Source organism: Carassius gibelio, chromosome B4 (genome assembly GCF_023724105.1).
Source record: "Carassius gibelio isolate Cgi1373 ecotype wild population from Czech Republic chromosome B4, carGib1.2-hapl.c, whole genome shotgun sequence".
NCBI lineage: Eukaryota > Metazoa > Chordata > Actinopteri > Cypriniformes > Cyprinidae > Carassius > Carassius gibelio.
The window spans coordinates 9,195,620-9,339,798 of NC_068399.1; the positions used below are offsets into that span (position 1 = coordinate 9,195,620).

Consider the following 144,179-nt stretch of genomic DNA (forward strand, 5'->3'; position numbering starts at 1 on the left):
CACTTTGGAACCTGCATTCATCCACAAACGTAACGAGAGAGAACGGCAGAGAGTTCGATGCGTCAATGAGGGATATGCGAGACTCCGCGAACATTTGCCACAAGAATTTGAGGATAAAAGACTCAGCAAGGTTGAGACACTACGGGCTGCCATAAACTACATTAAACACCTGCAGAACCTTTTGGAGGTCAATCTACCTCAGGGAATGTCAGGACTGTCTTCAGAGAAGGACAGAGGAACTCAAGGACTATAGTGTGAGTGTCAGCATTGATCTGGGCTACTGGAAACTGTATGTTTGCCGTTAAATTGTTTAATTGTTGATGACACTTGATGCTTACTAGACGATTGTAAACAAATGTTATGCTTTCCAGATGATACATTCTTTAACTGAGGCCTTATAGCTGCTTGTATGGGTTTGATGCTGACTTTTTTTTTTTTGTTTCCTCTCAGGAAAAACTAAGTAAAAGCTAAAAAAAATAAGATGTTCCTGTGGGTGTGTGGTAGAGCAATGTGTTAGCAGCGCAAAAGGTTGTGAGTTAAATTCCCAGGGAACACTCATACTGCAAAAAAAAAAATGTGTAGCCTGAATGCACAGTAAGTCGCTTTAGATAAAAGCATCTGTGTAAATGTAAAGAAGAAGAACTAAAACCGTTTCTGTACTTTTGTTTAAAATGTATGTGAATGTTGTTTTATAATTTTTTCAAAGAACAAACAAATAAAAGAAAGGTTATGGCCTAATTACTTCTGCTTATTTGAGTTATTTTGAGGTTATGAGGTTAAGCAACATTTGAAAGCATAACACTGGTCTAAATGTCATGTTGAGTCAAAATCAAATGATTTTTACAGTGCTTTCCATAAGGACTGGTAATTTAACGCATTAATTAGATTAAGTATGGAGAAAAATAATGTGTTAAAATTATTAACGCACTTAATGCAATTGCCCCACCCCAGACCTCTGTGGATCATCTGCCATTTAATACAGTCGATTGATGACTAATATGAGGCAGAGAATCAACTTACTGCCTGATGGAGCCTAGGGAATATCCCTAAAATTCAAGATATGGGACAAAATGCCCCTGTTTGAAATGTTGTCTCATATTTACATCACATAGTTAAGAAATATTGCATGATGTGATACGTGCAAATGTGATACTTACAGTTCATTAAGAAGTTAATATTGTGTTATTTTAGACACAGTGTTGTCTGTTTTGCTCAATTTTGCCAGCCAACAAATCAGAACTGTTCATCCCGAGCAACCCACAGTGGCATTTCATTTCTTAATCCACGTTTTGAACGAATTTGGTGAACCATTTGGCACACTGAACCATTGGCATATGCGTTGTCTTTGAAGTGGCGCTGCACAGACCTGTCGGTGTATGACATCAAAGTACCTCGAGAGCGATTCAGAAGCACAAGGAGTTGTTCATACGGTACTTTGATGTCACACACCGATCGGTCTGATGGTGATGACCCATTTTAAGTCGAACAGGCTTAATGATTCAATGAACCATTCATAAAGAACCATTTACTTCACTCCTAAATGAATTAGCCATTAAAACGAATCAAACGAATGAATGACTCGATGACTTAATCATTAAGACATTTACCACCACCTACTGGCAGTTTTAGTTTATTATTCAGAGTTTAGTTTATTATTTAAAATAAATTATTAAAGTAATAGTTCATTCAAAAAAAAAAAAGACAATTCTGCCATCAATTACTCATATGGTCCAAAAGAGTAAGCTATATGTAATCAATTTGCTGAACCTACTTTTTGTAATATCTATTCGATGCTTTGCACAACAATGACTTTAAACAATCTTTTCAGAGTAATTTCTCCAAATGGGATGTGCGATTAAATTAGATTAATTAATCACCACCTCATATTATTAATTAGATTTTTTTTTTAAATGTCACTTACCAGCACTACTTTTCAAAATATACAATTTCAGAGCAGCTTTACCGATAACATGGTGTTACTGTCTTAATCTTTATGCTTTACAATCACATTTTACAGTTTAGAGCTTTTTAAATCTTTGAAGAACCTTACTCTCAAACCCATTTAAACCCACTTCATCTATTGTTAGAAGTGAGACTATATTCATGATACACCACTGCCTCTAGTATCTAACTGCTTTTATAAAACTAACTAGCAAATTGCAATAACATACACAAATGTAAAAGGAATCCTTTAGGAAGTGTTTCTATTGTCGTATTTGAGAACTAGCCTCATTTAGGTTTTACTAGGTTAGGTTTTTAACTAAAAGTATGTGTAGCAGTCTGTAAGAATTAATCCACTGGAGTCACGTTGTGATGATGAAACCAAGTGCAATTTATTTAAACAAAGTGAAATCCAAACCTTCAAACAAACGAAGACTTGACTTGAAACAAACTTGACTGGGCATGGCATGGCATGAACAGACTTGACCAGAAACAGATTTGGCATAACAGAAACACAACTCAACTAATTAACAAGTGGAATAATTGTTACAGAAAGCTAGACCAACAAAATTAACCTAGCAGTTTCACGCCTCCACTGTCTTCATCAAGGTGACAGGGCTGTAGAGGAATATGACACATGCCTTAAAGACTTTTTTCGTTTTGGTTTGAAGGAGAGTATTATGTTTATGCTACATCGTACCCCGAACTGGACTCTTGAACAGTACATTGACTTTGCTTTGAGAATTAGTGGCTCTGCTTTCACTGTGGGTGACATGGAGGAGGACCACGACACTTCCTCAAAGCCTATTCAATTCATGTCTGTCAAGCAAGAACTTGCTCACATCATGCCAGTTAATCAAAGTCTACTCATGTCATGTCATGTCCACCAAGTCAAAGCCTGATCACGTCATGTCTGACAAGCCAGAGTCTGCTAATGTCATGTCTGTTACCCCAGAGCCTGCTCACATCATGCCAGCCATTCAAGAGATTCTTCACAACATGGCCGCCACTCAAGAGTCTCTTCGCAAAATGACCACCCTTCTAGTGTCTCATCAGGTCTCAACTGATCGTCCAGATTCTTGGCATAACATGGCCACCATTTCAGAGCCTCGTCCCATCATGGCCGCCATTTCAGAGTCTGTTCACATCAAGCCTATTAACCTGGCCAAGATGGCTGCCATGTCTGATTCCCTGGCCAAGATGGCTGCCACGTCGGAGTCCCCGGCCAAGATGGCCACAAGGCCTGAGCCTTGCCACACCACGGCCATCATGTCAGAGCCTTGTCACACCATAACTGCATTATACTGTGGTGTCCTGGGGCTCTTTTCTGGTGGCATCCACTGTAGAACATCCAGGGGTGGGGGTGTCTGCTGCAGAACCTCCCAAGGTGGTGGCGCCGACTAGTGAACTCACTGTCTGTCCTATCAAATCCATGGGAGCCGCTCATGAACTCACTGTCTGACCTGCCACTGCCATGGAGGCCATTCATGAACTCTCTCTCTCTTCTGTTGTGGTTATGGAAGCTGCTCAAGGACTTTCTGCCTGTTCTTTTATGGTCAAGGAGTCTGTCCATGTCCATGCTACACCAAGGCGTCCTGCTCTGCCATGGCTCCATGCTCCTATGGACCTGATCCATGGCCCAGGTCCTCCAGTGCTTCACTGTCTGCCACTGATCCATGATCAAGGCCCACCTCTGCTCTATGTTTTAGACCTGCCCTTGCCTCAGGGTCCAGGTCCACCACTGTTCCATGATCCATACTATGACTCATGGTCTTGCCCAGTGTTCCAAGTTCCATGCCACAATCCAGGTCCTGTTACTCTTCATGGGCCAGGCCCTGGAGTTTGTTTAGGCATCTGGAGCTGCCCTTTGTCATGAAAGAGGTAAATGAAAATGAAAGAGGCCATATGATGCAATTTAAATTCTTCCTTTCTCTCTGTAGCAAGTTCCTCTTCAGGAACTCGAGCTGCGTTGAACACATTGGGGAAACGCGTTTGGCAAGACCGACTCTGAATATCGTGTGTGATCTGTACAAAGGAAAGGTGTGACGTCAGGGACGGGGTGACGTAGCGACCAGGAAGATATAAAGACACGAGCCGCGCAGCTGGCTTCAGCTTCGCATCTTTCAGCAAGTGCTCTGTGTGTGCATGTCTAAAGTCTGTCTTGTGAGTCTTATTTACTGTGGTCTGTCTCTAAAGCAACAATATGCCGAAAAGCAAAGCTAAGACAAGACATTTGAAGGGCGATTCCGGATCGTGCTATAGATTGTGTGTTCCTCCCTGCCCTCGTTACATCACGGGCGGGGAGACAGACAGTCTATGTGTGGTTTGCCTGGGATTGAAGAACGCTGAGTTGGAGGGAGCCTTCACCAGCGATCCCTGCAGTGCTGGCCCCGCTTCTGCCGAGGCAGAGTGACAGCTGCACTCGTGGGGTTCGCAGGTGGATCTGGCATAGGGTATGGAGACTGGCCAGTTCTTATCTCCTTCTTAATCTGCCAGATCCGGCACCCAAACCCTGGGTTTGGAAGCACGCTCGCCAGTTTCTTCCCCCCCAGGGCGAGGGGTCAACACACCACCTCTATTCTTCTGATGAGGTGGATGTGGAGACTATTAGTAGGGATTCCCCACTCCTATCGCCCCAGTATGAGGAGTTGTTGGAGGTGGTTAATCGTGCAGTAGACAAATTAAAAATCGACTGGCCTGCCGAGAAACATTCTGAGCTGCAGAAGAGCAAGTTAGATGAACGCTTTCTGTGGCCGAGGCAACCACCTCCATGCCGTAGTCTTCCTTTCTTACCCGATCTCCATGATGAAACCACAAGATCATGGAACCACCCCTATTCTAACCGCCTCTTCGGCCCCAACTCACAATATTACGGCAATGTGATGAGGCTCGAAGAGCGGGGTTATAGAGTGATGCCACTGGTTGAACAGACGCTTGCGAGCTATCTGTCTCCCAGTACGCCATCATCTCTATAGGCTCTGATGTCGCACACTAAGCCATTAAAAACAATATCTATGCTGGTGGTTAAGGGTTATGTGGCAGCAGGTCAGGCGGGGGCATGCCTTCACTCTATGGCAGTCCTCCAGACATTTCAGGCTGACCTGCTGAGAGATATTGACAAGGGAGAGGGGATCAAGTCGATGATATTGAAGAACTCCTGGATGCCCTGCTTCAGCCTTCTGAAAAGAGGTGCTTCCAGAAGTCATAGATCCTCTTCTGACTATTGTTAATTCCTCATTGTCATTAGGATATGTCCCCAAAACCTTCAAACTGGCTGTTATTAAGCCTCTCATCAAAAAAACACAACTTGACCCCAAAGAACTAGTTAATTATAGACCAATCTCGAATCTTCCTTTTCTGTCATAGATACTAGAAAAGGTGGTATCCTCACAATTATATTCCTTCGTAGAGAAAAATGGTATATGTGAGGATTTCCAGTCAGGATTTGGACCATATCATAGTACTGAGACTGCTCTCCTTAGAGTTACAAATGATCTTCTCTCATCATTTGATCGTGGTTGTATCTCTCTATTAGTTTTATTGGTTCTTATTGCTGCGTTTGACACAATTGACCACAACATTCTTTTGCATAGACTTGAACACTTTGTTGGCATTAATGGAAGTGCATTAGCATGGTTTAAATCGTACTTATATGACCACCATCAGTTCGTAGCAGTGAATGAAGAGGTATCATATCGATCACAAGTGCAGTATGGAGTACCTCAAGGCTCAGTACTAGGGCCGCTACTCTTCATGCTTTATATGTTACCCTTGGGAGATATCATCAGGAAACATGGTGTTAGCTTTCACTGTTATGCTGAAGATACTCAGCTCTATTTTTCCTCGTAGCCCGGTGAAACACACCAATTTGAAAAACTAATGGAATGCATAGTCGAAATAAAAAAACTGGATGACGAATAATTTCTTACTGCTAAATTCTGAAAAAACAGAGATGTTAATTATAGGACCTAAAAACTCTGAAACACTCTAAGAACACTGTCTAAGTCTTGATGGCTGCTCTGTCAATTCTTCGTCATCAGTTAGGAACCTAGGCGTGCTATTTGATCGCAATCTTTCCTTAGAAAGCCACGTTTCTAGCATTTGTAAAACTGCATTTTTCTATCTGAAAAATAGATAAACTCAGACAAGACATTTGAAACTCAGGCAATTTGATAAAATCAATGTAGAAATATTAAGCTCAGGATCAGCTGAGAAGGAAGGAGGACGGAGTCGGCGTTCTGAGGCTCGTGGGAATATTTATTAGTTCAAAAAAAGAAAACAAAACTCGCGCCACATGCGCATCAATCACGTTCACTGAACACTAATCTGGGTTATGGTCTCTCCCGCACGTCTGCTGCTTCCGCCCACGAGTCCTCAGCTCTCTCGGTCTCTGCCGGTTCGCGGGCGGCTTAAATGCCGATTCCCCACGCCAATCACTGCAATGAGAAGCAGGTGTTACTTGTTTCTCACTTGAGCCACTTACCACCGCTCGTCTCCTCACTCTCTCTCCCGTCGCAGACCTCGCTGAACCACGCCTCCGCCGCCACATACCCCCACCGCCCGACTCAGGCCGGGGAGCCATCCGGCCTGCAGCTCCCCCCCCCCCATTCCTGGAGAGGAAGTCGGCCACAGCCATCTGCGCCCCCGGCCTGTGAATCACCTTGAACTTAAACGGCTGCAGAGCCAGATACCAACGAGTGATTCGCGCGTTGGTATCCTTCATGCGGTGGAGCCACTGGAGGGGCGCATGGTCCGAGCAGAGGGTGAACTCCCGCCCCAGGAGGTAATAGCGAAGGGTGAGAACCGCCCACCTGATGGCCAAACACTCCTTTTCTATGGTGCTGTACTTAGTCTCTCTCTTTGAGAGCTTTCGACTAATGTACAGCACCGGCCGGTCCACCCCCTCCACCTCCTGGGACAGGACTGCGCCCAGCCCCCTGTCCGACGGGTCAGTCTGCAAAAAAAAGGGGAGAGAAAAGTTAGGAGAGTGCAGGAGCGGTCCGCCACACAGGGCAGCCTTAACCCGGGTGAAAGCCTGTTGGCACTGCTCCGTCCACTGGACCGTATCTGGTACCCCCTTTTTAGTGAGGTCAGTCAGCGGGCTGGTGAGGTCCGAATAGTCAGGGATAAACCTCCTGTAATATCCTGCCAGCCCCAGGAACTGCCTCACCTCCTTTTTGGTCTTGGGCCTGGGGCAGGCTGCAATCGCTGCCGTCTTGTCAATTTGGGGACGCACCTGCCCGTGACCCAAGTGGAAGCCCAGATACCTTACCTCCACCCGCCCAACTGCGCACTTCTTCGGATTGGCCGTTAGCCCCGCCCGTCTCAGCGCCCCAAGTACGGCCCTCACATGCTCCATATGCCGCTGCCAGTCTCCACTATAGATGATAATATCATCCAGATAGGCCGCGGCATATGCAGCATGGGGTCTTAGCACCCGATCCATGAGGCGCTGAAACGTAGCCGGTGCCCCGAACAAACCGAACGGAAGCGTCACAAATTGGTGCAATCCAAACGGCGTGGTGAAGGCTGTTTTTTCTTTGGACATGGGAGATAAGGGGATCTGCCAATATCCCTTTGTTAAGTCCAGTGTCGAATAAAAACGAGCCGTGCCTAACCGATCGAGCAACTCGTCAATCCGTGGCATTGGATAAGCATCAAACTTTGACACTGCGTTCACCCTGCGATAGTCCACACAAAAGCGCACTGAGCCGTCCGTTTTAGGCACCAAAACTATCGGGCTCGCCCAATCACTGTGGGACTCCTCGATTACTCCCATCCCTAGCATAGCTTCTAATTCCGCCTGAACTACCTTTTTTTTGTGTTCAGGTAATCTATATGGCCGGCTGCGAACCACCACGCCCGGCTCGGTCTCAATATGGTGCTGAATCAAATTAGTACGACCCGGCAGAGGCGAAAACACGTCGGCAAATTCGGACTGCAACCGCCCGATGTCAGTGAGCTGCGAGGGCGAGAGGTGATCCCCCCCTGGGGCCAGGGCGAGGGATTTCTCTTTGACAAACGCTTCTGGCCCGAGATCCTCCTCTCCGCTCACTGCCGTCGCTAACAGCACTGACGCCTCCGCCCCTCCATTTTTTGAGGAGGTTGAGGTGGTAAATTTGGCGCGCGTTGCCCCGATCCGTTCGTACTACTTCATAATTGAGATCCCCTATCCGCTGTGTGACCTCAAAGGGTCCTTGCCACTTTGCTAATAATTTGGAGCTAGAGGTGGGTAGTAAAACGAGCACTTTATCTCCCGGTGCAAATTCTCGTAGCCTAGTTCCCCTGTTATACGACTGGCTCTGTCTGCCTTGGGCCTGCAGCAAATTCTCCATAGAGAGCCGCCCCAGTGTATGGAGTTTTGCTCTCAGGTCCAAGACATATTGAATTTCGTTTTTACTCTCCGAACGTCCGACCTCCCAAGTTTATTTCAGGACGTCCAAAACCCCCCGGGGTTGGCGTCTGTAAAGAAGCTCGAAGGGGGAAAACCCCGTGGAGGCTTGGGGGACCTCGCGCACAGCGAATAAGAGGGGTTCCAGCCATCTGTCCCAATTTTTCGCGTCCTCTTGTACGAATTTACGAATCATCGTTTTCAAAGTGCGGTTAAAGCGTTCGACCAGTCCGTCCGTTTGTGGGTGATAGACGCTGGTACGTACCGCTTTAATGCCCAATAATTCGTACAATTCGCGTAACGTGCGTGACATAAACGCGGTGCCTTGGTCCGTGAGAATCTCTTTTGGGATTCCCACGCAGGAGATTAAACGAAACAGGGCGTCACTGCCTCGGGATATCGGGTTGCGTAATCGACTATGACTAGCGCAAAACGATGTCCGCGTGCCGATCGCTCTAATGGCCCGATGAGGTCCATGCCAATTCGTTCGAAGGGGACCTGCACTAGAGGAAGAGGGCGCAATGGCGCTTTTGGGGTGGCCGGTGGGTTTACCAACTGACATTCACGACAAGACGCGCACCATCTGCGCACGTTCTCGTGAATGCCCGGCCAAAAAAACCGGGTCATTAGGCGATTTAGTGTCGCTGTCATTCCCAAATGCCCTGCCATAGGATTGCAATGTGCCGTCTGGAATAGCATTTCCCGACGGCTCCGAGGTACTAACAATTGGGTTGTATCCTCCTTTGTTTGCGTGTCGTGGGTCACGCGATACAACCGGTCTTTAATAATGGCAAAATACGGATAGGAGAGCGCACGGTCAGGATGGAGGACCTGTCCATCAATAGTCCGGACCTGTTCAAACGCATGTTTGAGGGTTTCATCCTGGGACTGTTCCAGGGGAAAGTCATTGCAACTAGCAAGGTTCAGCCTCGCCAAGCCGCTCAGTTCCCCTGGAGCTGTCCCGCTGGGTCCTGGCACAGATTCTCCCACCTGAGCGCTCGCTCCCCCGTCCTGCCGATTCTTATCCCCCGAGGCACCCACGGTTAAACACCCCAATAGTTGTTCGAAGCCTGGCCAATTGGTTCCCAAAATTAGCGGGTGCCGGAGGCGCGGACTAACGGCCACCTCCACGTAATGCTTTTGGTCCCTAAATTTAATAGCTATGGCTTTTACGGGGTATTCCACTATATCCCCGTGCACACACCTCACTTTAACCATGCGGCCCATATCCAATGCCCCAGATTGTATCAGGCTTTGATGAATGGAGGTCTGGTTACAACCTGAATCCACCAAAGCCCGATAGATACCCCCCTTAATACTCACAGGTATTTGGTACAACCCAGCTTGATCGGGGGAAGCCTGCGGGTCATCCGGGATCCGGACCAACGTCCCCACCTCCATGACCGGGCACCTATCCACAAAATGGCCCGGATCCCCGCAACGCCAGCAGGCTGGCCCAGGCCTCCCCGCCGCCCTAGTGGCCGGAAGTGGCTCAGGTGATTGGCGTGGGGAAGTGACAGGAGCCTCCTCGCCCCCCTCCCAGCGTGCCCCGTCCTCCAACGCGGCGCGGCCCTCGGTGGCCCCCCGACTCGGGTCCTAGGAGAAGGAACAGACTTTGGGGTAGGGGAAGAGAGAGATGTAGGGGAAGAGAGAGAGAGAGAGATAGCTGGAAGGGGTTCGCCGACCCCGGAACAAGCCGCCAGCTGGTCCTCCGCCAGTTGGATGGCCAGATCCAGCGACGCCGGCCGGTGGCTCTGGACCCACTGAGCAGTCTTTTTCGGGAGACGGGAGACGAACTGCTCCAGTACCACCGTGTTGATGATACTCTCGGCGTCGCTTCCTCCGGCCAACAGCCATTTGCGGCATGAGTCCCGGAGCTGCTGGGCCAGGACAAAGGGCCGGCCCGCTTCGGCCAGGTCCAGCGACCGGAAGCGCTGACGATGCTGCTCAGGGCTGAGGCCGACCCTTTGGAGAATAGCTCTTTTTAGGTCGGCATACACCAGGAGGTTCGGGACGGGCAGTTGTTGGGCCGCCTTCTGGGCCTCTCCTGACAGCAGTGGGATCAGCCGGACCGGCCAGCTGTCTGATTAGATCACACTGTCCACCCACATGCCTCGGCCGTCCTCTCAAACAAGTCCAGGAACGCCTCCGGATCGTCGGTTGGCGCCATCTTCGTGAGAGGCATGTGGGCAGCGGGGCCGGCAAGCCCCGAACCTCCCGGTCCAGCAAGCTCCGGAACAGCTCGCGGTCCTCCTGCTGGGCCTGTATCATCGCCTGGAAACGGCGATCGTGGTCGGCCCGCAAGTCCAGCAGGGCCTGGTGGTGTTCTTGGTGCAGGCCCGCGAGCGACGTGATGATCTCCGCAAACGGCGATCCCGATGTACCTGGCGGAGTCTGCATGGCGGGATGATTCTCCTTCCCTCCCGGGTTTCGGCACCAGTGTAGAAATATTAAGCTCAGGATCAGCTGAGAAGGAAGGAGGACGGAGTCGGCGTTCTGAGGCTCGTGGGAATATTTATTAGTTCAAAAAAAGAAAACAAAACTCGCGCCACATGCGCATCAATCACGTTCACTGAACACTAATCTGGGTTACGGTCTCTCCCGCACGTCTGCTGCTTCCGCCCACGAGTCCTCAGCTCTCTCGGTCTCTGCCGGTTCGCGGGCGGCTTAAATGCCGATTCCCCACGCCAATCACTGCAACGAGAAGCAGGTGTTACTTGTTTCTCACTTGAGCCACTTACCACCGCTCGTCTCCTCACTCTCTCTCCCGTCGCAGACCTCGCTGAACCACGCCTCCGCCGCCACAATCAAAATTTAGGCTGCATTAATTAGGTAAACCGGAACCAGGAACACTTCCCATAACACCCGATGTACTTGCTATATCATTAGAAGAATGGCATCTACGCTAATATTAGTCTGTTTCTCTGTTATTCTGAGGTCACTGTAGCCACCAGATCCAGTATGTATCCAGATCAGATGGTGGATCAGCACCTAGAAAGGACCTCTACATCCCTGAAAGACAGCGGAGACCAGGACAACTAGAGCCCCAGATACAGATCCCCTGTAAAGACCTTGTCTCAGACGACCACCAGGACAAGACCACAGGAAACAGATGATTCTTCTGCACAATCTGACTTTGCTGCAGCCTGGATTGAAATGCTGGTTTCGTCTGGTCAGAGAAGAACTGGCCCCCCAACTGAGCCTGGTTTATCCCAAGGTTTTTTTTTCTCCATTCTGTCACAGATGGAGTTTTGGTTCCTTGCCGCCGTTGCCTCTGGTCTGCTTAGTTAGGGTCATTAAATCAACTATTAATTTATTATTTATCTTAATGTCAGATTATCATGCATTTTGTGAATGACTCTTTAGTGCAGGTAGCTGTTTATATAATTTGAGTCTCAATATCAATGGTCTAATTTGAATGAAAGGCTAGAAATGCTCCTGATGAGTTGCTGAAGTTTTTATGGAAAGTGGTTATATATTTCCAACTTTCATTTTAATATTCTAATCTTTTATACAAGGAAATAGATACAGTTTTAACATTGTAAGAGAAAAAGTCCTTTGTGCTTAGATTTAAAAAGCCATATGGACCCATTCTTCATTGTCCCAAATAGGGTTAAGGATTGATATTGGCTTCCTGTGTGTTTTTGTTATTGCTTACATTTTTCTTATATTCACCATCTCTCCCCCCTAAATACTCCACAAACACCCACAGCCTATGTGAACATACAAGCCCCTCTGGATAATATGTTCTGGAATGTATTCTGTACTTGGTAAAAGGAAATGAAGGAAGTATAAACCACATCAAGCTACAAAAGCCCTCCTTCATCTCTACTTATTCTTCACGCTTTAGCTAAACTACAGGGAGGTGGTATGCATGTCCTTTTCTTGCTAATGTACCAGCAAACTCTTAACTGCAGCAACTGACCAGGAATCAGTGACAAACAGAAAACCAGCAAAAGGGAAATCCAATGAACCATAAAGGCTGGAAGAACACTCTGTCAAGGTAGAATGAGTGTGTCAACAATGCACATTCATGGCTTCCGCGTGAACAGGAGCTGGTAATTAACAGAGTTGCTGGTACCCTGACTGTAATGGTTCAGTGGTTGGCAGAGGGAAATAGGAAGTTCAATCACATTGCTAGCACAATGATAGCCTTCCTCAAGATCACAATCACAGAAACACCACCAAGCTAGTAACAAAATTAATTTATTGGAATCTTTTTTTTTTTTTGTCAAAATTTGTAGAAGTGCATAAGTGCACAAGATCTATCAGATGAAATATGAACCAAGTGTGAACAGACCTTTTGCTTCCTGATGACAAGATTTTAGTTAAAGTTCAGATTGAAGATAGCATGAAGATGTCCAAGGCTGTGTAAAAATGGAATACTTGAAGATTGATTAAATACAGCGCAGTAAAGACAATATGCTTTGTGCATCAATAAAAAGAAGTACAAAAAAACTGCATACCTAAAAAGCTCCAGCTAACAGACTTTTATTAGAATGGACATTCTGACCATGCTGCGCTTTTTCAGACTTTAAATATAGTTTGTCACATAATTATCCCACAGCAACGGTTCTTAAACTGGTGGCCATGAAGGATTTCAAGTGGTCCACTAACTTTATGAATATAGGAAGTATTTCTGTTCTCTCACTTAACCCTTGTGCGCTCCTCATTTGGGAGTCACAACCATGGTCTTCATGGTCAAAAGTGACCAGACACCTGAAAAACATAACTTTCTTTTTTCTTCGGTAAAATCAATGTAATATATTTTTATCTATAGATAATTTTTATGGTAATAATTCACATTTATGCAATAATTATTATAAATTCTGAATTATTATAATTATTATAAATGAAAATAGTAAAAAATCAGTGCAATATTTCTAATTAAAATATTTTTTAAAGCAGATTAGCAGCTCCTGGTGAGAGCAAATAATGATGTAACCACTGGATGCCTGCATAGTAATCTATAGAGAGGCTTTTGAATTCCCTAGTTGATTCATAAATAACAGTTTACTTTTGTTAGGTTTTAGATTTAAATGTATATTTTTATATTCCCTCAAAGACTACTTTGTGTGTGTGTGTGTGTGTGTGTGTGTGTTTTGGAGAATCAGTTTTTGAAGTATTATTACCACAGTCAAACCTGAATACAGCATGTTGTTATACAAAACATTAAAATTCTATAAAAATGTAACATCAATAAACAGGAATGCTTTATTAGAGCTTAATCCTTCTGGGCCTGATCTGATTTTAACCTCTTATTTCAGTTTTCTGACTTATTTTGGCTACATGGTTATAGATGGCCAAACCAATGTATTTGAGTTTGTATAATAGTTTGTGTGTGTGTGTGTGTGTGTGTGTGAGTGAGTCTGTGGATGTGTCTATTTTGCACTCCTGATGTTTTAGAGTGTAACCCCTTCCTTGTTGTCCACATTTTTAATAAACTGTCGTTGAATTATTGATTTTATTTTACATAGTTGCTCTTACAGGCACACCAGTTCATAGGGGTTTGTGTGTGTACAAGTGTGTGTGTGTGTCCACGCACGTGTGTTTATTTTGCACTCTAGATGTTTTAGAGTTTCACCCCTTCATTGCTGTGCAATATTTTTTGAATCGTGGGGGATTTGTTGTTTGTACACACACAATGTTTCTTCTTAAAGGGGTCATGTTTCAAGGAGCATTACAAGCTGTTTGTGAATCGATAAGATCCTTAAAGTAGCAAAGACTAAAGTCTCAAACCCAAAGAGATATTCTTTATTAAATGTAAAATGTAAGACTTATCCACACCCTCCAAAAATGCCTTGTTTAAAGACATCCCCACATGTCTACGTCACTATGTGGGAAGATTTGCATAGTGTTTTGCAAAAGTGATTTCCCAAATGTTGATGCAAAGAAAGAAGGTGTAACTTTGATTTTCTCTGTAGTATTGTTGCTGCCCCACGCTGGCATGTTGTTGAGATTCTTTGTTTCGTTGTGAAACTACATTGTCTTCTAAAAGAGGACTGTGATGAGTGGGGCGGGGCAGAGAGCCGTGGGAACAGAACGAGGCCAGTGGAGTGATTGGGAAACTCACCGGTTTCGCTCTGTTCCCACGGCTCTCGGCCCCGTCCCACTCATCACAAGGACATAACTAGAAATCAGTGGTTTAGTTGTATTTGCAGCACTGTTCCAGAAGAGTTTAATCCAAATATTTAGATTTGTGAAGCACATTTTAAGGAGGACTGTTTCCTGAACCTGGGAGAGTAGCCTACAATGCCGGCTTATCTGACTCACAGCCTGTAAGTACATTTTCATATTTAAAGAATTTGCCACTGATGATTCAAACGTGAGTTTTGAGCAGTGTAGAGTAGCGCTTGTTGTTTGTTGTTTCTCCGATCACAAATGCAGACATGGTTTTATGTTTACGCAGCGAGATACACAACACAACACGTAAAAAGACATTTTAGTCAATAACTATGTCCCCACTCAATGCAACAAATGTCTTGTTTTTAATGGATTTTATTGGTTTTGATTTGTCGCGTAGGGACACGGCATCACAGTATAGTAAGGGGCGTAACATTTCTGTCACATGCTTGAGGTATTCAGCCAATCACAATGCACTGGATAGCTGGCTAATCAGAGCACACTTCGCTTTTCAGAACTACAAGCTTTGTAAACTCAACACTTTTCAGAAATGATGGGTACAGAGGAGCAGCAATAATCTATAGTATGTAGAAAATAATGTGTTTTTTTTCAGTCACATGACCCCTTTAACTAGAAAACAGGTCCCTCATTTAGGTCTTAGCAACTAGCTAAGGTTTCCTAGCTAAAAATATGTTTAGCAATTACAGTAACAAGCGTTGAAATTTTAGATACTGAAAAGCCAGTGTATTTATTTATTCATTTGAAGCAAACTAGCAGTCTACTTAAAATAATTCAAATAAGTATAAAACATCAACATCAGTGACTCAAGACAGGACTGGATATTCAAAAAGACCCTATGCAATGTTTTATTCTTATCATTACACACACACACACATATATATATATATATATATATATATGAAAATTATTGTAAATATTGTTTTAAAGATTATATAAAGAAATTCTGTATAATTTTTTTTTTTAAATCCTTAAAACCAGTTGTTAAAGTCATTGCAAAAATGGCTCAGAAAAGAGAAGTAAGTTCTGAGAAGTATTCCATATTTTGTGTGATTTATGTGTCTAAAAACCTTCTGAAGGTGACTGTAGACCGTGAGCTGTATTTGATAACTACAGCATGTAGTCACATGTAATTGTGGAAAGGCAAGGAGTCATATTTAGTCTTAGATAAGCAAAATGTCTTTGTGTGTGTTTTGGTGTAAATGTATTATATGATCAGCAGATAGCTCTTATCAGCTGCTGGAAATTCATTGCGAGACCACCAGGGTATGAGCAGTAACGTGCTGCGACAGAGGCTTTATAAATACAGCCTGCAGAAAAGAGGGCACATCAGGAAGATCTCTGACGATATGCTGGTACCATTACACTAATTCAGTGGCATAATTTGTTTCTGCACCTTGGTTAAAGCCAGAAAGCATTCGATTTCCAAGACTAAGATTTAAGACTAAGACTAAGATTCCAAGATTTAAATTATTTTAAACTTTCAGGCCAAGCTTTCTCAAGCCAACATTAACATTTGTCTTGATAAACATTACTCATTTAGTTTATGCATGTACTGTTCATTACAAACAAATATTATTTATATATATATATATGTACATCTCAATGAATTAGAATGTTGGGGAAAAGTTAATTTATTCCAAAATCAAGACAGGCAGGACTTATCAAGAGAGCCTGCAAGTCACCTACTCGTTTAACCAATGTTAAAGCCAATAGCAGAGCAGTTTTCAACAACAGGGTTTTCAAGTCTGCAGACTATAGTGGCTCAAAGGAGAAGCTCTCAGGACCGTGGGCAGGTCCCAGGCAGGAGCTGTGGGGGGACCAGGGCAGATTGAGCCTCTTAGTTCCTCTCAGGAAACGGACAACTAAGTTGTTCCGGCCCACAGACTGTCTTGCTATAGTAGCATGGGAAGCTGCTATAGCTGCCACATAGACCTTGAGCATGGAAGGGTAATGGCCCTTGTCCAACAGCTCTTTTAGGTTGGACAATATCACCAATATGTCACATGAAACTGCACCAGGCAGAAAAGACTGACCATTTAAGTGCATTGAGGCATTTAACCATCTTGAAAAGGCGTTTTGTTTCGTGTTGTTTCCATTAACATATATTCACTTTATGTGCTGATTTCCAAAAAAATACAGAAATCTGATGCAACCTGAATGGGGTCTTTTATCACAGTGATGACTCCATGTTTTAATAGCAAAAGATGTGCAAATCCAGCGTCGACTTGGGCCTTGTTTTATAAAACATTCGTCACTCAAAGGACCAGAACACAAAAACGCAAATAAAGAAAATCATTCACTGCTCTTGACTGAATTACTTTGTAGTTTTAACAAGAATTTGTCACGGTTCATGAATGCACCGTCTCCTGCTCGTCTCATGTTACGTCATGTTGATCGTTTCATTTGGGTGTTACCACTGATCATCTGATCAGCGGCAGCTGCAGCTCATTCAACCAGCCTACTTAATGCCCTGTCTTTCGTCTCTTGTTTGTCAGATCGTTGTTTGAGGTCCTCCGTGCTACATGCCTGTCTTCCACCAGCTCTACTTTGTTGTGTCTTGTTCCAGTTCGGTCGCTCTTGGATTAACCAGTCATCGCCACGGATTACTCACCACCACAATTTCCACCAGCGCACTCAAACACCTCCTCTCCTGTCTGTGCTGCCATTGAGGTCCCTGCATCACCCACCATCATCTACTTACCATTACTCAATTCAATAAATACCCATTACTCGCAACTGCTTCCTGTCCTTACTCACAGCCGTGATAGAACAATCTGACCACCCATGGAAGCAACAAGAAACCCGTCATCAACCTTGGAGGAGTTTCTCAGCCCCAGTGCTCGGAGGATGGACTCCCAGGAGAGGAATCTTAACGACACTGGTCGCACTGTTCAGGCTATGGTGGCGCAGGTGTCCGAGCTCACCCAGCAACTACAACTTCTACGAGTTCCCACTGCGCCGCTCACACCGCCCTTTCCTCCCACACCACCAGAGACCCCCTCCCAGCCGGAACCATGCCTCCCCATTCCGGAGACCTACTCGGGTGAGCCAAACTTTTGTAGAGCTTTCTTAACTCGATGCGATATGCATTTCTCTCTTCAACCTAGAACTTTCTCCAATGAACAAGCCAAGGTGGCATTTGTACTGACCCTGCTCACTGGGAGGTCAGCATTATGGGGAACGGCGGTGTGGGAAAATCAAGATCCATGCTGCAGACACTCTCCACCAAGATGAGGTGGGTCTTTGATTGGGCCGTCGCCGGGAGAGAGGCGGCTAGGATGCTAGCTGAATTGCGTCAAAGATCCGTCTCAGACTTTTCCATCGAGTTCCATACTCTGGCGGTGGAGTGTCGATAGAACGAGGAGGCGCAGTGGGACATATTCCTGCATGGGCTGGCTGACCACGTCCAGAAAGAGATCTACGCCCTGGACCTTCCTACTTCACTCAGTGTGCTCATCGAGTTGGTGCTGAGGGTAGATGCATTTCTGACACGAGTGGATTGACAGAACCTACCCAGTTCCACACCTAAGACCCAGACGGACGTGCGAGTCAGCGGCGGGGAGACGGACAGCCCCTCCTACGATCACGAGCCCATGCAGGTAGGGCGAGCTCGGCTTTCCCGGGAGGAGAAGGAGAGGCGGAGGTCCCTGGGCCTGTGCCTCTACTGCGGGGGGACCGGCCATCAAGCCTACATCTGTCCGGAAAAAGGCCAAGCCCGGTAGTAAGTATGAGGGATCTCCGCCGAGAAGACCTCATCATCATCTACACTCCTCCCAGTAAGACTAAGATGGTCAGCATAGATTCACGACTGTTGAGCACTTCTGGACTCCGGGGCTGAAGGTAATTTCGTGGACAATACACTAGCATGGAGACTTCACATTCCCCTCAGAACCCTCACGCACCACATCACGGTTCACGCCCTTAATGGACAGAGACTACCGGTCATATCTCACATCACTGAAGACATCACCCTCATCACATCAGGCAACCACTCAGAAACCACCTCCTTCTACATCCTTTACTTTCCTCTTGCACCCATAGTCCAAGGTCACCCCTGGATCCTCCTGCACAACCCCAAAATACACTGGCAATTAAATTCCATCCTGGCCTGGAGTAACAAATGTCATGAGTCTTGTCTAGTGTCTGTTTGTCCATCTGTTTCTATGTCTTTGTTTCAGGAGGAGGCAGTGGATTTGTCTAACGTGCCCGCGGAGTACCTCCACCTGAAGGAAGTGTTCAGTAAGTCTCATGCTGCTTCTCTCCCTCCGCATCGTCCCTATGACTGTGCCATAGATTTACTGTCAGGTAAGTCTCCGCTTAAAGGCAAATTATATTCACTTTCTGTTCCAGAAAGGGAGGTTATGGAGAAATATATTTCTGATTCTCTAGCTTCGAAGTTCATCCGCCCTTCCTCTTCTCCAACGGGGGTGGGGTTCTTTTTTTGTGGGGAAGAAAAATGGATCACTGCGACCTTGTATTGATTACAGGGGACTGAACAACATCACGGTAAAGAATACTTACCCTTTCCCCATCGATGTCTTCAGCCTTCGAGAGGTTGCAGGGAGCATCGATTTTCATGAAATTGGCCTTACGTAATGCTTATCATTTGGTCCGCATCAGGGAGGGCGATGAATGGAAGACCACTTTTAACACCCCCAGGGGGCACTTTGAATACTTGGTCATGCCCTTTGGGCTCTCCAACTCCCCTGCGGTCTTCCAGGCATTCGTCAACGATGTGCTACGAGATATGATTGATCAATTAATATATGTCTACCTGGACGTCATATTGATTTTTTCCTCTTCTCTCCAGGAACACATGCAGCACGTTCGATGAGTGCTTCAGATATTGCTAGAGAATGAGCTTTTTGTCAAGTCGGAGAAATGCGAGTTTCATGCACAGTCTGTTCCGTTTCTTGGATATATCATGTCGACTGATGAAATATGCATGGATGCCGAGAAGGTTAAGGCTGTGGTAGAGTGGCCAAGTCCAGATTCCCGCAAGGCCCTACAAAGGTTTCTGGGGTTCGCCAACTTCTACCAGTGTATTATTCGCAACTTCAGCCAACTAGCCACACCTCTGACTGCCTTGACCTCCCCCAAAACTACGTTTAGGTGGTCAGACACAGCCGAGGCTGTGTTGCCAAACTGAAGAGCTGCTTCGTTTCAGCCCCTATCCTGATCACCCCTGATCCACCACCATCTGCAGCAACGCACTCAAACACCTCCTCACCTGTCTGTGCTGCCATTGAGGGCCCTGCGTCACCCACCATCATCTACTTACCATTACTCAGTTCAATAAATACCCATTACTTGCAACTGCTTCCTGTCCTTACTCACAGACGTGATAGAATTATTCCACAGTCAGACAAACCAAAATTTATTCAGACACTTTAACCTGTCCAAGTGTTTTCTTTTTCTTTAATTGCTAACGCAACTTTTTTACACCACAGACTGAACAAAATTATTGATAATTGTGTAAAAATGGTCATATTCACAGCTGTCTGAATTTTTGGTTGATTGTAATCCATTACACACTGTTATAACAAAGTTATCTGACATTATCAATATTAATTTGTTAACTCTTCATATCATATTTTGTTACCATTATCTAAAGTATAGCTAATAAACTGTGATAATGTGAGAAATGTTTTGTTTTGACTGTATATTTAATTTTTACAGTGAAGACTATGCAGGGCTATTTTACATTTGATTATTTGGCTTCTGTACCTGAACACCTACAAACTTGAAAAACTTAAACATATGTATAAATAGCACAAATAAACAAATAGAACGAACATACAAATTAAACAAATTAAAAGTTTCAAACAGGGCCCACTGGTACAACCTGCACTGGGGCCCCGCAAACCCTAACTACGGCCCTGATACGAAATCAACATTATTCTTCAAAAATATAGATCTAACCCTATCTCTACCCCAAACCTAATCCTACCCATAATTTAGCCCTAAAATCAGAAGGAAATGATGGAGGATGTAGAAGCACTAAAATGGACATTTCCTGCAAACTCAATATGTCAGTTCTGATTGGTTGATTGGAATGTTGTTCCAGAATCAATATGGATATTGTTCCAGTAACATGCTGCACTTGGTGAAATAACGTTCACCTTTCAGTAGAACACAGCTGCTAGTACGTAATTTGTTTCTATAATATTCTGCTGCTCTCTGCTGGATGGTCTGTGGTCTAGATTGATGCAATTCCATTTCTGGTTTTCAATAAAATGTAAAGGTGGGTTGATTTAGTAATAATAATAATAATAATATGAAAACTGATGTTATTTCTTTAAAATATTTAGTAATAAGAATAATTTCAAAAGCACAAATTCAAAAAGTGTCACTAATATAAAAAAAACTTTAATCTAAAACAGATAAATGTTAATTTATCGATTTAATTATACAGATTATGTTGCTTACTGTATGTTATGTTAGTATACACAGTTGGTGAAAACTGTGAAAAGAGTTTTCATTGGTTTAAAAGTGGGTTTAGAATGGGCTTGTGGTTTTAGAATTACCTACAAATGCATTCCCACTGAAACAGCATTACATTTGAAATGACACATTACAGTAATAAAATGCATTTTAACTATTAAAGCCTGTATTTAAATGTTACATTTGTTATGTGCATATATCAACATATCATCATCGATTTCTGTAGCTTTTGAATTAATAGTATGTTTTCAATACACTGTCACTGATTTCAGTCTGGATTTAAATATTCAAATAAATGAATATGAAATCTCTTATTTTGTTCAATTATTTATATATACAACTGTCTTTAAGTTCACTTTTGTTCTTTATTTCATATATATCATATTTCTGTTAGGGTGAGGCAGATAGAAAAAATATGGACCCAGATTGAGCTCTTTGCAGTTTAATAACAAAAACAACAAAAATTAAGAAGAAACATATCTGCTTAACAATGGGTAAAACAAGAAGTGAGGACACTAAAGGGCATATATATACACAGGATAACGAGGAACTCAACAAGAAACAGGTGTACAACAATCAGTAACTATGGATACTAGTGAACAGAACATGAAAGGGATAGGAAACACATTAAAACAAGGAAAACAAACTAAAATGTTGTCTATGAAAGCTAGCCGAACAAAATGGTCACAAGAGAAGGAGTATGGCCACCGGAGGAAACCAGTGGAGGGGGAATGCTTGGGAACAGTTATGGACTAGCAAGTAAATCAATCCTGACAGGGCGGCAAAGGCAAACACACCTCAGAGATGGGAGCATGAGTGGGACTCCACTCCAGGAAGTCTAACTTAATATTTTCTCCAGGATGGACACAGTTCAAAATAAATAGGGCTACATGCTCTAGCTCTGGGACAACCTTTTCCATCAGTGGAGGATCCATGGAGGGCATAGGCTCTGGCTATTGCAAAATCACTTGTATTAGTTTAAATTTAATAAAGTCATGATCTTCAGTCTGAACTGAAGAGAAATTATATTGTTAGCAGTGTTTTGTGAAAATATTAAATGAGGGAGTGAATGTTAATATCGCTTGTCATTATATTCTGTATTTGGAAAATATAAACATTTTTTTTTTCAACCAAGTGCACTGATTTTTTCACAATCAGAGTTAGTTTCAGGTTTGTTTTCATGGACTGTTAGTTTGTATTCCTTATTTTAATGAGACATTCACATTCCAGGGCTAGTCCATCCAGAGGGCGTACTAGCACAAACACTTATGAATTCAGAACAGCTTCACGTATGTACAGACAATGCCAGACAAAGACTAAATGAATGGCATAAAAGATGAGGAACTCAACAAAAAACAGGTGCACAACATAATCAATAACAACTGTAACAGTTGAAAACAAAGTAGTGTTCGGAACACTAGAAACAGAAAGAAAACACATGAAAACAAGGAATACAGACTAATAGTACACAAAAAACGAAACCGAAACTAAATCTGATTGTGACATTTTCAGTGCAGCTGGCTAAAGTTTTTCAAATTACTTTATATTTTTCAACTTCATAAAAATATAATGACAAGCAATATAAACATTTACCCCCTTTATGTTTATATGTAAATCAAAACTAATACAAGTGATTTTGCAATACTAATTTTAGCCATACTATAGAATCTTCATTGTTCAATTATACTTAAATTATACTTCAAAACCTGTTTTGTATAAATGTAGGTATCTGAATTGCTACTAACAAGTCAGATAAACATATTTTATGAAAACTCTTTCAGTTAAATAATGGAAAACAGGGTGGAACGGGTGCATACCAGAGCCTATATTAATTTTAACATTCAGTCTTTTCAAAGCATTTTTAACCCTTTACAGTTCACTGCGTGATTTGAATGAAACCCTTTTGTAATTAAAGTTGAAAATGTGTGGATGTCATCAATCAGGTGTGCTGTAAGACACCAGCTGCTGAAGAAGTTGTGCCTTCTCAAACTCCAACATGGCAATCTGTTGATTCTGCTGATTCACTTCCTGTATATGAGATCCACACAGTGCTTGTTATGTTGATAATGAATAGGACTGCACGACAGAAACAAAAACAATAAGAATACTATTATTATTAATACTATTACTGATCATCACCTTGACCAATGTGGCATTGCTCCACCGGAGGTCCCAGTCCGATCCTCCACTCTCCTCTGGGGCCAGATTGTTCCAGACACAGGTGTCACTCATCAGATTACCCAGACTGCCATTCACACGCTGCATACAAGACCGCAGAGCGCACGACCACCTGCCCTGTAACGTACAGGTACTTTACAAATTTCTTAGGACAAAAATGTAAAATAAATTAGTTAAGTACAGATAGGAAAGCCAGTGTTTCACCAGCTGTAACAATGAGACACATGTAAATAATAGTACAACATATTGAACAAACTGTACCAAACTGTACCTTTGAAAAGTCTGTATAAGTACACCAAGTTTACTTAATCCTGCTCTTGTATTCCAACTTTTCAGCAGTCTTTAGCTACAGTATAACCTTAATCAAACACACATGACCAAACTTACCAAGGATTTCAGGATCAAAAGGGATAGTTCTCTCAAAGATGAAAAGTCTGTCATTAACTAATCACCCTGTCATTCCAAACCTAAGACCTTCGTTTAACTTCATCACATAAATCCAAGAGCTTTCTGACCCTGCGTAGACAGCGACGCAACTGAAATGTTCAAGGCCTAGAAAGGTAGTAAGGACATCATTAAAATAGTCCATGTGATATCAGAGGTTCAACTGTAATGTTATGAAGCTATGAGAATACCACGCCGCATGCGTGTGGTGTCGCTGATGCAGGAGCCAGTGTTATGATGTAGAACCAGGATGTGCTGTGCCTTGTTTCCAATCAGAAGAAAGCACACGCATGCATTGTGGTACTGTTGTGAACACTCTGCGGAGAGTGACACGGAAGAGAAGAAATCCTTAGTCGTTATTTTGGTTTTCTTTTTGCACTATATTATCAATGTCCTTTCTACATTTCTGGGCCTTCAGTTCTGTTGCTGTCTATGCAGTGTCAGAAAGCTTTCTGATTTCATCAACGATATCTTCATTTGTGTACCAAAGATGAACTTACAGAAGGTCTCATGAGGGTGAGTAATGAATGACAGAATTAAAATTTTTTGGTTATCTATACTTTTTAGGTTTGGCATTTAAAGCTGTGGTAGGTATCTTTTGACGCTCTAGCGGTTAATAAACAGAACTGCTTGCGTCTTGCGGAAGAACATCGTAGCCGGAACTACTTCTCTCTGTTTATGTCTATGAAGAATCACAATGGTACTGGGTTACTCCGCCGCGGTATCCCCGAAGCAATCTAAAATAGTCCGAATATAAACACTTATTATAGGTGCACCCTAGTGATTCAGGACAAGCTAAAAACACGGTTTGGAAAATGGATTCATGGTGTACTCCCTTATTATGTTCATTTTTCTACATTTTGAACACAAACAAAGTTACGGACCACAGCTCTGATTGGTTGTTTTTTACCGGGAGCGATGTATTTCTGCAAGTGGCAATGGACCACTCGGAGGAGCCAGAGGAGCTTGATTTTTTCACAGATTATCTGTCTCATATTCTACTGTCAGGACATAATGACAGGTTTAACAAATATGTAAAAAAAATATATTTTTACAAAAGTTACCTACTGCAGCTTTAACTGGATAGTTGGCCCAAAAACAAACATTCTGTTATCATTTTGGCTACTCAAGTTACCCTCAAGTTCCAAGTTTCTTTCTTCTGGTGAACACAAAGAAGATATTTTGAAGAATGCAGTTAGGCACCGACTTAAATTTTCTTTTTTCATATTATGGAAGTCAATAGGGACCAGCAACTGGTTGGTAACCAACATTCTTCAAATTAACTTCTTTTGTGTTCAGCGGAGTAAGACATTTATACAGGTTTGGAACAACTTGATGGTGAGTACATGAATTTGACCATTTTTGGCTCATATATAACTTGGTTTCACTTCCATTCAACAAGGAAGAATTTCAGAAATAGTTTTGATACCTGTGCTACCAATTTAGGATGCTCTTCTGACAAACAGATGAAGGATCAGCCCTCTCTAGTCAATGTCATAATGGCACCATTCTTTTGGCAAAATACATTTTTCTTAATTGATAACCGATATTAGAATAAATAAAGTTTCTCAAGCAAAATTGCACCAACGCACAGACACACAATTTTTTTTTTCTTATTTCATAGTACATATCAGTTACACTGGTTATATTTTTTTGTGAGAGATCTGGCTCACCTGTTTTAACATTGATTGTAGGCTGGTGGTTTTAATTTCTGGTTTAGGCTTCTACAGCAATGCAAATTTTGTATGTGTACCTTATTTAACAACCCTGATTTAGATCATCAGCTCATTGAAAGACGAAAAGTTTTGAATTAAGTTCCAATGTGCAATTATTGAATTGAAGTCTGCAGGAACAGGCCTCCTTTTACTTCAGTTGTGTACTCTTGCTTTTATGTGACAGAAACATTACTCAATGTGATCTGTGAAGGTACGTACCTCTCCATCCATGCCTCCTGTGCTCAAGCTAACCTGCCTTTGTAAATTCAGCTTCAGGCGCTTCTGGTACCACAGCTGTGTTTGTTCCACAACCTGCAGTCCAGCCCACAGGACGTCTTTCTGTCTTTCCAGATCTCTACGTCTCTTTAACTAAAAGAAACATTATCATAAACACTGAAACCCCATATTACATAATACCTTTAAGTGTTTTGGCACTTAATATAGTGAATGACCGATTAATCAGCTGATATTTGTCCATTTTGGATTTTTCAAATTGCCTCATCCCATGTGAGGAACATTTTCCTCCAAAATGACCCACAGGACGCGATCTCTTACCCAGTGGAAGCAGTGCAGTGCATCAGGGCTGTAGAGGCTGTTCTGGAGAGGAATGATGAGGACGGTGTAATAGCCATCACATGCCATGTGTTCAAACGCTGGCACCAAACTCAAGACATAACACAAAATGAATAATCAGGATTCAGGACAGAGAAAGCACGAAACAAAGAAATATGAAGCCTTGTCAGAATGAGCAAGAGAGGGAGGGACGGAGGGACGGACGGACGGAAGGAATGTAAATACTGTAGACACTCGGGAAAATGCGTATAAAAGCTGATGATGAACAGCATGTGTAGTTATGATGGCTGCATTACTTTCACTGCAAAACCAGAACTAGAAACATAAACCTAAAGATGATAACAGAGATAAGATTTTGTGATTGTGAGACATCATTCCCCTCAGCGAGCTGTCAATAAAAACCCCTGGGATGTCAGTTGAAACTGGAAACACCTGATTTCGTCTCTGCCATCGTTCTGAGCTTTCTGTTCCAACATGTTAGGGAATGTGACTGAACCCGGGCTGATATAATAACAGGAGTGCTAACACAACTACCGTATTTGAGATAATGCAGTTCATTTTACAATGGTTGCATATGACTTGATACTGATTTGATATTTTAAAATATACTATATTATTATGGGAGCATTACTCCTCAAGCAGCTTTAAAAGTCAACATGAAAAATTCTTGGCACATTTTAGGCGGCTGTGTGCAGTTCTCTTCACATAGCAGGGCTTTGCTGAAAGTATGGTTGTGAGTCCTGAAAGTTTATGGGTGTGAGTTTGGGTATAGAATGCAGCTGTCAGTTCTGTAAAAAACTGAGTGCAACCATACTGATGATTCAAATACAGGACCGACAACTGTATTCTGATGTTGTGTGAACATGGCATTAGGTGTCTTTAACTATATTGTACTTAAATAAAGAACTGAAAACTTTGTGTATATTATGGCTTTTATTCTCTGTACTTCTGTTCAACCTTGTTATGTTGTTACATCCCCCAAGGCTCAGCCCAAAAAAACCCTAAAACCACTAAACAAGGCAGGGAAACCAGGCAAGGCAAACCAGCTTACACTATTTGTTTATGTCCCTTTAAAGGTGCTGTAGGGAACTTTTGTAAAAAAAATATTTTTTACATATTTGTTAAACCTGTCATTATGTCCTGACAGTAGAATATGAGACAGATAATCTGTGAAAAAATCAAGCTCCTCTGGCTCCTCCCAGTGTCCTATTGCCATTTGCAGAAACTCCATCGCTCCCGGTAAAAAACAACCAATCATAGCTGCGGTCCGTAGCTTTGTTTGTGTTAAAAATGTAGAAAAATGTATATAATAAGCGAGTACACCATGAATCCATTTTCCGTGTTTTTAGCTTGTCCTGAATCACTAGGGTGCACCTATAATAAGTGTTTATATTCGGACTATTTTAGATTGCTTCGGGGTACCGCGGCGGAGTAACCCAGTACCTTTGTGATTCTTCATAGACATAAACAGAGAGAAGTAGTTCCGGCTACGATGTTCTTCCGCAAGACGCAAGCAGTTCTGTTTATTAACCGCTAGAGCGTCAAAAGTTACCTACCGCAGCTTTAAGAGGAAGAGCATCACTAAATTAGCCAGAACCGCAAAACCTCTCATTTACATTTTTAAAGGGTGAAATAAAGCTTTATATTCCAAGCCAAATCTTTAATGATTGATAATAAACAATGAGTGTTTAACGAAGTGCTCAGGATCGTATAGATTGCACCTCCACCACAAGTACCTTTCTCTTTTCTAATGACAGTGATGCTGTGTAAGATACAGAGCAAATGACAACATCACATATCTTCATTTGGTCACTTCAATACGTGTCATACAAATAATATCTAAACGGTGTGTGCCTTAAGAACAATCGTACAGTTCACCCAACAATGACCTTTTTGCCAACATTTATTTTTATTATTTTTACATTATTTAACTGAGGCGCTATCAGGTGACTGGCCTTAAGCAAAATGTTAGGCTTCACATGATTTTAGGGGGTTGTGGGTTGGGTTGCTGCTGGGATTTGAGCAAATGAACTGCCTTAGAGATGAGAATTCAAGCAGTTTTGCTGTTACCTGAGCAAAAAACGTGTAGGATAATAGGAGAAATTAAACATTTCAAATGAACAATTGAGTTGCAGAATAATTCACTGTTCAAACACAGCACACTTAGGACATCTGCTGGCCACACATGCTATGGGAAGACTTAAATCAGCAACAATCGCACAGTTACTCATCCAGAGTAAGGAAAAGGCCTGGCGAAATCACTTTGGAGTTAGTTACTCTCCTATGTAGCTAACTCATAGTTAGTTACATAGGAGAGTAACTTACTGTTGGCTTCCATGAATGCAGTGTTTACACATGTCAAGTAAAAATACATATTCCAAATTTATTCGGGTAGGCCTACCCTATGTGATCTTTTTGTTTTTAATTTTATCCATCGATTGGGTGAACCTAATTTTACTCATAGCCTAGGCTATACAGTATATTTTATTAAATGAATTTTAGTGTGATAGATGATGAATGAATGAATATCTTGATACATTCTAATACAGATACAGGATAATTTTTGATAAATCAGAGATGACCCACTTTTCCTGAAAAAAAAAAATTGTTTGTCTGGAGTGCATGATCTCAAAGTGTTTATTACTATTTACTAGTCAACATTTGAAGTGGATAAAAACCTGTCATCAAAGTTGTCCTTAAAACTGAATGCATTCTTGTCCTAGGAAAACTTTGCAATTTTTCAACATCAATTCATCAATTCTGTTTTTTTCAACATAAATGCCTGATGCAATCATGCAGTTCTGACTTTTCCTCACAGAATTGTAAGATAAAAAATTGCAATTGTAAGAACTTCTCCCTTTCTTTTTTTTTCAGTGGCGGAAACAGGATTCCATACTAAAAAACAATAACCGACTAGGGAAAAATAGGAATAAAAAGCTGTCGAATTTGTGATCTAGTAAAATAAACATTGCAGGTTTACAACTTAAAATGCACCACGCCTGTTCTGTGTCTTTTTATTCTTGTTTTCAGAAGAAAAGCGTTAAAATCGGCTAAAAGGCTTCATTTTTCCCATCAGTCCTTCATCGTCTTCTTCTTCTTCTTTTAGGATTTAATGGCGGTTTGCAAACCAATTTAAAAGGTGAATTCCCGCCACGAACTGACTTTATCATCTTACACTGGATAAAATCAAATCCATCCCGCGTGTGGCTCCTCCCCGTCACGTTGCACATCAACGTGACTGGAGTTCTTGGGCGCGCGCCCGAGCTGATCTTGGCAAGAGCAAAACACTGAATGTGTGTCACGCGCGGGGGTTCCGGGGGATTTGACCTACTTTCCAAAGAGACCTCGCTGCGGCGTTAAGACGTGGAAAAGGTACTCTAATTTTACGCGTATTGCGATTTTAGCATCAGTGAGAGGCAAAAATCCATTGTTATTGTACATTTTGACAATTAAAATTTTGAGCGGAGTACTTTCGCGAGTCACGTGACAAGGGGCAGTCCTGCCATCAAAACAAACAACGTTACTGCATATGAGTTTATTATTACTTCGCTGCGCTTGTTGTGTTTGTAGCTCAGGTCGTTTTACTTCTGTTACTGATTAGAAAGTGCATTAGTAACGTTAGTGGATTTAATCTCCCTCATCTAGAGCTCTGCTTTCACTCGACTGGTGAGTTTAATATTTGTCGGTTGTTTTTGACATAACCTTAGACAATTTCTGCATGACTATATTCTTCACTCCAAATGTACTAGGGTTCTATCTATCTATCTATCTATCTATCTATCTATCTATCTATCTATCTATCTATCTATCTATCTATCTATCTATCAGTCTGTGTCTGTCAATATTAGAGAGGTGAGGGGCATGTTTTCTGTTTTATAAAGGTAATTGGCAGTGAATAACAGCACGCGGTGTCAGTCATTCCTCGTGTTTTCTGTTCTCTCGTGCGCGTGTAGTATTGTGCAACAGTAATTTGATAGGCGTGCTGCGCCTACTTTCTCGACGTAAACAAGCTTCACTCGATTTCTCTCTTCATTGGTAACGATGTGATCGTACAAAATAAATGTGACGTTAATATATTTTTTTCCATGTCTAATATGTGACCCTGGACCACAAAAACAGTAATAAGGTTAATTATTATTATTTTTTAAATTACATTTGTACATCGTCTGAAAGCGGAATAAATAAACTTTCCATTGGTTTCCTAACAAACCATGCATCAAAAATCTAAAATTTGAGGGTGCAAAAAATATTGAAAGAATCGCCTTTAAAGTTGTCCAGATTAAGTCCTTAGCAATGCATGTTATATATAATGTTGACCCATATGATGTATTGTTGGCTATTGCTGCAAATATACCCGTTTAACTTATGACTGGTTTTGTGGTCCGGGGACACGTTTTTATTTGTTAAAATTACATTAAAAGTGCATACAGCTTTTAATTTAATTTCTGAAATTATATTTTTGGGGATACTGAACTAAAGAAATCTTGATCATGACAGGAAACACCAATAAAAGGATTCTTTAAAAAGAGTATAGACGATGTGGCATAATCTTAGTATTTGTTTATTTCGATTTTAAGATGGGTAATTTAATTTTACCCAATCAAAGTCATCAAATAAATTATGCAACTTTTGTGTTGTGGGGAAAAAATAAAGTTTACACTCAATAAAGTTTTGTATTTGAGAACAATAAAGGTCACGTACATTGATGGAAAAAAAGCCTTAGTAAAAGTATTCTTTAGAAAAAGGAATCAAGTAGTTTCGGCAAAATGTAATTTTTTTTGGACCAAAATAATTTTATTTTTTTTATGCAGCAGTTTTTAAGAAAAAAAAACTTGATTTGTTTGTTAATTTATACTATTTTTAACAGTTGAGGTTCAATTAAAAATAACAACAATACCTTAAATTTAAATTTAAAAGAGTATCTTCAGTTTTATTCAGAATGGTGCATCTTTTTTGCATCCACAAATCACACAGTTGGCCTTTTTTCATCAATACAGAGAATATATTTCTAAGAATCTTTATTAATCCTGACTCGTATACACAGTGACCCCTAATACCAATACTTTTGGGGCATTTTTATTCTTTGTCGCAGGAACATGTCCATGTCACGAGTTACGTGTTATTTTGGGCTGCTGGAAGGGCAGGAGGAGGACATTAAACCTCAGGCAGCAGTGGTCCGGCGGAACCTGTTTGGCCCAGTGGACCACCAGCAGTTACAGCAGGACTTCCAGAGGCTATTCTGCATGAACATGGAAATCGCCAAACAGCGCTGGAACTTTGACTTTCAGATGGACCAACCAGTCCCCGGTCGCATTGAGTGGGAGGAGCTGCGGTGCCAGGATGTGCCAGTGTTCTACCATAGCTGTGTGTTCAGGCCCGGGATGGCAAAGCAAACGGTGGAGGCTTGTTCGTCTCCAGCTATGGCCACAGAGAAATATCTGGAGCTGCGGACCAGAGGAGCTCTGAGGGGAACCAAACCAGAGAAGAAAATGGCTGCATTGCTAGGGGTCAAACGCAGACAAGCGAGCATCACAGGTGAGACAGAAGATATACAGTAGTTGTCACTTTAATTCTTTGGGTCACGCCGTTACGGCCGGACTAATGTGATCAGGACTTTGTTAAAAAATATTAGTTACGGGCATTATGAGATATTTTTATATGGCAATTCTAAAATGTTTCTCTCTCTCTCTCTTTCAGACTTTTTCAGAGTGACAAAACGAAGATTTCCCGATCGCAAATCTTCATCAGGACAGTAAACGGACATTGGACCTTGTTTTGTATAAATGTACATACACTATCAGCACGTAGCTATTCTAACTGACCAGCAAATGCTAAATAGGATGTATATACTGTACATACGCACACACAGATACATATTATATACACACGTTTGTATATTTTTTTACTAAACGCAGTACCTATTAAAGGAACCTATTTTGTTGTTACAACATGGAGTCACGAGATTTAAGTAAATGTTAAAAAGTCAAATATTCTGGTTTTATAGTGCGTATGAATCATTCAAAGCAATTAATTCCAGTAAATGAAAGAGAATTCACTCTTACAAAATCAACTAATACAATTTAAATTCATGACTTAATGAAATGTTTTATTGTTCCATGTTGTTCCATTAAAGAAAACTGTTAGGGATGCACTATATAATAATAATAGTGTGTTTCTTATGTGTTTGTTGTGCACACAAACAATTACTGTGAACGTTTACAGAAATGCACTATAAAAAGACTGTTTGGTCATAAACTTTAAACTTCTCAGATTCACAATTCAAAATGTATTGATCCTCTTAAAGGGTTAGTTACCCCAAAAATGAAAATTAGCTTGTGTTTTACTCGCACTCGAATCATCCCAGTCGCAGTTATATTAAAAAGTTATCCTGGCTATTCCAAGCAGTATTGTTGTAGTCAGCGCGTGTTGCAGTTGCAGTTGAATAGTCCACATGTCGTCAAATAAATCTCGCGCATTCGTAACTAAACGTGCCGCAGATGGCTTCGGGGGATGAATAAAGGCCCCCTGTAGCGCATCTATGTGTTTTTCTAAGAAAATATTTCAACATATTTCAATTCAGTAATAAACACTTTTCTCTCACTTCTGTAATCTGTCGTTCACAGATCTGTTCTGGCGGATGACACAGGCCGTAATATGCTCTTTGCGCATGCCTCTGAGATATGTTGGTCTCGTAAGTTTGTTTATATGAGAAAAAGAGGCAAAGTTTCCTTACTTCATTAAAGTAAAACCAGTCTCCTCTTGGCTTATATCAAAATCCTCCAACATATTTCTGTACAAATCCTCATTTCTAAATCATAACCGGCATTTTGTTTTGTTTTCTCTCCGATTTCGTCACTAATCACGCAACGCTGCCCATCGTACGTCATCCGCCAGAACTGCTTCAATGTATTACGTTTAAAATATGGATATTTTTTCTTACAAAAACACATGGATTCGGTACAGGGGGGGGCTTTATTCATCCAAAAGAGCCATCTGCGGCACGTTTAGTTATGAGCTTTATTTGACAAAATGTGGACTGTTCAACGGTGACTGCAACACCCGCTGACTACAACGATATAGCCTGGAATAGCCAGGATAATTTTTTATATAACTCCGACTGGATTTGTCTGAAAGAAGAAAGTCAAATACAGCTAGGGTGCTTCGAGGGTGAGTAAACACAAGTTTTGGGGTGAACTAACCCTTTAACTGGCGTCAGTGCACACAATCTATAAGCTAACAGTGTCATGCCATTATTCTGTTCCGCTTTTTATTTATTTTCCTGTTTTATATATATTACAATAAAGGGAGACGCTTTAGTCTGGGGACCAATTCTCACAAATAACTAGTTGCATGCATATCACTAGCATATTGTATTGCATGCACATTAGTACTTATAAAGCACAAATGAATGCCTTATTCTGTATTACTATATTTTAGGTGAGTTAATCCTACCGCATATCTAAACCTAACAACTACCTTAATAACTATTAATTAGCAGCAAAATTTGGTCCCCAAACTAAAATGTGACCCAAAAAGAGGCCATTAATGTTTTTCATGAAGCATATTAAAATGGGGGTTTGAATTTACTCTATTATACTAGAGTTAATAGGAGGCATATGCTTTGATATCTTTGAAGTTTGTAACAAGATTTTGAATCATCTTTGTAAAGGATATTGTAAGGATTCGTCTTACACGTCTGGGGGAAAATGTTATAGGTTGACAAGCTACTTTTGTATGTATGTTAAGTTTGAATCTTACTTTTAGTATTAGCATATGAATTGCAAGGACATTTCAACCAATCATTTGTACAATTTTTTTTTTATACTGTATTTTGCTTTGTGCATGTGAGATATAATGTATGATTATGTGGTGAATTAGCCATACATTTGGTTTTCTTGATATTAAAGAGACAGCTGACGCAATTAACCAAAGTAATTGCTCCACAATAAATAGGATGCTTAAAAGAAACTGTATGTACATTTTTTTTTAAGTCAATAAACCAAAACCACATGCCGTTAAACTGCAGAATTTGCTTCGAATGTCAGTTTCAGCTTCTTTAGGATATACAGTATATGAGAGAGATGTTTTTTCTTGCATTCATCGCAAAGACGCATGCTAGAGAGTTGATTCAGTGACTTCCTCTTAAAGTTGTAATCTTTAGAAAATGTATTAATAGAAATAAATTAGTGCTCTACCTCATCAAATGAGAAGGACCTTCATTTTTTACACACAAATGTATAAAAAAACAAATATGCAAAATGTAGCATTTGTTTTGATCATGAATGCACTTATTAAGATGAGAAGAACAGAAGAATAGCAAGGATGTATCTTATGCTTCACAATAAGGTTTATATGATGTTGTGTGTACTGTTCTGTTTTTAGAATATCTTTAAAAAAACAGTTGCTTACCATTCTTTTTTGGGGGAAGTGTATCAAGTATATGAGCAATTTAAAATTGTATTATGCTCTACATGTCGTCATAATGATGACATTACCCCAGAGCTTCTGTTGCAGATTTGTCAACCGTATTCAATTTTTTGGCATGATATCTTGTGAGTTAGTAGCTATGTGCAGTCCTATATCATTGAATGTTAAAACGTAAATACTAGCTGACTTCATATTTTGAATTATGTACGTGTTTGCAGTATGCAAAAATCACCCATAAAATATTTGTTCAAAGTCATTTATTTGGAAGTATGTCTTCATTTGATTGTAGTATAGAGCATATATGTCAGAAAATAAATTTAACAAGGTACCAACATGCTTTAAAAATAAAACAACCTGAAAGCTATTTTGACAAGTGATATATTTTAAGAAGTTTATGCAAAACATGCAATGTGCTTTCATTAAGGCTGTACATATTTCCTTACATATAATCACTTCACATTCAGTCTAATTACCTAAACACAACAGAACTATCTTTGATTGTTCACACCTGCACCTCAGATGACCCATCTTTGAGTCCATAGCATTTTGTCTATACTGTCCTAGGGAGCATTCTAGTTGCAGTTATAATAAAAATTACCCTTGCTATTCCAAGCTATATCGTTGTAGTCAGCGGGTGTTGCAGTTGCAGTTGAATAGTCCACATGTCGTCAAATAAATCTTCGGGGGATGAGTAAAGGCCCCCTGTAGCACATCTGTGTTTTTGTAAGGAAATATCAATATTTCAACATATTCCAAATCAGTACCTGATTTTTATTTTACTGGAGCACAACAATCCAACTACAAAGACTGTAATCTCTCTCTCAACAGGTCAATGATTTAATTCTTAAAATATCTAAACATTTCAGCTTTGGAATTGGAACTAGTTTCCTATCAATTATATCTTTTTTTGAAGATAGCTGGCTCCTCTTCTTCAAAAAGTAACAGGGAAACAAGGATATTTAATTTAGGATGCACATGCATGTTAAAGCTATGCTTTTTATCCCAATTTTCCTTTTACTTTTGTAAATTTGATAAAAAATAGCCCATAATTACAAGATTCTTTATAACACCCTTAAGGTCCTATACAAGAATTTCAAAGCATGGGTCTTTATGGAGGATTTCATTTTTATAACATTAGTTACGACAGACCAACAGTGAAAAGTATTTCTAAAGCATTTATTAATCTTAGTTAATCTCAGTATTTAATGTTAGTAAATGCACTGTGAACTAAAATCAACACGTTTTGATAGATATCAAAGCTTTACAGCATAATCACTCATCTTTAGTGTGACATGATCCTTGAGATATTATTCTAAAATGGCTCAAGAAATATTTCTTAGTGTTGTCAATGTTGAAAACAGCTTATTTTTATTGTGCAGACTGATACATTTTTTAGGAATCTTGGATGTTTAGGATTCAGTCATTAAGTTCATAAATGGACTGGTTGTATAATGACAGCTTAGATTGCTCCTTGCTTTGCTTCTTCTCAGAAAAAGAAATGTTGCCACAATCAAAGCAAGCAGAACAACATGCATATTAACCTTAAGAATTATTACTTAAAAAAAATAAAAAAATACTAATTCCAATGTGTTTGTTGTTCCCGTTTAATGTTATGAAGAAAAGCAATTAAGATTGTAAATGAAAGTAGTTCATTTTCCCTCAATTATTGTGAACATACAAAGAGTTCATTTGCAAAAACAGATAACCCTTCATTTTCACAAATCATGTTTTTATTGTGTTAGTTAGCTGTATTTATTTTTAGGGATTATTAATCAAAACAACCAAACTGCAGTTTGATTGATATTGATTGGAAGACGAGAAAACTTTTAAAAACGTAGTTCTCTGTTTTTGCTAATGAACTCTTTACATATATCGTTACATAGGTGACCGTAGTGGTTGAGAATAAGTCGACGCATGGATGGTTGGGTGATAGACTCTAAGCTGTTCAATAAAGACATGTTATTCACCTGTATTTATTATGACTATATACAAATGTAGGAACAATACAACACATGTACAACATTCAAACAATAACTGTACAGGTTCCAATAGTTTAAATACAAACGTACATTTGCTTAATTGTAGTGTTATATTTAAATATACCATTATACACTTAGTGTGAATAAAAAAAAAGTTGCACATCGAAATTACCACCCCAAAAACCTACATGACGCTATGAATCAAGGTCCTCTGTTCAAGTAATCATTCAATACACCATTTAATCAAGCTACAATCAGCCCAAATTAAGCTCAAGAGGGTCCTGCCCTCTACCAATAATTAAAAACTGGAATTTAAAAACTCCAAAAAAAAGGTCCTGATGGCATAAAACTAAGAAACGTATTTTAAGCAACATTCCAAGATGGCGTTCATAAATGGGATAATTTAATTAAAACAAAGTGGATTTCCATATCCAACCTTTAGAAATGACCACACTGCCATCTCCCGACCCTTTTGTTCAGACAGTGGTTGCTAGTGTAATGAGATATAGAAGTCATCACATGGCCAAGAGTCAGATCATTTGTGAAATCAGGTTTTCATGTTAACAGAAGAAAAACCACATATTCTCTGCCTGCCTGAACAACGCCTTGATATGAAGTAGCCAGACTAAATAAAACTAAATTCTAAAACAGAAGGTTGAATTCCCAAATAGGATGTCTGTCTTTTAAAAACGGCCAGTTTTTCTATCCAGATGTGCGTTCATCTCAGAGTTGATGCGTTCGAGCTTGACTGTCCCGGCACAAGGAGCGGATTTCACAGTAAAGGAGTGGAATGATGAAGAGTATACTGCACCCTGTCTGTGGATTAGAGGAAGACAGATTTTAAAGTGTTTGCTTACCTCCGCTTTCAGAACATTTTGTTCACAGAATAACTTTTGTCCACTGAAAAAAATGTCTAATGTTTGGCTGCATTTGTGCTGTTGCATCACAGTGAACCTACCATTATTATGAAGAAATAGAAGACACACATCCATCCTAATTTGCTCTCGATAAGCGATACCAGATACTACAAAAGAGACATTTTTAAATTAGTACTCACACATGAAATAACAATAATACGTCATTAAAAAAAACAAAAACACAATGAACATGATTTGCATACAACTTCCGGAGTACATAATTAATAGTAGAGTGAAGTAAGGAGTTTTATTCCTTCTGCATTTGACGAAAACTGGGCAATGACATAAGTGATTAATATGATTTTGTATTAATTATTAAAAGCATTACCTGTCCCCCCGCAGCTCCAATGCTTCCTGTGCCGTCCACTATTCCTGTGACAGTGGCCAAAGCCTCCTGACTATTCTGCAGTGCTTCCTGTCGACCCAAATCTGCAGAGATCGCTGAACTGATCATGTTCGATGGGCCTCCGATAAGGAAACCTGAAACAAATTATACAAATATTTAAATGATAGTGGTTTCCTAAACTAGATTAATTATTAAATTGATATATATATATATATCATTTAAATCATATTAATAATGTGTTACCTGTTGTTGCTAGAAGAGCTCCATTTACCAGCTGGTTGTTTGGAGAGTCTGAGGAAAAGTATATATATTTTTAAAAAATGAAAACAGAAATGTATGCTGCTGTCATTTCTCAAATTATGATATAAAAAATAAGTCTGATTTTCTAGACAACATGATTTAGTAAACTGTAAACTCACGGCTGTATCCCACTAACGCTCCCATGGCCAGCAGCAGACTGATCGCTAACACAGGAGCTCGCTTTCCCAAAAGATCTGAGATCAAGCCTTGCACTGTTCCTCCTGGAAGAGATTGCATTCTGCACATGAGCTAATCTTTATACTTTGATTGCAAACTACCTAAGGCAGAAATGTAGTCTCTAAAGGTCTCCCATGGCAAAAATATTTTTTTTTAACCGGCAACAATTAAAGCTTCCCAAATATTTAAAGGCAGTGTTTTAGAGAAGCATATAAATGTGAGATGATTTGGACGAAGAAACAAAAATGAGAAAAAGTAACTTCTGTTATGCAAAACACTGGACCACTGGCAGTAAGTGGGTGCAGCTGCAAAGCTTTCTGAAAGGGTCAGAATGGAGAGCTGTTTCGTACCATCAAAACGGCTTAAAAACCCTCGAACCAAATTAGATTCCGCTCTTTGAGAGTGTTAAAGGGATACTCCAACCCAAAACAAAAATTTTGTCATTAATCACCTACCCCCATGTCGTTCCAAACCCATAAAAGCTTTGTTTTTCTTCAGAATACAATTTAAGATATAATGTTTTCTAGATGTATTTACACTTTGATTTGAATTAAAACAGCGCATCCGTGCAGCGCGGCTGACACAGAAGAGCGTACGCTGCCTGTGTTCAGCGGATATTCTCTAAAATGGTGCTAAGGTGATGTGGAGAGACACAGGTGAGGCGAACTGTTGAATAAAGTTTTTTGTTGTTCTTTTCTTCATGTACAAAAAGTATTTTCGTCGCTTCAAAACTCATATTGAACCACTGATGGCAGATGGACTATTTTGACGATGCTTTTCTGGAACTTGACAGTGTAATTTACTTCACAAGCCTCCCAGTTTTCATCCAAAATATCTTAGGCCCTGTCCACATTAATGTGGTTATTTTTGAAGACTGCAGCTTTTTCTATGCTGTTTGGCCGTTCATCCACACGCAAACGCATCGCCAAGTTACTGAAACCGAACATTTTTGAAAACGCCAGCCAGGGTGAGGCTTTTCATAAACTCAGGTTGCAGTGATATGCAGGAGTTTTTGGCTTCTGATGTCAGAGTCGGCGCTGTTATCTCCGCCTACTGGAAACTTTTTCAGGCTTCTGATTGGCCAACATGGCTTTACAGTTGAGATTATATCGCCACCTGTCGGTTTGGCATGCTCTTGACAGTGCTTCATAGCGTGAGTTGCATTTTCATGTGGACAGAGATTGTTTTACAAACGGAAGAAGGAAAAACTCTATAAAAATACCTGTGTACGTGTGCACATTGCCTTAAATTGTGTTCCGAAGACAAAAAAAGCTTTTACAGGTTTGGAACGAGATGGAGGTTAAGTTATTGATCACAAAATCTTCATTTTGGGGTGGAGTATCAGTTAATATCAGTTAACAAGGCAAAATGTCTGTTTTAGGAAAGATGTCTTCAGTAAATGCCTTTTATCAACTTCTAAATACTGCAGTGTATTTGAAATTTTTTTTTTAAAGAGTTTAATCAATTGAAGGGTTCGATCCAGGTATTCAATCTGTTTTGTAGGGTTTAAGAATGCATTTTTGTTTTCCAACAAAATCTCACATAAGCTGATAGACTTTATATATGTGTAAGAGTATATATATACAGTGGGGATCGAAAGTTTGGGCACCCCTTGCAGAATCTGTGAAAATATGAGTAATTTTCAAAAAATAAGAGAGATCATACTAAATGCATGTTATTTTTTATTTAGTACTGTCCTGAGTAAGATATTGTGCATAAAAGATATTAACATTTATTCCACAAGACAAAAGAATTGCTGAAATTATTAAAATAACCCCACTCAAAAGTTTGGGAACCCTTGGTTCTTAGTACTGTGTTCTGTTACCTGATGATCCTCGACTGTCTTTCTGTTTTGTGATGGTTGTGCATGAGTCCCTTGTTTGTTCTGAACAGTTAAACTGTTCTTCAGAAAAATCTTTAAGGTCCTGCAGATTCTTCAGTTTTCCAGCATCTTTGCATACAGTATTTGAACCCTTTCCAGCAGTGACTTTATGATTTTGAGATACACCTTATCACACTGAGGACATTTGAGGGACTCAAACACAACTATTTAAAAAGATTCAAACATTCACTGATGCTCCAGAAGGAAACAAGATGCATTAAGAGCTGGGGGGTGAAAACTTTTGAACACAATGAAGATGGCCAAATTTGTCTTATTTTGTTGAAATATAATTGTTTTCAAAATAAGAAATATAATTGTGATCATCAGGGAACAGAACACAGTACTAAGAACCAAGGGTTCCCAAACTTTTGAGTGGGGTTATTTTAATAATTTCAGCAATTTTTTTGTCTTGTGGACTAAATGTTAATATCTTTTATGTACAATATCTTACTCAGGACAGTACTAAATAAAATATAACATGCATTTAGTATGATCTCTCTTATTTTTTGAAAATTACTCATATTTTCACAGATTCTGCAAGGGGTGCCCAAACTTTCGATCCCCACTGTATATATATATATATATATATATATATATATAATTTTGTGTAGATATAGGTTGAATATTTATTTTATATGTTGCGTTTATACATGACTAATGTTTTGTCGTCTGTATGTTTCAATTTAAATTGTCTAATTATCGTCATGATGTGCGTTTGTTGTTTCATCTCTACCATCACTGACAGGAAATCAAAATCCCTTTGTTAACGACCATTGTCAACAGTAATTGTGTTGTTGATCTTTTGATTGTTTCTTTTCGAGTGAACTGAGAAAAAACATCATTGGCAATGTCTGGTTAGAACCAAGCTGGGTACTGACCAACAATGCCTCCCACATCATACCACACAGAGAGCCGGTCGGCCTGAACCTCCTTCCAGCCAAAGTTTTGGCTGAGATAAAATGGCAGCCAGAAGAAGAAAGAGTAGTTGACCAGCTTCAGACATGCATAAGCCAGAGAATACTGTGGGAGACAGACAATAAATGAATCTCAAATCTAGTAGACAGCAGTGGTCTAGTATGCAAGTAAGGAAGCGTTTAAATGGACACTGACGGGAATGACTCCTGGCAGGCAGAAGGCCTGGAGAAAGCCGATGGCTTTGGGCTGTGGTTCAGGCTCCTCATCCCGCTGCTGTATGGAGTATTCATCACATAACTCATCTTCATCATCACTTATCAGAGGACGCTGACTGTCTGTGTCTCTTGTCACTGGTCTCAGACCTGTCTCAGAGTAGTCACTTAGTCCTTCAAAAAAAAAAAAAAAAAAAAAAAAAAAGGTCGACCAAGAGATGAAAACAATCTTGTGCACTTAATGTATACACTATGGTAGCACTTTATTTTACAGTCCTGTTACTCATGTACATACTACAGTATGCTCTTATTTTGTTGTTACCTTTTTACCAGTACTTTCTTAGGTAGGTACACCGTAAGTACATGTGGTGTAAGATAAAGTGCAACCTAAACTATTATACACTACGCTATACATACATACATACATACATACATATATATATATATATATATTAGGGGTGTAACGGTACGTGTATTCGCACCAGACCGTTTCGGTACAGGGCTTTCGGTACGGTACACGTGTGTACCGAGTGACCAAATGCAATATTTTGTATGCCGAACATAAGTACATTTTCGTGTTTCCAAAAGAACATATTAAGTTGCGGAAGTCTCCGTGTTCAGCGAAAATCCCGCCCTGCAGCTGATTCTAAGGCCGGCGACACACTGGATGCGTGACGTGTCCGTTTTTAAGTCGGCTCCCATGTTAACAGGTTAGAGCTTGCACACTGCCTGCGTGAGACGCGCGTCTTCATGCTACAAATAGAACCGACGCCTATTTTTCACGCGACACGAAAGCGTGTTGTAAAGCGTTTCCAGGCAAAATACAATAGGAAAATATGTTTATATGTCATTTTGTACACAAATACATATTAATTCATGACACTTTGATGTTTGAAAGTCTATAGGTTGACATATATTCATATATAAATATAATTAAAAAAATAAATGAATAATTATCGATTTTCAAATATTGCACCTGTCAAACAGAGTCTATTTTGCCGTCAATACTGTTGACAGGTGCAATATGTCAGTGTGTCACTGGCCTAATGTTTTCAAAAGGCATCACGGGAGTGTGAACATTGCTACAACTAGGAAAAAAAACGATCGTAATTAAAAGGTTAAACAGACCTTTGCTCTTAATTCCGATCAGGCCAACGCAATAACGAAATCTGAGCAGGTCTAAAAACTGAAACTGTCGATGCTGCACTTTACACTTTGGAAAAGTTATATATATTTTTTAAATATGAGCAGGTCTACAAGCTGGGATTGGTAATGCTGCACTGTAATCATAGTTATTTATTTATATTTTTCATTATATTTTATTATATGATATTGGTTTGAGACAGAGTATTGGAGTATTTTTTTTTATATATATATATATTTTAATAAAAAAAAAAAAAAAAAAAAAAAAAAAAGGGTAAACAAATTGTTAAAAAAAGTTTATAGTAATAGGCAACCTGCAGTTTAATGTTTGAATTTCTTTCCCTTACTGTACCGAAAATGAACCGAACCGTGACTTTAAAACCGAGGTACATACCGAACCGTGATTTTTGCGTACCGTTACACCCCTAATATATATATATATATATATATATATATATATATATATATATATATATATATATATATATATATATATATATATATACACACACACACATTTATTTTTTTTATGTAAGGAACTATGAATCATTGCAGACTACTGTATATACTATTCAATGATAGTGAACAGCAGAGAAAGAACCCAAAACCAGCTATTTTGTCTCTGTACTTTTGTATATGCCGTTGTTTAAGAAACACTACTGCACATACAAAAACTGTACAAAGATGAACTCACCAATTTCTTTTGGGGATGTAAGCAGGCCAAAAAACACCACCACACCACCTGCAAACTGCACCACTGATGTCACCAGAAAAGCATACTGAAACACAAACACACAAACACTCATCAACATTGTTTGTATAAAGAGCTGGCAATCCCCTCCCCTAAGAAAAACCCTCACACCAACAGTTTTGCATATATTATATTGTATTACATGGTCATATTCATTACATTATTCAGCATGTTTATTAAGATGGTTTTCACACAGCACCACTGAATGATGTGTTTCAGTAAGAATGATGTCCTCTCACCTCATAGCCGTACTTCAGGACACTGGAGGCAAGAAACGCACCCAGAATGTTCCCCACAGACGCACATGCACTCCAAAGTCCAAAAACAAACCCTCGCCTGGCAGACAGAAGATATATGCGGGAATCAGAAAGAAAGGAAGAACAGAGAGGAGGCTAATTTGTGCAGGCACAAAAAAAATACACAGCACAGTGTCTTAACAGCACATTTAGCACCGGATTAAACTGGATCAAGGATATTAGTGAAAAAAAAGCAGTACTGTATGCAAAAAATAATAACAATAACAAATAATAGTGACACGTACCCAGACTTTCCAAACCAGTTCCCCATGATGGCCACAACACAAGGCCATACAGTAGACTGGAGCAGTCCATTTATCACCCACAAGATGCAGTAAAAGTACACATTATAAAAGTGAAGCCACTCTGTCAAAGTGCCAAACACAAATTCCTAAAGAGAAGAGAAGGTGAATGTTAATAAATAAAGACATGAGTTCACAGGTAATTTTATTTTTTTTATTCTACAATTTGTTTCTGAGTAGTAATGGCATGGCAGTGCACTGATGATGTGGCACCTCAAAGGGCATTGTTAGCACCATCACCCAATCAATATTGTGCAACATTGGCTGTTCACTTTTTCAAAAGCCTTAGGGCCAGAACAGTTTGCGTTCATCAAATTGCTGGTATAAAAAAAGCCTGTCTTAAAGCAGGCAGTAATTTGTGCTGCTCTTGGTAGATTGCACTGTTCATAATGGAAATGATCTAGCTGCGTCTGTGTTCTTTAATGTGCACATTGTTAGTCAATCACAAGCAGAATTTTCTTCTCCCATCAGTGGAATTGCACTCTAAAGCTACAGTAATTGGCCCTGTTTAGTAAATCTGGCCCTTGGCTCCTTAAGTATTTTACCATAGACAGTTTTCATTGTAGTTGTAAACCATGAAACAAACTAACCAGCTATGAGGTGAAAAACTATTTTACTGACTTTGATTTGAAGCAAAAAAAAAATTGAAAATCAGACAAAAAAAAAGACAGTGGAGAAATAGTTCTTTTGCAATTTGATTTTTTTCGATTGGTGAGGATTTAGTATCATGGGTAATGTAGTTTTGCCAGGAATCAAGACGATTATTAAAAAAATGCCTTTAAATAAAACTAAATTATACATAAAATAATGTGAACTAACGGCTTCAACAAAAACATTTACCATCGATTTACAAAAATTGTCCTTATCATTTACAAGTTATCGTTACAAACTAACCAACAGTTGCACTGTTCACATTTACTCTGTTTGGGTTTCAGTCAATCCTCACACCTGGAGGGTCTACTAAAGCAGCATCTTGTTCCCTTCCTTAGGGAACCCGTTTTAACATACATAAGATGTTTTCTTTATGTTTTACTTTAATGCATTCAACTCCACTTAAGAAGAACATGACTCAGAGCTCTAGTTACATATTTCAGCAGAATACCAACCGTGATAGCAGATCCACATAAACCGAAGGACAGGACATAGCGAAGGTTGAACCGATCGCCAATTACTCCACTGATATACAAACCCTGAAAGAAAAACAAACAGATCACAAAACAGACTAGTTTTGACACACACACACAAAAACACTAAAAATACCTGTGTGTATGTGTGTGTATACATATATATATATATATATCACACACACACACACACACACACACACATATATACATATATAGTCATGGCCAAAAATATTGGCACCCTTGGTAAATATGACAAAGGCTATAAAATAATTAATCTGCATTGTTAATCCTTTTGATCTTTTATTTAAAAAAATTAAAATCACAAAAATCTAAGGTAACATTGGATATTAAGAATTTAAAATGGGGGGAAATATCATTACGAAATGAATGTTTTACTCAAATACACGTTGGGCACAATTATTGGCACCCCTAGAAATTATTTTGAGTAAAATATTTCTGAAGTATATTCCCATTCATGTTCACAATTTTGAGCACTCCAGGGTGATTATGAACATGCAATTATCCAGCCATGGCTTCCTGTTTCACAGAAATATAAATAGGAGGGAAAAGTTCTCTTAATCATCCACCACAATGAGAAAAAACAAAGTATATATATTACTGATGTGCAGCAATCCCCTGTAGACCTTGTCTCAGAGGACCACCAGGACAAGACCACAGGAAACAGATGATTCTTCTGCACAATTGGACTTTGCTGCAGCCTGAAATTGAACTACTGGTTTCGTCTGGTCAGAGGAGAACTGGCCCCCCAACTGAGCCTGGTTTCTCCCAAGGTTTTTTTCTCCATTCTGTCACCGATGGAGTTTCGGTTCCTTGCCACTGTCGCCTCTGCCTTGCTTAGTTGGGGTCACTTCATCTACAGTGATATCGTTGACTTGATTGCAAATAAATGCACAGACACTATTTAAACTGAACAGAGATGACATCACTGAATTCAATGATGAACTGCCTTTAACTGTCATTTTGCATTATTGACACACTGTTTTCCTAATGAATGTTGTTCATTTGCTTTGACGCAATGTATTTTGTTTAAAGCGCTATATAAATAAAGGTGACTTGACTTGACTACTGTGTATAGCCTGCACGTCTATATGTAAATTGTTTCTGCACTGTCTGGAGCACACTCCCAAGAATTTCACTCACCAAGGCACATGTGCTGTGGGGATGTGACAATAAAAGTGATTTGATTATCTGATATAACTCCTAGCCATAATTTTATTGCAATTTGTTTAGCATCTCAACCGATTTGAATCATCAGATATTTTAACTGATTTTTAACCGGCTTGCGGTTAATCGTTATATCCTTAACAAGCTTTCTAGCTCCTCCACAATGGCACTTCCATATGTGCCATTGCCAGGAGGTTTAGTATCTCCAAGCACAGTCTCAAGACCTTGGAGGAGATCGTGGTAGACCCAATTGCAGGACTTGTATCTTTTCCTTTGTGTACGTTGGAACAGAAGGAGCACTGTAAAAGCCCTCAAAAATAAGGCTACTGGTGTTTATGTTTCTGCCCAAGCTGTTCAAAACGATTCCATGAGAGTGGCATAAGGGCCCAACATTCAGCTCATAGACCAGCACTGTACCAGAGGCTGGAGATGCCATGGGGAATATTTTGCTGCCTACAATATGATCCAGCATGAGCATTTTGGCAGTAGGTCAGTGTTGGTCTGAGGAGGAACATCATTGGAGGAACACACAGACCTCCACGTGCTAGCCAAAGGTATACATTCTGCTGTTAGGTAAAGGGATGAGATCCTCAGAGCCACTCGCAGACATTATGTTGGTGCAGTGTGCCTGGGTTCCTCCTGGTGCAAGACAATGCTGGCCTCATGTGGCCAGACGGTGTAGGCAGTTTGAGAAAGACGGTTGGCATTGATGCAACTGACTGGCCCTCATGTTCCTGAGCCCCGAATCGAGTTGAAAACCTTTGTGATGTGGGACCACAATCTGTTCAGGAGCTCAGGATGCCCTTATCCAGGGACTTCCAAGGCACAGATGTTGTCAGAAGTGCAGACAGGCACGTGGGGGCCACAAACAATATGGACTTACATGAAAATTTGAAAATATTTGTGTCAATATCACACACCCCTACAGTAACAGTCAAATTGATGGTTCATATAGTAGTGCAGCAGCAGCAGTGTTCATAACAGACCACCACTGTTCACCCACAACCCCCCAAAGCCTGCTACACCTATTCCTGTTTTTAACTTACCACAGCATAAGAGAAGAGAAAGATGGAGTCCAGGGCACCCAGGAACAGCGTGGCCTCTTCCACATCAGCAAACAGTTGGTTTTCCTCCCATGTCTAAAAATAGAAAAAAAAAAAAAAAAGTGTATAGCAACATTACTTCGATTATATTTTAAACTGAAAGGTCTATATTGCACTTAGCCAAAGTGCTTTGTACAACTCCACTGTTGGTTGTGAGAATATTAGTTTAGAAAAGAAAATAATTATTTAAAAAATGAAAATTTAGACAGTAATGTGTATTCTATCCTTACCTCCCCAGGAGACAAAGTTGAAGTGCTGCCGTTCTGCTGGAACGCTGACGGTGTCCACTGTGCCGAGATGCTCACTTTCACATTACTGAAAGTCTTACGTGACGAGTGAAGCAGGACATAGCTGGAGAGAGAGTAGATGTTATTAATTACACCAAGTCAATCCATTTAAACTATAAAACCACATGGTACCAACAGACAACAAAGCAGACAATTCTAACAACTTGGCACATGTATTTTAAACCACATTTTCTTTTCAAAACATAATGAATACTCTTACACGCTGCCTTGTAAATGTGTCTTATTCCCTATTGCAACCTTATGCTAAAATGCTAAAATAGTATTTTTCCCCACATTTTTACCCCACATACATTTTTTACACACCACAATCCATAATGACAAAGTCAAAATGTGTGATAACTTTGCAAATTTACTGAAAATAAAAAGCTGAAACGATTACACTGGTAAACTATTCAAACCAAATCTTGTGGCTGTCTTTGCAATGTTTAATTGCGAAAAGCAAAAATCGAATCATCAGTTCAAAATGAACCACCTGCAGAGCTCACAGACGGGTTTTGGGGAGACTAAAAACTTTTATTTTTTCTTCTGATGATGCTATATTATAACCAGGGCTTTTATTAAATTAATTACATAATGTGACAATTAATTCATCAAATAATTTTAATAATCTAAATATAAAACTACAATTGCCAGTAGGTGGCAGCAAATCAAATGAGGGAGTCATTCATTCAATCGATTCGTTCAAAGGGCTGATTCATTCACAAGTTACTCCCTTTAAGAATGGCTCACTGAATCATTGACTCACTCGATTTGTTTAAAAATGTGGATTCATTAATGAAACATCACTCTGGGTTGATCAGAAATGCACAACAATTTTCCTAGGGCTTTATTTTCTTTGGCGAAATTACTGACAATGTGTCTAAAATTTAATTATTCACACCTTTACCTTATATTTGATTTTTAAGTAAAATATATATTTTTTTTCTACCAGCCAATGATGACTCAATATTTGTTATAGTAACACATGTGAATTTTACATGCATCTGATCTAACTGACAAAACCCAGCACTGGTATTTCAGTGCTGCTGTTAATGTATTGGTTATTTTAAGAAATAGTTTGCTCCTTAAATTCAGTTCAACAACATTAAGTTAAGGAGGGTACATTTTATCAGTTGACTGAATTTGAACAAGCATTTTATGTGTCCTTGCTCCATCCAAGCAAAAAAAATGCATGCCTATAAATGAGCTCTGTAGCATATTTAATTTTACAGGTCAGGTAATGTGTAGCTATGACACATTTCATGGGCTTCACATTTTAAAATCAGTCAGGGCTATAGAAATGCATCTTAATATTTACAACTAAATCTACAGATTAGGAATAGGGAACTATCCGACACTCCCTACATCTAGTTTTGAGCATTCTTTAGGGCAGTGGTTTTAAACTTTTTTTGTCAGCCGAACCCCTTTGACCCATATTATATTCGTGAAGTACCCCTCAGATTTTAAGTAAATATCTCAATAATTTAAAGCTGCAGTAGGTAACTTTTGTAAAAATATATTTTTTACGTAGTTGTGAAACCTGACATTATGTCCTGACAGTAGAATATGAGACAGATAATCTGTGAAAAAATCAAGCTCCTCTGGCTCCTCCCAGTGGTCCATTGCCATTTGCAGAAATACATCGCTCCCGGTAAAAAATAACCAATCAAAGCTGCGGTCCGTAACTTTGTTTGTGTTCAAAATGTAGAAAAATGTATATAATAAGTGAGTACACCATGAATCCATTTTCCAAACCGTGTTTTTGGCTTGTCCTGAATCACTAGGGTACACCTATAATAAGTGTTTATATTCGGACTATTTTAGATTGCTTCGGGGATACCGCGGCGGAGTAACCCAGTACCTTTGTGTGATTCTTCATAGACATAAACAGAGAGAAGTAGTTCCGGCTTCGATGTTCTTCCACAAGACGCAACCAGTTAATAACCTACCGCAGCTTTAATGGCACATTTGCACTAAAATGTAAAATGAGTAAAGTAAAATGTTTCAATAGTATTTACACACACACACACACATATATATATATATATATATATATATATATATATATGTATATATATTTATTATTTTATTTTATTTTTTATTTTTTTTTAAATACAGAGTTTCCAAAAATATATTTTTTTTTTATACTTTTAAGATTTTACATCACGGTATGAACGATATGAAAACACGGACTAGTGTCCGTGACGTCACCCATAGTTTTCTGAAGAGCATTTCTGAAGCTCAAAGTGGGCGGAGCGTGCCGTCGTCACCTTGGCAGTCAAAATGGGAAAAGAGCTAGTTGCTGAAACCACACCCACCAGGGTTCGCGAACCTCACTTTGGGGAACCCTGGTTTAGGGGCAGTGTTGACAAACAAGTTTCGGACCCTTCTAGCGACACATTTTCAAAAAAGCGACTACCGACAAATCTCGTGACTTTTTCTGGTGTTATTGGAGACTTTGGCGACTCAAGTGAAAGCATTTATCGTTCTTACTCTTCTCAACGAGCAGCGAGTGCTGCCGTGGGCCCCACCCCTGTTCGGAAGCGCTCACTGGCAGCCCAGTCCTCACACAGCAGTCCCTTCCAGCTGCCGTCAGAGCAGATGTTCACCTCTCCGCATCCAGACTGCACATGAATTGCGCATGTGGGAAGCCAAGGCTGATGTAAATGTAAATTGTTCTTTGTCTAACGGACAAACCTTAGTCATTTTACATCCAAATGTAGCAGAATTCATTGTATAGTTAATACTATAGCGTTTTTGAAAGTACTTGAATTAATTTGTTGTGGTAATTCTATAGTTTCAGTGGTAATATAACAACTATAGTAATACAAACAAATTACTTAACCGAAACCTACTATCTGACAACAGAAACAGTAAAATATATGAATGAAAACAGTTTTATTGAGAATTTGACTGCATTACAGTATGAGCACAGAGTGCCAAGCAAATGAAGGAGGCAATGACGTCCCGAATATGCTAATCGACATATGACGTCATCTAGCAATCTTTTAGCGACTAGTTTGGCAACCCTGTTTTGGGGGTCAAATCGCACCCTGGTTATAACAAATTATAACCTTCTACGTTTCAACAAGTCAGCTGTTAAAAATGACACCAAAAACTTTGTGCTACATGTAATCTAAGATCAAATATGGCAAACAAGACAAAGTTCAATATTCTTATTATGCAATAACGTATAATAAAACACTGGCTGACCATAAACCATGAATGTAAAACATGTGACTAATTTTTTCAACACCCAGGGAACTAAAAAAAAACACTCTTGGCCAACACAGGGGCCACAATAATAAAGAAAAGCTAACGTTAGATATGCTCAGTAACAGCCAGAAACTGATTACCATGCTGAGAATGGAGGGCGACAGGAACAGGACAGCATACCTGAAGAACGTGAGGAGGAAGGCTAGCAGGTGATGATAGGTATAGGGGGGCCACATTATGTGGCTCTGGATCAAGAGGGAGAGGAGGTGAAGGATCTGAAGTCTTCGGGACACTCTACTGCACCATCTACAAACACTACACATCCAATCATTGTAATATCTGTCCATCGACAAATGAATCAGCGTTCTTACTGTGGCACATTAACACTCGTCTGCAAATTAATATACATATTTACAGTAGTTTAGAGATTCGTTAATAGGAAGCATCAATACTCACCATTTAAATCAACTGCTGTGATTTGATCGATTCAATTTAAGTGTGCTTTGATCTCTGACTGGAAAATATCGCCATTATTTTCCGATACTGGATGCAACGTAAACACGCGCTAAAGCGTAAACACGGACGTCACCCGGATGTTGAACGTTTCAAAATAAAAGTCACTTTATTTCTGAATTAAACGCAAAATAAAAGCAGAGCTGTTCTCAATGTCATTTTGTAAAGATACCAACCTCCGCCAAAGAGACGTTGATCTGGAATTACTGTGCCTTTCCCCCTCCTTTTTTATTGGTCTCTTACAGTTTTATAATATAAAAAAAGCAGTAACACCAATAATTAGCTCTAATTAGCAATAATTAATATTTACTAAAATAATATCAATATTAGAACATCAACAATAGCAAACACCATAACAAAAAAACAATAATAATTAAAAAGAAAATGAAAACAATATCAAATAAATATTAACAACAAAAGTGTATGTAGGGGGTCGGAGCAGGTTACTGTGACTGCAATTGTTTTCACAATTATCTCTTGTTGTAGTTAATTAAATAGTTAATTAATGGTTAATTAATTTAACAACGATATTTTTTTAACTTAACGAACATCCATTCAACAGGTGTATTTTAATATATTTTTATACAATCCCATTGTCTTCATTAAGTTGCTGTGGATAAAAGCGTCTGCTAAATGACTAAATGTAAAAGTACATAAAGGTTTTAAATCCTGATGATGATGGCATAATGCCTAATTGTGCTCTATTGAGTTCCTTTTCTACACAATTTTACCACATAACTAAGGCGTCAAGCCTTTTAAAAAAATTTTTTTTGTGCATTTGATGTTCAAATGGTATTTAAAAACGACACAACACCTGTTTTGTTTTGTATGATTTTTAATTCCCACTTTAAGTCATGTGAACACATCGTTTCGTGTTTTGTGTAAGGCTATACTATTCAGCATATTTCATTAATCGTTGCTAACTGAGGATAATTTTAGCTTTAAATTATCTTTGAAAAACCCCAATCTAAAAGAAAAAAAGTGGGCTCCAGACCTATATTCTAGAGAAAATATCCACAACACGAAACTGTGTTACACATCAGTAATGCAGGAAAATGTTGCCGACTTTGTTGTAATAAACCAAACAACTGTAGCTCACACAGTTCAGGGACATCAGCTTGGCAGGACATAAAGTTGAAACAAGTTTTAATTAAAATATATAGTTCACCTCAAATAGAAAACAAATGCAGTAGTTATTCACTCACTCTTATGTCTGAAAGGATTCTGTAGTCCCATACCAGAGCAAACTTATTTAGTGGTAATTCAACCTTTCTTTCTAACAGACTCAATCTGGTCACAGTTAAAAGCTCAGTAAAAGGGCACGACAACAATTTCAATTGGTTACTCGCACAAATGAGTAAAATGACTTCACAAGACTTGGACTATAGTGCATAAGCTGTAAGGACTATTTTATTAATACAATCCTGTCTTTTTTTGTTTTGTTTTTGTAATTTTTAAGAGCTTGAAATGTACTGTCAATTGGAAAACACTTGCTTAAATATTCTTCTAAAATGTCATTCTGTTCCACGGGGGTGCAAAAAAACCAGCATATGGGTTTAGACACAAGTTGTGAGGGTGAGTAAATAATGTCATAATTTTTTGGGTGAACTATTGCTTTAAAGATCATGATTGATTTCCCTCCACACAAGGCACTCAGAATGACAAAACGATTCAAGTCAAACACTGTGGCTCTTCATGTGCCTGTTTAGGTGTGTACGACACGTGTAAGCCTTTGGGCACAGAGGACATGGGAACGGCCTCTTCCCAATATGAGTGTACATGTGCTTGCTCAAGTCATAACGCCGGATGAATCGTTTCCCACACTGCAAGCAGCAGTGTGGACGCTCTCCGGTGTGAAAGCACATGTGCGCCGTCAGGTGACTCGAAACCACAAATTTCCTGGCACAGATTTTACACTGATACGGCTTCTCTCCGGTGTGGGAGCGCAGATGCACCTGCAGGCATCCGGCGGAGACAAAACCCTTTCCGCACTGATGGCAAACGTACGGCTTCTCCCCGGTGTGAATTCTGATGTGGATCTTCAAATTCCCAGACATTGAGAACTGCTTCTCGCAGTACGGACAGACGTGCGGCCGCTCGCCCGAATGACATCTCATGTGGGATTTCAATTGGTTTTTGCTGTAAAATCGCTTTCCACATTGCGAACAAAGGAGAGGTTTCTCCCCTGTGTGGTTCGAGAGGTGGGCAAGCAGGCTGCTGTTGGCCGAAAAGCACTTCCCACACTGGTCGCATATATATGGCCTGAACTCTGCATGGGTCTTCAGGTGGCTTCTTAATTCACTGTCAACAGTGAACGTCATGTCACAAAAACGACACTTTCCTGGCTGCCGTTCCGGTTTAGAAGGGCGAACATCTTTAACTTTGTGAATCTTCTGGTGGATTAAACTGGCTCGGTACGACCCGAAAGTCTCGTTGCATTGTTTACAAGTGTAGTTCTTTTTAACAGTGGGAGTTCGGTGAGTTCGCCGGTGACCGACTAATCGTGATAGACTGGTGAACAGCCGTCCACATTCAGGGCACTTATGTGTGGTTTTCTCTTTGTGCACTCGGTTGTGCCTGTATAGGGTCCTGAGGGATCTAAAGTGGGCTGTGCATTTGATGCACTTAAAAACTCTGGAATTGCAGTTGTTGCTCCTGTGTGACACCAGCTGCGCTGAATCGTCAAAAACCTGCCCGCACTGAGGACACTCATGGGTCCCAGCCTGGGTGTGGATTTCCTGGTGCTTGACAAGATCAGAGAGATAGATGAAGTATTTTGTACACTGCTGACATTTATGTACAGTCCTGCCTGCATAGTGGAAGCCTTTGGAAGGTGTGTTTGGGAAGGTGTCAAGAGAGGGCCGTTGGAGAGACACAGCGGTCTGAAAAACTAAATCACCTAAGAGGAAAACATGAGAGAGAGAGATGGTTTACTTTAAAGATCCTGAAAAGATATCCTGAGAATCTCGACAGACATTCAGAGAGGCTGTACCTCTGTGAGCATCATCGGTGGATGACGGCACATTTGGCTCTTCTGAGTTAGTCCTATAAAAAAAAACAATACATAGGATCTACAACAAAACTATTAGATCTCAATTTAGGAACAAATTCTGTAGTGAAGTGCTCAAAGTCCTCACAAAAAAAGAGACTTTTAGATTACAAACCGACTAATTATGGAGAATATCACTCACATCATATATTTTGACAACAGTCTGACAGTAACCACCTTGAAATATATTGCTGAATGCTGTTTTCTTGCTCAAGATACAATCTCAGAAACTTCTCAAAAGTTCCCTTTAAAGGGTTAGTTCACCTAAAAATTAAAATTCTTTTATTAATTACTCACCCTCATATCGTTCATCTTCGGAACACAAATCAAGATATTCTTTAGGAAATCTGAGGAAATCTGACACTGCATAGACAGCAACACAACTAAAACGTTCCCAAACCCAGAAAAGTACCAAGGAGAATGATAAAGCAGTCCATAGGGCTTTTCGCCCAACTTTAGTTCTAGAAATAAATGTAAAGTACTAAAGTACTGGGATGATTTTGCGCGAACGTCATTTGTGAGTGGCATTCAAGAATGTTAAGAAAGAAGAATAACATAAACGACAGGAGAATGGAGGATGTTGTGATGGGAGCTGTGTTTTTGTTGTGTTTGTCTGTTTCATCGTATGGGTTTCACAATAATGGACATGGAATGTCGACATATACGATTGAAAGAACGGAAAGGATTAAGAATCTCCAACGACAACTTGCAGTGCTACATTTGCTACAAGTGCCTGCACTTCAGTGTCCGTGTATTTATCGCTGTTCATCATACTTGCAAAATAAGTTAACACAATGTTTACAGTATTTTACACAGCATTTTAAATCATGGAAGGTGAGAGTGTTTTCAAACACGTCTGGTCAATCAGTGTCTACTTACATCACGGTTAGTACCAGTTGTGCTGGTTAGACCCTGCTCCGGAGTAGGAGCTAATCTGGTTTTCGAAAAAGGCAGTCCAGTACCCCTAGTTCCTGAGGTGCACCCAAAAGTGGGTTTCCACATTTAGTTCTGGTACTATGAAAAGGTTCCTGAGGTGCGAAAGGCCATCATGTGACATCAGTGGCTCAACTTCAATGTTTCAAAGATACAATCATGCTTTTTGTGAGCAGAACAATTTATTCAACAGTTCTTCTCCCAGAGTTAACGTCTTCCATCATTTTGGGGTACCAGGATGCATGCGTGGCTTTCCCCAGAACGTAATCAACATAATCAGTATTGTTTACTTTCAGGAGAAAGTGTGTGCATGATGATCATAACGCTGATTATGTTGATAACATTCTTGGGGAAACAATTCTTGTTTTCTTCACACAAAAGGTATTCTTGTAGCTTTGCAAAATTGAAGTTGAGCCACTGATGTCGCATAGACTGTTTTATGTCCTCGCTACGTTTCTGGGTCTTTTAACATTTCAGTTGTGTTTTTGTCTGAGCAGGTTCAGAGAGCTCACAGATTTCATCAAAAATATCTAAACTTGTGTTCCTAAGATGAGTTTGGAACGTCATGAGGGTGAGTACTTAATGACATAATTTTTGGGTGAACTAACCCTTTAAAAGCATCAACACTCAAAATAACTTAATTGATATTGATTGACCATACACAAATGACTCCAATGGGACCACGATGACTTTCATTGCATGTAAAAAACTGCAGAAATAGTCTTCAAATATCTTGCTTTGTGTTCCACAGAAAAAAAAAATTAAACGTATAAAACATGAGGGTGATAGAAATTAATTTTGGACTAACCTATTCATTTATGCGAAATACATTACGAAATCAATAAGAATAATCAAATAAATGATCTAGTCAATATTAGCAACTAACCCTACCACCTAGTAATATGGTAACTTACCGTTGCATTTCATCGACATTAGAGTTGGCTTCTTTTTCTCCATTACTGTCTATAGAGGACTCTGTGGACTCACTGCTGAAGCTGGATCCCACATTCTGGACATCTTGATCACTTTTTACAGTTTCCTTGTCGACACCTTGTTGTTGGTTTGGCAGGTTTTCAGAATCAATAGGCAGTAATGTGCCATCAATGTTGTGCGGGTTTATAATGACCGAGTCACCAACAGGCGGCAATGACAACGATGACACTATTCGATCCTCCACTATTGATGGAAGAACTTAAAAATAAAAATATGAAAAAAATATGAATAATTAGTCATTGACCAATTGTGCTCAGCAACTGTATTTTTTTTTTACATTAATAAAAATAGGTCCTATTCTTCCACCGAGGCTTACATGGTTCACCAGTTTTGGTGCGACTTGGAATGAATTCAACATTTCTTTACCAAACAAGGGTATCCAGCAATGTTAAAGGAGCAGTACTGTATACAGTCATGGCTCCAGAGGCACTAAAGCGATCACAGCATTAAAGAGTGCCAAAACCAGATTTATTGTATGAATTACGTTGTGAATTTGGCAGTATTTTAAAGCTGATCCTTTGTTTATTAAAAAGTAATTAAGTACAAAGCTTATTGCGATTAGTGTGCTACAAATAGGCTAATAGAAGTTCACAAATTAATAGAACAAGTTTAATATGTGAACATAACAGAAGGTGTGATCGCAAAACAATCAGGACATTTTTTTTTTTTATAAGTCATAACATGTAGCCCTAAATGCATACAGTCGTCAGTGGCGACTACAGCAAAAACTTGAAAAAACAAAACAAAAGAACCTTAACTCGCAAATGCGACTGTTTTGGTATCAGTCTTGAGCCCTGGTTTATACATTTCTCAAAGCAGCATTCTGGGTGAAGTATAATGTCTTAGGTTTGTGCCCAGCTATCCTGTAAAATATCTAAATTAACTAAGTAAGCAACGTTCGATAAAAGTCACCTGAAGCATATGGAATGAAATGAACATTCAAGGACAAAATTTTACCATTTTTATCCAAAGTCCCACAAACATCCATTTGCAGCAAGGATAGCAAGTTGTGTGATTTACAAACCGAGTCCACACATACATCTAGCTCCCCAGGGTGACAGTTGAGCAACAATGAGAGCTGGAATGAAAGAAAATGAATAATCAGAAACACTTTATAAACAAAAATGCTTAATAACTAGCAGCTGGCTTGAATAATTTGGATATGGTTAGACCTGTTTGAAGTTTGGTACAGGCAGAAGTTGCTCCAATCTGGAGAGAAAAAATCCTACTAGGACTTGCAGTGCTTTGTCAAAGTCAGGACCATACTCAACTGGAAATACTTCCTGAAATACAGAAACAGTTTTTTTTTTCCATTTAAAGTTTTCATGCAAACCTATCTAAAAAAAATAAAATAATAAAACAATTTTTTTTGCAACTTCCACAGCCACTCTCAAATCAAATATAGCAATTCTGGACATGGAAAACATCAAATGTCTTTGACGTGTTTTCAAGTCTCTGACATAAAGACTGCAGACTTCACTTCAAAGACAAACCATAGTAACATGTATCATATTCTAGCAATGCCGGGGTCATGGGTATATTTCCCAATTTATCTTTATATTATTTCAATTTTTAGCAGTTACAACACACATCTCCTGAAAAAAAAGTTTAAGACCTGGATTGAATAACATGCAATAATCAATAATTTAATCTCACTTCATTTAGTATTGCTGGCCCTGGACAACCAGATTCTTACAATGCACACATTAGCTAACGTTGGTGGGAAAGCGCCTTAAGTTGAGTCACAAGTCAACTCATTTCCTTTCACTCTAAATATAACAACATCCTTTGATAGATCTTGATAGCACACATACATCACATACATTTCTTCTGGAAGATATCATATTTATTATGCAATGTAAAGACACTGACCTGAAAGAAATATTCTCTTTTCATGGAGTCCTCTAGCAAGCTGAGGACAAGTTGAAGTACGCTGTCTTGTAAACTCTCCATGTCTGTATCGCTCACCTGTGGACAAAAGAAATTATATTAATAACATTACTGCCAACATAAATGAAGTTTAATGGTAGCAAATGGAATGTACACCAATCTGTGTCAAACAAATTTGAATGGATGTAACCCAAAATACGTATGCGTACTAATATTCTTCACTATATTCATTTCAGAAGCGACAGTTTATCTTCCCACAAGATAATGTAACCCCGCCGTAAGCATTTAATTCCTTTGTCATTTACAAAGACGTTGTTCGTTACTCTTATATATAAAAAACAAACAGATGTGCAATAGATTAAAAAACCATCCAGACTTGACATACCTTCAATAAATCAGCAGTCTGAATTTGGTGAAGGTGTGATTTGACAGTACAAAGGTCTGCTGGGAGCTCACCTCGACACATCTCGAGAATCATCTAAAAGATCAATTATAGTGGACATAAAACATAAATACATGATGGACAGCATCTAAGTTTGTCTCCGTTGCATCATCATAGCAGTCTCACTTCAGAAAAGCAACAAATAAAAAATAAGAGTGGGTGGTTGGCCTTCCACATTTGACCACAACAAAAAAAAAAAAATAGTCCTTTATTTCATGGCTTCAAATGGTTAAATATTTTTAACAGGGCTTCGTAAGCAAGAACACATTACTCTGATTTGAATGTCTCTGAATTGGTTGCCAGTGTGTGGTAGAGATGAATTCTGTTCTTTGTTTTTAAGTCCTTAAATGGTCTGGCACCTTCTTATTTGTCAGGGTCCACATCCACAAAACATCTTAAGGTTTAAAAAGTAGCTCAAAACTTGCTGATTTCTGAGAAAATCTTTAATTAATGGCCGTGTCAATCCTAAATTTAGGACTCCTGCATTTTTGCTCTAAGAGTATTTCACAAAGAGTTTAGCTCTAAAACTGGCTCCTACATCTTTGAAACGTTAGGAATGAAGAGGACTCCGAAGTCACTAAGATCAAGCCCCAAACGATGCTAAAACTGTTGCCGGCAATCTGTATAAATAATATTTATTGTATTTTCATTTCTTTCTATTTTACCTTTTCCTTCTGTACAGCACAACTCTTGAAAGTGTTCAACTCTTGTTGTGTTTATTTATGCTTTATAATAAATTAAATTAAAAAAAAAATATATATATATATATATATATATAAACACAGACCTCCATGAAAACAATTACCGTACATAAACACATCTTACCTTTGCCCGCAGCCCTACTATCAAAGTGGCCCTCTGCCTCCTGCTCAAGAGATCTGGCACAAGGTTTGTCATCACAGAAACAAATTCCTCCAGTTTTCCAAATTGCTCCACATCCTGGTCCTGAACAACTTGCCACATGAAGGCGGACGTGAGGCGCAGAGGAGAAACCAGCAGGCGAAGTGAGGAGAGAGGAGAGACAATCTCTACATAGACATGGATATACAAACATTCATGTAGATGTATATCCATATATTTTGCATTTATTCATATAAAGTGCTATTCAGATATCTGAATCTAGATTTTAAATACAATTCTCATTCCACATCCAAATAATGTAAACCTCTAAATAAAAGTTTCAGGATTAATACTGAAATCAACAATAATAAATTACATAAAATAATTGGCATACCAATTAATATACATGTGTGTTTATGCTGTGTTTTGCATATACACACATACAAGTAAATATTAATTTATATGCAGAACAATACAACAAAAGCGAAAAATAAAAACTAATAATAACGTTACATGACAGTAAATAATCTATCAGCTTCATCCAGCATGAGGTTCTAGCTGTGTACATGAGGGCTATGATACTCTACACATCAACAGCCCAGTCATGTGAAATACACCCTAAGGTGTGAGCATTACATATCTAACGATAAATAATATAAATGACTATAAGGTAGAAGACCATACACACCCATTGCTTCTTTGTTTGAAAATATTATTTGAATTGACAATCAGTCTTGTTTCCAACTTCGACCGTTGACTCGTTCCGTTATACACTGCGCATGCGTCTAACAAGTGAGCTGCGCATTACAAACAGCAAAAGGTAAACTTTTAGAGGGGCGGGGCTCATCGGTTTGAGTTTTTGTCTGTTGTTGGTCAGAAACGAGCATTACAAATAACAATTCTGCAGTTTTTAAATCTTCACTTTGTATTTGTTTTTAATAGGTAATCTATGTCATCACTCGGGTAGGAATTATTGTCAAGACCGCTGCTAATGAAGCGGCGATATATAAGGCACGTGATATACGTTACTTTTCTCAGCGCAGCTCAAGGTGGACCAATCACAGTCATTTGTGATTATTGGATTCGGATTTCTTAAAAAAAAAAACATTTTATAAAGATAAATGGAGCAAGTACACATGCGAGTGTCAGGTGGCAGTTTGGGCATCTCTTCCCTCTGGAGGAAAAATAATGTATGTTCGCTGTGAACATCACGAGTGTATCTTTAAGCCTCCCTCATGTCTTTCAGTGGTGTACTGCACACAACGAGAATGTACTGCCATCTTTCGTTCAATATGCCTATTTGTGTATACAGCTTGTGGTCAATATTTTTCCATATACTTTGCAATAACTGCAAACTGTTAAATATTTTACCAAAATGAGAGGGGATCATACAAAATGGATGTTATTTTTTATTTTATTTAGTACTGACCTGAAAAAAATATTTAACAAAAAATATGTTTAGGCATACATATATAGCACAAGAGAAAATAGTTGATCCATGATCCTTTTTTTTTGTGATAGTTGTTCACGAGTCCCTTTGTTTGTCCAAACCAGTTAAACTGCCTGCGGTTCTTCAGAAAATTCCTTCAGGTCCCACAAACTCTTTGGTTTCCCAGCATCTTGATTTTGAGATCCATCTTTTCACACCGAGAACAACTGGGGGACTCGTATGCAATTATTAAAAAAAGCTCAAACAAACACTCACTGATGCTCCTGAAGAAAACACAAAGCATTGAGAGCTTACAGACCTTTTGAATTTAATGATCAGGGTAAATTTAACTTATTTTGTCTTTTAGGAAACAAGTAGGTCTTTCTTCCAAGCTCTGAAGCACAGTACAACAACTAATAATTAGAATAATTAATATTATTATAAAATATATTTAGGCAAAACAAGAAAAATCTACACATCTTCATTCTGTTCAAAAGTATCGTTTCCTTCTGGAGCATCAGTGAGTGTTTTAACATTTTGTTGTAACGAGTCCCTCAATTGTCCTCAGTGTGTATCCAAACATCATCTAGGTTACAAGTAAAATATTTTTGCATCTGTAACGTAGAGCAGGAGCAGGTATTACCATCTTTACCTGTAAAAAAACCTCAACCCATCTCTTTTAGAGAACTACAGACCAGTTTCCCTTCTTCCTTTTATTGCAAAAACACTTGAACAAGCTGTGTTAAACAAGTCTCTACATTTCTCACACACAACAATCTCCTTGACAGCAACCAATCTGGCTTCAGAAGTGGACATTCAACTGAGACGGCCTTGCTCTCAGTTGTTGAAGCTCTAAGACTGGCAAGAGCAGAATCCAAATCTTCATTACTTATCCTGCTTGATCTGTCCGCTGCTTTTGACATGGTTAACCACCAGATCCTCCTATCAACGCTACTGGCAAAAGGCATCTCAGGAACTACACTTCAATGGTTTGAGTCTTACCTATCAGATAGGTCCTTCAAAGTATCTTGGAGAGGTGAGGTGTCCAAGTCTCAACATCTAACTACTGGGGTGCCTCAGGGCTCAGTTCTTGGACCACTTCTCTTCTCTGTCTACATGGCATCATTAGGTTCTGTCATTCAGAAACATGGCTTTTCATACCACTGCTATGCTGATGACACTCAACTCTACCTCTCATTCCATCCTGATGATCCGACGGTAGCTATTCACATCTCAGCTTGTCTAACTGACATTTCTTCCTGGATGATGGACCATCACCTTCAACTCAACCTTGCCAAGACAGAACTGCTTGTGATTCCAGCAAACCCATCTTTTCATCAACCATAACTCCTTCAAAAACAGCTAGAAGCCTTGGAGTTATGATTGATGATCAGCTGACTTTCTCAGACCACATTGCTAAAACTGTCCGATCCTGCAGATTTGCTTTATTCAACATCAAGAAGATCAAGCCCTTTCTTTCGGAACATGCTGCACAACTCCTTGTTCAAGCTCTTGTTCTGTCCAGGCTGGACTATTGCAATGCTCTCTTGGCAGGTCTTCCAGCCAATTCTATCAAACCTTTACAATTAATTCAAATTTGCGGCAGCAAGATTCATTTTTAATGAGCCAAAAAGAATACACGTCACACCTCTGTTTATCAATTTGCACTGGCTTCCAATAGCTGCTTGCATAAAATTAAAGGCATTGATGTTTGCCTACAAAACTACCACTGGCTCTGCACCCATTTACCTAAATTCGTTACTTCAGACTTATGTGCCCTCTAGAAGCTTGCGTTCTGCAAGTGAACGTCGCTTGATTGTGCCATCCCAAAGAAGCACAAAGTCACTTTTACAGTGTTTTAAGTTAAATGTTCCCTCCTGGTGGAATGACCTCCCCAACTCAATCCGAGCAGCTGAGTCCTTAGCCATCTTCAAGAATCGGCTTAAAACACATCTCTTCCATCTTTATTTGACCCTTGAACTTTAACACTCACTATTCTAAATATATTCTTTAAAAAAACTAACTACCTTTCTAATTTTTGGTATTCTTTTTTCTTTTCATTTATTATGCAATTGTATATGTATGTGTGTTTGTATGTGTAAAGACCTCTAACTAGCTTGCTCTATTCTTTTTTTTTTTTTTATTCTATCGGTTTTCTTTTTATTTATTATATTAGTTAAAAACCCATGCTACGTGTACTGTGTTAACCTAACTGAGACTTGTTATAGCACTTATATTTCATTGCTCTTTTTGTTGTTTTTGATTGCTTCCACTGTCTTCATCTGTAAGTCGCTTTGGATAAAAGCGTCTGCTAAATGAATTAATGTAATGTAATGTAAATGTAAATGCAGGTTATTTTCTTAGAAATTTTACTTTCGTCTCATTTTATCTACTTGCCAAAGCCATTTCAACCCCACATTTGGTGCTTGGCGAGTGTAAGTTTTGAACACTTATTATTTGACAAATCTGAACCAAAATAGAAATACTTGAATGAATCATCAAATGGCTCATTATCATAATTCTTGTTTTAAATTCAAGACAGTAAACAGAAATGGATGACTGAATGGCTGAAGAACATAGAATGCTTTGTGTGTAAGGGTACTTTATTCCACAGAGTACATAAACGTTCCAATGGAATACTTGAATGTGTTCATACACAAAAACCCCACACCTATACCTGTAATAAATGGCACAGACACTTACACAGAGACATTTAGTTAGAATCAGAAAACGCTATTCTCAAAATGTTTATGTAAGAAACAAAAAATTGCCTAGTGGGCATGTAATGAAGACATCAGACATGTGGCCTAGAAACTATTCTTTACTCTAGTAGTACAGTTTTTTTTACAGTATTTTGAGCTCTGTGTACCATGTTGTAATGCTTTAATATTGGCCTGTTTGCCATCACAAGGCTTTCCAAAATCATAGAGGAACACAAGATGAAATACTTGAGTCACTGCTTGAATATAATTGATCTGTTCTCACATGTGAAGTATTTTAACATTACACATTTCAAATTTAAACTAATTTTGCTAGCCTCGACACAATGTGTAGAAATAAAGACATTAAGAGTTGTGCTTGATAAAAAAAAAAAAAAAAAAAAAAAACGTGTTATGGTTATGGCATTGTTTTGATCATAAACTGCTCTTTACCCTAAAAGGGACATGATACACAATTAAAATCAGATGATTCAGTGCCTAGCCCAGAATATCCAAGCAAACCCAGGCAGAAACAGTGCTATGAGTACACAAGAGAACAGATTCACTCCGTTATTGTCCAGGATGGGTTTCCCACATATTCTTTTAATGCTCGGGGACTCATAACTCACAACCTTCCCAGTGGATTCGTCGTATCCTTGATGGAAAGAAAATAAAAAGTGTCAAATACCTAGACAAATACAAATATTATAAGGAAATATTCTAATACACAAATATTAAAAGAAAACCCAGGTCAAATGAGAAATAAATTAGACCAATATGATAAATTACCATGTTTTGCATGTTAGCTAACGCACACTGACCTTTTCGCACAAATGTGTTATAAGATAAAACCAAACTGCTTCACTGCCATATTATCAAATGTTTTTCTTCATAACAGCGTACAACATATAACAATACGAAGGAGGTGATAGCATTTCTCTAGATGTGAAACTTGCAATAATATTGTGGTGGACCACAGGGGGAAAAATATATAAATGAATCTATTCTTTTTTATTTACCTAATTTTAATCAGCCAGATTACCTGAATACTGCATGGTTGCACCGAGGAATGAATCTAGCAGAGATCCAAACAGCCCAGCTATTGCTCCATACACGATGATAGGCCACTGAGGAACTGCTAAATGCAGATCTTTTACCAACAGGAGCTGCATGAAGTAGTAGGCTATTCCCACTGTGCCTCCACCCAAAACACTGGCCACTAACCCAACAGCAGTGACTCCGCCATTGGTCCCTATAAACAATTATATAGCAGTTAAGACAAAGGCTTTAATAAATCACTTCATACTGACCATAATCAAGGTGTTTAAATGATCCTTCACCAACCCTCCAAATGAGAATTAAAATTAACAGAGACCGGTTACACTATGAACTCATTTGCTAATATGGAGGTTATGATCATGCTCAGTCACATTTTTGGACATTTTTTTATTTTTATTTTCATAATCAATAGGATTAAAAAAATTCGATAATGTCGATAATGTCAATTATTTGGGGTCAGCTATATTTGGGGAAATAATTGCTGTTTTATAAGAAAAGTCACGGTCTCAAAGTATTTTGCGACCGTGGTGGCACTACTCTTTCATATTTCATACTCTTTCATGACATAAAACCGTCAAAAGTGAATTCATTCAAAATTACATTTTATCGTTAATATATTTAAACTGTCATTTTTAAAATCTGGATTATTGCTGATATTTTTGTTTTGGAAAGTACAAATAAGTAGACAGCAGAACAAATCCTGGCCATAATTATTGTCCGTGGTAATTCACAACATCTGTGGAATCAGTCCATAATGTATTTAACTTAAATTCTTACTGGTGGTAGTTGAGGAGATTCCCCCTTTCTATGTAAAATCGCTTTGAGTACAAAAGAAAAGCGCTATATAAATGTAAGGAATTATTATTATTTTATTCTGCCAATTTCAGCCATTTAAAGTTCGGACTCTGTACCTGTTGGGACATATTTCCAGGTGGTGATGAGCCTGGGCTTTCTCTTACTAAGCACAGGACCAACTTCAGAAGCCCAGGTGTCCCCTGTGCTGCAAGCCAAGGCTCCTAAGAGTGATAAGCACATCCATGAAGCGGAATACTGCTTTCCAAAATCCACAGGTATTTCTCCAGGACCGACTTCAATCATATAGAGCAGGGCCAATTCAGTAGGGACTCCACCATTACAGAAAACTTGCAACCAATTCCTCTGGCCTCCTGCAGACATTAAAGACACACAAGTAATGTTATCGACAAGCATTCTATACAGCAACATAAAAAAAAGTGCCATTCTTCCACTTCCACACAAGAAAACATCCAAGTCAGGCAAACATCTAACCCTCTGCAGAATTCAGAAAGGGTGAGGTGAATTATAATGGCAAAACAGGAGGCTTGTGACTGTGAAAGTACACGGTCATGGTCCAGAAAAGTATGAAAAGCATCATCAAAATAGTCGATCTGTCATGCGTGGTTCAAACGTAGCATTATGAAGTGACGAGAATAATTTTTGTATGTGAAGAAAACTAAATGACTTGATTCAACAACTCATCTCCTCAATTTCTCATTTTCGACAGTGTATTTTACTTGACAGTCTATGGGACAGTCACAAGCCTCCCGGTTTTCATCCAAAATATCTTACGTTGTGTTCCGAAGACAAACTAAGCTTTTTAGCACAGTGCTCCTCCCAGTCTTGTTTTCCCTGTACACCTCAGATTTGAATTACAACTCGACTTGTGTGATGCGCATTAAGAGCGGGGGGGTGAAAACTTTTGTCGGCTAGTCGCACATTTATTAATAAACAATTAAATCATAACAATGAGCCTTTAATTGCCTACATAGACTAATAAGTGCTCAAGCACAGGCATAAAGCATGCCACAGTGAACCGTCAGAAATAATGATTATGAATGTGTTAGGGAAAAACAGTAAGGACATTATCATTTAAAAAATTTGATAAACTAGTGCTTTCTTTGTTTTTGGTTTAAGAGATGAAGTCAGCAACACTGACTCATCATCTCTGCAATAGAGGACGCGCCTGTATGTGATGTTTCATACGGATTACATAATAGGAGAATTTGTTTTCCATTTCAATTGGTTCATTTGCCACATTTCACTCTCTATAGATATATATTTTTTTAAGTCTGTAAGGCAAAGATATACACTGTTTCATTAGATTGAGCGGCCAAGTAAATTTGATAATGCTTACATATTTCAGATGATAAGCCCAATATGAGGTTGATGAATGATAGGTGAGCATTTGGATGTCCTGTCTGATGTACTGTATTACCAAAGACCAGCCGTTAACAATTGTTGATTTTTATTTTTATATGACTACGTGACACATTTTGGTCAATAAGCCTCATCTGGTTGACTAACGGTTAATCGACTATTACGGGGCAGCCCTAGAATTTACCCTGATCTTCAGACTCAAAACGTTATCACCCCTGCCTCTTAATGCATCCTTCTGGAGCATCAGTGAGCGTTTGAACCTTCTGTGATAGTTGCATAAGTCCCTCAGTTGTACTCAGTGTGAAAAGAAGCATCTTAAAATCATACAGTCATTGTTGGAAAGGGTTCAAATACACAAAAGTGCTGGAAAACCAAAGAATTTGTGGGACCTGAAGGATTTTTCTGAAGAACAGCAGGCAGTTTAAAGGGGTCATATGACATGCTAAAAAGAAAATTAAGTGTATTTAGTGTAATGCAATGTGTTTATGCAGTTTAAGGTAAAACAAATACATTATTTTCCATATAATGTACATTATTGTTGCTCCTCTATGCCCCACCTTTCTGAAATGCGTAGATTTTTACCGGTATAAGCTAATTGGCAAACTATCCAGTGAATTGTATAGTATTGAATAGTATTCTGTGAATAAAAGTTTAGGATTAGTTGGAAAAGCGCATGCTATTGTAGGGTAGACTATCCACAGAAATGTTGTATGATTGAGGTTTAATGTATCTGGAACACTGCAGTTAGGTTGTGTAGAGTATACATTAAGATCTGCCTGCAGAACAGAACCAACACATACATTCAAAAAATTTAAAACCTTGGATTAAGTCAATTTCTGCATATACACAGGGCTTGACATTAACACCCACCAGCTGCGGGTGGATTTTGCTCGTGGTGGGTAACACAGAGACTCCAACTAGCCACTTTGGCGGGTTAAATAATTGTAGTGTTTTTAAAAGGTATCTGAAATAACTACAACTCCCATGAGTATTACATGCACACAGTGTTGCCTTGCGCGCTAGTGACAGAAACGAAGAGACAGCTATCCATTTCTTGGAAGCTAAGTATAAGTTTAGCACAGATATATTTTCACTAGCAAACACTGAGCGCTGTAGAGTTTCACTCTCCGTCAAGCGGTATGTGATATTTCTCAGTTCATCTCAATGGATGCACACCACACCTGTATTTCATGTACTGTATTTTCCGGACTATAAGTCGCACTTTTTTTCATAGTTTGGCTGGTCCTGCACCTTATAGTCAGGTGTGACTTATTTATCAAAATGAATTTTATATGAACCAAGAGAAATGAACTAAGAGACACAAACCAAGAGAAAACATTACCGTCTCCAGCGGCGAGAGGGCGCTCTATGCTTCTCACTGCTCCTGTAGTCTACTCTGAAAACATAGAGCGCCCTCTCGCGGCTGTAGACGGTAATGTTTTCTCTTGGTTCTTGGTTCTAAATAAATATGACTTATAGTCCAGTGCGACTTATATATGTTTTTTTCCTCATCATGACGTATTTTTGGATTGATGCGACTTATACTTAGGTGCGACTTATAGTCCGAAAAATACGGTACTGTAAACTCTAGTGTGAAGGTGCACAAATCGCCATCGCTTTCTCTCACACAAATACAGAGACCGAGAGAGAGAGAGAGAGGGAGTGAATTGAGGTGCTACATTTAAACAATATTCTTTTTTGTATTTTCCTGTCAAAATAACAGCGTACCTATGAAAGTCTTCAGCTTTTAAGTACAGCCAGATTTTCCGGAAGTGGGTGGTGTTAATGCGCAAACGGCAATCTCATTGGGTTGTGCTCACCTATTGTGATCCCTGTTTTGATTTAGGCAAATGCACAAAACCTCATTAATATTCATGAATCCAGCAGCTCATTAATCCTTAGTAATGCTTAGTGTGTTTTATAGTTCTCATAGAGTTTGTGGGGAAGACGTGGCCTAGTGGTAAGAGAGTTTGACTCCTAACCCTAGGCTTGTGGGTTCGAATCTCGGGCCGGCAATACCACGACTTAGGTGCCCTTGAGCAAGGCATTGAACCCTTAGCTATTTTTTGTCAGAAACACTGAATGACAGAAAAAACAACCAAGTTAAAATTAAAAAATGTTAAGTCAAAATGATTAATACGCATTCAAACATGGTTATCAAATTGACTTCTAATTACTTAAGTTATAGTAAATATTTAAGTATTTAAAAAAACTGTGCCATTTTAAAAATATTACATATATCGATCAGTCTGGCGAGTAAACTAAAATATTTACTAGCCAATGGCGATTCAATTGTCAAGATGTCAGTAGAGGGTTGCAACCTAACCAGTAGTCATTATTAGGGCCTGAGCACAAAAATAACATAAACTGAAATTTGTTCTTCATGATAAGAGGAATGTTCCCCACAAATTGTGATGAAGATAATAGCAACTTTGTACGAACCATGGCATGCATTTTGCAGCTGTATGACACCACATTGGCAAGTGAGCAAAAACGTTAATGTCAAGCCCTGCATATACATTTTTAATTTTAAAGGTAGGAAGTACATACTCTTATGAATAAATGAATTCTTTAAATTCAGAATACAATCAATCAAAATTGGATTGAATCTTATTGTAAACTGTTCTGAATACACAAAAGAAAAAAATCCTGAATTGAACTGAAAAGCTATAAAAAAATAGATAAAATCTGTTGTCTGTCTACCCACAGCGTCACACCGATACTTCTGATTAATTTCCCCATACAAGTAAATAACCTGGAAGAATACCAAAAACAGTAAATCCAGCTATTTGCAATATACAAAGACAAGCAACAAAAATAGAGATTTCTTTTGTCTACTCAAACCCAGCCCATAACAATGAGAAAAAAAAACTAATATTTTTAAATATTAGAATTGTTCAGTAAAGAACCACACATACCTTCTTTATAATCGGAGTCAATTTGTTTTTTTATGTCTCCCTTCCATTTGGTTAATTTGCTGGACGTGACAAAAAAGGTCAACAAAGCTCCAAAAAAGCTCATGTTGGCCATAGTGAGAACAAATCCAACCAGCATTGCTGCAAAGAGATAAAGATCTGTTAATTTGCTATTTATTAATATACACACATCATGATCAGTAATCCAGAAACAACAAGACGCTCTTTTTTATTATACAATATATTACGTAATAGAAGAACAACTATACAATAGACCTCATCATTTCTGCTGCATTTGACTGAGGAGAAAGGAGAGTGTTAAAATGTATCATTATAAAGCAATCTCAGAGCCTATATTTCCACAGTGTGGTTCTCTTACAAAGTATTATGCTTAACGTTCCGGTTCTGTATTTGAATATTTTCAAGCTTTTTTTATCACTTCAAAATATGATCCTAGTATATTACACTCCCTCTTGCTGGCACACTCATGAGAGAAGCAGCTCAAGTCCAGATTATGAATGAATCAATGTTTTGAGAGTTGACCCAGTCATGATGTTTATCATGTCACAGTTGAAACTTCAGTTTGGAATTTTTCAAATAACTGAAATATGACATTGTTGACATTTTATCCTTTTTTGGCTGACATTTATATGATAATTTTAGTTTGTCTGATATTTACCTCATTTTCTATGTACTATTCGTAAGGTTTTAGTGCCTAGAATCTTGGGCAGTTTTGTTAAGGAAACTGTATCTGTGCCTCCAGGAAAAGGCTTGGGATTTAAATTGTTGAGGGGTTTGTGTTTGGTGTTTTTTTTTTTCATACTGCTTGATACGTCTATTTTGGGTTATGACCCTTTACGCCCTGTAAAATGCCCCCATAAAGGACCATCTGAACTTTAAAATATATTCCTCACCTCCTATGGCACCACCATGATCAAGATTCTTGCGTTTAAAGGCTCGAAATGTGATGAAAAGAGGGACAAGCACAGAGAACAGCCACCGCCATGGGGATACAGGCTGCAGAGTACCTGCAAAACAGTATTTTATATGCTATGAACTGGACGTGAAGTCAGAATCCTCTACATTTTACATTACAATACAATTTTGTTAATTAAAATGACTTTCCAGAGCATATGTGAACCATGCATATATATATATATATATATATATATATATATATATATATATATATATACACAGACATATATATACATGTTTATATATATATACATATACACACACACATATATACACATATACATAAACACATATATACATATACACATATATATAAACACATATACACATGTGTATATTTGTGTGTATATATATATATATGTATATGTGTTTATTTGTATATGTATGTGTGTATATATATATATATATATATATATAAACACATATACACACACATATATTATATATATATATATATATATATATATATATATATATATATATATATATACACATACATATATATATTAGAAATAAGTACTGTAAACTGAAAATATTTATTTGGTTATTTCTAAAGTTCATTTAAATTTACATTTAGATATTTAGACATGGGTTTAAGGTTTCCATAGAAGCCCTTTCATACACATACAATGAGTAACTGGGCAATAAGGTGGGTTACATACACAGCGCTTATGTATTCAAACAGAAATTAGAAAGTGAATTCTCACCATAGTAGGTGCTGGCAGTTATGGAAAGGACCCAAAATGATAATGAAATGGCCAGTGTGAAACACAACACGATCATATACGCCATCATCCTGATGTAATCTTTGATGAATATACCATCCTCAAATTGCATGTTTAGTGAGGAATGCAAGGCTATTGAGAAAATCAGACAGAACAGAGGGAAATGTCAACTAAATATTGATGATAGTTTCCTTTTTTTTTATATACATATAATTGTGTTACAAAGGATTGTTAATCCCACTGTTACCTCCCCATTACAAAAATCTATGATGGTAATTTTCTGTACAGCTCCCTAGATATATTAAATGATAGATTCTGTAAAATAATAAGTGTAGTAAATTAAATTAACTAATTTGTATAACTTATCTACACTATCATCCAAAAAAAAACAAAAAAAAAAACATCAAATTTTGAAAGCTTTTTGGATGCAATATTATTTTAGATAATAAGATGGCATCCCATTATATAATAATTTATTATGCGTTTACTGTGTTTAATATAACTGTAGTAAGTATGGTAATCTGGACACAAAACTGATTTCTGTACGGTTGTGTACAAGCTTCTACCATGCTTTAACGTTACAGTCCTGAATATTAAACTACAGTCAAAAACCTGAAATAATCCTGGCACAAATACTTGTTCCCGACTTGTTCCATGTTTCTCGAAGTTCAGCCACGTTTGAGAGTTTGCAATAGTAATAATTTTCAGAAAAACAAAGCTCAGTTTAATGTGAACAAATAGACGTATTTCCGGTCAGCTTCACTAAACAGCGCACTCGCAGCTGACCTATCAGGACACAAACACACGGAAGGGGAAAGAGACAGCTTTACCCTGATTGGTGGAAGTCATCTGTCAATCGGGCGGGATCTGCGTGTAATATCTTCTTTCTTTCTTTGCTTTTATGGAGCTTCACAAACGTCTCTAGTGCCACCTAGAGTCAGTACTGAAGCCAGACCAGAGAAACTAAAGCCATTATTACAGTGAAAAACATGAGTTTCTTCAACTACAGCTCTGTGGACTTTAACCAAAAAATTTAATAAAAATTAATAAACAAATAAAAAGAGTATTTTTATTATTATTAATAATAATAAATAATGAATAACATAAATTAAAATATTAATAAATAATAATAATAACAAATAAATAATAAAAAATATATCAAAACACCTTTTTTCATACTTGTGCACATAACACGTAAGGTAAGCAGATAACTGCTTTCCTGTTTTATGGTGTAATTTTTATATTGTACAAACTGTATTTCCTATACTCTTACCCTACCCCACCCTACTGCTAAACCTCCTCTTCTCAGAAAACTTTCTTCAGTTTTAGATCTTCAAAATTATGATAAACATTATCTCAATCATAATTCAATATTTCAGTATAATATATTACTGTGATGTCAAGCTGTTTCCAGTTTTACTCCAGTTTTTAGTGTAACATGATCCTTCAGAAATCATTCTAATAAGCCGTTTTATTATCCGTTTTGAAAGCATTAGTGCTGCTTAATATTTTTGGGAACCAGTGATACTTCTTTTCAGGATTATTTGATGAATAAAAAGTATAATTAAATCAATAAACACTAACAAAATGGTAACAAAATGCGTTACCATTCAAAAGTTTGAGGTCATTTATTTATTTTAAAAACATATACAAATACTCTTATTCTGCAAGGGTGTGTTAATTTGATAAAAAGCAGTAGTAAAGACATATTGTTGGAAATATTTTTTATAATCTCAGTGTAACGCATTATATAATATCTTAATGTGTCTTAATTTCTTTAACCATTAACTTCATCTTTTATTCAACTACTGTTTTAATGTTTCACAATATACTATAATAATATATAATATACTATAATAATATAGTGACCAAACTGAACAATTGAATTTAAGTCATTACAGTAGACATGGACACATTTTACAAACTGTGGGTATTATAAAATTGTACAGAAAAGAATGAAATGTTCGAAGCATTCACTTACCCAGACAGAAGGAGAAATGCATTTACTTGTGCATCTCAGTGTGATACTGGGCATGAAAAAAAGCATGATAATCCATGTCAAGAGATAGATCACATGATATTAAAAGGGCTTTCTTTTCTGCAACACTTTTGATTACTGATTTCAGCATGCCAGACATCATCTCAGATGAAAAGAGTTACCAAGTCTAATATTGGGGGACTAAACTGTTCGCGCAGGTTTATTATTTCCCCCCAGAGGTTATTTTACCTATGATATTACTGTATTGGATAATGACAGAATAAGGAGATTTTTGTGAGGGAGGACACTGGTTGGGAGACTTTGAGCTCACGTAAGCACTTTTTTCAAAACAGACTGTGTTTATGATAAGTATCATATAGTGATTATCAATTAAAATATGCATTTTAAGTATGGGAGTGCCATATTGTGTAGTATGTTAGGATAGCTTTGGGGCTAGTTTTTGTTGGCCATTGGGCTGGTTTTGTTAAACAGATCTGACAACCCTGCGATTCAGTCATCAGCATGACCAATCAGTGCCTTTCTGAGAAACAGAAGAAATTATAGGGAACATCACAATCTGCAAAGAAATGACAGTAAAACTTTGTTTCATAAATTTGATCAAATATGAATAATATACATTAAATATAAATTAGTTAATGAATGTTGAATGTTGATTCCGTTTAGTTCAATAACAGTGTCAGTGTATACCACAAATTGACAGTATAAAAAAAATAATAATCCAAAATCCCTCAGGTTTTTGACAGTTGTGTGGGGAAAAATGGTACATAAATGTTTGTGATTTGTGTAAAAAAAAATTTGATTGGCAGTATAAACTATTATGAAAACATTTGAATTACAAATGTTCGGATCACTGTGTTAAATGTTTTGAGAACAGTGACCGGAGTTTAAAAATGTGATTGAGAAAACCAATCCAACCCCGAATGCAGAGACTAAAAAGCTTCTAGCAACACAAGCTACATTTAGTAAGCCAAAACTCAAAAACCTAGCTCTGTTTCCTGTAGTAAGGAGTAAAACATAAAGCAGCGTGAATGATGGAACGGTGCATAAATATCCACAACTGATTGATCTTTACACAAAGAGCTCTTTAGACACTGAGCCATGTCCAAATGGCATGAAACTGTTTGTTCATGGGTCCAGCTTTCATTACTAAGAAACACATTTTATGGAATGGGATGTTGTATATGAGCATTGTAAAACAGTTGACTACGGTTCTTTTCAGACAGAGCTGCCTTTAAGCCTCTTCTTGACCTCTTCTTACTTATAATTCATTTAAATACCTTTACTGACATGTCAAATGTATATTTTGTCATTTCAAAGCATTAAAGCAACAAATAATATAGTTGTATAATAACTGCTTCTCCTCATCTCTTCATTTTAAACAATGTCTAACTGTGACATATAAACAATCATCTACGGACTGTGTATTTAACACCCCTGGGCTTGTTTTAAGTGTAATTAAGTCCTCTTTTTAGTGCAAACACATTTTTTTTTTTTAATTATTATGTTATAATAAAGTTAATGTACTAGATTAGACATAAAATCAAGAATCTTCAGACAGATGTATACATTTCAACATTTATTGAACAAATGGGCAAACTGGCAACTTCAAAGCATATACCAGATGTGTAGATGTTAATTAGTCAGTCACATTCATTAAGTGTTGCACAGAAACATAAAATGGTTAATAAAACACAAAATCATCAAATTTACCTAGACATGAGCAAATATGACGTGTAGATTTGAGTTGTGCAGCATCCATTAATAATGTTCCCTGTGTCCCATCAGCGAGCAGGTACGGCTGTGTGGTCTCTTGGACTTGAATGAATTAGGAGACCAAATGATGCAATATCGCTGTCCATTCTAGAAAACAGATATGACAAAATCAGCAATAAAATAAATCCATGAACACAGGCTACTATTACAGCAAAATACAGCAAAAGTATAGATATTCTTATTCCGAAATATAGTTTAACCTTAGACAATTGGTTTCATCCTCCTTCACAGCTGATTCAGAGGTCAGTTGGGTCCATGAAGGTCTTGGGAGAAGCCAGGAACTTGGCTTCTTGAAACAACAACAACAACAACAACAACAACAACAAAAAAACCAACGACAACAACAAAACAACAATTAATGACAATATCTCTCTCAGGAACCATTCTGCTTGTATAGTCACAACCTGGCATTAGCACACATCTTGGGTACCACATATGGCCATATACTTTTATTACAGGATTCATTAAAAATGAACATTTCATCAGTTGACTCAGCCTTTTTTTATCTTTGTAACACAACTGAAGATATTTTAATAGAATATAAGATTTCTTTCCCTTAACTACCACTTTAATACTTCATAAAGAGATCTAATCCATTAAGAGAAGTAATTTATATGTATCATGTGGTTAATCCAAATTTTCTGTTAATGTTCCCTAATCAATGTAAAAAAAAAAAAAAAAGTAATTCTGTTCATTGCAAAGTGACCGAGTCTCTTCAGAAAATTTGGTCCAAACCACTTGATACATTTGGATTAGTTTTATGATCTCTTTATGAACTTCTTGAAATATTAAAGTGGTAGTTGTGTAGACTGTCGATGGAAGGAAATGATCTCGTTCAAAATATCTTCTATTGTGTTTTGAAAATGAATGCAAATCTTGCAGGTTTAGAATGACAGAGTGAGAAATTATGAAATTTTTTCCATTTTTGGGACAATTTACCATTTATCTTTTTGCAGTTTGATATCTTAAATTGGTAATTAGTAAATTCCAGGTGTGAACATAAACTAAAATTGTGTGCCTGCCCAGTTAAACTTTAATTTTTCATATTCATTTGTGAGTTTTAAATTTAAAAACTTTATTTATGTATTGTTTTATATAGCCTTCATTCTTGGGTCAATTAAATGAAACATTGTGCAATATTCACATGGAGGCCTGAAACAATTTAAGTATTTATTTAGTCTGATTATTAAATAAATTTGTATTTTTACAACTTTTATTCAAGCATTACATTTGTACATCATTTTAATGAGTAGCATGAGTAATAGGGCATCTTAAACTGAACAGTGAACTACATTACATGTTAAGAATTTATCTGACTATTTATTATTTATAATGTGAAAAGATACTATAGGTAGATTCAGAAATATTTCTCCATTAATATGTAACCTTGTATATCTGGAAGCATTTGGGACATTATTTAACCCAAAATAGGATGCCATATGACTTGATAAAGTACATGCACGCTCTGCCAGTGGGCATTGAAGGAAACTGAAAGACTGACGGATTTACAGTTTCACCTACTTTCAACTCACACGCAGCTGCATTTTTTTCTGCTACAGGTGACGTGCCGAGCTGCGCGTACTTTCATGATACTTGCATAAACGTAATGTTAATTGTCTTAAGAAAAACGCGATGATAGCGCGTTTGTGTCTTGACGCAGATATGAAATGACAGACATTCACTTCATCCTGCAACATCTGGACAAAACAGGGACTTATGTGAGGATCCTGTTTGTGGACTTTAGTTCGGCTTTCAACACCATCATCCCAACAACCCTCCAGACCAAACTGACCCAGCTCTCTGTTCCTAGCTCTATCTGTCAGTGGATCACCAGCTTTCTGACAGACAGGCAACAGTTAGTGAGACTGGGGAAATACACATCAAACAGCTGCTCCACCAACACTGGCGCCCCTCAGGGATGTGTTCTCTCCCCTCTGCTCTTCTCCCTGTACACCAACGACTGCACCTCTAAAGACCCCTCTGTCAAGCTCCTGAAGTTTGCAGATGACACTACAGTCATCGGCCTCATCCAGGACGGTGATGAGTCTGCTTACAGACAAGAGGTTGAGCAGCTGGCTGTCTGGTGCAGTCTTAACAACCTGGAGCTGAACACGCTCAAAACAGTGGAGATGATAGTGGAAACCCCCCTGCTCTCTCCACTCACCATCATAGATAACACTGTGACTGCAGTGGAGTCATTCAGATTCCTGGGAACCACCTTCTCTCAGGACCTGAAGTGGGACAATCACATTGACTCCACTGTGAAAAAGGCCCAACAAAGGTTGTACTTCCTTCGCCAGCTGAGGAAGTTTAACCTGCCACAGGAGCTGCTGAAACAGTTCTACTCAGCCGTCATTGAGTCTGTACTGTGTACTTCTATGACTGTCTGGTTTGGCTCAGCAGCAAAATCAGACATCAGAAGACTACAGAGAACTGTTCGGACTGCCGAAAGGATTATTGGTGCTCCCCTGCCCACCCTTCAAGAACTGTATACATCCAGAGTGAGGAAAAGGGCTCAGAAAATCACTCTGGATCCTACACATCCAAGTCATCCCATCTTTGAACTTTTGCCATCTGGCATGCGCCTCAGAGCCGCAAATACCAGAACAGTAAGTCACAAAAACAGTTTCTTCCCCCAGGCAATCTACCTCATGAACAGTTAAATGTTCCCCACTTATGCTTATGCAAACAAAAGTGCAATATCCTTATATTTATTTGTTACCCCTCCATCCTAGTACATCCCTGCATTTTATTCAATCCTATTCCATTATCATTTATAGCACAATTGTTTATACACTTATTTATTTGCCTACATTTTTTTTTTGTCTGTGTGTTGGTGTCTCCGTGTACTGGAAGCTTATGTCACTAAAACCAATTCCTTGTATGCGCAAACATACTTGGCAATAAAGCTCTTTCTGATTCTGATTCTGATATTCAGCTCTGAGAACAAGCAACGCAAAACAGTTGCGAATATAAGTTTTTAAATGATGCCATTTTGATTCTGGAAGTTCTGTTGACAGCCATTTTGAGAAGGAGAAAGGTTTATTTTAAAAATTTTATTGAGAGGTACATTAAAGATTTTATTTCAGAGTTTAGTTTCAGTGTAACTTCTTTCAAGTGATGAACGAACAGCAGAAAGGTGATACAATCACCCAATTATCCATGTTTTTGCTACTGTGTCCTTATCACCAAATAATAAGTAATCATTAAAAAACAATATTTAAACTAATTGAAAATTAATTTGATTATCTATTAATGGATTATTGATGTGGATTATTGGTGTGCATGCTTGTGTATGTGTGAGTGTGTGTGTGTGTGTGTGTGTGTGTGTGTGTGTGTGTGTGAGAGAGAGAGAGAGAGAGAGAGAGAGAGAGAGAGAGGAAAATAGAGTGTTTGACATATTGAGGATGTTGTATAGTCTCGCCCCCTTCATGTATGTGTGTTTTGATCTACTTTGTGTTGGATTTATTGGACAAATAATATATATTTGCATTTGCAATATTATTTTGCATTTATTTTCTATGGGAGAAATTTAGCAGGCCTTTTTTAATCCACTGAACTGTTGAATCAAGTCCCAAATTTGTCAAGAAGGACGTAAAATATGCTTATTTTTATGTTGTATTTAATATTTCTTTTACTTAAGTGAAAAATATCATTGCCATAAATTCAGACAGCCAAAACCTAGGCATTTGATTACTTTGTTGCCATCTAGTGACATAGGATGGTATAAAAATATAAAACATTGTAATGCCACTGTTTGGCTGTAGTACTCAATGGGTGGTTTTTTCTGTTGACACATTGAAAATGTTGTATAGGCTCAAACTTAAATTCTGTGTATGTTTGAACTGCATTTGTGTCATATATATATATATATATATATATATATATATATATATATATATATATATATATATATATATATATATATATATATTATTTTTTTATTGGAAAAAAAATGCTTTGATTTTTGGTATTCATTTCCTATGGGTGCACAATGTTTGGGCATGAAGGTCAAATTAAAGGGGTCATATGATGTTGCTAAAAAGAACATTATTTTGTGTATTTGGTCTAATGAAATGTGTTTATGTGGTTTAAGGTTCAAAAACACATTTTCCGCATACTGTTCCACTGTGTCACATACAGTATTTTTCCTCCTTTATACCCCAGCTCTGCATATTTTGCATATCTCTCTTTGTTGACACACCTGATTCAGATAACCAGCTCGTTAGAAGTGAGCTCCATGCATTAACTGTGTACCCACTGACACGGTCCCTACACAATGTTCATTGCTCCCTACTCTCTGAGCAGGGGAAATCTGTTGAAGTTTATTTCACTTCCGAACGGATTTGTGCTGCGCAACGTCTTCTCAAGTGTGACATCATATACCTCTGTAAATAAAATTAAAAAAAAAGTAAAATCACATCTCACACACTTAAATGCAATGTGAATGGAAAATATACTATTGTTTCGAACTGGAATCCTCAAACAGAACAAATGTCTGAAGCCATAAGAGAAACATACAGAATGTGCAAAAGAGGGGGGCACAAGGACTGGAACTAAGAACAGCAGCACTACACTGCTCAAAACTCACATTTGAATCATCTGTGGCAAATCCTATATGTATGTAAATGTACTTACATACTGTGAGTCAGAAGCACTGGCACTGTAGTCTTCTCTCCCAGGATCAGGTAATAGTCCTCCATAAAATGCATTGCACATGTGTAAATATTTGGGTTGTGTTCTCTTTTGAAAGACCAAACAAAGTATTTTCATTTTTACAACGAAACAGCATCTCGAAGACATGGTGCCGCAGCAACAGCGAGACATTAAAATTATGCCTTCTTTCTTTGCGTGAACATGTGGGCGGTGTTATGCAATTCTTCCCACATCATGATGTAGACACGTGGGGCCATGAGGATTTGAGACTTTAGTCTTTGCAACTTTAGGGATCTTCACTAACAATGAACAGCTAGTAACACACCAAAGAGAAAGGAAAACTTGGAATTGATCATATGAACCCTTTTTTTTCAATCACTTAACATTGTTGAATCAAGTCATCTTTTTGTGTGTGTGGGTGTTCAGGTGGCAAATTTATGAAAATAAGCTAAGTCTCAGACTAAGTTTAAATTCAGATTAATTTTTTTAATTATGAGTTGTCTCTGTAACAATGAATTATGTAACAATAATGTCAGTGTGTGGATGAAGGATAAAGCGAGGACTCAATATGCAGGATGAACTGGGCTTTAAGCACACACACACACACACACACACACACACACACACACACACACACACACACACACACACACACACACACACATGTTTGTTTTTGTGAAAAGTGGGGACATCCCATAGGCGTAATGGTTTTTATAATGTAGAAACTGTATATTCTATCGCCCTTCACCAACACTACCCCTAACCCTAACCATTTTTACTTTCTCAAAAAAAAAAAAAAACGAATTCTGTATGATTTATAAGCGTTTTGAAAAATGGGGACATGGGTTATGTCCTCATAAGTCACCCTCTCCTTGTAATACCTGTGTAATACTCATGTCATTATACAGAGTTGTGTCCTGATATGTCACAAAAACATGCCCCCCCCCCCCACACACACAAACACCATAGTGGAACAGACTGGTAGCTTAACTGGCAAGGACAGGACAATATAGGAGTGTTAGGGCTCTGTCACAAAACCAAGAATAAACTGTCTCAGGTTACGTATAGAACCATAGTAACCTGAGTAGGGAACGAGACACTGCATCCTCTAGGGGTTGCTTTGGGGAATACCTCGTCGTGACCCGTGTCTGAAGCATACAATGAAAAAACACCAACTTGTTGGCCGGCGACAGCCTCTGACATCAATACCGGCGCGACTATAAATAATCACAGGGAGAGCATATCATTATCTTCTTCAATTCAATTCAATTCAAGTTTATTTGTATAGCGCTTTTTACAAAACAAATCGTTACAAAGCAACTTTACAGAAAATTATGTTTCTACAATATTTAGTAGTAGCTAGTAGTTTGTGCACATTTGACAGGATTTTAGAAAAACTAAAAAAAAATAATAATAATAATACAAGACGTAGTCAGCTAGACGATGAACTATCAATATTATTAATTAAGTTATTATATGATTAAGTCACACATTTAGGAATAATTGTTAGTTCTGTTTGTTGATTCAGGGTTAGCATCATCTGAGGTCCTCTGAGGGTCAGCATCATCTCTTCTCAGGTGTTCTGGATCCAGACTGGAGCTTGTGTAAATCCTAGTTACCACGGGATGTGAATCCCGTGGCAAAACATAGAAACAAAATACAGACATCATTAGCATAGCTGCTGATCCAACAAAGTAAAATTAGTTTAACCCAAGCTAATGAATAAAAATGCACCTTTGATCAGATGCAACTACACTCACAATTAAAAAGATACATTATTCGAATGCTTGGCGAAAGAGATGTGTTTTTAATCTAGATTTAAACAAAGAGAGTGTGTCTGAACCCCGAACATTATCAGGAAGGCTATTCCAGAGTTTGGGAGCCAAATGTGAGAAGGCTCTACCTCCTTTAGTGGACTTTGCTATCCTAGGAACTACCAAAAGTCCAGCGTTTTGTGACCTTAGGGTGCGTGATGGGTTGTAACGTGGTAGAAGGCTAGTTAGGTACGCTGGAGCTAAACCATTTAGGGCCTTATAGGTAAGTAATGATAATTTGTAACTGATGCGGAACTTAATAGGTAGCCAGTGCAGAGACTGTAAAATTGGGGTAATATGATCATATTTTCTTGACCTCATAAGGACTCTAGCTGCTGCATTTTGGACTACCTGTAGCTTGTTTATTGACGAAGCAGGACAACCACCTAGAAGTGCATTACAATAGTCCAGTCTAGAGGTCATGAATGCATGAACTAGCTTTTCTGCATCAGAAACAGATAACATGTTTCGTAGCTTGGCAATGTTTCTAAGATGGAAGAATGCAGTTTTTGTAACATTGGAAATATGATTTTCAAAAGACAAATTGCTGTCTAATATAACACCCAGATTTCTGACTGTAGAGGAAGTAACAGTACATCCGTCTAGTTGCAGATTGTAATCTACAAGATTCTGTGTAGTGTTTTTTGGTCCAATAATTAATATCTCCGTCTTATCCGAATTTAATTGGAGAAAATTATTTGTCATCCAATCTTTTACATTTTTAACACACTCTGTTAGCTTAGATAATTGGGAAGTTTCATCTGGTCTCGTTGAGATATATAGCTGAGTATCATCAGCATAACAGTGGAAGCTAATTCCGTATTTTCTAATAATATTACCAAGGGGCAACATGTATATTGAAAATAGAAGGGGACCTAGGACGGATCCTTGTGGCACTCCATATTTTACTGATGATAAATGAGATGACTCCCCATTTAAGTACACAAAATGGTAGCGATCGGACAGGTAGGATCTAAACCATCTTAGAGCCTGCCCTTGAATACCTGTATAGTTTTGTAATCGATCTATGAGTATGTCATGATCTATGGTGTCGAACGCAGCACTAAGATCAAGTAAGACTAGAAATGAGATGCAGCCTTGGTCTGACGCAAGGAGCAGGTCATTTGTAATTTTAACAAGTGCAGTTTCTGTGCTATGGTGGGGCCTAAAACCTGACTGAAATTCTTCATACAGATCATTTTTATGCAGGAAGGTGCTCAATTGAGCAGACACAACTTTTTCTAAAATTTTAGACATAAATGGAAGATTTGAAATAGGCCTATAATTTGCCAGTACACTAGGATCTAGTTTTGGTTTCTTAATAAGAGGCTTGATAACCGCCAGCTTGAATGGTTTTGGGACGTGTCCTAAAGATAACGACGAGTTAATGATATTGAGAAGCGGTTCTTCGGCTACAGGTAACAGCTCTTTCAGTAATTTAGTGGGTACAGGATCTAATAAACATGTTGTTGGTTTAGATACAGTGATAAGTTTATTTAGCTCCTCCTGTCCTATGGTTGTAAAGCACTGCAGTTTATGTTTGGGTGCGATGGATGAAACTGAAGTGTTAGATGCTGTAGGATCTACATTCGCTATTGTATTTCTAATGTTATCTATTTTATCAGTGAAGAAATTCATAAAGTCATTACTATTTAACGTTGGTGGAATATTTGAATCAGGTGGCGTCTGGTAATTTGTTAACTTAGCCACTGTGCTAAATAAAAACCTTGGATTGTTTTGGTTATTTTCTATGAGTTTGTGTATATGCTCTGCCCTAGCAGTTTTTAGAGCCTGTCTATAGCTGGACATACTGTTTTTCCATGCAATTCTAAAAACTTCTAAGTTAGTTTTTCTCCATTTGCGTTCAAGACTACGAGTTACTTTCTTGAGAGAGTGAGTATTACTGTTATACCATGGTACAGTACGTTTTTCTCTAACTTTTTTCAATTTGATTGGGGCAACAGCTTCTAATGTATTAGAGAAAATAGTGCCCATGTTGTCAGTAATTTTGTCTAATTCATGTGTATTTTTGGGTACAAATAGCAGTTGAGATAGATCAGGCAGGTTATTTGCGAATCTGTCTTTGGTGGCTGGAACAATAGTTCTGCCCAGACGGTATCGCTGCGACATATAGTTAATATCAGTTATACGCAGCATGCACGATACGAGGAAATGGTCTGTAATATCATCATTTTGAGGTACAAGATCTATAGCAGTAAGATCGATGCCATGCGATATAATTAAATCTAGTGTATGATTAAAACGATGAGTGGGCCCGGTGACATTTTGCTTGACTCCAAAGGAGTTTATTAGGTCAGTAAACGCAAGTCCTAATGTATCGTTTGTATTATCAACGTGAATATTAAAATCTCCCATGATTAGCGCCTTATCAACTGTAACTAGAAGGTCTGAGAGGAAATCTGCAAATTCTTTTAGGAATTCTGTATACGGCCCTGGTGGTCTATACACAGTAGCCAGAGCAAGAGATACATTAGATTTCTTTTGCATGTCTGACAGAGTAACATTTAGCATTAGTATTTCAAAAGAGTTAAACCTGTATCCTGTTTTCTGGGTAACATTGAGTAACTTCTAAGTCTTAAGCTTGCGTCCGAAGCATGGCAGGGAGCTAGAGGACCAGTGTCTCGTTCCCTACTCAGGGAACTATGGTTACATACGTAACCTGAGACAGTTCCCTCTCGAGGGAACTTCGAACTGGGTCCTCTAGGGGTCGCTTTGGGGAACAGTATACCCACACCACCATGCTGAGTGGAGTGCAGGCCAGAATCATGGCGAGCACTAAGTACCAACTCTACCATTTCCATGGGAGTTGCCCCTGGGACGTTTAGACGGCTGTTTGTGACAGTACCCCTTACAGCCAAAAGGCCTAAGCTACATACCCAACTTATTTGTTAGGGTAGAGCTGAAGGCTTGGAATCAGGAAAGATTCCTTTAAAGGGATAAAGCTAAGAACCTAGCATTTCTAATTTCTAAGTCTTGCCTGTCACACAGGGGCTACTGCTAGCTAACGCATAAGCTTGCTGCAAGAGCTGTCTCGACAGTTCTCTAGTAGCAACACCCTGTTTAGATAGGTATCCGAGGATACATAGGTGGAGTGGCGCCCAAGATGAATGGGGCTTTTACCAACTCAAGAAAGGGCACAAAGCAACCGCGCGAAGCCCTCACCATATAGGATTTTAGAAAGAACGCAGAATACTAGCGTGTGAACTTACCACAGTGTGGATTTCAGAAAGTGTGCAAAGACTTCACGTGCACACTTACCATTGCATTGATTTGCAAATACTGTTCTGTGCCACGAGGAGGGGCTCTCGTGGCACTCTGATAGAGCAGTTCATAGATGGAATGTTGCATCTCAAAACAGTATGATTGAGAGTCATCAACTCGAAATATGGAAACAATACTGGAGTGCTCTGGGGGAAAAGCAGAGAACTCAGTCTCATATGAGAGGAGAACTCCAAACTCAGAGTAGTGCGCTCGTAGGCGACCCTTTTTTGGAAAAAGGGGAGCGCTGCTAAATTACCAAATAGCCCCTCATGTTGAGGGAAGCGATGCTTGAGGTGTATAAACAAATACACACTGGCTGAATGGAGCCCATGGAAACAAAGTCTAATCATCTCAAGAAAGGGGACGAAGTAGAGCACGTAACCCTTATTGTACAGGATTTCAGAAAGTTTGAGTTCAGTTTGATTTCAGACTGCGCCTTCGAGAAGCGATGCTTGAGGTGTATAAACAAATACACACTGGCTGAATGGAGCCCAAGGAGCTAAGGTCTAATCATCTCAAGAAAGGGAACGAAGCAGAGCGTGTAACCCTTATCGTACAGGATTTCAGAGAGTTTGAGTTCAGTTTGATTTCAGACCGCGCCTTTGTCTCCTTGAACTTCTCAAATCGCCGTCTCAACGGAAATATCGAAAGGTTCAGAAGGCAAAACCTGAGCATCGAGAAGAAAGCCTTTTCTTTCCTCCCGATGTCTGTCAGGTTCATCCACAGATGTCTCTCCACTGCCACCATGGCCACCATAGTCCTGCCCATAGCAGAGGCGGCCTGCTTGGTAGCACGGAGAGAGATCCGTGGTGCGCGCAGTTCAGCTACCTGATCAGAAAAAGGCCCCTGCCTCTATCCAGGTCTCTTAGCAGATCAGTCTGATATGCTTGAAGCACCAGCATTGTGTGTAATGAAGCCACAGCCGGACCTGCTACTGCTTATGCCTTGTCATTTAAGCGAGATGATTTTCTGAAGGGGCTTAGATGGCAAGGAGGGAGATTAAGAGATGATATTTCCCCTGCAGAAAGAAAACAATTTCCACAGATAAAAATTATTTATAAATTATTTATAAAAAATTTAGCTCTTTCTACAGGGGGCATTCCCTCATTGCCGCTTTCGCGTATTACCTCGATGTCGGCAGATTACTTTTATGCCGAAACCGATAGTTGCGAGAAGAAAATGGCATCTTTAATTTCTTTTTAATCTCTGTATGGAGATCATGCTGAAATGAAAGGCTCACCTAAGCTGGAGGGCTATGGTCAGAAGGTAATTTTCGCTCAATAACCTCTAACAGCTCTACATATGCAGGGCAGGAGAATTGAGAAGGCTCAGCCTCAGCTTCTTCACCATCCTCAAATATCTCATTTCCTTTTCCTTTGCTTCAAACAAAACAGTGAGTGAAGATGAAGAAGATAATGACGTGCTGTCCTGGTGCTTATTTATAGTTGCTCCGGTAGTGATGTCAGAGGCTGTTGCCGGCCAAAAAGTTTGTGTTTTTTCAATGTATGCTTCAGACACGGGTCACAACGAGGTGTTCCCCAAAGTGACCCCCTAGAGGACGCAGTTCAAAGTTCCCTCGAAAGTGGACTAGGCTGAAGTGACAGAACCCTGGAAAATAATGGTGATTTCATATGTTAAGGGTGTTTATCCAATACCAGGAATGTGTCTAGGTGGCTTTTGCTACACTACCTTATTTATCAAGTAATTTTATTTTTTAAGAGGGCAGTGACTTTAAAGCAGGGGTGTCAAACTCAATTCTTGGAGGGCCACAGCACTGCAGTTTAACTCCAACCCTAATTAAATCCAGCTAATGAAGTCCTTCAGGCTCAATTGAAAATGACATGGTTTGTGTGTTAGAGTAGGGTTGGAACTAAACTCTTCAGGGCTGTGATCCTCGTCACAGGGCTACAGAGCTGTTTGACACCCCTGCTCTAAAAGGATTATTCGTATGTTCACACGAGTCAATTTGTGTAAGCCTATTCCTTGTATTTCATCTCTTTCAGGATTTGCACCCGTGTAACATTTCTTTTTGTATAAAAAAGAAAAGAAAAGACTGCTGTCAGGATGTACTAAAGCCCGTGAAAAATTGTGAATAACCTTATGACATATGCATTTATTGAACTTTTCCCCTTCCCAGTATTTAAATGAATCTTTCACATTGAGTGATTTACTAAGGCTTACAGAAATCAATTTAATGGTATTTGTACTACTATTTTAAAGACACAACCACAAACATTCCAGGCTGTGAAATCCCTACTAATGAGCTGATAAGTAGAATAAGATGAAATGAAAATAAGTATATAAAACACATATAATACATTTTAATAAAACAGTATTATTATTATCCATTGTATTAAATAAAAGCTTTTTGCTTGCAGGGTCATTTCTAGGCATAGCTTTGCAGGGCTGTAGCTCTCCAGGACCAACGTTGGCCACCCCTGCAATAAACATGTAACGTTCATCATTTGTTCCCTTTTGAGTTGGCCAGTGACAGCCCCTGACTTCACTACCAGTGCAACTATGGATAAATCGGCCCCAGGAGAACACGTCATTCTCTTCCTCTTCTTCACTGACTGCTCTGTTATTGGACTGTTCTGCTATTGGAGGTTATGGATCGTGCCACAGCAAAGTTGGACTTGCCATGGAAATGCACTAGCAAGGTGATGCCGCTAGGTCGCCTCGATGAGTGTTCTCTTTCTGACCATAGCCCTCCAGCTCAGGTGAGCCTTCCATTTCTGCCTGATCTACATGCAGAGATCGAAAAGGAATGGAAGAGGAAGTTTTCTTCTCGCATCCATTGTTTTCGGCATAAGAGTTTTGCTGACATCAAGGTGATGTGCGACAGCGGATATGAGAGGATGCCCCTTGTAGAAAGAGCTTTCTTTCTCTGGAGTAGACGCCCTCTCTTAATCTCCCTCCTTGCCATCTAAGCCCCTTCAGGTTACATCTCGCTTAAATTGCAAGGCATACGCAGCAGCAGGTCAGGTTGTGGCTTCATTACAAATGATGGCTCCAAGCATATCAGGCTGATCTGCTAAAAGACCTGGATAAAGGTGAGGGCCTTTCTCCTGATCAGGTAGCCGAGCTGCGCCACAACACAGATCCCTCTCTCCTTGCTACCAAGCAGGCCGACTCCACCATGGGCAGGTCTAGGGAGGCCATGGTGGTAACGGAGATACATCTGTTGGTGAATCTGGCAGATATCGGGAAGAAAGCCTTGGACAGGCTTTGCATTTAAACCATCCCAGTGGGCAGCTATATATCCAGCGCCTGGGGAGCAACTGGGGGTTCAGTGCCTTGCTCAAGGGCACTTCAGCCATGGGTGTTGAGGGTGGAAGAGATCACTGTTCATTCATTCGCTCCCACCTACAACTCCTGCCAGCACTTAGACTTGAACTAGCGACCTTCTGGTATCTAATTCAAGTCTCTATCCATTAGGCCACTGCTACCTCACCTAAAAAGGTGGGCAGCCATTTATGCTGCAGCATCCAGGGAGCAGTTGGGGGTTCCAATCCTTGCTCAAGGGCACCTCAGTCGTGGTATTGCTGGCCCGAGACTCAAACCCACAACCCTAGGGTTTGGAGTCAAACTCTCTAACTACCAGGCCATGACATCCCCCATAACAGTCATAACACAACATAACAGTCTCCTATGCTGGAACTATAATGTTTCGGTTGGTTCTATGTTCATAGTAACTGACTTACTGATGGTCCGGACAAAAGGGAGTCGCTCCTTGAGTGGGGCTCCAGCGCAGGAACCAGGGTGGGTCAGTATGATGCATTCTGTATATAGTTTTATATGTTTAAAATTACTGCTGGATCTTCTGTGAGTTTCTAAACACTTGTCTGCATCATGTCCAGCTGGTATGATAGCCCTGATTCCGGCTTCATGTTTCCGGTATCAGGCAGCCAGATCACAGGTTTCTACGAGGGCATTCTTGATCATCAGGCCCGGCACGGCACTGCAAGGATTTTTAAGGGAGTGTCTGGCCAGGTCACCCTGAGGGGCTTCCTGGCCATTTGGTTGTTGCTGACGCATCAAGCGGGAAGTGGAGGTGGCCGTTACGGAAGTCTTATTTTATATGCTCAGTTAATTCTCAGCACATAGAGACTCTTTCACCTAGATATCACACTATAGAGACTGTGTCTGTTCCACGAACTAGAAAATACAAAAAACGTCCAAACCAAGTTAAGGTTAACAATTTAATTGAGGTTCAACAAATAAAAAACAAATGCAATATGGATAAACAAATGATAAAGATTGGCTTATTGAATATCAGATCCATTTCTACGAAAACACTTTTTGTAAATAATATGATAACTGATCATAATATAGATGTGCTCTGCTTGACAGAAACCTGGCTAAAACCTGATGATTACATTATTTTAAATGAGTCCACCCCCCAAGATTATTGTTATAAACACGAGCCGCGTCTAAAAGGCAAAGGGGGAGGAGTTGCTTCAATTTATAATAACGTTTTCAGGATTTCTCAGAGGGCAGGCTTCAAGTATAACTCGTTTGAAGTAATGGTGCTTCATATAACATTATCCAGAGAAACCAATGTTAATGATAAATCCCCTGTTATGTTTGTACTGGCTACTGTATACAGGCCACCAGGGCACCATACAGACTTTATTAAAGAGTTTGGTGATTTTACATCCGAGTTAGTTCTGGCTGCAGATAAAGTCTTAATAGTTGGTGATTTTAATATCCATGTCGATAATGAAAAAGATGCATTGGGATCAGCATTTATAGACATTCTGAACTCTATTGGTGTTAGACAACACGTTTCAGGACCTACTCATTGTCGAAATCATACTCTAGATTTAATACTGTCACATGGAATTGATGTTGATAGTGTTGAAATTATTCAACCAAGTGATGATATCTCAGATCATTATTTAGTTCTGTGTAAACTTCATATAGCCAAAATTGTAAATTCTACTTCTTGTTACAAGTATCGAAGAACCATCACTTCTACCACAAAAGACTGCTTTTTAAGTTATCTTCCTGATGTATCCGAATTCCTTAGCATATCCAAAACCTCAGAACAACTTGATGATGTAACAGAAACTATGGACTCTCTCTTTTCTAGCACTTTAAATACAGTTGCTCCTTTACGCTTAAGAAAGGTTAAGGAAAACAGTTTGACACCATGGTATAATGAGCATACTCGCACCCTAAAGAGAGCAGCCCGAAAAATGGAGCGCAGCTGGAGGAAAACAAAACTAGAGGTATTTCGTATTGCTTGGCGGGAAAGTAGCATATCCTACAGAAAAGCATTAAAAACTGCTAGATCTGATTACTTTTCTTCTCTTTTAGAAGAAAACAAACATAACCCCAGGTATTTATTCAATACAGTGGCTAAATTAACGAAAAATAAAGCCTCAACAAGTGTTGACATTTCCCAACACCACAGCAGTAATGACTTTATGAACTACTTTACTTCTAAAATCGATACTATTAGAGATAAAATTGCAACCATTCAGCCGTCAGCTACAGTTTCGCATCAGACAGTGCACTATAGACCCCCTGAGGAACAGTTCCACTCATTCTCTACTATAGGAGAGGAAGAATTGTATAAACTTGTTAAATCATCTAAACTTACAACATGTATGTTAGACCCTATACCATCTAAGCTCTTAAAAGAGGTGCTTCCAGAAGTCATAGGTCCTCTTCTGACTATTATTAATTCCTCATTGTCATTAGGACATGTCCCCAAAACCTTCAGACTGGCTGTTATTAAGCCTCTCATAAAAAAGCCACAACTTGACCCCAGAGAACTAGTTAATTATAGACCAATCTCGAATCTCCCTTTTCTGTCCAAGATACTAGAAAAGGTGGTATCCTCACAATTATATTCCTTCTTAGAGAAAAATGGTATATGTGAGGATTTCCAGTCAGGATTTAGACCGTATCATAGTACTGAAACTGCTCTCCTTAGAGTTACAAATGATCTGCTCTTATCATCTGATCGTGGGTGTATCTCTCTATTAGTTTTATTGGATCTTAGTGCTGCGTTTGACACAATTGACCACAACATTCTTTTGCATAGACTTGAACACTTTGTTGGCATCAGTGGAAGTGCATTAGCATGGTTTAAATCGTACTTATATGACCGCCATCAGTTCGTAGCAGTGAATGAAGATGTATCATATCGATCACAAGTGCAGTATGGAGTACCTCAAGGCTCAGTTCTAGGGCCGCTACTCTTCACGCTTTATATGTTACCCTTGGGAGATATCATCAGGAAACATGGTGTTAGCTTTCACTGTTATGCTGATGATACGCAGCTCTATATTTCCTCGCAGCCCGGTGAAACACACCAATTTGAAAAAATAATGGAATGCATAGTCGATATAAAAAATTGGATGACGAGTAATTTCTTACTGCTAAATTCAGAAAAAACAGAGGTGTTAATCATAGGGCCTAAAAACTCTACTTGTAATAACCTAGAACACTGTCTAAGACTTGATGGTTGCTCTGTCAATTCTTCGTCATCAGTTAGGAACCTAGGTGTGCTACTTGATCGCAATCTTTCCTTAGAAAGCCACGTTTCTAGCATTTGTAAAACTGCATTTTTCCATCTCAAAAATATATCTAAATTACGGCCTATGCTCTCAATGTCAAATGCAGAAATGTTAATCCATGCATTTATGACTTCAAGGTTAGACTATTGTAATGCTTTATTGGGTGGTTGTTCTGCACGCTTGGTAAACAAACTACAGCTAGTCCAAAATGCAGCAGCAAGAGTTCTTACTAGAACCAGGAAGTATGACCATATTAGCCCGGTCCTGTCCACACTGCACTGGCTCCATATCAAACATCGTATAGATTTTAAAATATTGCTTATTACTTATAAAGCCCTGAATGGTTTAGCACCTCAGTATTTGAATGAGCTCCTTTTACATTATACTCCTCTACGTCCGCTACGTTCTCAAAACTCAGGCAATTTGATAATACCTAGAATATCAAAATCAACTGCGGGCGGCAGATCCTTTTCCTATTTGGCGCCTAAACTCTGGTATAACCTACCTAACATTGTTCGGGAGGCAGACACACTCTTGCAGTTTAAATCTAGATTAAAGACCCATCTCTTTAACCTGGCATACACATAACATACTAATATGCTTTTAATATCCAAATCCGTTAAAGGATTTTTAGGCTGCATTAATTAGGTAAACTGGAACCGGAACACTTCACATAACACCGTACTTTCTACATCATTAGAAGAATGGCATCTACGCTAATATTTGTCTGTTTCTCTCTTGTTCCGAGGTCACCGTGGCCACCAGATCCAGTCTGTGTCCAGATCAGAGGGTCACTGCAGTCACCCGGATCCAGTACGTATCCAGACCAGATGGTGGATCAGCACCTAGAAAGGACCTCTACTGCCCTGAAAGACAGCGGAGACCAGGACAACTAGAGCCCCAGATACAGATCCCCTGTAAAGACCTTGTCTCAGAGGAGCACCAGGACAAGACCACAGGAAACAGATGATTCTTCTGCACAATCTGACTTTGCTGCAGCCTGGAATTGAACTACTGGTTTCGTCTGGTCAGAGGAGAACTGGCCCCCCAACTGAGCCTGGTTTCTCCCAAGGTTTTTTTCTCCATTCTGTCTCCGATGGAGTTTCGGTTCCTTGCCGCTGTCGCCTCTGGCTTGCTTAGTTGGGGTCACTTCATCTACAGCGATATCATTGACTTGATTGCAAATTAAAACAGACACTATTTCAACTGAACAGAGATGACATAACTGAATTCAATGATGAACTGCCTTTAACTATCATTTTGCATTATTGAGACACTGTTTTCCAAATGAATGTTGTTCAGTGCTTTGGCGCAATGTATTTTGTTTAAAGCACTATATAAATAAAGGTGATTGATTGATATGCTGCCTTCAGTGATCCTCCCCTTGCCTGAGGTTTGTAAATTTGAGGTTGCCTCTCCTGTGCAGTTTGACACCCTTGTGATGCTTAGGAATCTTTAAGTACACATGCTAAGCTCTGTGTACTTTCTGAAAACCACATGGTGGTGAGTGTGCCAATTGAACACTTTGTGCACTTTCTAAAATCCATGTAAGTGGTAAGTGTGCACACAATTTGAGTCTCGGCCAGCAATACCACGACTGTGGGGAAGTCGTGGCCTAATGGTTAGAGGGTTGGACTCCCAACCGAAGGGTTGTGAGTTCTAGTCTCGGGCCGGACGGAATTGTGGGTGGGGGTAGTGCATGAACAGCTCTCTCTCCACCTTCAATACCATGACTTAGGTGCCCTTGAGCAAGGCATTGAACCCCCAACTGCTCCCCGGGTACCGCAGCATAAATGGCTGCCCACTGCTCCGGGTGTGTGCTCACAGTGTGTGTGTGTGTGTTCACTGCTCTGTGTGTGTGCATTTCGGATGGGTTAAATGCAGAGCACAAATTCTGAGTATGGGTCACCATACTTGGTTGAATGTTACTTCACATTTTTTTTTTCTTCACATTTTTCAAAAAAAAATTTCACATTTAACATTTTTCACATTTAACATTTTTCACATTTTTTCACATTTAAAATTTTTCACATTTTTTCACAATACTCTGAATTCCTGTACGGTAAGGGATACGCGCTCAGCTTTGTTCCCTTTCTTGAGATTGTTAGACCTTGGTTCTTTGGGCTCCACTCTGCCAGTGTGTATTTATTTATACACTTCAAGCATTGCTTCCCTCAACATGAGGGGCTATTTGGGCGGTTCTTGTGGTAATTTCGAAGCACTCCCCTTTACCAAGGAGGGTCGCCTATGAGTGCGCTACTTTCTTTCTGAATTTGGAGTTCTCCTCTCATGTGAGATTAAGTTCTCTGTTCTTTCCCCAGAGCGCTCCTGCGCTCGAGTTGCATCTTGGGAGCCACTCCACCTATGTATCCTCGGATACCTATCTGAACAGGGTACTGCTACTAGGGATCTGTTGAGACAGGTCCTTCAGCAAGCTTATACAAGAGCTGTGTGACAGGCAAGACTAAAGCGGGTCGCACACTGGACGAGAAGCGCAGTGCCACGTCGCGCCATGTCTTTAAAACTCTATGAGTGTACACACACTGGCGGTGCCATTCGGCGTATGTCCACGGCACCCAGCTACGAATCGGGATGCTCTTCAAAGTTCTGCCACGCCACAGAGCATCATCTGCATCACTTTATATTTATTAACATCATATTTGTTTCAAACCATGTTAATACATTATACCAAGATACCACTGCTGCAAAATACTACTTACATTAGTTGTACAGCTTGAATAAAATGTAAACATATTTAAATGTATAAAAAATTTAGTCCTTTTAATCTTTTATTTTTCTCAAGAGACATTTTAACATACACAAAATATTCACAATTCAGGTCACAACCGTCACAACACAATTCAGGTCATTTAAATAGTGGAGTAGTGGACTGCAATAGATGAATAACTAATCAATGAAGGGAAATACCCAGAATTATATGCAACCAAACATAGATTCTTCAAAGAGAACATGAGGAAGTCAAAAACATGGAGGAAGATAGCGTTTTTCATCGGTTTTTCAGGTAGGGATGTCTAATTTTTGATCTGAGGTAAAAGTCCTTAGAAACATTAGGATATAAGCATACCTATATAAACATGTTTTATCCTCTTTCTTTTTATTGAGCAAACAAATCAGTATTAGTAGCTACAGCATTAGAAATGTTGAAATTGCTTATAATAATACAACACAATTTATGAATGGCAATCTAGAACCCTAGTGAAGAATCGAGACTAAATTATAACATATATTCTTTTCATTAATTAACGTTCAAAACTCGGGAATTATCAATTAAGATGATATATTTAAAATAATAATAATAAATGAATGAAAACTCATTCATCTTTCTGCTCAGAACTTGATTCGATATTGAGCTCCAGCGTACAGAATGTGCGCGTCCGGTGTATGATACCTCGAGTTGTCCTACATGTAGCACAATGTGATGCAGCACTTCTCGTTCGGTGTGCGACCGCCTTTAGTATAAAATTCTAGGTTCTTTGCCATATCCCCTTTAAAGGAATCTTTCTTGATTCCAAGAATTGAGCTCTACCCTAGACCAAGGCCCTAACAAGTAAGTTGGGTATGTAGCCTAGGCCTTTGGCCGTAAGGGGTAATGTCACGGAGAGCCGTCTAACTTCCCAGGGGCAACTCCCATGGAAATGGCAGTTACTTAGTGTTCGCCATGTGTTCGAATGTAGCCATGGTTCCCTGAGTAGGGAACGAGACACATAGCCATGTTGGCTGGCAACATCCCCTGACTACCGGCACAACTATGTGTCTCGTTCCCTACTCAGGCAACCATAGTTACATTTGTAACCTGAGACGTTTGTCTTTATTAAATAATTAATTTAAATTAATGGGATAATTGGTCTTAATTTAAAGATGCAGTAAGAGATCTTGGATAATGTTATTTTTATCCTGATATCACTGAAAGCAAACGTCCCACCCTCCCTGCAGCTGCCATCCAAAGCCACACCCCATAAACTCTAGAATTTGGCTGAAAAACTGTAGTACTGTGCTATTTAATAAAATAATATTCAGAAACATCAACAGAATCACATACACATTGAATCGCTTTTTTATTTTATTTTTTTTAATAAAAAACAAAAAATTGGGGTGTTTTTGACTTTATTTCGGGACTTAGGATTCAAACTTAGGACGCTCGTAGTGCAATGGCGCTATATGTCAACACGCTGCCCAAAAGGCTATTGGCGCCAATTATTATTATTATTTTTTTTTTTAAGAAATATTACAATTATGTATATTTTGAATGAATATATTCTGGTATCTTTAATAATACATCAATACACATTTTCACGTTCAAATAAATTATGACTAAAAGTTGCTAGTAAACCAGATATTTTAAAGGTATTTCCAGATTAAATGAAACCTCATATTGTTTTAAAGATTTTAAAGATTGTTTTCCTGGTTAAGTAAATATCGGTATCTTTTAAAACAAAACAAAACAAAAAAGGTGTTGACAGAAATGCAGTTACACTGGAAGAGTTACAGTGTAAATATGCAGTGTCAGTGTGTTATCTCTTGTGGGATGTATTCTGCACACAAATGCTTTTTACATTTTATAAAAAATACACAATTCATAACATTTGATTTATAATAATAATAAAAATAATTAAACATTTTTTTAAAATCCAAATATTTTAAAGTGTAATCTTTTTTATTTGTTTTACTTAACAGTGAACCACCAAATCCTTCAAATCTTACCTGATCTGCCTCATTGTGGTTTTATGTTGACAGGTGTTGAAAGTCAGTGATGCATTGAGCAATCCGTCGTCACTGCTCCAAGTTCCCCATAACTGTGTTGGGATCATGTTTAAGACTAAATAGCTGAAGCACCTGCTCTGGACTGTAGTGGCAACATGTCAGCATATTTCCATATTTCCTTTTCTTTGCATACATACTCTATGGAACAATACTGTGGATCAATAAAGCTTATGAAAAAGAGTGTCATAAATTGTTGCCTCTACAAATGGTTTCTTGCATTCTCAGTGAAGTACAGAAATGAATTTATTGGTAGAATATAAATTGTTATATATATGTGTGTGTGTGTGTGACCTCTAGGTTGATTACTTCCTTCTGAGGCATAACTTTTTAAATTTGCGGAACAGGTATGTAGATTATAACTGGTGCTGCATACCTTTCTGTAAGCTTATTATATGATGGTTAACGAGTGAAAACATAGTCACTTTGACTATTTCACTTCTTGAGATATGGTATTAATTTACATGAATCTGTGATTTAGTGAAACATCAACAATAACTGTTTATATTTATGACTTGTGTTCTATTTTATTTATTTATTTATTTTTTATTTGGTCATTTTGAATGACATCAGTGATGAACAAAAAGAAACAAGCTAATGTATAATGGATTAAGTTCTGACATTACATAATTTTTAGCATAAAACACATAACATGCTCAAAACTTTAGTTCATACTATCGGGTAGGTTTAGGTGTAGTTCAGATAGGTACGTTATTTAAAACATCATGGAGCATTAGAGTTACATTTTAAGTCAGAGCTGCAGTGAGGTGTACAAAACCAAAATCAATGCACAAACATTTGTTCAGATTTTTTAAATTAAATTAACACTGTTTAAACACCACCCAGTGGATATTTCACATTTCATATGTCATGACTCATGAAACATACATTGTGATAAGAATTTCACATCTTGGAAAGTTTACACAGGTATGTTTTCATCATGAGATCAGGCTCACAAAAATGTATGAATAAGACTGTATTGTATACATATCTATACATACCTTTAAAGAAACAACCTTATATATCCTCACTAATGTTATTATTATTAGTATTAGTATTAAAACATATTTCTGAAAACATTTTGCTTACAATCTCCTTAATTTTTCAATACTTCCTCTTATCGAGCAGTACTAGAAAAACAAAATGGCTGCAGCTAATAATACCAATGATGATTCAGTAGATGAAACTGACCGTTTGAAACCATTTTCAATTTAATTAATTAAAATGAATATTTTTACAAAAAAATATTTAACCTAGTAAGATTTCATATTTATTGAGTGAATATGTGATTTTTGTATGATCAAAACATGATTTGTAAGACGTCAATGTTCGAAGGAGTGTAAAAAGAAAAACGCCTCAGGTTTCGCATGTAACCATGGTTCCTCGAGGGAAAGAGGTCCTGCATTGAACACTATGGGGAATGCTTTCATCATGAGTGACTCTGAATTACATGCTTAAGCTGAGACGTTCCTCTTCAGGAACTTGAGCTGCATCGAACGTTATGGGGAACTAGGTGCCCACGCCGCCAGACTTCCAAGCCCCTGCCTAGTGTGTATCTGAAGAGCACAGCTAAGGCAAGAGGACAGATGAGCCAGGGGTGGCTTGCATTTCGAGGTCATAGAACCTCACAAAGGTGGAAGGCGTGGGTCATCCCACAGTGATTCAGATGTCTTGCATCGATACTCCTGCTAAGAAGGCTTTGGAGGACACCATACCCCGTGTGGAGTGAGCCTTGAATCCCATCAGCGAGGGAGAGAGAAATTCCATTCTAAACCCCCTCTAACGCCGAGATCTTGGAATGGTCCTAACCCTTTGTATGTATAAAGTGTATTTGTAAACTCCACTTCATCTATAAGAAAAGTCATTGTGTATTCTTATATACTGTTGTATGTCACTGCTATGCAGTTGGTGATATTTCATTTGTAGAACACTGCCAAGTCATTCCTGGTGATGGACATCTGGCAGCCAGTGGTGGATGGACTATAATTTCCCTTTGTCTCAACACCCTGTTTTTCTGCCTCCTGTCTGTGACCGTCATCCAGACAGAAAACATGTACGCCATATAACTGATTTAGCAAAAAAAAAAAAAAAAATTAATTAGAGTCTATGAAATTTACAGTTTTTTGTTATTATTAATTAGGTACATTTTTTGTGAAAACTTAATAATGTAAGAGATCTCTGCTGCCTGTCTCAGGTGAGGGTGGCACTAAGTGACCATTTCAAAGCATTTATTCAACAAAAGGTAGTATATTTAACAATTTGTGATAATATAATATTCACTTCATAAAGGATGTAGTACTGTGGGAAACATAAATTTAATAGAAATTTATATTTTTGCTGCTCTAGTTGTCTTCCTTCCTAAGCTGAAGTTTTGAAGGATATCTTCCTCACTGCTTGCTGTTACATAAGCTTGCTGAAGGAACTGTCTCAACAGAACCCTAGTAGCAACTCCCTGTTTAAATAGGTATCCTAAGGATACATATGTGGAGTGGCAGACAAAGATGAATGGGGCTTTTACCAGCTCAAGAAAGGGCACGAAGCAACCACACAAGCCCTCACCATATAGGATTTTAGAAAAGAATGCAGAGTATTAGCTTGCGAGCTTACCACCGTGTAGATTTTAGAAAGTGTGCAAAGATTTCACATGCACACAAGGGTCTCTTGTGGCACTCTGAAAGAGCAGTTCATAGATGGAATGGTGCATCCCAAAACCAATATGTTCGAAAGTCACCAACTCAATCTATGGTATTAATGTTGGAGTGGCTAGCAGTAAATATCTAGTTTTGTGGGCAAACACCCAGCTCTCAACTGAGAGGGGAGCTTGACTTACTGGAGCTCTGGGAAAACAGTGAACTCAGCTCTCACATAAGAGGAAAACTTTGAATTCAACAAGATTATAATGCTCTCTCTCAAGCTCTGCTAATACTATCATAAGAACAGCCCACAGAGTGAGGAATCCAACTCCTCAGAAGGGGAGAGAACTCGAGCGCTCGACAGGAAGCACCATGCTCAAAATAACACTCAATGCTGAGGTGAGCAATGCTTCAAAATGTGTTAATAGAGACACACTGGTTGAGTGGAGCCCAAGGTACCGGGGTCTAACCAACTAAAGTTTCTGAATCTAGCCAAGGGGGGCGCTCACAGAGGACCTAAGGACAGAAACCAACAGGTCCTGAAAAAAATACTGCAATAAATAAATAAATAAATAATCTCACAGAAGGAATATACTCACATAACAACCAGCTCATTTACACACACACACACACACACACACACACACATATATATGTAATGTATCCTACTCACCCACCATGGTTACCGTGCTGGAGCCCCTGCTTAAGAGGCGACCCAAAAAAGCCTCCAGTCTGGACCATCAGTAATTTGGTTACTATGAAACCATAGAACCAACCAATCATCATAGGTCCAGTATAGGAGACTACTGTAGAAAATTCCTACCTAACCTCAGTCAGGTGGAAAGATTGTTGTTACAGGGGAATTAGGAAGGGGATGATAAACACCCCCGGGGGAAATTAGTAGATACTCAAGTATCGCTCTATTCACTGATGCCTCATCTCGATACTTGCCTACCTCCCTTCGACCAGTGATTTCTCCTACCCACAGGAGGGAGAGGGGCATGATTCATGACACTAGCCTTTCATGCCCATGTCTAATCCTCAGATTTAGACAGGCCAGGACCCCCAGGATCTTATTCTCTGTTTATATATATATATATATATATATATATATATATATATATATGATTTACAACAAAATTTTTATTTTTTTTTACTTTTATTTTTTTTTTATAACAGAATTCACAACCTGAAATTCTTACTTCTGTGCGTTTCTGCATCCACACTAATAGGTGTCCAAATATGTGAAAATGTATTCTAGCATCTTGGACCAATTTACCTAAATCCTGTTTTAGGAAAAGACACTGGAAGCTAAGCTTGCAACCTTTAGCCAAAAAAGCGTAATGGCTAATGCTAATGCAGGGAAGGAGACCTGGAGCCAGTTGCATAAAATTATTCTCTATGTTAAGACAGTGTTTTAACCCTTTAGGCGCCAGAGGTTTTTTCCTAAAACGTTCGATTTTGACATCTTAATTTCAAAAGGCTATATCTTAAAATGTATAAAAGATAGAGACTTTCTGTCAATTATAAAAATATTAAGGATGACCCAATGTTTATGTAGGGATTTTATTTTCCCATCTAATTTGCATATTAGGACGTCATATGGGGTGGTCATCTTGAATTATAGAATTTTCATGAAAAGTCACATGTTTAAATGATAAAATGGAGCACTTCTTTCCCCCAAAAAATGTCCCTCACCTTCTGTGTGCTATATTGCACAATACTGAATGCTCAGGTAAATAGTAAGCAGTAAACAAACTGTGTAAATCATTACTAATAAATGGTAGAAACGAACCGAATGTAGCGGTTGGGATTTTCAATTTACTACATGCAGCAGGCACTCTGATTCCATGTATGGGGCACATATATATTATTCATATGACACACAAACACAAGTAGACAAGACCTGATTAGTTCAAAAGCTATGCCCCGTGTCACATCGCCTCTGCTTCTGCTATGAGCAGCGTGGACAGATCTGCCTTGCGCACGCGCCGAGTGTGCACAGCTCGGACTACTGTCAGTGTCATTGCGACTCCCACCTTGCCTCCTAACTGTCCTATGAATACTTCGACCTCATCTAACATACCCAGTGGCATTAGACAAAGTCTCCACTACAATACTGTCGCCGCGATTGCGGAGAGGTGTGGTCAGAAGACAAATATACATGTCTAGCGTGGTAAAAATCTCCCGCCTTGTCCCCGCAACAAAAACATGCCTGCTTATTTCGCGATGAACACTCCGACCCTGGCAAACATTGTTCACACCTCTGACATTTGGCAAAGGACCATTTATTTGCATTGGGCAAATGATTCACCGTCTGTGCTTGGTGTAGGGCTATACTTTCACTTTCAGTATGACCGTCATCTTCTGAATGCAGATTCCCCTTCAGAATCAGTGTCCGCGAATAAAAGTTCCAACACCTCATTGCGGCTTTATTGAAGCTTTATTGATGCCACTAGATAATAATAATAATGAAAATAATAATAATCTAATGCCAATACTCGCCGACGTTGACAATATTGGTCAGATAAAATGGCTCACTCTCACACAAGCTCCGCTTTTTTTCGCACTGATTCAATGCACTCTATCTCGAAGATTTTGTATAGGAGCATGACGTTTTTTTCAGTCAGAGATGATGTATTACATGTCTGCTATCTAGTGCATGGGAGGTTGCATGAAATTTGACACCCTATTTGACAAAATTGGCCGTTTTATTCAGTGCCGCATCTTGTCGAGTAAACTCGACCGTGGCGCCAAGAGGGTTAAGAGCTAGTAGTCAACAAAAGGGTAATCAGAGTATCTAAGTTCCTCTTCAGGAACTCGAGCTGCATCGGAGGATGCTTTGTGAATGCCTTTCACCAAACAGAATCAGCTCTTGAGAAAGTTCACGGCCAACGATGTGAGCGTTTGTTACTGCTTTGCTTCACTCTCAGAAGGCTCTCTTTGAGGAGGGAGCCTTCCCTGGTGCTTCTTTCGGTGCCAGCCCCACTTTTCATCCGACCCAGATCAGTGGTTGTGTTTGTGTGTTTCGCTTTCGGATCTGGTGAATGTAGTAGGCAAAACCCAGACTTCTTCCCCCCGAGGAGTGGGTGTGACACTCTGCCTGTCTTTCTCCAAGGAGATTGATAAGGAGGGCGTCGATGAGCTCCCCAGTTGCACAAGTATCAGTTACACAAACATGTTTTGCCTGATATTATAATGAGCATCATTGATGGGCTCTTGGGGGGCTGATTGTGCTTTTCCCGCTGTTAAGTGCTCCGCTCTCACCAGACATGCTCCAAGGTGTGTGTCTCTGCATGTGATCTTGCGATTGTGGTCACGCTGCTGCTGAGACACGGTGGCAACTGAGATCATGGGGATTGCACATGATCTGGCAATCAGGTTGGAGACAACTCTTCCTATTTCCACCCGTGTACCCTAGAGCTTGTTCTTGAGTCTTGGAAGCTTGCACTGCGGTTTCTTCCTCCTCTGATTGTGAGCCCTTTGCAGCGGCCTATGTCTGAGAAGATTGATGCTGTTTGTGTGACTGAGTGGCTCGCGCTCTGCCGAGGCAACATGTATATTACAGGTTCATCTCAATAAATTTGAATGCCGTGGATAAGTTAATTCACTTCAGTAATTCAACTCAAATTCAGAAACTAATTTATTAAATAAATTCAGTGTATACTGACTGAAGTGGTATGGAAGCTCAGGTTTCTTTGACAGTGGCCTTCAGATCATCTGCATTTTTTTGTCTCTCGTTTCTCATTTTCCTCTTGAAAATACCCCATAGATTCTCTATGGGATTCAGGTCTGGTGAGTTTGCTGGCCAGTCAAGCACACCAACACCATGGTCATTTAACCAACTTTTGTGCTCTGGGCAGTGTGGGCAGGTGCCAAATCCTACTGGAAAATGAAATAACCATCTTCAAAAAGCTGGTCAGCAGAACGAAGCATGAAGTGCTCCAAAATGTCTTGGTAAACAGGTGCAGTGACTTTGGTTTTCAAAAAACTCAGTGGACCAACACAAGCAGATGACATTGCTCCCCAAATCATCACAGACTGTGGAAACTTAACATTGAACTTCAAACAACTTGGGCTAGGAGCTTCTCCACACCTCCTCAAGACTCTAATAACTTTGGTTTCCAAATGAAATACAAAACTTGCTCCCATCTGAAAAGAGGACTTTTGAACACTGGGCAACAGTCTAGTTCTTCTTCTCCTTAGCCCAGGTAAGACGCCTCTGACATTGTCTGTGGTTCAGCAAATTCCTTGACATTTCTGTGTGGTGGCTCTTGATGCCTTGACCCCAGCCTCAGTCCATTCCTTGTGAAGTTCATTTAAATTCTTCAATTAATTTTGCTTGACAATCCTCATAAGACTGCAGTTGAATTTGTTGGTTGTGCATCTTTTTCTTTTACACTTTTTACTTCCTCTCAATTTTCTGTTAACATGCTTGGGATCAGCGCTTTGTGAACAGCCATATTCTAATTTGTTGAGGGCCAAAATCATCACAATGAAAAAAAACAAAGACTTAAACTACTCCAGTCTGTGTGCACTGAATTTATTTAAACTTTTCCACAACATTATTTTTTATTGAGATGCACCTGTACATCATTTTGTTTTTTGATATGAATCTTTCTACACAAGGCCGTGTTTACTCATCTGGTTGTTTGACTACATTTTATAAATGAAATATTTATCTGACTATGAGAAGTTAGATATACAGGGGCTCTTGGGATACAATTTTTCCAAAGAGTCTACCGTTAGAGTGGTGTTCCCAGGCCGAAAGCTTCTAGTGGAAGACGGCTCTATGGACCGTCATTCTTGCTGGATAGTCTTTGTCGTAAACACCGTAGGGTCACTGATGGCTAAGTTGCTTGTGACCTCCACGGAGGTTTCCAGAGCAGATACTTCGGCCATCTCCTGCCAGTGTGCCACTTTAGGGCACCAAGCTAATTTCATTGATGACACCAGTGAGCAGTCTCAAGTGGCTGATTCCCTTAATATACTATTTGGCAGTGAGACTATTACCAAACATGTCTCAGTGGGTCCTGCACACTGTAATGAGAGGCAACAGAATCCAGTTCTCTTCTCTTCTGCCTCAATTCAACAGCAGGCTTTAGTAAAGGAACAGAAGTAGACACTCTCTGAGGACGGAGGCCTGCCCTCCAGGAGTTCTGTAGAGAGTGCGCAGAGACAGGGTCCTTCTGCTGTTAGTAGCCCCATTCTGGCCGCGCTGAGTATGGTTCTCTGACTTGATTTCCTTCCTAGACAACTCTCCAGGGGAGATTCCCATCAGGAGGGACCTCCTCTCACAGATGGAGGGCATGCCCCTCCTTGGAGTTGGAAGTTATGCGTGTGACCCCTGAGGGGGAAAAGCTTGTAGCTTCCGGTTTCTCAACCGAGGTTTCTGAGAAACCATTCTCCAATCCAGAGCCCCCTTAAGGAGGTTTAGGTGGAATTTTTCACCTCCTGGTGTGGAAACTGCAGGCTCAACCCTGTGAACTGCCCTGTTGGTACAGTTCTGGAACTCCTGCAGGCCCTTCTCTCCACAGGGTTGACCCACTCTACCTTTAAAGTCTACATGGTGGCCATTGCTGCCTACCGTCCCCCTCTAAGTGGGCAGACAACCTCTGGTTACATGTTTCCTCTGCTGTAAGCTGAGGCTGAGGCCTCTGGCCAGAATAAGCTTATGCTAAGCGTTGGATCAGGATGTTATCTTAAAGCCTTGAGCCCTCTGATCTCCCCTTCCATTACTTGTCAGGCTCCTGGGTCCTTCTCACACTTTAGCTGTGCCCTTCCACACTAGGCAGAGATTTGAAATTCTGGCAGCTTGGGCATAGTCGTTTCCAATCAATCCTCCAGCGCAGCTTGAGTTCCTGAAGAGGAACATCTCAGGTTAAGCATGTAACCATGGCCCCTCAAGGGAATGCGACGCTGTTTCTGGGAGCCATACTTCCAGGATCCCTGCCAGTGCTTGCTTCATTCCTAGAGGCTGATGCCAGTTTCACCACATTTGCTTTTAAGCTTCGTGGTTGCTACGTCACCCTGCCCTTGACATCTCATCCATCCATTGGACTGATTACACATATGGTTCAGAGCCGGTCACACTGAAGGGTGTTCCCAAAGCCACCTTCGATGTAGCATCTCATTCCCTCAAAGAACCATGGTTGCATGCAAAACCTGAGACTTTTGTATGTAACAGAAAATTTTTTTACCAGACTTAAAGCATCAGTCCATAAATTTGTTTAGTTAAAATAATTTAAAATCAATATTTGAGCAAATACATAACCAGCAGAATCAATCGACTTACTTAATCACTGATTCACAATGGTTATTTTATATTAATGTTTTCCAATATGAGTGGTTTGGGTAGGTGGTTTAAGCATAACATTGGGCTGTTAGTGTCGCTGTTGGATAGTGTTTTCTCTACTTCTTGTTGGCCTTCTGTAGCTAATCGTAGCTCCATGTAGCTGTTTTTATTTTATTTTTTTCTCTAGAATCTTTATCTATCACTCTCTGTTTTTTTAAGTGATAAAATATAACTTAATTCACAACATATTTCTGATATTATCGATAAATTTTATCAGATTAACTTTGATCGTTCACTTTTATTTTATATCTGTGAGTGCAGTACACCTGCAAAGCGTTAGCACTCATTAGCTTGTCATTAGCATTTTCATTCGGACATATCGCTGTTTTCTTTTCTCCTCTCCTCTCTCTCGCTCCAGTTTTTCACAAGTTCATCAAACAACCGTAGTAAGAATATTTAATCTTCTCCTGCTACTGTTATTTGCACCTCTTGCCACATGTACAGTTTATCTATCTCTGTCGCAGATGAGGGATTCACATGTGATAAATGCAGGGAAATAGTTAGACTGACAGAGAAGATTTCAGAATTAGAGACACACATCCAAACTTTAATTGAGGACAGTAAGAATGTTAGGGCACTAGATACGGCTTTGGATGCGTCTAGTTCAGGGATTCCTGTACATTGTTCGGTTCCGGAAACAGAGCCCCTGTAGCAGGGCAACTGGGTGATGGTAAGGCAGCGTAGTCGTGGGTCAAAACACCGCTTTTCTGTTCTGATCAAAACATTAAACAGGTTCTCCCCACTCAGTGATGCACCCACTGAGACACCTGATGAAAGTGCTCTAGTTATTGGTGATTCTAATGTACGGAACGTGAATATAGAGACACCAGCCACCATAGTCAAATGTTTACCGGGAGCCAGAGCGCCTGACATCTTGGCAAATTTAGAGGTGCTGGCTAATGCTAAACGTAAATACAGTAAGATTGTTATTCATGCCGGCGCTAATGATGTTCGACTTCGCCAGTCAGAGATCACTAAAAATAACATTAAAGAGGTGTGTGAATTTGCAAGCACGATGTCAGACACTGTAATATGCTCAGGTCCCCTCCCTGCTTACCGTGGTGATGAGATGCATAGCAGATTGTCATCACTAAAAGGCTAGATGTCTAAGTGGGGCCCACAGAATAACATAGGTTTCATAGACAATTGGACAAGCTTTTGGGAAAGACCTGACCTGTTGAAAAGAGATTGTCTTCATCCCTCCTGGGGTTTCTCCACTCTTCTCTCTAGAAATATGGCAAATAGTCTTAGTGTTTATACTTGACTAACTGGGGCCCAGGTCAGGAAGCAAACAGACTGGCTAAATCGACCATCTGCTAGCTGCCTCACGTCACAGAGGTCAGCTAATTCTCAGCATATAGAGACTCTTTCCCCTAGATATCACACTATAGAGACTGTGTCTGTTCCCCGAACTAGAAAATACAAAAAATGTCCAAACCAAGTTAAGATTAACAATTTAATTGAGGTTCAACAAATAAAAAACAGATGCAATATGGATAAACAAATGATAAAGCTTGGCTTATTAAATATCAGATCCCTTTCTATGAAAACACTTTTGTAAATAATATAATCACTGATCATAATATAGATGTACTCTGTTTGACAGAAACCTGGCTAAAACCTGATGATTACATTATTTTAAATGAGTCCACCCCCCAAGATTACTGTTATAAACATGAGCCGCGTCTTAAAGGCAAAGGGGGAGGTGTTGCTTCAATTTATAACAATGTTTTCAGGATTTCTCAGAGGCCAGGCTTCAAGTATAACTCGTTTGAAGTAATGGTGCTACATATAACATTATCCAGAGAAACTAATTTTAATGATAAATCCCCTGTTATGTTTGTACTGGCTACTGTATACTGGCCACCAGGGCACCATACAGACTTTATTAAAGAGTTTGGTGATTTTACATCCGAGTTAGTTCTAGCCGCAGATAAAGTTTTAATAGTTGGTGATTTTAATATCAATGTTGATAATGAAAAGGATGCATTGGGATCAGCATTTATAGACATTCTGAACTCTATTGGTGTTAGACAACACTTTTCAGGACCTACTCATTGTCGGAATCATACTCTAGATTTAATACTGTCACATGGAATTGATGTTGATAGTGTTGAAATTATTCAGCCAAGTGATGATATCTCAGATCATTATTTAGTTCTGTGCAAACTTCATATAGCCAAAATTGTAAATTGTACTTCTTGTTACAAGTATGGAAGAACCATCACTTCTACCACAAAAGACTGCTTTTTAAGTTATCTTCCTGATGTATCCAAATTCCTTAGCATGTCCAAAACCTCAGAACAATTTGATGATGTAACTAACAGAAACTATGGACTCTCTCTTTTCTAGCACTTTAAATAAAGTTGCTCCTTTACGCTTAAGGAAGGTTAAGGAAAACAGTTTGACACCATGGTATAATGAGCATACTCGCACCTTAAAGAGAGCAGCCTGAAAAATGGAGCGCAGCTGGAGGAAAACAAAACTAGAGGTATTTTGTTTTGCTTGGTGGGAAAGTAACCTATCCTAGAGAAAAGCATTAAAAACTGCTAGATCCGATTACGTTTCTTCTCTTTTAGAAGAAAACAAACATAACCCCAGGTATTTATTCAATACAGTGGCTAAATTAACAAAAAATAAAGCCTCAACAAGTGTTGACATTTCCCAACACCACAGCAGTAATGACTTTATGAACTACTTTACTTCTAAAATCGATACTATTAGAGATAAAATTGCAACCATTCAGCCGTCAGCTACAGTATCACATCAGTCAGTGCACTATAGACCCCCTGAGGAACAGTTCCACTCATTCTCTACTATAGGAGAGGAAGAATTGGATAAACTTGTTAAATCATCTAAACCAACAACATGTATGTTAGACCCTATACCATCTAAGCTCCTAAGAGAGGTTGTTTCCAGAAGTCATAGATCCTCTTCTGACTATTATTAATTCCTCATTGTCATTAGGATATGTCCCCAAAACCTTCAAACTGGCTGTTATTAAGCCTCTCATCAAAAAACCACAACTTGACCTAAAAGAACTAGTTAATTATAGACCAATCTCGAATCTCCCTTTTCTGTCCTAGATACTAGAAAAGGTGGTATCCTCACAATTATATTCCTTCTTAGAGAAAAATGGTATGTGAGGATTTCCAGTCAGGATTTAGACCGTATCATAGTACTGAGACTGCTCTCCTTAGGGTTACAAATGATCTGCTCTTATCATATGATCGTGGGTGTATCTCTCTATTAGTTTTATTGGATCCTAGTGCTGCGTTTGACACAATTGACCACAACATTCTTTTGCATAGACTTGAACACTTTGTTGGCATCAACGGAAGTGCATTAGCATGGTTTTAATCCTACTTATATGACTGACATCAGTTCGTAGCAGTGAATGAAGATGTATCATATCGATCACAAGTGCAGTATGGAGTACCTCAAGGCTCAGTACTAGGGCCGCTACTCTTCACGCTTTATATGTTACCCTTGGGAGATATCATCAGGAAACATGGTGTTAGCTTTCACTGTTATGCTGATGATACTCAGCTCTATATTTCTTCACGGCCCGGTTAAACACACCAATTTGAAAAACTATGCATAGAATGCATAGTCGATATAAAAAACTGGATGACGAGTAATTTCTTACTGCTAAATTCAGAAAAAAACAGATAGGAACCTAGGTGTGCTATTTGAATGCAATCTTTCCTTAGAAAGCCACGCTTCTTGAACTGGTAAAACTGCATTTTTCCATCTTAAAAATCTAAATTACGGGGTATGCTCTCAATGTCAAATGCAGAAATGTTAATCCATGCATTTATGACCTCAAGGTTAGATTATTGTAATGCTTCATTGGGTAGTTGTTCTGCAGGCTTAGTAAACAAACTACAGCTAGTCCAAAATGCAGCAGCAAGAGTTCTTACTAGAACCAGGAAGTATGACCATATTAGCCCGGTCCTGTCAACACTGCACTGGCTCCCTATCAAACATCATATAGATTTTAAAATATTGCTTATTACCTATAAAGCCCTGAATGGTTTTGCACCTCAGTATTTGAATGAGCTCCTTTTACATTATAATCCTCTACGTACGCTACGTTCTCAAAACTCAGGCAATTTGATAATACCTAGAATATCAAAATCAACTGCGGGCGGCAGATCCTTTTCCTATTTGGTGCCTAAACTCTGGAATAACCTACCTAACATTGTTCGGGAGGCAGACACACTCTTGCAGTTTAAATTTAGATTAAAGACCCATCTCTTTAACCTGGCGTACACATAACATACTAATATGCTTTTAATATCCAAATCCGTTAAAGGATTTTTAGGCTGCATTAATTAGGTAAACCAGAACCGGAAACCCTTCCCATAACACCCTATGTACTTGCTACGTCATTAGAAGAATGGCATCTACGCTAATATTTGTCTGTTTCTCTCTTATTTCAAGGTCACCATAGCCACCAGATCCAGTCTGTATCCAGATCAGAGGGTCACTGCAGTCACCCGGATCCAGTACGTATCCAGACCAGATGGTGGATCAGCACCTAGAAAGAAACTCTACTGCCCTGAAAGACAGCGGAGACCAGGACAACTGGAGCCCCAAATACAGACCACAGGAAACAGATGATTCTTCTACACAATATGACTTTGCTGCAGCCTGGAATTGAACTACTGGTTTTGTCTGGTCAGAGGAGACCTGGCCTCCCAACTGAGCCTGGTTTCTCCCCAGGTTTTTTTCTCCATTTTGTCACCGATGGAGTTTCGGTTCCTTGCCGCTGTCGCCTCTGGCTTGCTTAGTTGGGGTCACTTCATCTACAGCGATATCGTTGACTTGATTTGACTTGTTGTTTCTTTGCTTTGACGCAATGTATTTTGTTTAAAGCGCTATATAAATAAAGGTGACTTGACTTGACTTGACACTGCATCATTACTTCACATCTGTAAACTACGAGGATCCTGTAGGTGGTGGATCATTTAATTATAGCCTATTCCCACAGCAGCTGGAATAATTATATGTCAAAAAATAATTTTGATGGCGGATTGTAATCAAGAAAGATTATATGAAACACGTTAATTAAATTAAAATGATATTCCAGTTTTAAATGTGCTACTGATTACAGAAAGCCTGGGTTTACACAAGATGTGTAATTTAAAGACAACCAGTTTGATGGGAGCATAATTTTATTTATTGCTTTTTAGGTTACAATGATTTCTGAATATGAAATTCAAATTATATGACAATTAGAGATTAGTTTATATTATATATATATATATAGATGTTCTGCTCACGTTTTTTCCTGAATTGTTAATGCAATGTTTTCACACCACAATCTGAACAAAATGAAGCATTTCTTGGTAATTGTTCAACAAAGTATTGATAGTTGTGTTAATATTGTCATATTAACAGTTGTCTGAAGTTTTAGTTGATTGTAATCCATTACATATCTATTTTACATTTAATTATTCGGTTTCTGTACCTGGACACCTACAAATTTAAAAAATAAATAAATGAAATATTGTTTATATAGCACAAATAAATAAATAGAACGAACATACAGTTTAAACAATTTCAAACAGGGCCAACAGGCACAACCTTCATCCGGGCCCCGTAAACCCCAGCTACGGCCCTGAGGGACACCTCTGGCTTAAATAGATTTACTAGCATTCTTGTATAGTCATCAAAAGCCGCACCCACTTTGTCTGCCTAGGTTCTTGAAAAGAATTTGAACTATAACAGGTGCTGATCTAGAATGCCTCCACCTGATTATGTAATGCCTAAGGCAGGTTTCTGCAACTCCAAACCATGGAGGGTCAAACTGGCTAAACAAGCTAATCAAGATAATGAGAACTACTTGCAATTGATCAAACTAAGCTTCTAAACTTGCAGTACCATGTCTTTCTTTCTTTCTTTCTTTCATATTTGGAGCATAACAGCCCCTAGCCAAAATAAATCCAATAATATTTTACTTATCTTCATTAAAAATTAATGTGTAGACAAAAGACATAAAATAGGCCTTAGTAATGTTACATGTTTTTGAGATGTCTGCGGTCATTTAATTTCATTATAAATGTATAAAATAATAAAAAATAGTAAAAAAAAAAAAAGACTCAGATGCCATGTGTTTGACTGGGATATATGTATGTTTTTGTGTGCTACAATGAAGTCTTAAATTGGCATTAAAAGTTACATTATTAAGCAGAAATTACTTTTTTTTTTATTCTTTCAGCATTCACATAATTTATGCACCTGAAGAACCGATGAAATACATGTATATCTTATCGCCTAAAAATATACATACCGTGTTTTTCGGACTATAAGTCGCACCTGAGTATAAGTCGCATCAGTCCAAAAATACGTCATGACGAGGAAAAAACATGTAAGTCGCACTGGACTATAAGTCGCATTTATTTAGAACCAAGAACCAAGAGAAAACATTACCGTCTACAGCCGCGAGAGGGCGCTCTATGCCTTCAGTGTAGACTACGTACAGGGGCACTAAGCAGCATCTCTGACAGCATAGAGCGCCCTCTGGCGGCTATAGATGGTAATGTTTTCTCTTGGTTCATTTCTCTCGGTTCATGTCAAATTAATTTTGATAAATAAATCGCACCTGACTATAAGTCGCGGGTGGACAAGTGGGGGACAAGTAACCTGATCAAAATTTTAATAACAAACAATAACTAGGGCATCACCGAAACTTTGATGAGACCGGACATGTAACCTGATCAAAATTTTAATAACAAACAATAACTAGGGCATCACCGCAACTTTGAAGAGAATGATTCTGATTTTGACTAATAATGCATGTTGACAGTAGCCTATCAAGGTCGCGTCAGTTGAGGCTCGTGCAGTCTGTCTGACTCACGGAGAAATCAACACTATAAGAACAGCACACACAAAGAAACAAACATATTGCGGTAGAAGAAATATAAATATTCTGTATAATATGTGCAACATCACACGACCAGGAGTTTTCCGACTTCCAGCTGCAAATGTGATATTGATTTTATACATCTTCAGTTAAATAAACAAGCAATATTAACTGACTTACATTTTAGACACATTATGGGTCGTTTTTTTTTTCTATTTCAAACAAAAATAGTTCTAAGCAAAGCCAAAGCAGAACAGTTGCGCATCTGTGAGCAACAGTCTTTCGTTACTAAATGATTCATTTTTAAATGAGTCAATGAATCAGTGAGCCATTTATAAAACGGTTACTTGCTTCATTTATTGACTGAATCAGTCGTTTGAATGAGTCGGTTGAATCAATGATTGACTCATTAAGAAAGTGACTTGTCACCCCCTACTGGTGGTTTAATATCATATTTAAAAGTATCAGTGTATTTTTTCCAGCATTTCATATTTTCTATGTCAAAAAAGTGAAAACATTAATCTAATAACATAATTTATTCATTTGGACAGATGGAATTTGTTGATACTGATTTCATTTTAATAATAATAACAACCATATTGTCTTATTACTCTAATTTAATGTAAGGATAAAATGTAAGAATTCAACATAAATCTAGACATCTATATTTAATCAGTTTAGGAAAATATTTTTTTCTTTATAAAGTTAAAAGTGTAACAGCAATCAATTTAAGGCAAATATAAAAAATATACTTATTAAAGTAATACCTGATAGAGCACTGATTAAACTGATTCAGAATAAATTACATTTGTGCCAAAAAAAAAAAGCTTGTGTAAAAGCTTAATATTGAGTCCTGTATTAGCTATGTTATTGCTATGAGTTCATCCGCTTTAATATTAATTTTTGTAATGTTGTTTTTGTTTTCCTCGTTACTTTGCACTTAAAATGGTTTGAGATGGATATAAATGTCCTCACTGTGTGAGTTTAGTCTTTTTCAAAATTCATGTTCGCAATGTAGCTATATTGTTTGATATTTTTAATTGATACAGTCTTATTCACTTCTAGTGTTTTTTTTTTTAGATTAAATGTTTTTATTTAGTAGTGATATTGCTGTGATTTAAATATATATTTAAATATATTTTCAAAAAAGTACAAGATTAGACTAACTGAATATATGTGATATCAAATAAGGGTTATAACAAATGAAATCTAAATGTAATCCAAAAGTAATCAGATTACGTTACCAAAAATGTGTAATCTAAGATATTATATTACTGATTCAAATTTTTTTCATGTAATCTGTAATCAGTATCTGATTACAATTCATAAGTAATCTACCCTGATCTATATATATATAATGAAACCTTTTTTAATGATTAACACATTAATGCACTGAATTTCATTAATGACAGAGAAATAAATAACAGTTATGTGTGAAATTGTTAGTTTCAAAGATTTTAACTGCATCGAATAGCACATAAATGCAAGCACAATAGAATAATGGTATAACTAACATTTGAACATGCTTTACATGCATCTCTTCATGATGAATGACAAACATTTGTAATTTAAAGATGACTAATTATTAATTGCTTTTACAACATGGTTCATTAGCCATTCTTATGTTGTGGCTCAGATTGTTATCACATTGGTGAATCTGAGATGACAAGCTAAGCAAGCAGGTTAAGGGATGGGCTATTTACCATGATGACAGCAGTAAATAAACAGGTTAAGCAGGCTCTTTCAGTACAGCACTGTTCATCTTGTATTTTTAAGTCATGTATCCTGTAGCTTAATTACCTTAACCTTGAAGAGATGAATATTAAAAAGTTTAAGTCATTGTGATCTCAAAGCGTGCAGGGCGACAGAGCTTTCCTGTTGTCACCTAGATGGGTCATTCACACTATAAGATGAAATATGTCTATATATAATAAGATATATACGAAATAAGATATATACGTCTGCCTTTTAATGCCTTACAAACAATAGCAGAAAATTCTAGCCGCTGCCTAGCAACTACTTTGAACTTCCTAGCAACCTCAAAGCAATTCCTTAGCAACCATTCAGAACTCAATTTGCTGATATTAATTACACATTCTTGTAAATATTAACTAAATTTTGTATTGCCCTTCAGCGGTTATTTTTATCATGATCGCAGTTTGTTGCTACTTTAAACAATACAATTTTTTAAATATTTTCAAGTAGCCTTGTGATAAGCTGCATAATGTACAGTACATTCATCATCATCATAAAGTGGCTTGCAGTATATCTTTAGATTTGTTCTTTGCGACTAATCTCACTCAGCCTTGAAGAACATTTGAGTGCACAGCCTCCACTATGAACTCAAAGGCGGAAGGGAGCAAAGATGGTTTTTATGACAGCTATGAAAGACCATGAACCTTTATTTATTAAATAAACAAAATCCTGTGACACTGAAGCAAAGGCATCTGAATTTAGCTTCGCCATCACATGAATAAATGATGGTTTGAAATATATTAAAATAGAAAACTTTTTTATTTTGTTATTTTACAATATTACAGTTGTTACTGTATTTTAATCAAATAAATACAGCCTTGGGTGAGCATTAGAGACTTCATTTAAAAACAATAAAAATCTTATCAACACGAAGTGTGTTATTTTATTACATAATAGTGAAGTATCTTATATATATATATATATATATATATATATATATATATATATATATATATATATATATATATATATATAACATATACATATGGTTTCTTTCTTTTTTCTTTCTTTCTTAATAAATCAACACTTGGTTTCTCTGCAAAACTGTGCCCAAGGCCTTTTGTTAAAAACACAATAAAACTGGTTTTGCATATAGAGAAGTGTAAATATGGCTGATTGTCTCCACAAAGCTGAAACGAATGCTAACCTCTAACCTTAATTTACATCCTTAATATGTTGGTAGCATATCCTTATAGCTAGCAATACTGGTTGTCACAATCGGATCCATCCATGACTTTTCTGAGTTGAATCCATGAAGTGTTTTCTTGACAGATGATTGCATGATTGAGTTGTGAGATTGACCAATGTGATCATCTGTGGTGGCAAGGTTTACGCTCAACTGGTTTAAAAAAAAAAATACAAAATTGAGCATTTGCTTTTAGCCTTGATTGTTGTTTTCCCACATTCCACGTTTAGAATGAAAATGGTGAAAGAAATTTCTGAGGTGGAGTCGTTCAACCTCTAACCCATTACCTAGTACTCTAAAGAGAGAGAGAGAGAGAGAGAGAGAGAGAGAGAGAATATTAAATTTATATATATATGCAGGTATGCACTCAGTAAATTTTGTTTACTTTGTTGACACCTAAAGGTAGTTATTATTATTATTTTTAGTAGTAGTTTTAGTAGTAACAAACTCCATGTAGAATATTAGTATGTTCACACAACAGTGATTGTCCTTAAATTAAAAAAATGTATTCCTTCGCAAGTCTTTTAATTAGCAGAAAAAAGTGCACTGATGTACTGATGCACTCCTGTTCCTCATGTACATACTATGTACTTATTATAGTAATTACAATAACTATGTAATAACTAAGTACTAAACCTGAACCTACCCCTAAACCTAACCCTACCCCATGTAGTTACTTTGTGTTACCAGAACTTTCTTAGATAAATACACTGTAAGTACACTATAAATACATGTTAGTACACGTACTGTAAAATAAAGTGCAACCAACAAAACACTAGAAAATGTTTAATAACTCCAGAGATGATTGGCTTTCATTACCTGTCTAATAACTCCCAGTCTTCACCGCCCCATTTGTCTTTGAATTCTCTAGTGTTCATGCCACCAATACGGTCCATGTCTGACTTGTAGATTCCCATCAGACCATAACCAGAAACCTCCCAAGAACCTATGGAGTACATTTGCATTATTATCATGGCATATCTGAACATGCACCAAACATGAGCCAGTGACTCAAAAGCAGGGAAAAGATAAAAGCGTAATTATTTTAGATTATGACAATTATGATTAGTATGTATGATTTTTTTTAAACCATTTTCCACTTCTACCTGACGAAACTGTAAATCTGAATACTTAGCAAATAAAACTGTAATTCATATTGGAGACCAGTACCAGCTGGAGCTATCGGGGAAGCACCACAATCCAGTCTCATCACAACTGGAGCATAGACCATCTTTCCTTCCACACAATGTTTTCGTATACTGGTTATTATATTTACAGGATAGTAGAGGTGCAGGTCACACAGGAACAAAATACTGTGCTCATCCTGAGAAGGAAAAACTAAAATTACAACAGCTTGCGTGTATCAATTCATTCATCCAAAACAATGGCTTTAAAGAGCAAGAAAAATGATACAGTAATACGAAGAGCTTATATTGTAAAAATGGGGTCACCTACTTCAACAAGATCTATTCCAGCTTGAAGGCCACCTGATCTTTCGAAATTACCATCCATCTTCTTAAACTTGTAGCTGTGTATTTGTGCATGGTGACATCATTAGCCATAGGAATTGTGTTCTGACTAACACACACACACACACACACACACACTTATATATAAGTTTAAAACAAAGTCTTTTACCTTGGTAATGTTGACTTTTTGAGTCTTTTCTCGATATCTATGTCAGAGCTGCCGTAATCTATAATTATTACATTAAAGTTTTTGTCCCCGGTTGCTCTGTACACTTTTTCCATTTCCCTGATGAACTGTATGATCCATCTGGCCTGATTTTTCACTATTGGAAAATAAATGAAGACTGCATTCATCGTTTTGTCTTAGTTACACATGCAAAAGACAATATCAGACATTAAAATAATTTTACATTTAATTGAATAATGGGCATTCAGGTTCCAATGTAAGGTTTTGATCAGGAAAATATAAGTTTATAATGAACATTTCTAATTACACAATTAACATCTAATTTCACTTTAGTTATAACGTAACTACAAGTGTTTTGACATGTGACAATAACGTTAATACTTTGTCTTAAGGTGTCCTTGTTACACATATTACATGCACTTACTTTTTTAATAACAATTATTTATGCATATTTACATGCAAGTTACCCTAAACAGAATCCTAACCCTAAACGTACAGTATGGCAAGTACATCTACTCAATGTATAATTGCACTGTAACAAGGACACCTTAAGACAAAGTGTAACCACTATAACCAAATGGCAATTGCTTTAAAGGTTGGTGTGCCTACACACACACACAAAAAAAAAAAAAAAAAAAAAAAAAAAAAAATTTAACAAATACTGGGCCACAAACGTACCGGGTGTGCCGGGAAAGAAACTGGGACAATAAATAAACAAAGGAAATGAACAGGAAAACAATAAGAACAGTAACACATTACAAAACAAGAGTCCTAAAACAAAAGAACACATGCTAGTTTTGTGCTGGTATTATGAAAGGTACAAAGAAATTCTAGCAACAAGCTAAAGTTACAGTCTAAAAAAAAAAACAAAAAAAAATTCAGACAGTTTTTATTTTGTATGCACCTATTCAATTACTTGGATTAGATGTGGTGTGTTGAGTCTAAAGACAAAAGTAGCTCCAGGTCAAATATCAAAGTTGTCATTTCATCACAGTTAAAAAACAGATACTGATAAATCTGATTAGTTTTACCTGCCACGATAATATGAACAGTAGCAGATGGGTTCCAGCTGAAGGCTTTTGGACTGCAGAGAATCGCTTGCTTTTTTGAATCCTCAGCCGGTGCATAAACATAATGTGAAACAAGAGCTTTCTGACCTTGTGGGCCCACAAGTTCAAGTTCCACCAGATAACGGCTGCCCACGTCTTTGTCTTCACGCCTTACAACATTCACAACACGTAACAGGGAGTAGCCACTGTGAAGATGGAAACAAGTATTATAGTATAACACCACACCTGGTTTCTCTATTGTCATAAATCATCATTATTGAAAAAATGTTCACATGGGTGCATCGGAACATGTTGATCAGATAATTGTGTACACATACTTTTAGACTAAGCTATCACTGAAGTTGCATGCTGGAACCATACGAATATGATTTAAAAAAAAGTGACATAACTTGCCCCATTTGGCGGTAAGATGCATCATGTCAAATTAAGGCATTGAAGAATATGTACCAATTATTTACATATTTATCTTAAATAATGATATTAAAAGAAACGTTACATTCTTTTCCTCAGGTTTCACCAACTTCTCAAGGCTAAAGTAGCTTTTTTCAGTGCATAATTTTTCCCTGTATATTTGTCTATTCATTGACAAGCAATTTTAAATGAGAAGGGTTAAAAGAGGTAAACAATGGACAAGCTTACCGTGTCTCTTCACTTGAATGCAATGCATTTAAAAAGGCTCTAACAATTGGCATGGCATGACTTTGAGACATCACAATGTTTCCGGTTGTTCTGCAGGAATTTTCCACCGAGGTGGTTTGCTTTGAAGCAACATTGAGGGGTTTCACGTCATAGACACGCTGCCAGAAAGGACCTTCAGGACCTGAATTAAGCAAGTATTACAATGGCACTATGTTTAGTATATGAATTGAGCCTACAAATATAAAAACTAGGTGCTTTTTGAAGCATTCTAGGTTTTAACAAAGAACTGTCTTCATAACAAGAACTGTTTCTCGTTTTATTGTAGGGTAAGAATAATGATATGGACTCAAACCATCTCAGTGCTTATAATGTGCTTTGTGAATAGTTTATCTCCGCTCATTTTCACTGTTCCAAACATGTCTTATATATTGTTTGAAGCTAATTTCCCTTGACAACACTGTCATACAGTTTGGGCAGATATTTTTTTTTACCGCTGTCAGCATATAGGAGCAAACAAAACTAAAATCCCTTAACTGAACAAACATTATACAGAAATTTGGCTATTAACATTAACCACAACAGCCTTGTGACATTAAAGGGATACTCCACCCCAAAATGAAAATTCATCTTATGAACACAATTTAAGTTATTTTGGATGAAAACCAGGAGGCTTGTGACTGTCCCATAGACTGCCAAGTAACACTGTCAAGGTCCAGAAAAGTATGAAAGACTTCGTCAGAATAGTCCATCTGCCGTAGTCAAGTCCAGCTTTGTCGAGACCGAGTCCAAAGAGGCTTGAGTCCAAGTCAAGTCCAAGTCCAAAAGTTTTGAGTCCAAGTCAAGACCGAGTCCAAATGAGAGAAAAAAGGGTCCTCTTCAAGACCACATACTTAACTACTGATAATGTTTGTGATGCGAGAGACAGCATATCTCCTATTCTAAGAAAATAATTTTACATTATTATTTGTAATGATCAAAAGTAACAACTCTGTAGGACAGGGGCCTCCAAACTAGATCCTGGATGGCCCATGTCCTGAAAAGTTTAGCTCCAACTGGCCTTAACACACCTGGAAGATTAGTGTGTCTAGTAAGAGCTTGATTTTTTAATTTTTCTTAATAATGCTGCTTTTGCTGACATTATGTCTGTGGTCACATTGCACAGACACACGCAAAGCTCAGGATATGACAAATGCGCGCAGCAAGGCTAGAAGGGATACCTTTGGCTCTACTTGGCATGCCTGCGCACATAAATACAGCAAAATTTTTGTCATACTGTACTAGTGCTTGCCTAGACTAGTCGAGCGCTGTCGGAAACAATCGACTACTCCAGCATGTATTAACAATAATGCATACAAAGTGTTTGCAAGTACGACGTGAATTTTAGAATTGCAATATTGTGTGGAGCTGTTACTTTCTATGACCTTATCTATGTTGAATGTAAAAATAAAATATGTAATGTAATAATTAGGGTTGTGCCTGAAGTCGAATACCTTTTTCGGAATGGCACGGATAATAACTTCAAAAACGAAGAACGGACAAGGAATAATTCTTCCTGAATACTCGGCAGAAGCTGACACAGTCTGGTGTTTGCTAGATAACAGCTGAGCAAGGGGATCAGCGCCAGAAGTGAAAGAATGTATACTTTATGAGTGAAAAGAGCGCAAATCAAATACCGCATTATTCTCGCTTCTCTGTACATCTCTCAGAAATCAGAGCATTGCAAGAGTAATGTTACCTATAATAATACATCATACACGTTATATTATTTGTATATATTTAAAATGAAAATATTTACAGCTTAGGTTACGATGTGATACGAATGAATGGAATAAGCACAGCGCGTTCACCAATCAAACAGCAGCGTTGTGCGTCTCAGTCTCTCAAAAACCAAATCAGTTCTCTCTCAAGAGTAGGCTAATAATCAGCTTAGATACGGATACATTGTCTACTTGTCCTAGATGTTTGCATCTCTACATTTTGCTGGTTTGCGCGGCACACACACAAGACTCGCTGTGTTCTGCGTAATGAAAATGTGATCCATTTTGAATGGATCCAGTCATGTTCAAATGATCACTAAACGTTTGTCATGACATCTCTCTGCTTGCATGATAAGTATTATTTTAGAAATTAATAATTATTTTAGTTTAACACAACATACTTGTTCAGTGATAACTACGAAAAAACTATAAAAAGTCATAACGGTCTTATCAAGTAACTGTATGATGTTGTATCCGAATGCAGATAAGACAAATTTTGTGATTGTTACAGATACAAATACTGGCTGTTACATGAAAATTTAAATATGTAATGTAATGCATAATTATATAGTTTTTAAAATTTACATATGTAATTGTTGCTCTACATTAATACGCGTTTATTGATAAAAAAAAACTATTTAATGTGTTTTCATTTACAATAGCATGAACCACAAGTAGTCGAGTAACTCATATTTTATAAAAAAGCATATTTTATAAAAAAAAAATCAACTATTAGAAATCAGTAGTCTTGCAACCATCTATAATGTACAACAATACTTGGTATTTCATTATTGTAAAGGGTACGTTTAAGGCTATCTAGTTGTAGACGTAAATAAAACACAATCTAACAGGTAGAAAATTAAATTAGAAACATCTAAACTTTTCAGGTCGCAGTAAGTGCACCGCTGGTCATGCACATCCTTTCCCGGAACAATACTGAAAGCTAAGATGGAGAAACAGATGATCATAGCTGTAAAAGGATAGCCATTTTTTAAATGAATCTATTAGCAGAGCTACTACAAGGGATGGTTGCCCAGCAACAGCAGACGCCACTGGAGCACAAGCGCAGATTACAGAGTGCTTTGGAAATAAGGAGAGCGGCGCGCCTAGCATTATCCACACGTTTTCAGTCGCGACATCATGCAAATGTGGTTTTGTTTTGAAGGAGAATTTTTTTATTTAATTTTTTTGCTGGACTCGGTCGAGACCAACTAGAAGACTTGGCGAGTCCAATGGCCAAGTCCAAGACAAGTCCGGGTGCAAATGCAACGAGTCCGAGACAAGTCCGAGACCGGACTCGAGTACTACAGCCCTACCATGATGTCTTTCATACTTTTCCGGACCTTGACAGTGCTATTTGGCAGTCTATAGGACAGTCACAGGCCTCCCGGTTTTCATCCAAAATATCTTAAATTGTGCTCCGAAGACAAACAAAGCTTTTATGGGTTTTGAACGACATGGGGGTAAATGATTAATGACAAAATGTTCATTTTGAGGTAGAGTATCCCTTTAACTAATAAAATAACATTTCAGAAGAATCGTAAACATAAGATCAGGTTTGAATTATCCCCCACGTCAATCTTTTAAATGAATTTTTGGGAATCTTTATTTTCTAAGATTACTTTCAGAATATGTGTTTTACCTGTATTTAGCATTTGTACATCAGGGTCCTCAACCTCGATCAGATAAGAAGCGAGTCCTTTACTAAAAAAGTGAAGACACACAATACATGCCAAAGTAGAATGCAGTTAGTTGCAAACAGGAAACTGATAAAGCTTACTTAATAAATATTGTAAAGACTATGAAACAAGAACATGGAAAGGTGTATATTCAGATTAATGCAATAATGTATGCATCATACTCTGCCTGAAATGATGGATCTTGTCTGTAGAAGCACATCTCATCATTGTTTGCAGTAGTTTGCCTGGTGTAGTCATTTGGATACACTGATGAAAACTGAATCTACAAGAACAGAAACAGGTTAAAGTTACCTTATGAATATACTATTGTTATTTGACAAGTAATGCTAGTTCATAATACATTAACTAATTCTAATCTATACTTGTTATTAAAATGTATACCTGTATAGTTATATTTCTATCAATACATGTTATATAACATAAAACAAATAAATAAATGCTTTAAAGTTGTTCATTTTTAGTTCATAGCAAATTGATGTGTTGTTTTTGTTTTGTTTTGTGGTTGCCAGTCTTACAATCAACTTACAATGAATTCAGACTGTAAATCAAGTAGAAAAATAAAATAAAAAATAAAAACTTAATTTGCCATGTAGGAATCGTAAAAATTAACTTAAAGCTGCGGTAGGTAACTTTTGACGCTCTAGCGGTTAATAAACAGAACTGCTTGCGTCTTGCGGAAGAACATCGTAGCCGGAACTACTTCTCTCTGTTTATGTTTATGAAGAATCACAAAGGTACTGGGTTACTCCGCCGCGGTATCCCCGAAGCAATCTAAAATAGTCCGAATATAAACACTTATTATAGGTGCACCCTAGTGATTCAGGACAAGCTAAAAACACGGTTTGGAAAATGGATTCATGGTGTACTCGCTTATTATACACATTTTTCTACATTTTAAACACAAACAAAGTTACGGACCGCATCTCTGATTGGTTGTTTCTTACCGGGAGCGGAGTATTTCTGCAAATGGCAATAGGACCACTGGGAGGAGCCAGAGGAGCTTGATTTTTTTCACAGATTATCCGTCACATATTCTACTGTCAGGACATAATGACCGGTTTAACAAATATGTAAAAAATATATTTTTACAAAAGTTACCTACTGCAGCTTTAACATTAGCTGTAATGTTAGTATGGTGAAGCAATCACTCTCTTTGATTTTTCTTTGATTAGCATGCTAATTTTAGCTATTCCACCTCTCAAGGCTGTGATTGTAAAATCTAATTTCCCTGCATAGTTATTATTTGGGCCGGTTTTCAGAATCTTAGTGTATGGAGAGATTAAAAATGCTTAACTCACCAAATGTACACCCTCATATCTTTCAATTTGTTTATTGAGTATGTAACTTGGATTGTAATGGCATTCAGGAAACAAGCCTTTCAGGTAGGATTCGTCTAGAATTTGGTCTGTTTAAACAAAGAGAATATGTTTGGTCTGTTTAAATGCCAGAAATGTCATTCAGGCGAGATAATTCTTGAGTTTTCGATTTAGGATTTCCATAATGCTTACATTTATAGATGTGATCTCGTGGGTCTTCTCTGTTAAGGTCTCCTGCAGGATGGGGTGACATGGGCTCAAGGAGCCTATCGTAACTTGCTTTTGTTTGAGGTATGTGATCAATATCTCCCATTTGTAGAGAAGATTCATCTGACAAAACGTAATGAGTCTACATGTTATCAACAAGTCCTGTAAAAGTCATAAAAGTCAATACTGATATGCCTCTTCCTCACACTTTGTGTTTCAGTAGCGAATATATTAACACTGACAAGAACTTTTCCTTGTTAAGCCTAAATCTGTTTTCTGTTGCAAGCATATACTGTATATAACACAGTTTTATTCATGGTTGAAAATGCATGTCTTGCAGATGCCTTCATATCATCACATCAAACAACATTCTGTCAAACTTTTGGCCATTCCACTTAATGGGTTCATAATTTTGTCATTTAGGGACAAACATACCTTCATATAATGATAAAAACTTGGAGGTTATCACAGAAAAAGTGCCATTGTCACGGTTTAAACTCCACTGCAGAAAAAAAGAAAAGAAAATTAAAAAGACATTACATTTTAGGCTCATTGTACAAACTAAATTGTCTACCACACGCATATAATGTAATACATACAGCTACTTCCAGATGATCCATTCCCATATTCTGTTTTAAGAGGATTTCAAAAAAATATTTCATGTCTTTCACTAACCTAAGGAAGAGAGAGACCCTGCATTATGGCATGATACAGTCTTTTTTTAAATATGCTTTTGAAAATAAATAAATAAAAATAAAAATAAATAAATAAAATAAAAATTCTTACAAGACAGGTTTGGAGATCTGGGATGCAAATTTCCAATACTCGCCAGGAGCAGTCCATTCATTTCCTGTCTGATTCAAAACAGAAACATGCTACAATGGTAAACAGAGATTAAATGTTTCATATTAACATATAAACATACTGAAGAGTATTTGAATAATTAAGTCACCTTTAATGTGTGCATAATTACAGGTGCATCTCAATAAATTTGAATGTCGCAGAAAAGTTAATTTTATTTCAATAATTCAACTCAAATTGTGAAACTGGTGTTTTAAATAAATTAAATGCACACAGAATGTAGTCTTTGGTTCTTTTAATTGTGAGGATTTTAGCTCACATTTAACAAAAACCCAACAAATTAGACAACAAATTAGAATACTTCCTAATTTAAATAGTATCTGTCAGTTATTAATTGGGTCAGGAATTAATAATGAGTGATAAATAAAGACTGGGAAATTTGCAAAGACACTGTAAAAATGTGTTGTGCTATCTACTTTAAACACACACACACACACAGACATATATATATATATACACACAAACACATATATATACACTGTAACAATATCACACACACACAAACGCACACACACACACACACACACACACACACACACACACACACATATATATATATATATATATAATATTTTTGAGATTTTAAGCCATAAGTCCTTTAATGGAATCTACCTAAATAAAGAATGTAAAATTGATTTATTTAATGGCATAATTTATTTTATATTAGTGAAATGTGCTCATTTATTTGTAATTGATTCTCAAATGTCTGTGATTTCGAGTAAAGCCTGTTTGTATTTTATAATGAAATTGAGTTTTGTACAATAAAAAAAAGAAAAAAAAAAAGAAAAAGTATACAGCTAGACAACTCAAACGAGAATATACTTGAGAAATTCTCAACTGTTTAACTCTAGTGGAGATGGAAAATGAGCCTATTTTCAAAAAAAGTGGAGTGTTCCTTTAAGACCCTAAAGAATCATATCAAACTGTGGAAAATGAGCATCCGAAGACCCCTTTTAAAAGTGAGGAAAACATAGGCTATCTCTTTATGACATAAAATATATCCATTTATAAAATGTTTTCAATATTTTCTATACAACACTGACCCACAATTTCTAAAAATATACACAATATTTCGTAATTAAAATATTAATTATTTAAATGAATAATACAAGACCCTTGATATTTTTTTATGAGTCTGTTGTGTGAATCTGGCCCCTTAAACAATGGTGGTTTATGATGATCTTGTCATGCTATTCTGCCCTCTTTTGAGCTTGACAGCATGTTGTCATACCAAATTGTCACTGTATGGAAAAGAGCTTCATCAATTTTCAATGAAAATAATTTTTTTTTCACATTTAAAAAAGGGTTCTGAATGACACCAGGGTGAGTAAATAAATACAGAATTTTCTTGTGTGTGTGTGTGTGTTAATTGACATACATTGCATCATTTAAATTGTATTCAAGTGTAACAAACACATCCACGTTCAGACCAGACATACCTTACCAACATAGACGAGACGTTTAAGGTTTTCCGGACTTTCATTTAAACTGAGCCAGAACTCTGAGTTATCATCAGAGGAAACAGCAAAAATATATTCATCTATAAGCAAAACCAATTCAATATCAATGCATTTGTTAATTGCATCTACAAAAGTTTAATTTAATTCACTATATAATAAAAAATAAAACGTTTATTTTAATGCTGGACTCACCAGTTTCTGCAGGATGGAGGTAACCAAAGATTCTCAGACCATAATTGCTCCACTGAGGTGCCACAGCAAGTCTGCTTACTGTAGTACGCACCTTTAAGTAAACCCATGATATTATATTCTTACTTATACAATGAGACTATCACTTGATAACAGTACACAACTAAATATGTATAGAACTAACATTGGGAAATAACGGATAGAGCAGGTTATTCCTGAGTTGATTAAGGGATCCACCGCAACAGTCTTCAAACACGTGCACATTCACTCGACCCTGAGGAGGAAATAGAAATGCTCAGGTTGTATTCACTACAATTATTTTTGTTATTCAATGAATTTAAATGTTTACAATGTTTACAAATAAACAAATAACAGATTGTTGTATTTCAGAATTTCTTATTTAAAATTTAGGTAGAACATTTTCTTGAAGAATGATAATATCTTTTGTATATAAAACTTTCAAAACTTTATTTTATTTTTGTGGGTGAACTAACCCTTTAAAAGAACTAATGTCATACTCACCTTATATGTTTTGACTTGCTGTTGGCCATCACCAATATTTTTCTTAGGAAATTCACAAAAGGAAGAAAGTATTTAAATTAGGGGAATGAGAGAGAACAATAGTCTTGTGTCTTATTAATATGTTTATACAAAAATAAAAAGTCAGGTCCCACAATCTTACCTGGATCTCCTGTGCATCAGGAGCTTCATCATTTAGAGGTGATTCTCTCTTCTTGATATCTTTGGCGATGTTTGTTTTTTCAGACCCTTGAGGAAGGAAATAGGATAAAATGTATAAATCAAGAGTATGTAAATGCTTTTGAATCTGACTGGCTTACATACTGAATTCACACGTTCAGGGGTGGCCTTGTATTATATTGTATGAAGCATAATTATCTTTATCTATAAGCCATCCTTATATAGGTTATATCAATTCAGAAGTTAAAAACCCAGTGTCCTATGGGTGGCGCCTCAACGAGAATTTTCTTTAAGACAAAAAAAAAAATCAAATAATTTAATAATAAGCAAATATTTATTAATAAATAATTTTATAATAACAGTAGTAGCAGTAGTAGTAGTAGTAGTAAATTCATCAACCTAGAATAATACATTTTACTGACAGAAGCAAGCAAACAAACAAACAAATCATAAAAAAGTCCTAATATCTCATAATCTTCCATAGTAATCTTGATTTGTTTCAGTGAAATTAAAAGGTATAGCTCTTTTTAGGTGTCACGGTGGATATTTTACACTGGTTCTATGAAAATAGAGCAAAGACAACTAAAATAGGGCTGACAGTTAAATGAAGGGTGGAGTTGTAGAAAATGACAAAGCTTATGAAACATTACACCTTACATAGTCTCCTTCAGTTGATACATGTATAGATCTGGCATTTCATGAATGGCTAATTTGACCCGATCAATGTTTTCCTTAGTTTTTTTTCTTTTTTTATCTGGCATCCTGAATTAGATGTTGGTACTTGAACTCCATTGCATAAGAAAATTACTTAATTAAGAAGAATATCAGACAAATCGTTTTTGAAGAAAGACCAAAAAGCATAAAACATCAGTCAAAAATTAAATTAATAAACGCAGCTATTATAAATAAAGGCAACTTACCAGCAGACGAAATATATTTCTTTGAGTCCACATAATATGCTCCTAAAGATATGAAAACATAAAATATGATACATATTATGAGTAGAGAAAATAAATAAAACATCACCTTGCGGTGGTGAAAAGCTCTCAGAGTGAACATTCTGCTAGACACTGAGTACCGTATGATGCCCAGTAAGTATTAAGCTGCTTTTTAGACCATTGTCTCACACAAAAACCGGCTGAACAAGATAGAATAAGTTTGTGTGACAAGGGTTAGTTAAAAGCCCTGTTGGCTCTTATATCCAGAATTTCTTGAAATCTGCTTTTGTAGATCTTATCAGCTTGTAAAAAAAAGAAAAAAAAAGAAAGAAAACCATTTAAATATAAAATGTAAAATGTCCTTTATTTGCATCTCAAGCTATGTTAAATAAAAAATCTGAATGATTTAGGGTGAAGATCTATAATGATCTTCATTCCCCCCCCCCCCCTTTCAGTTTTAATATTAAATAGTTAAAGTATATATTTTTTTCTTCGGGGGATCTATTATACTTTCTGATGCAATACTACAGTATAGCTGACGGCTGCATAGTTAAAATTGTTCTCTAATAATCTCTTGGAAGTAGTTCATAAAGTCATTACTGCTGTGCTGTTGGGAAATGTCAATGCCTGTTGTTGCTTTGTTTTTAATTAATTAAGCCACTGTGTTGAATAAATACCTACAATAGACGAAAAGTAATCATATCTACCAGTTTTAAGGCTTTTCTATTTAGGAGAAAGTAATTTCCTTCCTTGCCATACAAAATAACTATAGTTCATCATTGAATTCAGTGATGTCATCTCTGTTCAGTTAAATAGTGTCTGTGCATTTATTTGCAATCAAGTCAATGATATCGCTGTAGATGAAGTGACCCCAACTAAGCAAGCCAGAGGCGACAGTGGCAAGGAACCGAAACTCCATCTGTGACAGAATGGAGAAAAAAAGCTTGGGAGAAACCAGGCTCAGTTAGGGGGACAGTTCTCCTATGACCAGACGAAACTAAGGAAAGATTGTGATCAAATAGCACACCTAGGTGATGATGAAGAATTGACAGAGCAGCCATCAAGTCTTAGACAGTGTTCTACATTTTTAGTAGAGTTTTTAGGTCCTATAATTAACACCACTGTTTTTTTTTTTTCAGAATTTAGCAGTAAGAAATTACTCGTCATCCAGTTTTTTATATCGACTATGCATTCCATTAGTTTTTTAAATTGGTGTGTTTCACCGGGCTGTGAAGAAATAAAGAGCTGAATATCATCAGCATAACAATGAAAGCTAACACCATGTTTACTGATGATATCTCCCAAGGGTAACATATAGGGCGTGTGCTCCTGATGGAGTCAGTGATGAATAGGGTTGGGCACCGAGAACCGGTTCTTATTCAGAACTGGTTCTGTTCTTTGAAAAGAACCGGAACCGTGAGCAATTTCTAAGTTTCAGTTCTGGTGTGAGACTTGACCAAGCAGGCTTGTGCTAGTGTTCTGATGATTCGGCATTTCCCGTAAAGGATGTCACAAAGCAAATAACAGAATTGCCGCCATGCCTCTTTAATTACTGAGACAATTGCGCTGCCCCGCGTCTTTAACTAATGAACACATCGTTTCCCTCGACTGTATGCGCACTCGTGCATTTGATAACTGTGCACAATGTTTGTCTGATTGTAGCCTACATGTACCGGCATCACGCAGCACCTGCCTCCACTAATTACATTATATTTGGCCCATATTGTCGTTAATATACATACTGATACATACATATTGTTATGTAAGTATGTGGGATATATTATTTAGTGTACAGGTCATTTCAAGAGTGATAGAAAATATTTATTTTCATACATTTTAAATGTTTAAAAATCTGGAAACCACTCATTGCATCACACCATCTCATGACTGCAATATTATCTGTAAAATAGGGGCTTTATGGAGTGTGTGTATATTGGTTATAAGTGTAACAGTTTATAGTTATAGTTAATTTAGGGAAATTAACTAGTGTCTCAGCCCTCAAGGGGCTATCTGGCCAACCAGCTTATTCCTGCTTGAAAAGCAAACTTTGAAGCACATGCTGATTGATGGATTAGCATTACTCAACATCACTTACTACCTTCCAGCAACATTACCTTTAATGAAGGTAAAATAGTAAAAACATAATAAAAAATAAAATAGGGGCCTGTGAGGAAAAAACGGTGGGGCAGAGGACTCGCGCCTGGATGTGAATGAGCTCATGTTGGCTCAGATTCTGTGTGCATCACCCCTGACAGAGAGGTTTCCCCTGTCCTCTTCACTCAGCCCGACCAGTGTCCCTCTCCCAGTGTGAGTGATCTGGTCTCGTTTGGAGGAAGTGATGAACTGCACGATGACACCATGTCTATGGGATTAGAATCCCGCCAAATGTATTACAGTCACAGATAGAAAAATAATAAGCATAAATAAAATATTTAAAAACACGTGTAAAATAATAACACACAAAACCGAAAAACAAAAGCAATTTTTTTTTAATAACAAACAGCGCAGTCATGGATTACACAAAACTGAAACATGAATTCAAAATTTTCCAAATCGCAAACAAAATCAGGTTTCCTGCTCATATGTAATTTTTTTGTGTGCTTGTGGTCTTTTCCCCTTTGCCCTTGTTTCCACGTTCTGCGATTGCGTTTCTAAAAGTAACAGTTTGAGTTTCATGTAAATCAGGGCAGGCTTCAGCATCACCACTGGCCCGCAAATTCTAGATTGACAGCTGCCCCTCTAGACAATCAGTTCAAGGGGGAGTTGACGTCACTCCAATGCGACTCGTGGCTGCTGTGGCAGGTTTGTGAAGATGGATAACCAGTGTCAGCAGACAAATCCCGCATGATCTCAGGTAATTAGCAATAAATATTTTGTTAGTGGGTGACATAAACATTCTCTTTGTGTATTATGATCAGTGTTGTAGTCGAGTCACCAACTGTCGAGTCCAAGTCGAGTCTCGAGTCTCGAGTCTCGAGTCTCAGTGTTCGAGTCGAGTCCAAGTCGAGTCACCATTACCAGAGTTCGAGTCCGAGTCGAGTCTCGAGTCCCATATTGGATTTTTTTTTTTTTTTTTTGAGGAAACAATAGCAACCAACTGAGTTGGTAGGCATTGAAGTCTATAGTCTATTATATGAAAAAAAACATCATGAAATGTTTTCCTTAAAAAATATAATTTAAGAAAAAACGCCATAGATATCATGGATGGCATTGGGATGAGTAAATGATTAGGAATTTTTCATTTTTTGTGTGAACTAATCCTTTAACACTGTATTACAGAAATACACTCAGCAAAAAAAGACACATGCATGTTACAATTATTGTGTGTGTGTGTGTTTGTGTGTGTGTGAGAGAGAGAGAGAGAGAGAGAGAGAGAGAGAGAGAGAGAGAGAGTGTGTGTGTGTGTGTGTGTGTGTGAGAGAGAGAGCGTTTGTGTGTGAGTGACGAGTGATTTAGCGTGAGTGCGTATGTTCAAGTGAATGTATGTGTGTGACGGCACGCGCCTGGTCAGAAAGCAACGTGTTACGATAAGGGCCATTCAAATATCGCGTTTTTTGCATATGGAAGGCCATGCACGCTCAAGTTCGTTATTTCCAATGTAGGAAATCATAGGGCGATCATAATGGAAGCATTCAGGTGCGTCCGCACCGCAACGAGTTAAAAACATCTCAACTTTTCAGAATGCCGCAAGCGCACCGCGGGTCATGTGACAAGAACTAACCAATCAGCTTCATCCTTTCCCACAAGTGCCCGATCGCTTTGAAAAAAGGTAAAGTGAAAGTAAAGTGAGTGACGTCAGTGAGTGTGTTGTCAAACAAAGAGAGCGAGCGGTAGCAGTGTCTGTGAGGGAAAAGAATAGATCCCGGCCGGTCTTGGGCACGAGACATTTTTTATAATATTTTTAGTCAAAAACAACGTGATGAATGCTCAAGTCCAAAGAGTCGAGTCCGAGTAATCATTGAATCAATGATTATGATATTTTTGGCAAGCACTATGTAATCCGAGTAAGCCAATATACTGTTAACACATGTCTTGTTAGTTTGGTTTATTTACCAATACTTTATATTTTAGGCATATTTGGCATTATATTTGTGCAGAAAGTTGGGGATCAAAGTGTTATTACGATTCCGGGTCCCACCAACATTTTTTTCCATCTCGTCCTCGTGATAAGAGAGCACACGTATCCAATGCATTCGGATCACTCGCGCGGTACTTTGATGTCTTACAGTGATCATTCTGTTCAGCTGCTTCAAGTCGAACGCTAATGCTGCTCCTTGTGAAAGCGCGCAGGTGATGGAGATTTACCGCTGATTACACAACCAGCTTTACTGACAAGATGCGCATTGATATCAAACAAATGGAATGTTTCTGTCACCCACTAACAAAATATTTAAGACCAATTACCTGAGATAGTCTGGGATTTGCCTGCTGAGGCTGGCTATCCATTTTCACACTAGAGGCTGACATTGATTGTAAACAAAATCACTATCACGGGATTGGGACGAGATGGAAAAAAATGTTGGTGGGACCCGGAATCGTAATAACACTTTGATCCCCAACTTTCTGCACAAATATAGCCTACCTTTTAAATAAATAAAGTATAAACTGTAGGCTTATATTTTAATTTTGAACTCAATTGTACTCGCCCTGTGTCTTTATGTTCTCCTCCTGTTTGCTTTGGTGTGGTTGGTAAAGGACAGATCGGTAATGGCTGGTCTATGTGGTAATACAGTAGCCTACATCGGGCAGTACATCCAAGAGCCCACCTATCATTCATAAACCTCAAATATAGCTTTTCATCGAAAAGATGTATGTAGTAATAACTTTATATGGCCGCTCAATCTAATGTTGACCTACAGAAATGTGCGCCATTGAAGTGTGTGTGGACACTGAACAGCAGGACAGGTGGAGGCACCAGTGCTCTCACTTGCTCTTAAAATGTGAACTTGAGAGAGAAACTCCATGTATGAAAAATAAATATATAGAGAGTGCCACTTTCAGAGTGCAATGTCTATGCTCAAATGAAAAAATAAATAAAATAGAAAACGTGTGTGAAAAGCACAATGTGCATTGTTTAAGATTGCTTTCGGTTCAATAAAATAAAAAAATAAAAAAGTGGGTGTGCTGTGATCTGTGCTGTATTTTTTCACTGTAACTGACAGATTCCGGCTGAAAAAAATAAAATAAATACAACATGGGACAGGGAGAGATCATGAGTCATTCCGGGAAATGGGACAGGATTTTCCCCCAGTTTTTTTCATGGGATTGGGACGGGAGAGATTTGAAAATCCACTCCGTGTCACCATCAGCCTCTACTTCACACACACACACTGTTGCATTGGAGTGACGTCAACTCCCCCTTGGACTGATTGGCTAGAGGCACAGCTGTCAAGCCTGCCCTGATTTACATGAAACTCAAACTGCAACTTTTAGAAATGCAAGCGCAGAACGTGGAAACAAGAGCAAAGGGGAAAAAAACACAAGCACACAAAAAATAACATATGAGCAGGAAACCTGATTTGGGAAATTTTGAATTCATGTTTCAGTTTTGTGCAATAGAATTTTAAATGCGTTTACATTTTTGATTTACGCTTATTATTTTTCTTTTTGTTATTTAAAAAAACTGCATTTGTTTTTCGGTTTTGTGCGTTATTATTTTACACATGTTTTTAAATATTTTATCTTTGCTTGTTATTTTTCGCTCTGTGACTGCAATACATTTGCCGGGATTATAATCCCATACATGTCATCTGCAGCCTTGGATGCAGAGGAGCTGTCAGGTGCTGTTGCTGACCCTGCCCCTTTGCTGTCGTCCGAGCCTAGCATCGCCAAGTTCGGCATGGATGCTGAACTTCTCTGTATCCTCTTGAAAGCAGTCAAAGAGCCTGGTTTAGAGTGTTCTCTGCCGGAGGAGCCCTCTCACAGCTGTCTGGACAATTGGTCCCTTCCAGGGTGCTATCAGGCCCCCTGTCAGCGTTCCTCTGCATTGTTCCCAGAGGTCTACAACAAGTTCACAAAATGTTGTGGCATGCCCCCTACTATGCATGTGTAAGGTTAATAAGGGAATTAAGATCAATATAACTCAAAGGGGATTGAATTACAATGAATAAGAACCAAATTAGTATGCAAATTATTCAGAATTAATATTTAACACTTAATCAACTATTTGTCCACTGATAAATTGAGGTTAGGGTATTTTATAAATTCTGGACAAAATATTATCACGTGGCCTACGGTAATAATATCATAAAATTATGATAACTGATTATGAGCAAGGTAACAGAATCTACAGTTTAAGGCAGTAACTTGTAAGCACACAGCACAATACACTGGTATGTAAAATCAAACAAGGCTTTATTAAACTACTCACAAACTAAATATACACACAAACTAAACTAACGAAAACACACAAACATTCATTCAAACAGTGACAGAGAAAAGTGATTTTATTAACGGAGGGTGAATGGAGTCCCAATTGTCTAGCGTTAGACACTATTTCTTGACCACAACCTACTAGCACTTTAATCTTAGTTCGTTTTCTTAATAAGATTTGCACCAGTTTCAGCCAGAATTAGGAGATATTGTGTACTTGCGTTTGGATGCTCCTTGTTGGCTTTGGATGTGTTCCCTTCTGTAATGAAGTTGCTGGAGAGGGATTCTCTGGCGCTGATTGGCTGGCATTCGGTCAATGATGCTTTCAGAGGGACAGCAATCGATGGTGAATGGTTGGTTGGCTTTGCCGGGTGGCGCTTCGTTCGCGAGACTTCCTGGATTGTGGGTTGCTATGCAACAGAGTTTCTCTGAGGGGGTTTTCTTGGACGAAGTTCGAAGAAGGATCTTACAGAAGAGTTGATGAGTTTTGAGTCAGCTCTTGGTGGTTTGAAGAGTACACGCTGGAAGATGGAAAGGTCAGCACAAACCATAGGCTAGAGCCCAAGTCACTGCAAGCAGGGCAAAGTAAGGCACAAAGCTAAAAGCAAAAAGCATGTCATTGGGTTTTAAGCGTGTCCATATGACCTGTCCTTGTTAGTGCAACAGCCAATCAGATATTGTCTTGGGCGGGGCCTATGCCCCGTTCTCCGGTTCTTGCATGCAATTAGCGTAATGTCCACGTGATCGAGCGTGTCCAAACTTCTGAGAGTTTAGTTTAAACGCTTTTTTAAGCAAACCTAATAGTTTAAATATGGTGCATCCTACACACATCTACTTTATATAAAAATTCTAGAAATCATTTACCCATCAAGTAGGTACCAAACTACATATACCATATACATATACCACCTCTTATAGTTGAGGTGGAAGTAAATAAGGATTTAGCCGTGAAAAGTGTTTAAGACACACAATTACTTGAGTAATATAAAGCATGCTTAATACAGATAATACACATGTATGAGACAACTTCTGGTGATTAGTTCCTATAACTAATTTAGAAAACCCTACGAATAGGCTGTAATGAAAGTTAAACACAGAAATAATTCCACAGGTTATATAAAACATACATGATACTTAAGAAATGTGTGAGGTAAGTACGTAATCAATTCAGATTATTGGAAGCAATTTTGAGACCTTTGTTAGTATTAAACCATAAGTGGTTAAGATTTCAGTCTGTTGGTTTTGGGAGAAAAAGTCTATGGTTTAAGGGTTTTGGTGATCTTGGGCCAAAGGAATGCCTTAGCATCCTTGCTGATTCCTGATAAGGCTGGAGATTTATGCATTGGGGTCACCACAGGGGTTCTTGGCCATGTGGTCTTAAGTTTGGGGAACAAAGAGAATGAGATGAGATTAGACAGGCACAGAAAACAAGAAGGGAGGGGGGCAGGGCATCTCCTTTAGCCATCTTGGCACCATGACTGGGTTTTTGACGCACTAATGGTTCGATGGGGAATCGTTCTGAACTGTGGAATGCAGTGTTAGGTTCCTTTACTGAAATGGACTGTTCAAGGACAATCCGACACATGCCTCTGTACTGCCGACCACTGCCCAGACAACTGGGAGATCCATGGCTAGCCTCGTGGTGCTCTTTTTGAGCCAATTGTGGCTAATCTTGATGGAGCTCAAGGATGCAGACAAGGTTCCCTTCTTTGAAGGCCCAATCTCCCCCACTGGCCTCTACGGACCTGTGGTTGATGGTTTCCTGGAGCACTTTATGGAGGCACAAAAGACATCTCACCCTATAAGACACTTCCACTTCCTGTGCTCCAGCTCATCGGTTGCTCCTAGTCTCCCTAAGCATACGCCGACTCAGCAATCAGTGAAACCTGCACTGGCAGCTCCCGCTGCTCAGCCAGCTAAGTCGCACCCACGAGGGCACTACTGTCCAGCCAGACGCTACCCCTTTCCCCAGTGCCAGGGACACCTAAGCTGATGTTGTACCCGGTGCCTCAGGCATCATCCTGATTTACAGGACAGGAAGAGGAGGGGGCTGAGCCATGCTACAGCTGCACCAAACTCAAGCGACCTCTATTAGACCTCTTATTACCCCTTTCAGTTCTGGGTGAAACTTCTCTGGGTTTGAAAGACGCATTCTTTCAGATCCATATAGCTCCCCATCACAGACAAATATTGAGATTCGCCTTCGAGGGAGTGGCTTACCAATATACAGTCCATTTCTTTCTGAATGTCTCTTGCTTGCTGCACTTTTAAGAAGTGCATGGATGCGACTCTATCCCTTTACGCCCAGTTGGAGGCAGAACTGATATCTCACAGGACCTCAGCCATTTAGAGTGCCTGGGACTCAGGGTCAATTTTGACAAAAGTATGCTCCTCCCCAGCCATCAAATTTAGTTCCTAGGTGCAGGCTCAAATGAGAGTGACAGTCATGCCAGAAAGTCCTCTGTCCATCCAGAAACTCATGGCCTCCATTGAGATTGGAACCCTTTGCCCCTTCAAAATGTTTCAGAGGATGCTGGGACTTATGGCCGCAGTGTCTCCAGCGCTACATCTGAGCCTAATTCATATGCAGCCCCTATAGCACTGGCTGAAGCCGAGAGTTCCATGCCATACGTGGTGGCACAGATTCCTGTGTATCAGGGTAGATAAGGCCTGTGTGGCAGCTCTGGCCCCTTGGAAGAACCCTCAGTGGATGGATAAGGGCGTGGCCCTCGAAATATATAGTTTGCAGGAGACAGGTTGTCTTAATAGATGCCTCCGGCACAGGTTGGGGGGCTTTGTGCAATGGCAAACCAAAATTCTCTCATTGGTTGAAAGCGGAAGACTGCTTGGAGATTCTAGCATGTAGATTTCTCTCACTGAGAGCGGTGCATGTGCTGGGCAGATTGAGCTGAGGAGCTGACATGCTATCACAGAGCAACATCCCCTTTAGAGGAGTGGATGCTCAGTCAGCAGAAAGTCCAGAGAATCTGGTGAATCTTTGGCAGGGCCTAAGTAGCCCTCTTCGCCTCAAAAGACAACTCTCACTGCCCAACTTATTATTCGAAGGAAGGGGAAGTGTTGGCCTGACCTCATTTATACATTCCTCCCAATCATCCTGTTCCTGCAGGTGATGCACATTTGGCAGCTCAACAGGAGTCTGTAAGCCTCTCATAGCATGTGTTAAACATTATTTCAGAGGCTAGAGCCCCATCCACAGGACACCTCTACTCCCATAAGTGGTCTGGTTTCTCTTCTTGGTGTCTGAACCACGGTGAAGACCTGTCTACATCGGACTTATCAGTGATCTTGCCCTTCCTTCAAGAGTTGCAAGATAAGGGACACTCCCCATCTATGCTCAAGGTTTACGTAGGAGCTATAGCGGCCATCCATGCCCCTATAGTGGGCCAACTGGTGGGCAGGAACAACTTAATTATTCGTTTCATGAGGGGGCCAGGAGACTGAATCTGCCTCACCCTCTCACTGTCCCTACATGGGATTTTCCCACTGTGCTGAGCCGCTTCTTTTTGAGCCGCTACAGTCTGTTAATCTTTGGTCACTGTCCCTAAAGACTGTTCTGCTCCTGGCGTTAGCATTAGTCTAGCGAATAGGAGACCTGCAGGTGCTCTCTGTAAGCCCTGCATGCCTGGAATTCAGGCCCAATGACTCTAAGGTCGTCCTGAAACCAAGGCATGCTTATGGACCCAAGGTGCTCTCCACTCCATTCAGAACACTCTACTCCCTCAAAGGAGGACCAGGAGTTATCCTTGCTCTGTCCTGTCAGAAGACTGAGGATTTACATTGGGTATTCTGCCCCGTTTAGGTTGTCTGAACAACTCACCAAAGGCCATCCAGTCAAGAAGCGCAGGCTTTCTAGGTGTATAGTTGACACTATCTCTCTAGCATGCTCTTCTTTGGGCCTACAATGCTCCATTGGTGTAAGAGTCCATTCCACCAGATGAGTCCACTCATTATGGGCATGACTTAGCAGTGTGTCCATCACAGAATTCTGTGCGGTGGCTGGCTAGGCCTTGCCATCCACTTTTGCACGGTTTTATAACCTAGATGTTCTGGCCTTAAAGGCCAGAGTCCTTTCCGCTTAAATGGCAAAAATTTGTTTTACACAGAACCAGTTGGGGAAGAGAGCTCTTGACTGTAACATTCTCAAACTCTCAGGTCGGTTTATTTATGTGCTCTCTGCCCGTGAATTGCTGGTGTAGCGTGTAACACGTGTAAAGTCTGATGTGTCACACTAGCATAGGGTTCAATATGGTTAGATATGGGCCAACTGATCAGAAGGTAAGGTGTGGCTACTGGAGAGAGGAGAGCAACACAGTAGGTAGGTGAAAACCAAGAGTTTTGTTTACTGGTTGGAATCTTGCATTCACTTAAATTTTTCTGAATTGCAGTTTGTCTGGAGTATATAAATCTCAATATTGTAATTTCATAACATTCAATGTATGGCAATACATATAATCAATTCTCCTTTGTTTTAAATTTAGGAAGTTGGACTCATCAACTCAAACAGATCAACCCAATTGAGAACAATTATACATATACTTTATATGAAAATGAAATAAATTAAACTTATTGGAAAACTCCACAGAGTCTGTTTGTTTATAACCCAATAAAATAAAATAAACAATGGTTTCAGGATAAAATATTACAACTCAATAATTCAGATTTACTCTTTCCCTTGAGAATGTAACAGTTTTTTCAGTCAAGGGGATCAAATAGTTACACTGGATATGATTCAGTTAATGTCGGTTCACAATCAGATGACTCAAATCAAAAGACTGGTTGACTCTTTAGAATCATTCAGTTCAGAATCAAATGACTCCAATCAAAAGACTTGTTGACTCTTTAGAATCATTCGAAATGTCTCTCCATGCAATGTTCAAGGGGAAAAAAGTGCAAAAACTAAATCTCAGTCCCGTTTGTCCAAAAACAAAAAGGAAAAGAATTCTCATACCAGTTCAGATGAATTCAAGATCAAGTTCAACAAGCAAATTGTCTCAGTGGGTGGCTCGCCATTTACATACGCTCATATGCGTCTCACGTGTCCAGGAAGGTGATCAGTTTCTCAGAAAAAACACATGAAAGGAAAGAAGAAAAAAAACCAAGCCTTGCAAAACACAAGGCAGAACAATAATTAATCTTCAATTTAAACACTTTCATCAACAAACATCTTGTATACACTTTAGCAACATATTAACTCGACATCCTGACACTTATACAGAACATTGTAACTCTTCATTGACTCGTTTGCATTTTCACATGTGATTAACTTTAGCCCAACATGCAAATTAGCACTAGCTCACACACTATGCATAAGCAGCCTATTTGAACGCTAATATCACATTACTGATTTGCCATTGAGACTTCAAGTTTTCTTGTAGAGCGTCAAATCAATATATATATATATATATATAAAATAACTCACCAAGGCATGAATTTCTCAGAAGAGAATTAAGATAATTTGCGATGCTTTGGTGCTCCGTGTGTGTGCATTTGGCCTTTATTAGCGGCCTCACTCTCTTCTCACTTCGGTGTCAGCTCTTCAAAGTTCGCTCAGAGATGTAATCTTTTGATTGCATTCAAGTTTTCTCTATCAATAACGATCTTTTACGCGGAGTATCTAGGAATCACTCGGTGCACATGCTGACTCGCTCTCTCTCTCTCGATGTCTCTTAGAGTGGCAGTGTCACCTGTGCCATCTCGGCGCGCTGCTACCATTGGCTCGATGGAGTGTCAATCAATGCAGCGCGATCAATGATAGGACGAAACACTCTCTTCTGAAGCACTCGCTTTTCTCTCTTATTCTCGTTTTTTTTCATATTTTTAACATATCTTTTAACTCTTGTAGCCTGTATCACTCGGGTTACACTCTCCCCGCTTTGAGGATATGCTGATCCCGCAGCATCCTTTAGGCTGCAAAATCACAGCAGGAGGACATCCACTTTTCATTTTGGGACAAGCTTCCCCAGGGCAGTCAAAATCCTCCAATGATGCAGTGAACGCTGTACTGAGTCCCTGCAGTAAGGACTGTATGACAAGAGAAAGGGGATTACCTAACAAAAAATACTGAAGCCGTTTTGGTGGCTCATGGCGCCTCTGCGAACGCCTCTGGACATCTTCTCCAACCTGGTCAGCCACTGTCTGGTCACTCTGAGGGTTTCTCTGATCAACGACTTCATCTTGCAGCAGCACATCAGTCCTGTCATCCTCACTGGAGATCTTAGATGCTGGTTCATCTAATTCCTCCCTCTGTTCCACTAGTCCTGGGTCATCTCCTACAGGTAAGTCACTTAACACATCTACTCCTACAAGATCTATCACTTGTGTATACTCTCTTTCAGGTTCATCCAGTGGACTTCCCTCCCCAGCGACAGATACAGTATGTTGGGTAAGTTCATTTGTGACTTCACTGAAGTAGGTTGCTCAGGGTCTGTGTTAATCACGGTTCTCATTTCAGGAGATATTTCTGTCGTTACTCCGACACTTGACTGTTTCTGAGGCCTAGAATTGGGAAGTATTCTACTTTCAACGCTTGGTAAGTACTCGCGTGCATAACTTGTATAGTCACCTTGAGAATCTTCAGACATACTTTCAGGGTTTTCTGTACCAGGGTTTGCTGGAGTTCTAGGCCTGCCAGGTGTCTATGGCCTTACTGGTTCCTCAAGTACAGTTTCTCGCAAGAATCCACAGGGTAAAAGCAAGTCTCGGTGCAATGTACAAAGTGGCCCATCCTTGCCCTCTGATTGAACGGTATAGACTGGTAAGTCAACAGCTTTCTTGAGCACAACGTAAACTTCTTTCTCCCAATTATCTGCCAACTTATGTTTTCCCCTCAGCTTAACGTTCCTTACCAGGACATGATCTCCGACTTCAAGGGATGAAGTGACCACTCGCTCGTCAAACCTCTTCTTATTACATCCTGCCATTTTTGAAGCGTTCTCACTTGCTACCCTGTAGCTCTCCTGCAGGCGATCCTTCAAATTCCTGACATAAGTTGAGTGAGATTGCAATGACTTGTCAGCAGGTAAACTGAAAGCCAGATCGATTGGTAGCCGGGGCTGCCTCCCAAACATCAGCTCGTAAGGTGAGAATCCTGTCGAGTCATTACGAGTGCAATAATATGTGTGGACTAACGGTTTCACAAAGTCCTTCCAGCAGGTCTTTCCTTTGTCATCCAGGGTCCCTAACATCTGAAGCAGCGTCCTATTAAAGCGATCCACAGGGTTGCCACGGAGATGGTAAGGTGTCGTTCTCACTTTACGGATTCCTGCAATGCTACACAGTTCCTTGATCAGCTTCGACTCGAAGTCGGGCCCCTGATCACTGTGGAGTTTCTTAGGAAACCCGTAATGGACTAGGAAGTTATCCCACAAGCATTTTGCAACAGTTTCAGCCTTCTGGTTTCTGGTGGGTATTGCTACAGCATACCTGGTGAAATGATCTGTGATTACTAGAATATCCTTCGAATTACTTCGATCAGGTTCAAGTGACAGAAAGTCCATGCAGACTAGCTCGAGGGGTCTGCTTGTGATTATGTTCACCAGGGGTGCTGCTCGCTCAGGAGGGGTCTTTCGCTTCACACAACGCTCACATGTCTTTATTTTCTCTTCCACGTCCATCGCCATCTTTGTCCAGTAAAACCGGGACCTAGCCAGGTCCAAAGTCCTCTCGATTCCGAGATGGCCCATGACGTTGTGCAGGGCTCGTAAGGCCTTTTCCCGGAGGTCCACAGGTAACAACAACTGATGCAGCACACCTCCCCGATCTTGCCTCCTCCTAAATAAAACTCCATTCTTGAACTCCAATCGGTTCCACTCTCTTAGCCATAAGGCTACCTCTACAGGCTCTACTTTGCCATCTGGTTTCCTCCCAGACTCAAGATGTTTAATAACTTCTTTGAGTTCTGGATCAGCTCTTTGGCATTCCTTCAGTGCCTCTTCAGACATTCGGAGAAGAACTGGAAGACTATGAGCATCCTCTTGCTGAAATTCTTGAGGTACCGCACGAATACTGAGGGACAGCGATTCAAACACCATAGGTTGGAAACATGACAGGTCAGAAACATCACAGCTCTGATATACTTGGTGTCTTTCACAGAGGGCTTTCACTGCTGCTGGTAGTATTGTTGGCTGTTCTGGACAGACAGCTGTCCTGGAGCTGCCCCAGAAAGGTGAATGACATTTGTTCGGAAGCATGGTTTGATCCAAACAATAACCAGTTTTCCATCCAACTCATTTGTATTCAGGGATGCCAATATTCGATAATTTCCATGATCGATCAATTAATGCTGCAAAATGCGTCTGCAGCGGTATTATTATTATGTGCAAAAGCCACTTGGAAAAAAGCTTTCCCATCCGAATTAAAGGGGTTTTAGTCTGAATAAAATGCTAGTAGCAGGACTGTAAAATGAATAGATGTGATTATGATAATTTGATAAAATGAAGAGAGCGTGCCATACGTTGGAGATCATTTATCTTTGTTGACTGTTTCTTGTCGAGGAGACTGCTGAATGCGCCTCTTTAAATGGTTTCGTGGTGCTCGTTGTTGTATTTTAAAACGCAACTGCAAAATGACACTATAGTACACTGTAAATTGTAACAGCTTTCCTGACTCACATATACTTAGTTAACTTTACTCAGTAATATAAAATACATACTTCTTACTAGGTTTTGTTGAGTTACAGTCAATTTCAGGTTGAAAATAACAATTTACTTAATTGTTTGAGTGACGCTTACTTGAAACAAGCAAGTAGCAACAAAGGATGCAATGACGTTATTACACCAGTGAGAGGCAGCAGTGCAATAAAGCGTGCCTAAGGTGCAGAAAAAAAAAACGAAGAAAAAGAAGCGGCACTGCAAGAGCATGCGTAATTTGTAGGTCTCGGCGCCAATTCTCCAGATGTGGAAAGACGTTGACAGGCCACCTACGTTTTTATCCGGAGCTTCGTTACTTTTTTTGAAAGAAAAAGAATAATAATAAGGTAAGTAATCAAGCATGCAACATTTGAGTGAATGTTTTTTTACTGTCTGTTGCTAATTGTGGCTGAGCTTCTTAATGTGTAACGTTAACAGTTACCAAATAATTTTGATTTTATTCAGATCTTGAAGAAGATGGTTTGGCCTGTTTTTTTTTTTTTACATATAAAACTATCAGGTACCACAACGGTTCCTGGATTGACTAAAAATTAGTTTTAATTGTTCCAAATACAATTATGGTTTTCTATTTTACCATTTTCCCTGATATATTCCCATCTGTTGGCTTTGGTTTATAAATGATTAACGTTACAAAGCTGTTGAAATGGCGACATTTACTGTTATATTTAACAGTTCATGCAGAGATGACGTTTGTGATTATTTTTTATATGTTTTGTGATTTCACATTAACATTATACTATTATTTTTAAATTCAGTAAATTAAGAATATAATACAAGCACTGTAAAATGTTTCTTTACTCAAACTCAACTGTTTTATATCACTGCTGATATAATGAGCCGTCTTCTAACATAAGAAACATAGTAATGAAAGTTATCAGAGGAAACACTGTTTTAAAATGGTCTGTACTGAAGACACACATGCATATTTATAGAACTGCATATTTAAAGGTATATTTTCTGTAATGCTTGTAGAACATGCACATATCAAGGAATGTGTCTTTAATTTTGCAAAGCAAATAAATGTAAATAAATTGTAAATAAATTTTGTTCTTTTTTTAGAAGAAGTCCTTCTGGCAGCTGCCTCCTGATTGGTCTTCAACACACAGGTCTTGATACACTGGTGAGGACTTTATATTTTGTTAATATTTTGTTGACTAAACCAACTTAAAATATATGTCCACTTCAAATAATCTCTTGCAGATGCAGTGGAACTGTAAGCACTGTATTTTTTCTGCAAACAAAAGAGGACTTTTGTTAAAACATTATCGTCTAAAACATGGAGGCTTGGTCTATGGTGTTAAAGAATTTACAAATTGTCAAACCTCCAGCAATTAGTTTAAAGACTGTTAAATAGAAGGACAAAATAGCATTCATATGCAGCATTACATCACAAATGATCAAATAAAATGATGACAAAAGGACAAATTATAGGAAAATGCAAGGTAATTATTATCAACTTTATAATAAACTTAAATAAATAACAATATAGACAGACAGCGATAGATAGATACATAGATAGATAGATAGATAGATAGATAGATGAAATGTTCATGTTCTAATTTGTTACACTGTTAATTTATGTTATAACATTTGATAGTGTTTAATATTTGATAATTTTTTCTTCTATTATACAGATGTTTTTTATTATTGTCTTATGTATATATGCTTTGACAATATTGTATTATTTACAGTCATGCCAATAAAGCAAATTTGAATTTGATAGATAGATATATTGATAGATAGAGACAGATAGACAGAGATAGATTGATAGATAGATAGAGACAGACAGATAGATTGATAGAGACAGACAGATAGATTGATAGACAGACAGATAGATGGATAGATTGATAGAGACAGATAGATGGATAGATAGAGATAGATAGATAGATGGATAGATTGATAGAGACAGATAGATGATAGATAGAGATAGATAGATAGATTGATAGAGACAGACAGATAGATGGATAGAGACAGACAG

The 144,179-nt window shown here is 38.5% G+C and overlaps 6 protein-coding genes across 8 annotated transcripts; 1 reads left to right on the forward strand and 5 right to left on the reverse strand.

Moving 5' to 3' along the window:
* Nucleotides 1-21,346: 21,346 nt before the first annotated feature.
* On the reverse strand, nucleotides 21,347-26,010 carry sapcd1 (suppressor APC domain containing 1). The gene is made up of 4 exons (XM_052554325.1): nucleotides 25,813-26,010; nucleotides 25,477-25,626; nucleotides 23,060-23,215; nucleotides 21,347-22,948 (listed from the first exon to the last, which is right to left on the reverse strand). The coding sequence occupies exons 1-4, from the start codon at nucleotides 25,897-25,899 to the stop codon at nucleotides 22,856-22,858; spliced, it is 486 nt and encodes a 161-aa protein (XP_052410285.1). The 5' UTR covers nucleotides 25,900-26,010; the 3' UTR covers nucleotides 21,347-22,855.
* Nucleotides 26,011-29,063: 3,053 nt separating this feature from the next.
* On the forward strand, nucleotides 29,064-34,513 carry cdkn1d (cyclin-dependent kinase inhibitor 1D). 2 transcript variants are annotated; one of them, XM_052554324.1, is made up of 3 exons: nucleotides 29,064-29,202; nucleotides 30,923-31,365; nucleotides 31,528-34,513. In XM_052554324.1, the coding sequence occupies exons 2-3, from the start codon at nucleotides 30,927-30,929 to the stop codon at nucleotides 31,584-31,586; spliced, it is 498 nt and encodes a 165-aa protein (XP_052410284.1). In that variant the 5' UTR covers nucleotides 29,064-29,202; nucleotides 30,923-30,926; the 3' UTR covers nucleotides 31,587-34,513. The 2 variants fall into 2 exon arrangements, with proteins under 2 accessions (XP_052410284.1, XP_052410283.1); XM_052554323.1 differs by lacking the exon at nucleotides 29,064-29,202 and adding an exon at nucleotides 29,215-29,496.
* Nucleotides 34,514-36,214: 1,701 nt separating this feature from the next.
* On the reverse strand, nucleotides 36,215-51,107 carry slc37a3 (solute carrier family 37 member 3). The gene is made up of 15 exons (XM_052554319.1): nucleotides 50,852-51,107; nucleotides 50,576-50,710; nucleotides 47,123-47,243; nucleotides 46,836-46,928; nucleotides 44,584-44,667; nucleotides 43,421-43,566; nucleotides 43,119-43,215; nucleotides 42,823-42,907; nucleotides 40,969-41,159; nucleotides 40,737-40,878; nucleotides 37,919-38,020; nucleotides 37,743-37,790; nucleotides 37,482-37,633; nucleotides 37,195-37,260; nucleotides 36,215-37,052 (listed from the first exon to the last, which is right to left on the reverse strand). The coding sequence occupies exons 2-15, from the start codon at nucleotides 50,629-50,631 to the stop codon at nucleotides 36,960-36,962; spliced, it is 1,476 nt and encodes a 491-aa protein (XP_052410279.1). The 5' UTR covers nucleotides 50,632-50,710; nucleotides 50,852-51,107; the 3' UTR covers nucleotides 36,215-36,959.
* A 618-nt stretch (nucleotides 51,108-51,725) lies between these two features.
* Nucleotides 51,726-59,857, reverse strand: LOC127956433 (oocyte zinc finger protein XlCOF22). Its single transcript, XM_052554314.1, has 9 exons — nucleotides 59,744-59,857; nucleotides 59,041-59,243; nucleotides 58,159-58,251; nucleotides 57,756-57,851; nucleotides 57,056-57,166; nucleotides 56,841-56,961; nucleotides 55,805-56,081; nucleotides 53,901-53,953; nucleotides 51,726-53,807 (listed from the first exon to the last, which is right to left on the reverse strand). Exons 1-9 carry the CDS (start codon nucleotides 59,745-59,747, stop codon nucleotides 52,585-52,587), a joined length of 2,181 nt encoding a protein of 726 aa, XP_052410274.1. The 5' UTR covers nucleotides 59,748-59,857; the 3' UTR covers nucleotides 51,726-52,584.
* A 3,212-nt stretch (nucleotides 59,858-63,069) lies between these two features.
* On the reverse strand, nucleotides 63,070-71,831 carry tmem19 (transmembrane protein 19). 2 transcript variants are annotated; one of them, XM_052554321.1, is made up of 7 exons: nucleotides 71,672-71,831; nucleotides 71,018-71,167; nucleotides 70,247-70,360; nucleotides 69,336-69,473; nucleotides 65,154-65,408; nucleotides 64,226-64,435; nucleotides 63,070-63,838 (listed from the first exon to the last, which is right to left on the reverse strand). In XM_052554321.1, exons 2-7 carry the CDS (start codon nucleotides 71,145-71,147, stop codon nucleotides 63,675-63,677), a joined length of 1,011 nt encoding a protein of 336 aa, XP_052410281.1. In that variant the 5' UTR covers nucleotides 71,148-71,167; nucleotides 71,672-71,831; the 3' UTR covers nucleotides 63,070-63,674. The 2 variants fall into 2 exon arrangements, with proteins under 2 accessions (XP_052410281.1, XP_052410282.1); XM_052554322.1 differs by having other exon boundaries at nucleotides 71,648-71,816.
* Nucleotides 71,832-114,445: 42,614 nt separating this feature from the next.
* On the reverse strand, nucleotides 114,446-127,308 carry LOC127956432 (beta-1,4-N-acetylgalactosaminyltransferase 3-like). Its single transcript, XM_052554313.1, has 20 exons — nucleotides 127,143-127,308; nucleotides 126,206-126,291; nucleotides 126,046-126,087; nucleotides 125,708-125,797; nucleotides 125,527-125,617; nucleotides 125,314-125,414; nucleotides 123,800-123,867; nucleotides 123,613-123,688; nucleotides 123,449-123,515; nucleotides 122,999-123,136; nucleotides 122,789-122,895; nucleotides 121,652-121,752; nucleotides 121,433-121,494; nucleotides 118,034-118,214; nucleotides 117,356-117,579; nucleotides 116,307-116,460; nucleotides 116,124-116,196; nucleotides 115,839-115,992; nucleotides 115,488-115,614; nucleotides 114,446-114,963 (listed from the first exon to the last, which is right to left on the reverse strand). The coding sequence occupies exons 1-20, from the start codon at nucleotides 127,279-127,281 to the stop codon at nucleotides 114,861-114,863; spliced, it is 2,184 nt and encodes a 727-aa protein (XP_052410273.1). The 5' UTR covers nucleotides 127,282-127,308; the 3' UTR covers nucleotides 114,446-114,860.
* Nucleotides 127,309-144,179: the final 16,871 nt, after the last annotated feature.

What these genes read in the sequence shown, in the direction of transcription:
- sapcd1 (XM_052554325.1), bottom strand. Translation starts at nt 25,899, where the DNA reads ATGGCATGTGATGGCTATTACACCGTCCTCATCATTCCTCTCCAGAAC. An exon ending in CACTGCACTGCTTCCACTGG is followed by an intron (nt 25,627 to 25,812) that starts GTAAGAGATCGC and finishes TGTTTCTTTTAG; the next exon opens with TTAAAGAGACGTAGAGATCT. An exon ending in CAGGAGGCATGGATGGAGAG is followed by an intron (nt 23,216 to 25,476) that starts GTACGTACCTTC and finishes TGTACGTTACAG; the next exon opens with GGCAGGTGGTCGTGCGCTCT.
- cdkn1d (XM_052554324.1), top strand. Translation starts at nt 30,927, where the DNA reads ATGTCCATGTCACGAGTTACGTGTTATTTTGGGCTGCTGGAAGGGCAG. An exon ending in CAGACAAGCGAGCATCACAG is followed by an intron (nt 31,366 to 31,527) that starts GTGAGACAGAAG and finishes TCTCTCTTTCAG; the next exon opens with ACTTTTTCAGAGTGACAAAA.
- slc37a3 (XM_052554319.1), bottom strand. Translation starts at nt 50,631, where the DNA reads ATGTGGCCCCCCTATACCTATCATCACCTGCTAGCCTTCCTCCTCACG. An exon ending in TACATCCCCAAAAGAAATTG is followed by an intron (nt 41,160 to 42,822) that starts GTGAGTTCATCT and finishes TTTTTTTTGAAG; the next exon opens with GACTAAGTGACTACTCTGAG. An exon ending in TCTATTTCTTCATAATAATG is followed by an intron (nt 37,053 to 37,194) that starts GTAGGTTCACTG and finishes TCTAATCCACAG; the next exon opens with ACAGGGTGCAGTATACTCTT.
- LOC127956433 (XM_052554314.1), bottom strand. An exon ending in TAGTAGGGCTGCGGGCAAAG is followed by an intron (nt 58,252 to 59,040) that starts GTAAGATGTGTT and finishes TTGATCTTTTAG; the next exon opens with ATGATTCTCGAGATGTGTCG. An exon ending in TGGGACTTTGGATAAAAATG is followed by an intron (nt 56,082 to 56,840) that starts GTAAAATTTTGT and finishes TTTATTTTTAAG; the next exon opens with TTCTTCCATCAATAGTGGAG.
- tmem19 (XM_052554321.1), bottom strand. Translation starts at nt 71,147, where the DNA reads ATGCAATTTGAGGATGGTATATTCATCAAAGATTACATCAGGATGATG. An exon ending in AACTGCCAGCACCTACTATG is followed by an intron (nt 70,361 to 71,017) that starts GTGAGAATTCAC and finishes ACTGTTTTGCAG; the next exon opens with GTACTCTGCAGCCTGTATCC. An exon ending in TCATGGTGGTGCCATAGGAG is followed by an intron (nt 69,474 to 70,246) that starts GTGAGGAATATA and finishes ATCTCTTTGCAG; the next exon opens with CAATGCTGGTTGGATTTGTT.
- LOC127956432 (XM_052554313.1), bottom strand. Translation starts at nt 127,281, where the DNA reads ATGTTCACTCTGAGAGCTTTTCACCACCGCAAGGTGATGTTTTATTTA. An exon ending in TCTATCCGTTATTTCCCAAT is followed by an intron (nt 125,618 to 125,707) that starts GTTAGTTCTATA and finishes GTTTACTTAAAG; the next exon opens with GTGCGTACTACAGTAAGCAG. An exon ending in CTGGAATAGATCTTGTTGAA is followed by an intron (nt 115,993 to 116,123) that starts GTAGGTGACCCC and finishes TTTCCTTCTCAG; the next exon opens with GATGAGCACAGTATTTTGTT.